The 144,179-nt window shown below is 40.8% G+C and overlaps 1 protein-coding gene across 1 annotated transcript; it reads left to right on the top strand.

The window, feature by feature from the left end:
* Positions 1 to 58,150: 58,150 nt before the first annotated feature.
* On the top strand, positions 58,151 to 135,180 carry TMC1 (transmembrane channel like 1; the record flags this gene model as incomplete). Its single annotated transcript, XM_082013089.1, has 18 exons — positions 58,151 to 58,633; positions 63,868 to 64,008; positions 80,098 to 80,188; positions 81,587 to 81,668; positions 97,542 to 97,648; positions 98,971 to 99,069; positions 103,494 to 103,636; positions 106,369 to 106,513; positions 112,753 to 112,947; positions 119,944 to 120,123; positions 120,348 to 120,500; positions 121,922 to 122,050; positions 125,849 to 125,916; positions 129,002 to 129,241; positions 131,882 to 132,007; positions 133,666 to 133,744; positions 133,843 to 133,978; positions 134,915 to 135,180. Exons 1-18 carry the CDS (start codon positions 58,200 to 58,202, stop codon positions 135,178 to 135,180), a joined length of 2,814 nt encoding a protein of 937 aa, XP_081869215.1. The 5' UTR covers positions 58,151 to 58,199.
* Between the last annotated feature and the right edge of the window lie 8,999 nt (positions 135,181 to 144,179).

The raw sequence follows: 144,179 nt of genomic DNA, 5'->3' as shown, positions 1-144,179 counted from the left end.
ATGTGTCTACTCCTGATACTGTATCATCATCAGTTCTCCTGTAGGAGGTGGCATCTCCTAGTGCGCTCAGACTGCCTGGAAAATTGGTGTCTTTCTCTCTCTGCAATGCTTCCTATACTGCTCCAGATAATATTGCTGCCCACACATCAGGGCTTTCTAAGGCTGATATTGCACACCAGTGATCACTGTTTCCCAACGACATACTCTGCAGTCACCCTGCAGCTGCTTTGGTGACTGTTAGAGAGTTCCCAATATAAGCAAGTCTTCATCAGCTGTGGTAGCTGGAAGAAAACAGGAAGACTCAGAAGAAGACAGAAGAACACACGATAATGTCTGTGCATCCAAACAGTCAATACCAATCTTGAGGACTGGCCAATCTAAGGGCAAGGCAGTGACAATATCTGTAATTCAAGCGATGTGCCCACCTGCATCACAACAGCTCCGCTGTCAGGCTGTCAGCACTGTATTGGTTACCACCTGCAGGCAGCAATGGAGCATCATGAACTTTCAGGTGCTCTAGGTGCTTGCAGGAGGTCTCCTGCGTGTATGTTGCTGAAGTGCATGGATCCTTGTCTTCTGCAGCCACGGGTTCCTCCGGGTCTGCGGCACCAACTGCTTCTCCATGACAGTGCCTCTTTATTGCTCCCAGAACAGAACTGCACTAGAGGAAGCTGTTCTGTGTTGTCCTTGCTGAAGCAGCTACCCAGGCTTCTTCTCTTTCCTTGGCCTCATGCTTGTGCTCTTTCCTGGGCAGCTGCAGATGAGATAGAGGAACCTGTGATTGTGGCCACTAAAGCCACTGTCACAGCTGTCGACTAGCACAGTGCTTGGCTTGCGGCCAGCTTGCGGCGGTCAGCGTCACATCGGATGTGTGCGTAGAGTGTCTGCCTGGCTCTCAGACTGAAGCGCGAGTTGCTTCTCCGGTGGTTGTGGCTGTTCGCTTCCATGGCTCTTCAAAAGAGTCAGATCGTGGGATGGCTGGAGAGCTTCCCAGGATTTTTCTTGTGTGATCCCAAGGTGGGGTGCAGCAGTTTTTAGTTGCTTCATGGACCACATGCAACCGCTAGAAAAATGCCACTGTGAGCGGAGGTCACCGCTGCTATAAGCAAGTGAAGCCTTCAGAGGAAACTTTCCTTGTCTGAAAGCACTGACTCACTGGAAAATGAAAGCTATTAGGATGCTACCACTGCATGACTGCTCAGGTGGTAGGCTTAAAATGAAGTACATCAACTTGATGCAACCTGAAGAAGGCAGACAAGCTCTAAATCTTTTTCTGCATTGGGCTGGCTTGGCTTGATATAAATGAGCTCGGGCAAGTAAGCTGTACTTATTCATTGCAACTGCTCTAGCCTGCTTTTTAGAGACGAGTTGGCTTGTTTGATGTGATCCAAAAGCTAAAATAATTCTGGCCATGCCACTGAAGCTTCTCTTTAGCGAATAAAATTATACAGGCATTCAGCAGTCTGGGAGTACTCCTGCCTTTTTGCACCAAGGATCCAGCTATAAGCTGGTGGTGAATTCTAACAACATTATTTCATTATCACAATATCTGGGGAAAACTACCTAGAATTAGCTACCAATCACAGACTAATTATGCTAAATAAAAGTTGTGTTATCTTCCCAGTTCTATTCCAAGTTATGGTCTAGCTACAGAATGGCGAAGTTTCTGTGTAGCCATAAAATACCTCAGACCAGAGTTACCACCATGTCAGGGTATGGAGGCTGAGATGCCAGGCCTCGGAGATGCTGCTGGGCCAGGAGACTGCATGTTCCCTTAACACTAATTCAGAAAGCCTGTCAGCATATGGCTGGAAAATGCAGGATATTTATCTCACTGCTTCATTACTGCTGCACAAATATCACAATGCTTTTTCCTCAGCAGCTCTGTGAGGAAAAAGTGCAGGAAAATAAAACCAGGCTGCCACTCTGAACACTGGTAAAGCCAATGCTGAGATGAGAGTAACAACTGGGAGCAAACTCCTTTCTTCTGTTTACAATTTTCTTGTCTTCATTTCATTGTCCAGCTTTCTTTGTAATGAAAACCAAAATTTAATATAGAGAAGCCATATTTTATGAGTTTGACTACTGTGAGATAGATAGAATTACTTTTTGTCTGCTGCTTACTTATTTGCTATACATTATGTAAGGCCACAATTTCAATCCTCTCCCAAACTGCATGAAGGAAGACTACGTGTGTGTGCATGTGTGTGTGTGTTCAAACTGTCTTTTCTCTGCGTGTGGTGAGAGCATGCCAAGCACATTGTGATCATTACCAAAATACAAATGAATAAAAATAACACAGAATGCAATAATCTATTTTACATGTGCACAAGGGTGTGCATGCAGATCGTATTGGTGCAGCTTAGCAGACCAAGCTTTAAAGCTTTGTTCTGCACTGTGTCTTGACACAAAGCTTTCTGTTAGGTATGTTGTGTGCTGACGCCTTGTTATTTAATTTTGCAAAATGTAAAGACACCATGTATCTTCCCCATGTATCTCCCTGGGTAAGAGGGAGCAGGTATAGCAATGAGGATCTTGCAGTAATGAGTGGCTCCACTGGAGGAGTGGAGACAAATACAGCAATTAGAAACTTGCAGTATTTGGTTAATATTCAACGTTAGCCCTAATTCTGAAAACATTTGTTCATTTATTAAAATCTGAAAACATTTTCAAAGTTCAGGGCCTTTTACTGTCCTTCCTTGAATTGACAACATGAGAAAACAAAACCCTGGGCAATTTTCATTCTCCAAGGCTACTATTGCCTCTCTCTGATCTCTCAGGATCATATGATTTGCTTGGACTCTTTTAAAAATACCATAAATATAAACAGTTAAAGGTGGACCCTAACCTACCACATCAGTGCTGTTTGACTTCATGCTGATGCTGAACTTTTCTTACGGCTGACAGTGCAGTTCTTCTGTGAACCCTAGCAGTTGTCACAGTCCCCTGGGGAACTGTTATTAGAATGTAAGTGTTGCTTAATACTTAGAACTGTGATAAGTCTCTGTGGAACTGTAAAATTACAGGCAGTTTTGCACAAGTGTCTGTTAAGTGACAGCAGAGCATCTCTCTTTCTTCCATTCAGAACTGATTAGAAAACTCCCTCCCACATATCTTCCCTGCTTTTAAACTAGAACATGATGTGCTTTTCTCTCTCTTGAATAAAATTTATTTTAAGGAGGTGTGTGCAACAGGTTTATGCATGTGCTGAATTGGAAAATGTTTATGTTTACATTCAGAACATGGAGTTCACTTGGGGGTGTACACTGTATGTACTTCGGTATACATGAAAGGAAAAAAATAGTAATGTATTTACCATATATCTAGACTGGCATTTACTATGACTGAAAAGAACCAAAAATCAAATGTGCAAGACTACATTTCTGACAAGCTTTCTATCGGAAAAGGCACAGCGAAAGTGTGTAAATACCAAATTCTGAAGAAATCAAGCCTATTTTACTGGCTGGAACTTCTCTCATAAAACATGAACAAGAAAACGTTTGAACCATGTGAAGATTTCCCAGTCAATATTTAAGCTGAAAATCAACAATGTTTAATAAATGACTTTTCATTTCAAGTATTATGTGTACAACATACCTTATAATATATATAATGCAATATAACAGTTGAAAAATTGACATTAATACAGGGTGATTTTAAGATGTTTTGACCATTTCAACATTTTCCTTTTCTTCGCTGGGTCCTGGAATTTCCTTCCTGAAGGATTTTGAGATTTTGGATTGTTGGCCATACAAAGGCATAAAAAGTGAAAATCCTTCAAAAAACTTAATTCCTGGCACTGCTCAGTACTGGTGATGACTGGTGTCTTGCCAGAGCTTTGGTGGTGATAATAGATTGGACATAACACTTCAAAGAAAGTGGAAGAAACTGATTTGAGACAGAAACAACCTAAAAAAATATCTGTTTTAGGGAACAAGCTAGCACAAGATTAGATGAACAAAAACGGCTTTCCTATGTTTTGCTTTTCTGATTCTGTGACCTGTACTATGTGCTGTTAGCCCATTAAGATAAGCTTTGGGTGCTCACCATCGATTTCCAGCTCTACCGTCTGGAGCAGCAAAGGGAGATGTATTACTCGTGCTCAGACTGCTGCCTGGCACTAGTGGGTGTGCTGTGATCTGACACTGTCAGAAGATGATAAACCATCATTCTGAGCCTCCCCCTGAGGCCACCATGTAATTTAGGAGATAACTACTAAAGAGTAGAGTAGAGTAGTAAGATTTTCTTTTTCTCACCTTCCTGTGTGCCAGGTAGGGCAAGATTTTCCATGAAGAAAGAGGATGGAGGCAGCTGAAGATTTCAGTTAAATCAAATGCTGAATCACCTCAGGGCAAATGATAAGCCACACACGTGCTTCTAATTTCTATGTCATTATCACCTTTGTAGTGGGAGGAACAGAGTGCAGGTAAGAAGGTGGTGAATACAAGTAGGCTGTCTAGGGTCTGGTCTTTTAAACCAGGCTTCTGGCATACTAAGCAACTGGCATGCTCTAAACTGTGATGTCTATTGCAGGAACTGCAACTTCAGTCTGAAGAACAGATAGAAATTGTAGTAAGAAATACGTTATACAGAAAGGCTGCATCAGGAAGCTACCTGTGTACTTGTAACCAATTCATACAATTACCCATGGATGAATGTGACATTTTAAGAATGCAGAATTGCCCAGTGAGAGAAATCTTTCAGTTTCCATTACAGGAAATTTTAAAAAGCAAGAGGAAACCTCAGATTTTGATTTGCAGTGGTTTTTTTTGTAGATTCTTGTTAGCATTTGATAAACAGACTGCATGAGATGTAGCAGCAACATTCAGGAAAGCCTGTTGTTCCTCAGTAATGGTTCAGTCATGCCTCCGCTAGCAGAACTCTGTCCCTGTACTTTTGCATAACTCTGTTTTTTCTTTTAATAGCTGCTTACCGTCCACCCCAGCAGCTGCACTGTTCTATGTAGAGCTGCTCTGAAAATTTTTGAGGATGCTAAAAACTGCCACCTTTGCAAATCTGCTCCTTTGCTGTGGCATTTGACAGGAATGATGTGGTAGAATTGGAAACAAGTGGAAAGAGACTTAAACATATAGCGAAGTTGCCAAGGGCATGCCAAGGAGGTAATGCCATGAAATTAGGCAAAAGCTACTTTTCTAATTTTCAAGCCATTAGGCTTGTGCGTTTGCCAAAGGATTGGTGTAAGTCTGTGTGCAACTTTTATGAAAGGACTTGAAAGCGGTTTTGAATATGTCAGGGAATAAGACTGGCCTGGCAGTAGAAGTATAGATGAGCTAATATATCTTTTCTATCTTTAACTCTTGTGATTCATATTCCATCACTCAGCACACGGTATGAGGAGAGGAAACTTCGTGCCTGCCAAATTGGTGCAGTTTTACAGATGGGATTGTTTTCAGCAGTTAGTTAATGTCTGCCAAGAACCACTTGCATAAAGCCCTTAACCCATCAAACACAGGCACATTTTGGCATGCAGGGCCTCATTGATACTAAGGGAAAAACCAATCCACCCTTTCAAGAACTCATCATTCTCCTTCCTGAAAGGTAGTGCTGCACTTTGTAAGCAAAGTCATTGTACCAGCCCTGTAGTGTTGATTCCTTGCACTCAAAAATCACAGGACCTCTAAGGAGCTGCGCAACGGTAATGTACTTCGGCTTCTTTGAATGTTTGTTCTAGCTTTAAACTTTTATTATTATATTATAGTTATTAGTATTATATTAGTATATATATAAATATACAATTATTATTATTTTCTTTTTCAGGAACAACAAAGGCTAAACACTTTTAGAAATAGCAAATAAATGTATACACCAGGAACTAAATATCCATCGTAAAATAGGACATGATTGTGGGTGTACAATTCACGTACCTGCATGCACAAAAATGGTACTTAGAAGCCAAACTATGCCTGGTGTAGATTTTTACGTTATTTGGAAATACAGAATAAGAGCTGTGGTTTTGTGCATGGACTACTGGCAACCTGTTCATCTCTTGTATTTTAACCTGTGCTGATGGCAAGGAACAATGTTATTCTGGATCACCAAAGCTGATCCAGGGATGGGGAAGAAAGAATTAAGTCACAGGATGGGATTAGAGTCTGCGGGGGTGTGCAGTTAGTTGCTTTTATACATCTGGCACCTGCACTTCAAAGAAGAGAAGCTGTTGTCACCCCACACTAATCCACGTGATACCTCGTGGGATTGCAGGTCTAACCACAGCTCCCTAACCACCTGTTAGAAAGACTCTTCAGGGTCAGATGCGTTGCGATCCTGTTTTAATAGGCGCTGTGTGACATGGCTTGGACCATGTCTGCTTGGGTGGCTAATTGCTAGGCCCAGCATCAACAGCTTGCTTCTCAGTCTATTAACATGAGATGCCAGCCAGACAGATAGTGTTGCATCTTTTGAGACAAAAGAAGTCATGGCTAAGTGTGTTACAGTAACTTACTGTATCCCATGGGATGCCTCTTACTCATGTCCAGAAATTCTGGTCTGTTAATGTTCAGGGAATGTGCATGTTCAAGCACGTTTACTTTCTCAGCAGGTCCAAGGTTCCTTGCTGCAAAATAATCTTGCAATGACAGGGTGCTGAAATGGACAAACAGCAGGCAAGGAAGTAAGAAAAGCCATCTGGGTCACTAAGGTGGAGATGATTCCTGTCCTACCTATCCATCAAACTTCCAGCTTTTCAGGTTTTGAAATAAATTTGTTTACCGACACTTCTGTAAACCCCAATGTCCATGGATTATCTCTTCTATTTCTCTTGGAGCAGATACACGTGTCAACATTTTCCAGTTTCCTATGCATACTTATTCCAGGCTGCACTGATCTGAATGTTAGGTATACCTTCCAGGAATTTGAAATTATGATCTCATGATTAAATTCATCTGGAGAAAGGAAACAATAGGAAATAATTGCACAAGGAAACTTTACTGCTCAGGGGATAAAACATCTCATTGAATTCCTTGCAGTGGTCTGTGTAAATGTTACTTCCTTTTTTGCAAGGAAGTGAATTTTTTTCCTCACCATTCTATTCTTCTTCTGTGGAAGGCTTCTGCATGTTACAGTCATAGAATCACAGAATCATAGAATCATAGAACCATAGAACAGTTTGGGTTGGAAGGGACATTATAAGGTCATCTAATCCAAACCCCTGCAATGAGCAGGGACATCTTCAAATAGATCATGTTGCTCAGAGCCTTGTCCAGCCTGGAAGATTTCCAGACACGGGGCATTTACTACCTCTCTGGGCAACCTGTACTGGTATTTCACCACCCTCACTGTAAAAAGTTTCTTACTTATATCTAGTCTAAATATACCCTCTTGTACTATCACAACAGACCCTGCTAAAAAGTCTGTCCCTATCTTTCTCATAAGCCCCCTTTAAGTACTGGAAGGTCCCAATAAGGTTGCCCCGGAGCCTTCTCTTCTCCAGGCTGGACAACCCCAACTCTCAGCCTGTCTTCATAGGAGAGCCATCCCTCTGATCATTTTGGTGGCCTCCTCTGGACTGTCTCCCACAGGTCCATGTCTTTCCTGTGCTGAGGGCTCCAGAGCTGGATGCAGGACTTCAGGTGGGGTCTCAGCAGAGCGGAGTGGAGGGGCAGAATCCCCTCCCTTGACCTGCTGGCCATGCTGCTTTGGGTGCAGCACAGGATGCTGTTGGCCTTCTGGGCTGTGAGCGCACACTGCTGGCTCATGTCCAGCTTTTTGTTCACGAGTACCCCCAAGTCCTTCTCAGCAGGGCTGCTCTTGATCCATTTATTCCCCAGCCTTTATTGATACTGGGGGTTGCCCCAACTGAGGTGCAGGACCCTGCAATTTGCCTTGTTGAACCTCATGAAGTTCACACGGGCCCATTCCTTGAGCTTGTCCAGACCCTTCTGGATGGCATCCTGTCCTCAGGCCTGTCAACCACACCACTCAGCTTGGTGTTGTCTGCAAGTTTGCTGAGGGTGCAGTCGATCCCACTATGTCGTTAATGAAGCTATTAAAGAGTACTGGTCCCAGTACGGACCCTTGAAGGACACCACTTCTCACCTATCTCCATCTGGACATTGAGCCATTGACCACTACCCTCTGGATGCAACCATCCCACCAATTCCTCATCCACCGAGCAGTCCATCCATCAAATCCCTATCTCTCCAATTACGAGAGAAGTATGTTGTTGGGGACCGTGTCAAAGACCTTGGAGAAGTCCAGACAGATGACATCCATAGCTCTTTGCTTGTCCACTGATATGGTCACCCCATCACAGAAGGCCACTAGGTTGGTCACCACTTGTTGAAGCCATGCTGGCTGTCTCGAATCACCTCCTTGTTGTCCATGTGCCTTAGCATAGCTTCTAGGAGGATCTGTTCCATGATCTTCCCAGGCACAGAGGTAAGGATGATGGTTCAGTAGTTCCCACGGTCCTCCTTGCTGCCCTTTTAAAAAATGGGTGTGATGTTTCCCTTTTTCCAATCACCAGAGACTTCACCTGACTGCCAGGGCTGTTCAAATATCATGGAGAGTGGCTTGGCAACTACATCAGCCAATTCCTTCAGGACTCTGCAGTGCATCTCATTAGGTCCCATAGACTTGTGCATGTTCAGGTTCCTCAGGTGTTTTCAAACCTGATCTTTTACAGTGGGAGGGACTTTGCTTCTTCCCCCATCTTGCAGTCCATCTGCTTGAGAAGTGTGGGAAGAGACACTGCCAGTGAAGACTGAGACAAAGAAAAATTGAGTACCTCAGCCTTCTTCACGTTCGTTGTTACCAGTTTGCCAGTCTTGATCATCAAGGGACGTACACTCTCTTTGACCACCCTTTTTTGGCTGACATACCTCTATTAGCCCTTCTGATTATTCTTTGCACCCCTTGACAAGTTCAGCTCCAGCCGGACTTTGACATTCCTGACCCCATCCCTACACAACTGGGCAGCATGCCTGTACTCATCCCAGGATACCGGTCCCTGCTTCCAGCACCTGTGCATTTCCTTCTTGCCCTTCAGTTTGAACAGCAGGTCTCGACTCAGCCATGATGGTCTCTTGCCTTCCTTTCTTGATTTCTTACTCCTGGGGATCCAGAGCTCTTGCACTCTGTGGAAAGCATCCTTAAAGATCTGCCAGCTCTGTTCTGTGCTCCCTTGGCCCTGAGGGCAGTTTCCCAGGGGATCCTATTGACTAACTCCCTGAAGAGATGGAAGTTTGCTAAAATTCAGGGTCCTGACTTTACTCTTTGCCTGCCTGATACCCCTCAGGACTGCAAATTCCACCAGTGCATGATCACTGCAGCCCTGGCTGCCTCTAATCTTGACATCACCAATTAGCTCACTTGCATTGGTGACAATCAGGTGCAGTATGGCATCCCCTCTGGTAGGGCTGTCTGCTACCTGGCACAGGATATTATCCTCCATGCACTCCAGGAGTCTCCTGGATTGCCTACAGCTTGCCATGCTTCTCTTCCAGCAGATGTCAGGGTGGTTGAAGGCCCCCAGCAGGACAAGAGCCTGCAGGCATGATGCCTCCTGTAGCTGGAGTAGGAAGACTTTGTCAATAGGCTCCCCTCGATCAGGTGGCCTGTAGTAGATAGCAACCACAAGGTTCCCTTTGTTGCCTCGGTCCCTGAAACCTACCCATAATCTTTCAACCGGCTCATGGCTATTCTTCAGAGACAGCTTTTCACAGTCTAGCCATTTCTTGATGGGCAACGTCTCGACCCTTCCTTCCTCACCTGTTCCTTCTGAACAGCCTGTAGCCATCGATAGCTGCACTTCCGTCATGGGATTCATCGCACCAAGTTTCAGTAATGGCAACTAGGTCACAGCTTTCTAGCAGCATGGTGGCTTCCAGCTCCTCCTGTTTGTTGCCCATGCTGCGTGCATTGGTGTAGAGGCATTTCAGCTGGGCTGTTGGCTGTGTCACCCTCTTTAGTTCCTCTGAGGTCTTTCTCTGGTGCAACAGGTTGAGGGGCTTACTAGCACACTGTCCCTCTAACCTTGGCGTGTCATCCCACAGTTTGTCATGGGTAAGCCTGATATTATCCCCCTCCCTCTTTGATTGTAGTTTAAAGCCCTGTTAATCAGCCCCACTAGCTTGTGACCAAAGACCTTCTTCCCCCTTTGAGAAAGGTGAATTCCACCTGATTCGAGTAAGCCAGATGCCATGTAGGCCATCCCATTATCAAAACCTCTGAAATCGTGGCGATGACACCAGTCACGGAGCCATGCATTAATAGACTGGGACCATCTGTTTCTTCTTGTGTCGCTGCCCCCAACTGGAAGGAAGCAAGAAAAAATGATCTGTGCTCCAGATTCCCTAACCAAGTGTCCCAAGGCCCTGAAGTCTCTTGATCGCCCTTGGAGTATGCGTTGCAGTTTCATCGCCACTCACATGGAAGAGCAGTAGTGTGTAATAGTCTGAGGGCTACGCAAGGCTAGGAAGTTTCCTAGTGATGTCTTTAAGCCAGGCACCGGGGAGGCAGCAAACTTTCTTAAAAGAATGGTCTGTCCAGCATATTGGACCCTCTGTTCCCATAAGAGAGTTGCCTATACCTTTAACTCATCTTTTCTTCCTCGTCAAGGTGGTCGTGAAGCAGGGGGTAGGTCTTTCTGACCTTGGCAACACCTCTGGGTGTAGTTGGACTGTCAGGCACATCATCCGTGGGCTGGCCTTCCACATCCAGAGCCTCATACCTGTTGTACAGTGGCACCTGGGGAGGTGAGGTGGGCAAGGAGGGGGTTCACCTGCTGCCTGAAGCGTGGACTTCATTCCCTCCTTCCCTTTAAGCTACTGCCTTCAGCCTAGCAGGGAGAGGATACAAGGATACCCTTGATCTTGGGTTTTCCTGGTGGCTGTTTCTGTCTCAGGGAGGGCAGAGCACAGTTCCACCAGTCCATCTCTTTCTCAGACCCCCTGACGCTCCTTAACCTTTCTACCCCCTCATAGCTCTGCCCCCAGGCTGAGCAGATTGTCCACCCTGTCACACCTCACACAGCTGCTCTTTCTGCTCCCATCCGTTACCAGTGAGAGGCTCTGGCACTCCCTGCAGCCTGAGGCCTGGATGGCGGCATGTTTCTGTGGGAGCTCCGTCTGCCTTGCCGCATCCGTTCTGGTGAGTGCTCAGGACATGGCTTTCTGCTGGGTGGCTACCATAGCTGAGCTCCTCCTGAGAGGGTGATGACCACCAACTGAACTCGCCTCTTGATCTGGTGGGGCCACTGCGGCCTCCCTGCGCGCCCTCCCGCTGCGCCACGCCCGGGCTGACGCGCCACGCCCCGTTTGCCCGCTCTGTTGGCAGCACTCCTGGATGTACTTTATCCATAAGCAGAGTGGAAGGATAAATCTTTAAACCTATCTCTCCTTGTGGAACATAGAAGGCATACTGAGACTGATTATTTGTTAATAATTTATTTCTCCCTCGATAGCTATTTTAAACACAAACTCTGCAAACAATTGAGAATATAGATCAACCTAGGAAATGAGTTGTCACATTGAAGTTAATGGGATAACTTGCACGAATAAAGTAGGATCACGATACTGTCTACAGACAGTATGCTTTACAGCATGGGTTTTGCAGATGTGCAGTCTTAAGTTCTGCTCTGTACAGTTCTGGTTAGAATAAAGCAAAAGTGAATTTAATCCCAATAAAGCTATAGCTGTATCCCTTTGAGGTTTGAAAATTGAACATAGTTTTTTTTTTATTTTTTAAAAATTTTTCCTGACCTTCCTTCCACCACAACAGGATGTGGAAAAGCAAAACATTAGGTCAGCAACCATTTTTTGCAGCATTTTACCTATAATGAAAAGGATTATAAAATTTGCAAGAAAACCTCTTTGGTTATCTCTTTTCATGTGTAAATTTGGAGCACTTCTTTTGGAATACACCCAGGACAAGCTTGGGTTTTCAGAGGTCATTTTCAACCCGTGTAAGTAGTCTTTAAAGTTCTAAGTATTTTGGAAGTCTGGTCAAATCCAAAGCTTTTCTATTGAAAGGAAAAGCAAGGTTGTACCCCTTTAAAACAATCTTATGAACCCTAAACAGAGCTCACTGCTTGGTAGGCACTATTTGCTACCTTCAGCAGTTTTCCTATTTAAATAGATGTAGTAAAAGTTATGATCTAGGCTGTAGGCTGACCATGTGTGCAGGTGGTCCAAAGCTGCCCCAAGGCTCTGGACAGCCGTTTCCTGGGATGCGGCTCTGGAGTTGGGACACCTCAGCCTCGTGCTGTGGCTTGCCTCAGCCAAGTGCAAGGCATCAGCAAGAGGAAGCAAAATGCTTTTGCTGAAACCTGATTCTGGCAACTCTCAGGACACAGAAACTCTCTGTTGAAGAAGTAGAAGCCCTGGGAATAGTGTCTTTGGCTGAGCCCCCAGACTCTTGGACTGCAAGTACAAATTTGAGGCTCTCAAGACTTTTAGACTATTAATTCATGTATAGCTACCAGTATTTTTAAAAATCTGGCTCTTTTTCACTCCTGTAAGGCTGCTGGGAAAAGGAAAGGCAATGGACTCCGGCACCCACATCTGTGAGGATCCTTAGGGTTGCTGCCTTCATTTTGTGCAGAATTCCTCTAAACAAAACATTCTAGTTGTTCTGAAAAAATATTATAGATGTGTAGATGTTTTCTCTGCAACAGGAAAGATAAAAACATCCTACTAACCTGCTGCTGTTCTTCCTCACACTGTTTCCACTGAGTGGAAAGCATTTTTAAAATGGTGAATATAATGGTCTGTATCCAGTTGTAGCTCCTGACTGATAGTGGTGCTGGGCAAAGACTTAGGTCTGGCTTATCAGCAGGATATGAATGGGGGGAGCATGGGTTGTGCTGCATATGGGGCTTAGGTTTAGTTTAGTAACTGCAGAAGAGGATGACAGCTACACAATGAGCAAGCGCAAGCACAGCCACATGATGTCACTTGACCTTTATGGGATAAACACAAGAAAGTACAAATGAAGGTGCTATTGTAGGTTCAGAGCACTGTCAGGGCCATTTATTCTGTGAACTTTGCACAAAAAGCAGTGGGGAGAAACTCAGGACTCCTGTGGTGTAATGCTGTGCTAATACTAACTAAATTATGGACACTTAAGATGGCCAAGTTAGTGTAACACAAGGGAACAGAAGATGATTAGAAAAATCCAAACAGAATTCATTCACCGAGCTGCAATATTTGAATAACCAGTGCCCTGTATGACAATGTTCTCCTCTTAATCCATTAGGGTGCACTGACTAAATCCGTACGTATACTTAACACCAAGTACTTTCAGTCCACAAGCAGAGATGAGTAATCAGTATTGCAGATATGACACATTCATAATACTTTGTAAGAGTAATATCTCCATCCAACGCACACACACAAACACTGTGTCATGTTAACCTAGTTAATAATTAGTCAAAACTTGTTTATGCCTTATCATATCCCTCCTGGAGCAGCCCATTGAATTAGCCTACATTATAGATATTAACCTGTTATTTCTATAATACTCATATCATCCCTTGAAATAACAACAACAAAGTTTCAGTCTTGTAATGAATGTTAATTTGCAATTGATGTTGTTGAAGAACCAGTTCACTGTCCAAAACATCTTTTTTCATAGTTGGCTTTATTGCTTTTGCTGTACTGAAACTCTTGCAAGTTGCTATTTTGATATACTTAAATGAGATTTCACGACAAAATAGCAGCTCAAGCAGAATAACATAATTTTGGCATTTCTTCTGGAAAAATCAGGCATTAATGGTTTTGTTTGGAGAAAATGCCATTTTCATTGAATTAGCATACTTAATCTGGGGAGTTTTCAGCTGGAAATTTGGACCAGCTGAAAAGTGACAAAATTATTATTTTCCTCCTTCCCTTTCCAGAAAGGAATGGGCATCACAAAGCTTTTATTTCCTTCCAGTGGTAACTATGAGAGTAAAGAAAAGAAGGCACTATCACAACAATAGGAACATTTGTATGAAAAGGTGGTTTTGCATTGACCTGCTGTGCACTGAACTCAAGAACTATTCTCACCAGCTGGCAATTAGGTACAGCCTTCATCCTCCTCCCATTAAAATTTGGGTCATAATTTTGCCTGCATGAATAAACATTTCCACTCTAACAGTAGAACTGTTGTGTCTTGAGATGTTCTGGTCTCAGGAAGAAGAGATTTGTCTCAGGTATCTGGAAACAAATTCATTCAGCTTAACTTGAATTAGCTTCTGAGTTCAGTCGTGAAGTGGAGCAGACATCAGCAGACTGATTCTAGGTGACCTGTGCTGCAACAGGAGCAGACCATGAGCTGGGCTGAAAGCATTACAGGAGTTTTAAGTAATTTGACATATTAATTACAGCCCACCCTCAGTACCGGCATGTGAGAGGTTTGTTAATGCTGTGAAACAATTTTCTGCCTGTGCCAACTTCTAGTGTTTCCCTCCTTAAAATTCATAATAAAGACCTGTTAAAGGAGATACAATATTTGCAGAGTACTGAATCTCATTGATGAGGTGTTTGAATCTCCACTACCAAGAAGTCAACTGGCAAAAAAATGATAAAATAATCAGATCCTACAGTTTTAGAAACTGTTTAAAGCATTTCTTCTTAGAAGTTCGCTGGGCACAGTGCTAGTTTTGGTGCAATTTTCACCGAAGTATTCATTTCCAGAAACAAAGACATCAGTGACAAGGTGATAAAGCGAAGTGGGCAGAGAAGGAAAACCAGGGAGGGAGGAGAGATGCTGAGGGAGATAAACACCCTTCCAGTTCCCCTTGTTTCTTTCCCCTTCAGTAGCTGTAAATTTGCAAGAAATAAGTACGCACAAGAAAACCCCCTGAACAGTCTGTCCCACCCTCCTCTCCTTGTCTTAATCCTGGGCTGTACCAAATATCTGGTGCATAAACATGACCCAAGAGGGATGTGCAGGCTGTTCTCCAGGACTGTTCCCACCTGCCACCCATGTGTTTCCCAGGGGTTAAGGGACAAGTCTCGTTGTTTGGCCATCCCTGTGCTAGCCCCGCGTGGAAATGTGCGGGAGAGTGTGATGTTTTTTGATGGCAGTAACTAGGGAGTAACCTTTGTCACGTGCATCTGCCTCTGGCTCCAAAACATTTGACCAGTAGAAACCTGTACAGGGTTTGTAGGGTTCAAATAAACAAGTTTCAGCTCATGCAATATATGTTAGTCAGCTGTCTTGAGGGAAGTTATTTACAGCTAGTTCTGCCTACCTCTTGGCCTCTCTAGCTTTCTGCCCCCCCTTCCCCAAATTCTTGATTGATTTCCAAGGTATGACTAATGCATTTCTATAAATGTTTCGGGCTTCACACCCCAATTCTTTTACTTTGATGATTTGTTTCATCATATTCCTGTTTACTAATGTTTCAGTCAACAAGTGTTGTTTGCTGCCTGCGGGGAATGCAGGAGTAACAATGGCTTAAATTATTCCTAATCAAGTTCCACCTCCTACTTGATGGGAAAGATAAGAGAATTATTGTTGTTAATTTAATCCTTGTGAGACATCAGATGCTTTGGTGATGGGCATCAAGATAAGAGCTCAACTACATAAACAGTGAATGAGATTAAAGAACGGTAGTATTAAGGATTAAAATGAGAGACCGTACCCTCCTGCCGGTGAATGCAAATTGGTCATCAGAACAGTCGCAAACACTTTCTGTTGTTTCATTTAGACTTGTCTAGGCCAGCATTTATCAAGAAATCTACCACTGTTACAGCTTCATTACAGTGAGACTCAAGCTTTATAGTGTAGGGGAAATGATGTTATTTAATCAATCCTAGCCCTGGTTCAAATACCGTCGAATCCTGCCTGGTAAACTGGGTGGCAGGCAGTGCAGGAAAGCTACCCTAAAGAGACACAGAAGAGAAGCTGCAAACCTGGAAAATGGCCAGCTGTGTGTCTCCCATCTACATCCAGCAGAAAGGGCAGGCTGGGATCTGGCAGGGGTTAGTAGCTGGTTGGAGGTATCTGGTGAAGTGCAAAGGAGCACTTGAGCTCCCTTCAATACTTGGCAAGGTTCCTGTGGATATGGGGTGATGGCTGTTACTACAAGTGTGATCTAAGCTGAATTTCAGGTTCAGGGACTGGAAAGTTCACTGTGACACTTTATATTCTTCTTCCTCTACTCTCTTGTACTTGGCTGAAGTGAGAATCTTTCTCCATCCAACACGTGCATGAGTATTTGTATTCTTTCTGTGCTCTGTCACCCCAAAAGGCATTGAGACCTTGCTGAGCTGTTCACAGAGACACAATCATTAACATGATTGCATGGAGGTCTACAATCTCATGATCAAGATATTGTGCCGACAATATGGGCAAACCAAAAACTTGTGGAAAAATGAGTTAACTTCAGCACAAGTGAATAATGTGTTGAGAGTCATCTATCCAGCTGAAAAGGCAGGTGGGCACAGTCTACTAACAGGACTTTTGCGTTTCTCCTCTGTAATGTCGCAGGACAGGGAGATGGCATACTGCAGGGAGGATCCGATGAACAGGGGAGGGAAAGCGACTGAGGCTGGAAGCTCAGCTGGGAGGAAAGGGTGCCATTTCCCACAGAGGAAGGTGGAGTAAGACTGTCACAGCCTAGTGCATGCAGGCTGATGATGACAACACGGGCAATTATCTAGGAAGGTCCTAAGCCGTTGCTGGATTTCCAGGCACATAAATCGGCTTTGTGCAAGAGCTGTTCTCACACAGTTTTCTAAGTTTTAACCTGTTTTAAAAGACTACACCAATCCATGTAATTAACAAAAAGCATACTTCTACTCATGCTGAGATCCAAAAAGATCATAATCACACCAAGAGTGTTTACCATTCCACCTCGTTTGTTGCAGCTGCTGTTTTATCAATTGGCATTCCCAGATACGAACAGGTAAATTTCCTTCCGATATTTACATTGCAGTTGACAAACCCTAATCAACTACACTTTTCCATTGTTGCTTTGCAGATATCATAGAGCTGATAAGTAAAGAACACTGGTAATAGGAAGTGAAGCTTCAGTTGCTTTCTCTGAAAAACATGCTTAAAGCCAAACAGTGTTCACAAAAAAAGGAACTATAGTGAAGTCTCTGCTTGGGAAAAAATAGGTGTAAAGCACAAGGACATTTTTAACCGCTGTAGATTATTTCACTGGATGCCAGACAATAGAAAAACAATTCATTTACATTGTTAGTTTTCTGGGTTACTAGCTATAAGAAGCACCTATTTTCTCTACAGTATGACATCGGGTTCAGTTTCTGAACACTAGAGAGACAGTAGTTGAGGTCAAACCCTCAATCTGTAGTGCCAGTTTGTGTGGCTCTTTTCGTCTTTAAGGTGCTACTCATTGCTTTATTGCATTCCTACCATGATCTTCACCCTTTTTCTTTAACAATAAAGAAACTGCTGAATAAATAAATAATAGATCATCAGGAGATTATGTTTTCCCTTCCTGTCCTATGTGTAATATTTAGAAGAAGCTTAAACATCTCAAGAACTTTACACTTTTTTTCAACTTAAAAAACAGTCTGGGTTTTCAGAGAGTCATTTCCTTGAAATACTTGAAGATATTCAGTTTTGCCACTTGGAAAAACATGCACACATTTTCAGAAGACATGCAGAACAGTTTTCAGAGTTGTTGATTGTAAATGATTATAACTGCTGTTGTTTATGGTGTGTAATCAGATTATATTTCAAGTCTTGTACTGATTTTTCATACCACCTGTTACAGACCCCAAGTAAACAATAAAAAAAAATAATGTAGTTCTTTAGACATTATAGTTGATCATTTGCATAGCAAAAACTTTTCATAAATAGTCCTTGGAAATGAAGGAAAAAATATCATTTAATAAAAGGTAGTTTTCATAAAAAAATTCAAACTGTGACTTGATTAGCATTTTTTTTTGGCAGTGGTGCTGTTGTTAGAGACTCTTACCCCTGGCATTTGTTCTTATCCTGATATACTTGAATAACCTTAACTCTGCCCTTTGTTGTCACAATTGAAATGAGTACCCAACCTATAAGCACCTTCATGAATGGGTTTAGTTCAATATAGTTACATATAGTCTCAGTTGTAAAAATAAAAACTGTTTGTGAGGCCACACAGTGGGTTGGATTAGAGAGCTCATCTGGGACAAAAACTTGAAGAAAGAAAGACGTATTTCACAGGCAAATCAGCTCCATGAGCTGTAACAACTGAAGACCTGAAAAAAGGACGCTTCAAAATAAATTGTTGTTTTTTTAAAGTCCTTCAGCAGATTAATTTCCCTGTAGCTGAATTTTGCCTTAATACTTCAGTAAGGGTTTTTAAGTGCATTACCGAACCATTTCATACAGTGATTTGGATAATTTCTGCTTCTGTGATGAAGTATGGTAAGAGTACCCAATGGGTATCAGAATAGTGCCTGGAGGCTCAACATACTTCTGTTGAAACAGTAACTGTCAATGTTTTGACATGCATGGTCATGTAATTTCCTTGCCAGCTTTTTGCTTGTCTGCCCAGTGAAGGAAGTAGACACCACACACTTCACAAAATTTTAGCAGACCATTATGGTGTGAGCAGGAGTGAATGAGACTTTGTCCAAACCCTGTCCCATGGTGTCCCAGTGCCTCTATGCTGTCTTTGGAAGGGAGGTGTCCTTCACAGGGGCCAGAGTACTTCTGCATCCATGAGAACAGAACAGAGAAAGCACATAGTCCTACCTGCATGGGAAACTGCTATTCTTCCCCCTCTTGTAGGTTTGCTTGTGATTTCTGTGCTCCTGAAGCTGATTTAGGCCAAGAAAAATGGCGCTACTCCTCAGTACCACAAGCATAGGCAAGTAGTGTGCCAGACTAGCATGGTGGAGACAAAGAATATTATACTGATGCACTTCAATCATTGCAATTATATACACCAATACAATAATTTTATTATTTGTTTTGTGATCCTTGGATGGAAGTTACTAAAGAAATATGGAAAAAATGTAGCTATCCTCCATCTATTAATGAAGACTATTAATGCCAGGTACACTTTAACATTCTGTAATGTGTCTCCATCTGTTGAGTTTGTGTGGCAAGGTTTTGGTAGTGGGTGGCTGCAGGGATGGCTTCTGTGAAAAGCTGCTAGAAGCTTCCATGTGTCCGATAGAACAAATGCCAGCCGACTCCAAGATGGACCCACCACTGGCCAAGGCTGAGACAATCAGTGACAATGGTAGCACCTCCGGGACAACGTATTTAAGAAGTAGGAAAAAAATCAGCAACATCAATTGCAGCCAGAGAGAGGAATGAGAATATATGAGAAAAGCCCTGCAGCCCCCCAGGTCAGAGCACCAGGAGGGGCAGGAGATGCTCCAGGTGCCAGAGCAGAGGTTCCCCGGCAGCCCCTGGGGAAGACCACGGTGAGGCCGGCTGTGCCCCTGCAGCCCATGGAGCTCCACGCTGGAGCAGATCTCCACCTGCAGCCCATGGTGGGCTCCACACCAGAGCAGGTGGATGGAAGGAAGATGTGACCCCATGGGAAGCCCACACTGGAGCAGGCTTCTGGCAGGACCTGTGGCCCCGTGGGGAGAGGAGCCCAGGCTGGAGCAGGTTTGCTGGCAGGACTTGTGACCCTGTGGGGGACCCACGCTGGATCAGTCTGTTCCTGAAGGATGGCACCATGTGGGAAGGACCCAGGCTGGAGCAGTTCGTGAAGAACTGCAGCCTGTGGGAAGGACTCATGGAGAATTGTCTCCGGTGGGACAAATCCCAGGCTGGAGCAGGGGAAGAGTGTGTGGAGTCCTCCCCCTGAGGAGGAAGGAGCAGCAGAGACACTGTGTGATGAACTGACCACAACCCCCATTCCTGTCCCCCTGTGCCACTTGTTGCAGGGCGAGGAGGTAGAGAAATTGGGAGTGAAGTTGAGCCCAGGAAGAAGGGGGGGTGTGGGGGGGAAGATGTTTTAAGATTTGGTTTTATTTCTCATTATCTTACTCTGATTTGATTGGTAATAAATTAAACTAATTTCTCCACTCTGAGTCTGTTTTGCTTCTCTTTGCTGTTTTGATCTCCCTGTCCTTATCTTGACCCAGGAGCTTTTTGTTATATTTTCTCCCCGCAGTCCAGCTGAGGAGGGGAGTGATATAGTGGCTTTGATGGGCACCTGTGTCCAGCCAGGGTCAACCTACCACACTCCATAACTTGCTTTTCCCTTTCCAAGGAAAAATAAAGCCTAAAAATTTCACCTACTCTAATATACTCAGCAAGCTACAAAATGGGACCTGCTCTGCCAGAAGTGCTGTAGCAGATTCATTTTACATCTACATTTCGGTTTGCCACGTGGCGTGCTAAAAGAATGATTAACATAGCTGAGTAGTGCTGTTGTTGCTTCTGACTTTTTCCCCCTTCAGTGACTTAATGCCTATCGTGGTTTAACCCCAATCAGCAACTAAGCATCACAACAGCCGCTCGCTCAGTCCCCCACGGTGGGACGGGGGAGAGAATTGGAAGAGTAACAGTGAGAAAACTCGTGCGTTGAGATAAAGACAGTTTAACAGGGAAAACAAAAGTCACACACACAAGCAAAGCAAAACAAGGAATTCATTCATGACTTCCCATGGGCAGGCAGGGGTTCAGCCACCTCCAGGGAAGCAGGGCTCCATCACGCATAATGGTTACTTGGGAAGGCAAACACCATCACTCTGAACATCTCCCCCTTCCTTCTTCTTCCCCTGAGCTCTATATGCTGATCATGATGTCATACGGTATGGAATATCCCTTTGGTCAGTTGGGCTTCCAGCTGTCCTGGCTGTGTCTCCTCCCAACTTCTTGTGCACTCCCAACCTACTCTCTGGTGGAGTGGTGTGAGAAGCAGAAAAGGCCTTGACTCTCTGTAAGCACTGCTCAGCAATAAGGAAAACATCCCTCTATTATCAACATTGCTTTCAGCACAAATCCAACACATAGCCCTATGCTAGCCACTGTGAAGAAAATTAGCTCTACCCCAGCCAAAACCAGCACAATGCCTTATTCTGATAAAATTCTGAAGTAGCTTTAAACTCTGCCAAGAATTCTTCTGTTTCATGATTAATAAGTCTATTTTGGCAGGCATATGATATCATGCAGCACTGCATTTAGACTTGATGTATTCACATTTGATTGTGAGATCATTGCATGTTAAGACACTGTGTACAATTCCTTGAGAAAATTTTTGCTCATTTTGCTGCATGGTGAGAGACACACAGAGATCTGCATCCTTTTTTAACAACTGGGATTGTGTTAAATCCTGTCCTGGGATTGCTACGTGATTCCAGCCATTATAGTCAGCAATCGTTCTGAGGTCCGGAGAAAGTCCTGAGAGGTTCTACCAAGAGAAGTTGCCTCAAACTGCCATCTGAGACTCGTACCACATCGGCAGATGGTGAAACCTCCAAACAGAGCAGGAACTAAGGATTTGCTGACTAAGACCTCCGAGGTTCAAATGAAAAGCTTCTTACTCTGCTTCCCATCTGCCTATTGTCTACCATGGCAGCATGGCTTTGGACATCAGTTAGCATCTCTGCAGCTATTCAGCACATGTTTTGAAGGAATTAATGGAGCTCAATGTAATATTAATTTCTACCTTGACTACTGTATAGAAATTACAAGGAAGAGGATGTGGGGATGAGGTACTGAAGCAGTTTGTTAGTCTGCCTTGGCTCTTACTGGCATTAGCAGGGTCCAGAAAGTTGTGTTCCTACAAGTGGACAGCAATCTCTCCTTTCTGAGCAGGCGCTTCTGTGAGTGGTGCCCACCTCTTTCCTCAGGTTGCAAATCAGAGTATGGAGTTTCTGTTAGGTAAAACAGAGACACGTGGTACATAACTGTGCAACTAAGTATGCAAAGATATTTGAGACAGATTTCAGCCTGGATTGCAAAAGTCTCTCTTCTGTCCCTGGCTTGGCTAGTCTCGATTTTGGGCAGGATTCACAAAGTGTGGGAACTGGCTATACTAAAACACCCAACCTGATGTCTGTGGTGGGAAAGGAGTGGTGGGAATCACCAATGTTTTTGTGGACAAACCTGAATGAACAGGCTTTTGAGAGGGTTTTGGGTTTCTTTAGTAGCTAATATCCAGGCAATATTTAATTTTCAGAAGCTGCAACTTTATCTTGTAATAGTTCACTTGCTCCTGTGGTTTTCTTTCTATGACCTGCTGGGAGAGTATTTATCAAATATTTCTGTTTCTACTTTAAATTAGTTTTACTTCACCTCTCCGCAGATGTGTCTGATGAAAAGACAGTCAACCAGAAATGTGACGTCTGGTGTTTCCAAACACATGTGAGAGAACCTTTTGTAAGATGAAAGTGTGTAAACATCCAGCAATACAAGGGGTACAAGTAGTCTGAATCACAGTCTGTCTCCTCACTTAGGAAGCTGTGAACAGATTATTACCCTCACAACCAAGTAGCAATTCTAAAGCTTCTAGAGTAGTTGACCACCAGTTCACTGACTGAGCTGATCTTGTTCTTGAAACAAAAGATTTCTAAAGGTGTTCTTTCTGGAACTTATATTCACAGAAAGGCATTTCAGACGGTTCTTGACAACGGAAGATGGAAAATTTGCTGTGCTTTCTAATTCACAAGAATACCTTTTGTTTCTAGCTATTTTTCTCTGCTGGCTTAAAAGAGTAGGTAAGTGTACAGCTCTTTATCCAGCACTGCTCTTTGCTAAACAATGGTTATGATCTCTTCCCTTTTCATTCTGTACAAATTTAATTTTTTAAATGCAGTTAGGTGAAATGCATAGTTTTGAGTCTCGTTTGATGCGACTGCTTTGGCAACGGGTCTACGGTAGTGAAGAAGTGAGGTGCTTTCATACTAAATAAGCATACTGTAAGGGTGTGAAAGGCTTCCTTGCTTGTGTTTTGCATTTGTGTCACAGTGAGTGGGGACTGTCATGCAGCGTTCCTCAGGTCTGCTGTACAGTCAGGTGTGCACCACTTCCCTTCTCTGCTAGTGTCCTTGCAAAGTGCAGCTTGTGTGGATGGCACTACAAAATAGATAAAGCTTTAATGATTACTGTGATTTCAGTGAAATCCACTTTGGCGAAATTTGACAAGCTGTTTATATTAATATTTTCACACACTGGAGGTTTCTGTGAGCTGCAGCTATAACCAGTTTCAAAACAGGCTTACAATTTGGGGATAATTTCTCCTGCATTAACTCAGACTTGGTAAAAACAAAGAAACAAAGGTACAACTTTGGTCTGTCATATCTGAGTCAGGGGGTAGAGCAGTTCTGTGTATAGATAGAATATTTTATTCAAGGATATGACACAAAGAAGACAAAGTTTTTTTGACTTATAGGAGGAATACTTTCCTGAGGAGGCTGACACGAGTGCGTGAAAGGAAAGCAGAATCCTAACCCTATTTACCAGTGGAAGATGCTTACTAATTTGAAGCTGCAAAGTAGTATATCTTGATAATTCCATATTTTCTTGCTTTTATTGAATGGGAAGGATGAGAACAGCGTGAGGTGAAACTCTTAATATCCTTTCTTCCAGGATCAGGAATGCCAATCACTGTTCTTACTCGCAGCTCTTCCCACAGAGCTAATAAGGGACCACTGGAAAATGTCTGAAGGCCAAGGTGGATTCAGAGCTATACAGGTCTCTGGGACATATCTATGTGCCCCTCCTGCCAGTGCCTGAGCACCATATGCCATTTTGCTATACTTTTCAAATTATATCCTTCCCACCACAGCGATATCTCAACATTATGGTAAAGGTCTCAGCTTCTGCCCTCCACTCCTTTGGTTTTTTTTTGTTTTTTTTTTTTTTTTTATTTTTGTATCTGGTGTGTAGGTGGGGATTTCTTATATGTAACATTACAATGAAGATCTGAGTGCTCAGCCTTCTGCCTAAGACTTAAGGACAGAAGAGGGCTTTATCTCAGTGAAAGCAGAAAGTATTTTAAGAACGTGATGCAAAATCTTGCTTCAGGCAGATTTTTAACTGAGGTTTTCTGCGCCCTTGGGCACATTACAAACTACTATCCCTCCTTTATCTTAGCAGAGAGAGTGCCTAAATTATACAGCAGAAGATCTACTGAATAAAACCAGAAGCATGTGGGTTCTTCAGACATTATACAAATCATGTATTAATGTCTGTATTAATGTATCAATGCCTCCAAATCAAAATTGCTAGTCTAAAAAAATCACACCAAACAGGACACAAGAACCAAAAAATGCATCAGATAACCACAGATGTATTAGCCATATTCAGCATGAATACTTAAAAAGAAGGGAGCTGAAAACAGGCTTCTTGCAGTGTAAACTTTTCAGACACAGTTGTATTGAGACCGAGAGCTAGCGCCTGAGCCTTGGCTGCCTGTGGTATCCTGTCCTGTGGGAACAGGATTAATGGAATGAGTGACGTATAACTGTATGCACAACATCTTCAGCTCCTACAAAATGATGTAGTTTTACTGAATTCGTCTGGACTCATTTTTCAGCTCATCTAAATCATCCCAAGATTATTGACTTCTGCAGAGTCCTCTTCATACCCTTGTCATGTAGTACAGTGTCTTAGCCTTCCCCTATTTAAGCTACAACTCAGTAACCTATTTTGGAGGGAGCTTTGCATTCACCATTCAGCTTGCTTTCCCTCTCACCCCCTGAAACAAAGTAGGAGACCTGGCTGGTGTCTTTGCCTTACCTTGTCCGACAGCGATGCCTCCTTCAGATGCTCCCGGAGTGCCTGCAACAGCGCGAGGTGGTGTGAGAAGGAGGGATGACTGGTTACTGTGCTTTTCCTTGGGTTAACACTGAGCTCAGCTTTTGTAATTTTGAACACGAGAAGATGTATTTTTGCTAGCAAAGGCTTAACAGGTAACAAAAGAGTGTAAATGGCTCAAGTTTTTCATATTTTTTATCCAAACTGCAGAGCTGTTTTTTGTATTGAAATGAAGAATTCTTTCATTGCCTTGATTGAAATCAGCAGAACTACATGGATGTAAAGGCCGTGTCATAGAAAGGAGAATCAGGCCACTCTTTAAGGAGGTCTATAGCTGCTTTGGTGAGAAGCATGTTGCTTTTGCAGTCATTAGGAAATACGAATGCTTTGGCTGTTAGGCAATACATTTAATGCCAGAGTAGCAGCATAGAGAGCAGACACGTTGAGTGCCTCCCGCCGTTGTTTACTTAACATGCAGACTAAATAGGAGCATCATCTGATATCAGCTCAGGGGAAGGATATTTCCCGTGTTCAAAAATAGGTCAGGAGGAAACCTGACATTTCCTTGACTACCTGATTGCTATGTTTACCAGTCTGGGCAGCCTTGCTCAGAATATCTTCTGGGAATGAGAAATTAAAAAAAAAGTTAAAGGGGCTGGGAGTCCTTACTCTGTTAAATTCATTTACCAGTTTCATCTTTCTGCTTTTTTCCGCCGCCTCCCCCCACTTCCACCCCCAAGAAAAAGTGACTCTCGGGCTTTGCAGCCACAGTCTTGTAAACATCTGATTAATTTTTGGGATAATCCGGAGCTGAGAGGGGAAGTGGCTGTTTGGAGAGGACTGTTTCTTACTGGCTGGGGAGACACTGCGAGGTGTGGCTTCGATGACAGCTCCGGGGGTGACTCAGCAGACACTCCTATTGTCGCTGGGTTGAAAAAGTTGTTCAAAAGTAGCTGGTGCTTCTCTTTCCGTTCGCTTCACCCAACTGCACCAGTGAAAAACCCTGTAATAACATGAATGAGTCATTCTCTACATTGCTCAATATTTGTTTTGAAATTCTGATGCAGATTTGAGTACCAGGCTACTCCTTCTTCTATGATGACTTGGTTTTAAAAACAAATGCCGAATTGTTCAACACTTGGCTTAAGGAGTTACAAGAAGCAGCAGCCCTGATCAAAGAGGAACTTGCTTTTGTGTATTTGAGAGTAGGGTTAGTCTCTGGGTCAGGTCAAGGGCTTTTTGTGGGGGGGTGCAGCGTACACTGGAGTGATTCTCTGGCTGGAGTCTCAAAAAGAGGAGTTTTGTGGCCTCCAGGCACACAGAGCTACAGTGTCCAAGCAGGGAACTTGTTTTTGTACACATTCATGTACCTACTTGTGCAGTTGCAACAAGTGCTTTCTTAAAATAGTTAGGCATCAGCAAGTGATTTTGGCAGGCTTGCAAAGTTTCAAACTCCAGGTCCCCAGGGCTAGCCACCTACCTTCTACATAGCAGGGAAAGGAACAGAGTTCAACCAACTGTGCACAAAGACCATGACAGAAATGGAGCTGCACTCACCAAAAAATGGTTTGACAGTCTACAGTTTAGGGCCAGCCTTTTTCTCCCTGTCTTCTGAGCTTTCTCTGAGCTAGTGACACCATCTCAGATTACTTCCCCCCATCTCCCTGCGCTACAAGCAGGTGATACGAGATGATGGATGTGGAAGTCACAGGATGCTAGCAGCTGACTTGTCCAGCTCAGGACAACCCTCGCAGCTGTTTGGCATCTGCAATGTGCTGCCCTGTGTGGACCTGAGGAGTGGGGAGCGAGGGCAGCTGCCACCACCCTCTTTTCAGTGCTCCACAGCAAGTCCTGGCAGCCTGAGGGAAGGGATTAGAGGAAAGGCAGATGTCTGTGACCATTAATAACACAACAGGGTTTGTTGTGTTGTTAAACTTGCTGGGCCTACTTCTTCCTGCCGGAGGGTGGCTGTTCAGGACAGCTGAGGCAAGGTCTGTGGTTTCCCAAGAATGGCCCTGAAGGGGATGGAGGCTTATGTGGTAACACAGTTTCTGCGCTGTCGTCAAAATCTGGCTGGCCCCAAAAGGTAAAAGTAGTCACTGGTGTGCCTTTGCCTGTATTTGTCTTGCAGTGAGTTGGTACTTCCTAATTACCTAATTATAGTCAGTAGCTCTAGCTTCCCTTAGGAAGCCCAACCCATCTGGTGCACGCTGCAGCACCATGAACCAAGGGCTTTGCTGCTCCAAACTACATTTATCATGGATGGGTGAATGTCCTTGAAGGGTATAAGGACCCTGTATAAAACAGCCCCATTCTGCTTTCTGCTTGCAGAACTGTGTCTTGAAAGGTTTCATGGTCTGCAAACAGGGTGTGAGTGTCAATTTTCTGGAATATGGCCCTGGACTGGAGAATTCTGCTGTCCCATAGGAGCTGCTGAAAGCAAGTGATAGCAGATGTTCCCTGAGTGCACCAAGCAATTCCAGTGTCTCCTGCCTCTTCCCCAAGTGGACCTGTGACCTGTGCCACAAAAAACACTGGCCAGGTGAACATAAGAGAGTGACAAAGACTTGCTGGCCTTGGAGGAGAGATATGTGCAGATCAGAGCTCTGTGACAGAGGAATCGCTTATTGCAAGGTAAGGAAAGGAGAGAAGAACTGAAGGGGGTGAGAAAAAGGGGAAAGGATAGGTAAAGATTTAGCCATTTGATACAGGGTAGTTGAAAAAGGAAGAGAGTCAAGACCGAGAGGAGATACAGGGTGAGGCCGTGTTGCAGTAACAGCACTTGTGTAAGGATGTTAGTTGCCCTCCCCATGCTGCGGCACGCACAGCATCAGCACTGTTACAGCATGCTCAGGAGTGCTGGGATGCAGCCCTGCAGGGGCGGGGGGTGCTCAGACCCATCCAGTGAGTCCCAGCTGAGGACAGATGTCCAACTCCCTGGAGCCAACGAGACTTCACAAAATGCTTATCTACCCCTGAGCCTCTGTACCTGAGCCACTGAGTCTCAGCCAGGGAGACCACCCAAGGTCGAGTGAGAGGGATGGGAGCAGGAGGGGACATAACTGTGTGGGACTGCAGACAGAGGCCCTGGCAACAGGAGCTTTTCCAGCTCCGACCCAGGGCATTAGAAGTGAGCTTTGAAAAATCACATTGCCAGCACACATGAGACTTCTTTAGTCATTCTTTTGGTGTGTAAAAAGCCAAAATCCTCATCGTCCCTTGTAGAAGAAAAGAAAGAAAAAAAAGAAAAGAACATTGTTCATTAGGTTCAGTAGATGCTAGGCATTTTTTCTTCTCTTTTTAGCAATCAGTGAAAGAAAAAAGGCAGCAAAAATGAATAAATAAGAAAGTAAACAAACAAGAGCCAGCCTCTTAATTCCTGGTGGCAATGTATGGCTTTTGCTCTGGGAATCATGCTTGCCTCCGTACAGCGATTCCAAGGGTCCAAATTGCCCATGCTCCACTTTTCAGTAGGCATCTATGACTGTAACTCATGCTGATTTATCCTAGTGGGTCCCCACAGGATTGTGCTTTTACTGCCTCAGGAAAAAACAACAGTAGCTCCTACCTCCTCATACCATGCCACTATGTCAGTGGTCAATCTCATTAAAGATCTGGATTCAAAATACTTTTTCTACTGGTATGAAATAATGTTGTTGATTCACTGCCCAGCACACAGAATTAACTCAAATTGTATCTTCCAAAAATAAAGCATTTGAAATTCTTTCACATCTACGCTGATGGCTATTATCTAGCTCTTAGCCTTTCTACATGCAAATTGAATAAGCCGCTTAGAAAATAAAAGAGCTTCTGAAAACTCATATTTGCAAAGAGGACAGAAAACCACGCTGCTGTACCTGTGCTGCTACTGAGCTCTGCAGCAACTTAATGGCAAACCTTCAGCTGGCCCATGCACGGGAGAGCACGTGGCAGGATCTGGCAGAGGCTGGTCATGTTTGAGATATCAGGCTGGTGTGGCTTGTCATCAGGGATCTATCAAATCATCAGTGCCATGCATCAGGCGGGGTCATTTGTTTACAGTCTCATCCAGTACGAGTGTTGGGGGGAACCAAAGCAGGGCTGGATTTGGCACAAGCAGAGGCACTGGTTCATCAGGGGTCAGGTTGTGGAAGGGTGCCAAAATAATACACAGGCTGAAGGACAAATTCATGGAAGAGAAGTCCCCTTAGGACTGGTTAATGCACAGGAACCATGTCAGGCTCAGGAGGTCTATGAACTGAAGAGGGTTAGAGGCTTTGAAGAGGTCACTAGAGGGAAGAGTCAGAGATGCCTGTCTTCCATAGCTTGTGCTTATGACCACTGTTACAGGCAGGATGGAACTTTGGTTTTGTCCAGAAAAGCTGTTCTTATTTATATATATGCAAATATATATAAATATTTATATATATTCAAAAGTACATAACTTATTTTGAAATAACAATCATTAAAAGAACGGAGTGTTACTTTGAAAAATGCCCTAGGACTATTTTTGAAGACGACAAAAATGACAGAGGATCTTGATTTTCCTGACAATTTTTAAAAATATTGTTCTCTTGCTCACTCTTCTGAAATGTTTCTAAGACGTTCATATGTAGAGAGGGAATAATGACATTGCTGGGGGGTCTATCATGAATAGGGATTAGCCTTTGTCATGGGGAAACACCTTAACTCAGAAGTTTTGTCTAGGCTTTTAGCATAAGTCATAAGTGTATAGTCATATTTTTTTTAGGAAATCCATGAGTTAGAAAGAAATTACAATACAAAATGTAGGTGGAATCATTTCCAGAGGCAGTATCTGCCGTTGCAACAAGTGTTTCACACACATTTTAGTACCGGTGACTCACCATGGAGGCTGATATTAATTGTTCGTGCCAGTGCTTTCATCAGAGCCTACTGACTTAGTGTGGCTCAGTGTTTGGGTGCTCAGATGAAGATGTCACCAGGAACTGCCTCTAACTGACTAATTCCCACTAGCTTCAGTGGGTGTTAAGTGCCCAACTACATAAACATCCTTTGTGAATCTCACTGCCTATTCTTCTGCATTTAAGTGAATATCTTCCTTTGTGCTTTATGTTCTCTCCCAGGGACAAAGAAAGGTCTCTAGAGGACTTGATTTGCCCTCACAAATGCCTCTGTTATGGAAACTGTCCTTGGAAGACCCCCATAACCCTTGCTCACCAAAAATTGATTTAGCTGAGGTCTTTGGGAGGGCATTGATAGTCCAGCACAATGTTTTCTTAGCTCACGAGGCAATGAGTAACCTAGCTAGACTTGGCATCATCTGCAAGAGTGGCACAACTGTCACGTGACAGATCAGTGCGGTTAAAACCAGGAAGGACAACTTCCATTTTTAAATCATGGTTTGCTGTATGAACAGTAGCACATGTGAGCTTTTTATAGCTTGCACTGCTGAGTGGAGTTAATTAATGTAACTGGTATAAATGTCACAAGCTGGTAAATAGCCTGAAGTGCATTTTACCATGGCTGTGCTCTTTATATTGACTCACAATAAATCACCACAAATAATGAGAGAGCCATGATCTAAAATTCATATTTTTTGTTGTGACAAAACAAAACTCACATGCTGGATTGTTTGGTGTCTAAATCATAAGAAACTGGAGGCAGAGCACAGATGATAACTACTGCTTGCAATTTTGTTCTGGGGCTTTCTGTTAACTAGGAAGACATTGCTTTTTCTTGAGCATGCCCTCTATAAAAGCAACTAAGAGTTGGTATAATGTCATTCTTGGCTGTATTACACTATCTGTGTGCCCTGCGCTGGTTTGACTGACTTGCTGGCAGTAGTGATTTCGCTACACTGAGAGGCAGAGAATCCAGGTGCATACCCTTGCAAATGGTGCATGAATAAGTTCTTTTCTATAGATGTGGTGAGTTGACCCTGGGTGGCTGCAGGTGCCCATCAAAACTGCTCTTATCTCTTCCCTCCTCAGCTGGACAGGGGAGAGAAAATATAACGAAAGGCTCGTGGGTCGAGTTAAGGACAGGGAGATCACTCAGCAATTACCGTCATGGGCAGAATAGACTGAGCTTGGGGAAATTAGTTTAATTTATTACCAATCAAATCAGAGTAAGATAATGAGAAATAAAACCAAAACTTAAAACATCTTCCCCCCACACCCCCCTCCTTCCTGGGCTCAACTTCACTCCTGATTTCTCTACCTCCTCGCCCTGCAACAAGTGGCACAGGGGAATGGGAATGGGGGTTGTGGTCAGTTCATCACACAGTGTCTCTGCTGCTCCTTCCTCCTCAGGAGGAGGACTCCTCACACTCTTCCCCTGCTCCAGCCTGGGATTTGTCCCGCAGGAGATGGTTCTCCATGAATTTCTTCATTGGGAGTCCTTCCCACAGGCTGCAGTTCTTCATGAACTGCTCCAGCCTGGGTCCTTCCCATGCAGTGTCGTCCTTCAGGAACAGACGGCTCCAGCCTGGGTCCCCCACGGGGTCACAAGTCCTGCCAGCAAACCTGCTCCAGCCTAGGTCTCCCCACGGGGCCATAGGTCCTGCCAGGAGCCTGCTCCAGTGTGGTCTTCCCATGGGGTCACAACCTCCTTCAGGGGCATCCACCTGTTCTGATGTGGAGTCCACCATGGGCTGCAGGTGGAGATCTGCTCCCCCGTGGAGCTCCATGGCCGCAGGGGCACAGCTGGCCTCACCGTGGTCTTCCCCAGGGGCTGCTGGGGAACCTCTGCTCCGGCGCCTGGAGCCCTCCTGCCCCTCCTGGTGCTCTGACCTGGGGGGCTGCAGGGCTGTTTCTCTCACACATTCTCACTCCTCTCTCTGGCTGCTGTTGTGCAGCAGCTTTTTCCCTTCTTAAATACATTGTCCCAGAGGTGCTACCACTGTCACTGATGGGCTCAGCCTTGGCCAGCGGTGGATCCATCTTGGAGCCGGCTGGCACTGGCTCTATCTGACACATGGAAGCTTCTGGCAGCTTTTCACAGAAGCCATCCCTGCAGCCCCCTGCTACCAAAATCTTGCCACGTAAACCTGATACAAATGGTTAGTATAAAACAAACAAATAGAGAAACAATCACCTATAGTTGTATTAAATCTGACCAATTCAGAGCACATCCATTAGGCTTCTGCTTATGGAGGACCATCTTTGTTCTCTCTCCTTCAGAAAGAACCTAGGCAGATAAAGCGATCATTCATTACTACAGATACTGAAATTTGAATTAAATATACACCTGCAGTGTATAAACCGTCATCCACAAAAATGGGATTTTGTATGATTTTTTCTCATCTATATTATATAATTATGTCAATGAAATTTTTACTTTAAAAATTAAATCCAATAAAAATGTAGCGTATTAGTACTAAACCAGATTTTGTATTAGTCTGGCTCAGTTTAAAATTCTTGCTGTGAAAATAAGCTGATATGCTGATATTCTTTTTTGGTTATTCATCTGTCCATGTCCATCGTCCTGCCAGACCAAATGCAGTAGGCCTTATACATAAAACACAGCACTACAAATTTGCAAGATTCCCTTGGTGCCTTTTACAACTGACCAGGCTCAACTGTGCAGCTTCTTCAGATCTTTCAGTTATGAAATTTATCCATTAAAAAGAAATATTTTTGGTTGAAAATATGTGATTTGTGTAGTATTTTTAAAAACTAAATTATGAGGGCAAGAAAAAGGAGTGAAAACAAAAGCAACAGACATCACTTATAAGCTGAAAAGAAGGTAAGAGAAAAATTTATATTAGGTTCATCATTAATTCTAATTGAGTACAATGTTAGGGAAAAAATAATTCACACAAAAGATTTGAGATTTGCTCACTGCTGAGTTACATCACTTTTATAGGTTCAAAACTGGTTTTCACTGGAGTTACATGTCCAAAACCAGAATAATGAAAAGGTGACTTGTAACACTGCCCTGCCATCTGTGGGAAGACTCCCACAAACCTCCACAGTCTGATTTGGGCACTCTTTGGAGCATGTGATTGGGCTGATCCCTAGTCACCGACCTTGACATGGTCTGTTCTTCATGAGGGGCTTGGCATTGGCTTTGCTGAGAATCAGACACCTTATGCTTATGCCATTTGATAAGTATGAACAAGATTAGTCACTTAAACATCTGATGGCTGATTGTTTTCCTGGATGAGACTGCTCACATGCTTCAGGGTAAGCATGTGCTTTGATGCTCACCTGAACCAGGGCCTCCACTAGTCATCTTAAACAGCCTCTACTGCAGTCTGCTGGCTCTGGTCAACAGTGGCTCTTTGTAGCCCGTGAGAAGGTGGCTACGCTTGCTGAGTTTCATTTCATCGTCACAGAGCCTCAGGAAAAAAACCCAAACATTACTGTATGCTTCAGTTAATTCCTAAAAAAACCTCTGTGAAATATAAATAGAAGATGCCGAAGTAGAAATAAAAGGAGAAACAGAAGGATTGCAGTATTTCCTTATTCACGCTGCTCCAGCGTAGCCAGGCTGCAAATTCTCTGGGGGAGGAATGCTAGCTATAGCTTGTGTACTACAGCACAGGGTGTACAGATGCAGTTTTCTATCGCTAGGTCTCAAGGTGGTGATATCCCCTTGGAGCAGATGAGGAAACAAGAGCACAGGGTGGTGAGGTGTTCTGCCTAAAGTCACTCAACATTTCGATATTAGATCCAAGTCTCCCAAACTGTAGCAGTCCCTTCTCCATGCAGCAGGCCAGAGTCACTCCCAAATACATGCAGGGGTCTGTATAGACAAATAGATAATCTATCAGGATTTCTGTCTGGATGAGAAAAAGGATAAGAAACAGTGAGTTGTAGCAAGTTGAAAAAAAAGCAGCAGCTTAGACACATCTAGAAGTCTTGGAAGCTCAGAGTCTGATGTGCTCTCAATTAAAAATAAGCACCATCGTCTCACTAATGCATGCCAGCCACAACTGTTCTGAAATAATAAATCTAAACAGTGAGACATACAACATTTACATACACCTTTTAGAACTTGCAGTTTCAAGAACATGTTTGTAACTTTATTATGAGGCCTATTATTTTGAAAGAGAGGCTATGTTCACATGACTGAAGATCAATGATTTATAAGAAGATATACTGAATATTGTGAAACTTCAAAATAAGTTGCCAGTGTAGCAATGTTATTGCTGGGTACTAGTTAAAAAGCAGGGATGGAAAAAAGAAGAGGAATAAATTACAAAATAATTTGTGTCTATGCCAAAATTGAATCAAACATGTATCTTCTGAGTTCCAAAATATAAAATTTCGGTTCAGTTTTAATTGCATTCCTGATTTTGCTTGATCAGCATAAAGAAATGCTAATATAGTAAAAGACCACTGTTCTTCTGGCCTGGCTTGAAGATTTGGAGATCTTGTAAATTTACCTGTTCTTATAACATTTAAGGTTTCTTTGCTGATGCAAGGGGCTTATTTAGTTAAAAAAAGGCACCAGTTCAGGACTTTTGTCCTTCACTATTACAGCTGAATTTGTGTAGTGAACCAAAGTGACTAAAACTTTATGAATATTATGCCAACTTATAATGTGGAGGATGTACAATTTGAAATACAACTAACTGCTCCCCAGAGCTATACATAAGAAAGTGACCCTTTTTACTACATCAGCTGTACAAGTGAGTTGCACCATATGCAGGGATAGGTGTAACACATTAGCTCTGTGGGGAAAATGCATATTTTCTGGCAATTGTGCTTTTTCATAACGTTATAGGTCTCTAGGTTTGTGTGTAATGGGGAACATACAGTTCCATTTACTGTGGCAATTAAAATATGACAAGGGAAAGGCTCTGGGACATCATAAAACACAATTAAACTTTGGGCTAGACATGGATGTTTTAATTTAAAGCCATCACTCTGTCTGCGCTGCAGTGATGGGCCAGCCTGTGTCTGCTGGGGAGCAAACCCTTTCCACAGATGGGTGTGTGAAAGAGGTTGCCTCTGTGGTTTTAGTGCCAGTGAGGCAGAGCCTCTTGGTTATCTCCCTTTAGTCTATGGTTCTGTTCTGCAGAAGGTGCAAGTGACACCTGTGTCTTTTTAAATTTTCAAAACAGCTTTTAAAGAACTTGGCCATGATCTTTTAGAAATAGAAATGTGCTGAAATCCCACAATGGAAAATGTCCCTTGTGATTTACAAGGAGAATATCCTTAAATAGTAATTGCTAAGTGAGTTAGAAACATCTACAACTGACCATGGTTTTTTCCAACATGGCTGTAAAAAAGGTTCTGTTAGGTAGACTGACTTGAATCAGCTGCATTTTGTGGTTACTGGTTGGTGCTAGTGTCTATATTAAAGGACCTATGAGAGCATCATCCGGCTTAAATGTGCTTTCATTTACAATGCTGAAATTGAAGACTGCCTTGTATATGTGTGATACTGCAGAGAGCAGAACATGACCCATATGTACATGCATACCCCAAGACAGACTTAAGTGAAAATCCTGAATTTGAACTTCATAAAAATTTTAGTGGGGTTCTGATGCGGTCATGAACTTCATGTCATTCCTTCTTATGACAAAAGTTTGATTTCATTTGCACAGTTTACTAGGTATGTTCTTCTGGGTATGTAGGATTTACACCAGTGAAAAAGAAATTAAGTTCCCTGGATCTAATACCTTGAATCTCTGAAACATTTTGACCCTGTTTCAAACACAAACTCATTTAAATGACTTATATTCTGCTCTGTGTTAGAAGAGAGGACAATTTAAGTCTGCTTTACTTGCAGAACCTTTCCAGAAAGCTGCAGAACAAAGCTTTTGTCTTCACACCACTGCTCAGCTTCTCCACCTTAAATTCAGGTATTACGTTTACATGAAGACAATGAAAAATATTTCTCATAATTACAACAAGATGAAAATTTAAAGGAAATCTAAACCTTCAGCAAGACCTCGTTATTTAAAAAAATTAAAAAGGAGAAGACATGAAATGTTTTACAAAGGAGCATATGGAATAAACATGATACTTGACAGAAAAACAGATCCCCTCCCCATATTTTTTTATTTAGCTGCTACATGAAGCACAAAATGAAATAAATACTTGGATTTTATGAGCGTTTTCATGTCAATATCTTCACTGAAGGTATCAGAGATCATTGGAAGGATTTGGTGAAGCCTGGGGCTGCTCCAGTGCTACCTGTCTGCTTCCAGCTAAGTATGTGGCCGGGCACTGCAGCCTGCAGCCTCAGTGCATTGCTTCTGCCCATTGAGCTGCTTTGGTGTAGCCAGACCACTGCTGCCCCAAGGAAGAAAAAGACGTCGTCAACTGTAATTTTGAGCTCATTGCTGTTGGTAAAAGAACACCCTTTAAAGAAACTCTACAAATAAAGTCAGATCCTGTCGAAAGACATTCAAAGCACAGCTGTCCTCTGCTGGTTATTTTTCTAAAACATTTTCCTCTGTTCAGTTAAGATCACTCTGATTTGCATGTTGACTTTGACTTTTGCAGCTTGCCCAGCTGAGTGGTTAAACTTTGGTGCTTCAGGGTAGAGGCTGCAAGGTCCTTCCAGCACCCCGGGGACTTGTGGAGGCCTCCGGGAACAGACTCATATGGACTAGTACGGAGATGCCTCGTTCCAGTGCTTGTGTTTGCAACATCCCTAAAGAGGCTTAGATTTCCCCCTGCATGTGAAGAGGAGTGCACAGCAACCCGTAGGCATGTACAACAGCAAGTTTTATCTGTAGTTAACGATCCCAGGAAGAGTACTACATATTCTTGAGTGCCTGCTACTGGCATTTCTTCTATGTCATACTTTTCTTACAAGCATTTTCATATTAGGTCCTTCATAATGACTTTCACTGTCAGCGTTGGTGGTGGGGTTAATTTATCCAGGACTGTAGGGTAAGTTAAGTTCTTCACCATGTATCTCAAAGAGGACCCTCACATCTCCCACTGCATCCAGGACTCAGAACCCCAGAGACTTGTGAGCAGCTCCTAGACCAACAAAGTCTTCATGCTGGTCCTCAGACAAACACCATATACCTCAGCATCCTAGTTCTTCACTTGTAATGATTATTCCCTCTCCTTATCCTTTCTGCTGCCTTTGAAAGTACCTGAGACAGAAGCTCAAGTGCCTCCATTGAGGTACATAAACAATGCACACATAGTTAGCTAATGGCAAAACAGCTAATCACAGAATCACAGAATCGTAGAATATCTCAAGTTGGAAAGCACCCATAAGGATCGTCGAGTCCAACCCCCTGCTCCTCACAGGAGTACCTAAAACTAAATCATATGACTAAAAGTGTTGTTCAGATGTACCGTGGACTCTGACAGGCTTGGTGTCGTGACCATTTCGCTGGGGACCCTGTTGCAGAGACTGATCATCCTCTCAGTTAAAGACCTTATCCTAATGTCCATTCTGAACTTCCCCTGACACAGCTTCATTCCATTTCCCCGTGTCCTATTGCTAGTCACCAGAGAGAGGAGATCAGCACCTCCCCCTCTGCCACCCCCCCTTAAAGAAGTTGTAGACTGCACTGACGTAACCCGTCAGCCTTCTCTTCTCCAAGCTGAACAAGCCAAGTGACCTCAGCTGCTCCTCATAAGTTTTACCCTTGAGACCTTTCACCATCTTGGGTGCCCTCCTCTGGACATACTCTAATAGTCTGATGTCCTTCTTATATTATGGTGCCCAAAACTGCACACAGTACTCTAGATGGGGCTGCACCAATGCAGTATAGAGTGGGACAATCACCTGCCTCTACTGTCTAGCAATGCTGTGCTTGATGCACCCTGTGACACAGATGGCCTTTTTGGCTGCCCCAGCACACTGTTGACTCATTCAACTTGCCATCAACCCAAAACCCCAGATCTCATTTTGTGGGGCTGCTCTCCAGCCTCTTGTCCTCCAATTTCTATGTATAACCAGGATTGCCCTGTCCCAGGTGCAGAATCCGGCACTTGCTCTTATTAAATTTCATAGGGTTGGTGATTGCCTAAGCTCTCTAGTCTATCCAGATCTCTCTGTAAGGCCTCTCCACCCTTGAGGGAGTCCACAGGTCCTCCTCGTTGTTGCAAATGAGTAGTTTAGGCTGCTTAAAGAATCACTGACAAAGATATTAGAAAGCAAATGATTTTAATATAAATTTGTAAAAAGTGCGACTTAACGGAATTTGATGGCAAGGTCCACTCTATTCCATTCAATATGGAAAAAGCATACAAGAGAGAAACCAAATTAAAATTAGGCTAGAATGGGTTACACATGGATCGGGAGGGATGATTTACACAGAGTCAGGGAAATCGAGTCAGAATCGAGTTGATGTGATTTATCACTTGTGATTAACACTATTAAGGTAAATCACAAGTTATATAATTTTCTAACTAAGCTTAATAACACAACAACTTAGTTAAAGACTTAACAAGGTTCTCAAATTACACACACACAAATATAGATACAGACATATAGATATATAAAGAGCTATATGTACAAAGGTACCTGTTAAAAATTCCCCTTGAGTTCAGTGAAATACTCATATTGAATGCCTTTGCATTTCTCAACAGGCAAGGGTTGAGCCTCAGAGAGTGGGAGTTTCAGCCCAGATCCCATGCCAGTCTTTGGCAACCATCCTCTGTACTTCACAAACTTGAGAATTTGCGAGTGCTGAGAGCTGTCCCACTCAGAGGGAGATGCTGGTTGCAACCCGCTGCATTCCAGGAGACGTCAAAGGGTCTCAGAGGAACGACAGCCTACAGGGTCGGGAAATGATTGACTTTAGGCATCAGTGAATTTCGATCTTTGTCACAATCATTGGCCAGTAATTCCAGTGATGCTGGTACTGATCCACCCAAGTCACGCTTAGATATAGTATGTTCCAGGGCTATCAGGAGAGGGTTAGTTACTCCCACAACTGATAGTCCTGGGATGGTCAGTACCATTCCCTACTGTAGATACGCAGGAGTTCTTGGCATGGCCAAGGGGCTCTTAACTTCCCAAATTCATTGCACCAAGGCCAAGGCTTGATGAGAGTTCCAGGGGCAAGTTCCATCAGCAAACTTACTTAATGTACATTCGATCCCTGTGTCCAGATCATTTATAAAAACTTTGAAGAGAACTGTCCCTAAAATCGAGCCCTGGGGAACCTCACTGGTGACTGGCTGCCAGTCTGATGTAACCCCATTTGCTATAACTCTTCAAGCATGACCCATCAGCCAATTGCTCACCCAATGTATTATGGAGTTGTCTAGCTGTGTGCTGGATATTTTGCCCAGAAGGATACTGTGAGACACAATATCAAAGCTTTGCTAAAATCCAAAAAAACCCAAATCTACTGTCTTCCCTTGGTGAACCAGATGGGTGACCTTGTCATAAAAGGAATTATGTTGCTTAAGCAGGACTTTCCCTTTGTGAACTCGTGCTGGCTATGACCAATGATTGCGTTGTCTCTCAGGTGTTTTTCAGTAACTCCTAGAATAACCTTCTCCATAATTTTAGCAGGCACTGAGTGAGACTGACAGGACTGTAATTACCAGGGTCTTCCTTCTTTCCCTTCTTTAAAATTGGGATAATGTTTGCCAGCTTCCGGTTGACTGGGACCTCTCCAGACTCCCAAGACCACTGAAAAATAATGGAGAGATGACAATGACATTGTCCAGCTCTTTCAGTACCCTGGGATGAATCCCATCAAGCCCCATAGATTTATGTGCATCCAGCTGTAGCAGCAAGTCTTGAACAAGTTCAGGGTTGGCTGGAAGTTTATCATCCCTCCAGTCACAGCCTTCCAACACAGGGCTCCAGCGGTCCCAGGGCCCATCATCGGTATTGAAGACAGAGGCGAAGGTGGCATTAAATGTCTAAATGTTTTGTCTACATCCCTATTTGTGAGGTGACTGACATCATCAAACAATGGACCGATGTTATGTCTGGTCCTCCTTTTGCTTTTAACATATTTAAAAAAGTCCTTTCTGTTGTCCTTCACCTTCAGGCTGCTGGCCAGCTTGAACTCTAATCAAACTTTGGCTGCATGCATTTCTCACTACAGAGATGGACAGCATCTTTGTAGTCCTCGTACATCACTTGTCCTTGCTTCCAATGTCCATACACATTCCTTTTCTGCCTAAGTTCTGGAAGAAGATCCCTGCTTAGTTAAGCTGGCCTTCTGCCCCTCTTGCTTGACTTCTGATGCTTTGAAATTGCCCAATTCTGAGATTTTAAGAGATGTCTCTTAAAAAGTGACCAGCATTAATGGACCACAATACCTTCAAAAGCAAATTCCCAGGGGACCCTACTAACTAGCTCATTCAGCAGCCCTCAGTCTGCTCTCTCCATATCCAGGATGAGAGTTTTGCTGAGGTTTTTCTCCTACTGCCAGCGATTTGAAACTCAACTACTCACAGTTGTCACTGTGACCAAGACAGCCACCAGTCACCACTTTGCCCATGAGTCCCTTCCTGTTTACAAACAATAAAGCTAGGAGGCCACCTTTCCTAGTTGGCTCCCTTAGTACCTGCACCAAGAAGGTGCACTTCAACATGCTTCAGAATTTTCCTGGACCTGTTTTTGTCTACTGTATGATATTCCTAGTTGATATCTGTGAAGTTAAAATCACCCATAAGGACAAGGGCTGTTGATCTAGAGATATCCCTTAATTCCTTGCAGAGTAATTCTTTGGTGTTGTCATCCTGGTTGATAGTAGACTCCCACAACAACATTTTCTTTATTTGCTTTCCCCTTGTCCTTAGCTAGGGGCTCTCAACCATGTCATCACCAGCTGCAAGTGCCATACAGTCCAGCCCTTCTCTCAGATACAGCTCCAGTGCCTGCCTTGCCTGCCATGCCTACGCCTCCTGAAGAGCCTATAACCTTCTATCACAGCATCCCAGACACAGGACTCATCCCACCAGGTTTTGCTTATGCCAATGGTGTCGTAGCTCTGGGTCTGGGCCAAAGCTTCTAGCTCCTCTTGCTTATTCCTTATGTATCTTTATATATCTGAATAGAAATCTTCAAATGTGATGGTGAGGATGGGAGTAATAGTCACAGATTTGGAGGGATGATACAGGTAAATAAATTTAAGTGACTGATTATTAGAGGGAGACTGGACTTTAAGAAGAAGGGACAGGTGAATGGCAAGGTCAGTAGATTTGAAAATACTTATTTATTCCTGTCCACCTGCCTGTCTCTGTATTGATGTCTGTCTTCTCTGTATGATATTGTTGGTACATATTGTTCCTGTAAGGATAGGTTCACAAAGTTATTTGTAGATTTTTAAGCTGTACAGCCACGTTTAGGTTTTTGATTCATGAGCCTTCTGAATATGTGGATTACGTTTGAATTATGTTTCTAAACCCACCTTTTCTCCCAGACAGAAGAAGAGATGATATAAAGCATATATATCTTCTTGCTTTTCTTACTAGGTTGCATTGTCAAGTGGTGCATTTTCTGCACATCAGAGTCCACTTACTGTTAGAAACAACAGCCGAAGAAATGAGGTTTGTGTGTAATACCAAAAGTGGGCTGTCTTCAGAGCTTTTACCTCCTGTAGTTAGCTGCAGTTCAGGTGTCATTCTGAACTTGTTTTGCTTAAGCCATAGAAACACACTGAAACAGAATAGAACATTGTTTATGTCACTGCCAAACTGATCAAGAATTGTATTTTATCTTTGCCAGTCAAATTGTTGATCAATTTAAATCTAACAGGTCATGGAAAGAAGGACCATAAGTGACACGGTGCAAGATTAATGTGGGGTTTAATTTTGTGCTTTTTCTTTTGCTGCTTCTAAGCAAAACCTCTGTTGCGTGGTCCTCTGCTTTCTTAAGTAATGAGACTGTGATTTTTCTTTGATTGCAGGTTTTGTTGTGAATAGAGCCCTTGCTTTAAGGTGCGACTAGCTCACATGCATTGCCATCTGCTGATAGCAGCTGAAACTGCAGCTTCTCGGGAGGTCTTGGCCTGGAGTTTCTCACAGCAAATTGTAATCGAAAGAGTTTAACAAAACTTCTGCCTGGCTGCCTGCCTGCCTATCTATCTGTTTATAAGCTAGCGATATGACATATCATTCATCAACACTGCCTATGTTTCTAGCTTTGCATGTTTTTACAAACTGAGTGATAGGTTTTGAAGATGTATGAAGGCTCTTTCCTGACACTTTTCACTATTGTGATAGTTAAAGAATGAGAGAAATAATAGACTAATAATCTGTCTCTGCTTCCACAGAATTTAGGAGTATTAATTAAGTCAGTTAATATAATTTGACAGATATGCATGTGTGTATGTGGAAAGCTGAAATTTATGGGTGAGTGTTGCATCACATAATAAAAACAAGTATGTGCTAATAAATTTCCCAGAATTTGGCCCAGTGGCCTTGGCCAGGACTGTGTGACAAGACAAGTTAGGCACAGAAAGTGGGTACTGAAACCTCCAAGGCATTAAGAAACATTAGGAGGAAAGGAAAACAAATCTCTTTCCATGCCTCATGCTCAGCTGCCTCATCTGCTCTTGGGGATGGCTGGAAGGCTGAGCCAAAGTTTGGAGTTCCATCACTGATATTAAACCTTTGATTGTGGCATCTTATTGTGGTGGTGCTGGAGTCGTCTTTGCTCAGGAATGCGAAGCTGTTGTTCTTCCCAAGGATCTTCCCTCCATAAGTAATGACACAATGTTGCCGTGTTCAGGAACAAGGACAAGGGTATTCTGAAAAAGCTCTTGCAAAATTGCTGTTGTCTGTCAGCAACTACCAAAGCTTATGCGAAGAAAAGCTCACTTGCAGATCATAATGGTGTCATTTTCTGTAATTTATTCAGTAGCTGATGATCTGCATTTTGCCCAAATCATAGTAATTTTAAGACAGGCTTTAGTGTCTGCTACATTTACTGTTAATTTTCAAAGGGTTTTTGATGTTGCAAATCATTCTTTCAAGGGTGCTTAACTTTATAGCTTTGGTTTTAATGAGAATGTGATTTTATTGTTTCAAGCCTCAGTTTGAGTGTCCAAGGTTGGGGCATACTAGTATTTTTCCAGTCACTGTTGCTTGTACATATCTGTGTATTTTTGCAGGCCTTCATGTTTTGTTTCCAAAACATTTAATCTTATTTTATCCTTGGTTTGTCCTGTGTTCTCTTGATAGGATCATATTTATTTCCCTCATCAGCTGAACTGCTCGATTTGTGTCTCAGGAGATCTAGGAAAACCCTCAGCCTGTAGTTAACTTGTTAAAACTTTAACCTATTATATGTGTTTTTCCAGGGTTGCCAAATAAGTAAACTTATCACTGTTCAGCAGCTGTTCAAGAGGTCAGTAGAGAATGAGTTAATAGTTTCAAAATCTTTCCTAATGAAGGGATGTCCATATATAAAAGGCTGATATTACCACTGACACTGATTGGCATCCGTTCTGGCATATCAGCTCAAAAAACTAAGGCTGAATGTGTATGAAAGTTAAAAAATAACTTTCCACTCATATGTTCATATTCTTATAACAACCCTATGGCAAATGGGTTTTATGGGAAGTTTGCCATATGAGTAGCTGAAAAGACTCTGAATAGCATGTTTTTGGATTTGTTTCCCTTTCATGAAAATAATTTTCTTTTTATTCTTCTAGTACTAGGCTTTTCCCAGTACTACAATAAAGACTGCTGATATGTTTAGCTTGTTTGACCTTGTCCTCTCAGGATACTTAATAGCTCCTAGGAGCAGGCACTGACTGAGTGCATTGGAGGACTAAAGGCAGTGTTATTAATAATCTTACATTCAGTGGCTGAAGAATTTGTCATTGAATTGACTACTTGTTGCACTGTTCTTCCCTGGACTCCTGCCTTTCATTTGTATTGTACTCACTTGATTTTACAGGCAATGTGAAATAGAGAGGTATGAATAGACTGGGTCTTCTGGCTAAAGGCACCATGCCCTCAGTCATTCTGCAGTTCGCTTTTTTACCTCAGGGTTTTGTTATTTTGCTGAAGCTTCACATTCAAGATTTTACTTTCTAACTCCTGACCATGATGGAACATGTTTCTGGTGCTCTTTGCTCTATGATTTCCCTGAAAAGAAAAAGGAGGGGTCATGGTTTTATAGCATTTGCCACTTGCCATGATAGCAGAAGAATGAGAGTGGAGTACAGGTGCTCGCCCGGCAATATGCGGAGCTCATTATGATCCGAGTGCCTTCATGAGATATAGACAGGTCTGCTCCAAGAACGTGCAGTGGTCAAAGTCCAAAGGGAGGAGTCTTTGAAGATGCTTACAACCTTTCCATTTCCTCTGGCATGTGCAGTGGTAAGGAGAGTTTTGAGCTGTGCCACCTGCGCCTGTTAAGTCCTTCGCAGGCAGGCTGCCTGAAAAATGCAACGGAGTGGAAAGTAGTGGCTGTTGAATGTTACGTCCTGTGAGTGATAATGGCTTGTGCACGTGTTCTGTGGTGTAGTAGAGTACATTAAAGAAGACACGGTATTTAGGAGGCCCTGATTTGTAATTTACATGGAGCATTGATGTCTGTGGAGTCATAAAGCCCCAGGACTTTAGTGCTCCCAAGTACATCCAGCCTCAACCAGTCTGTGCAAGCTAAGACTTCTGTTCGCTCTTTTTTGGCTGCTCCAGCTGCACTTACTATACAAATAACTACTTCAAGACGTGTAAAAATTAGTGGGTTTTTTTTCCCAAATCTCATTTCAGAACAAATAAGCAATAAACAGTGGCACTGAGAAGTAAATCTGGAGTCCCTCTATTGAATGCAGCCAGAGCTAAGCAACAAATGCAATTATGTGAGTAATGTGCCCATTCGTCAGCGTAGCAGGTGCCGCAAGCAGTCAGACATAGCCGGCAGTGTGTGATATCGGATGTTATTAAAGAAAGCAGCTGTATTAACGACCGTTCAGTCAAACATTCATTTTAGGATAAAGACAAGAATATGATTCTAAGTAGAATTATCTGATTCTAGGTAGCGTTATTATTAGAGGAAATATACGTACATATATCTTCAGATGAACTTCCCAAATGCTTGTGGCTACAAATTTTCAGAAGTGGTCTAAAGAATAGAGCATATGGGTATGTAACAACTCTGCTAAATGTTTCCCTTTCTAATAAAAAAATAATTTGGCAGAATTTTAATGAATGTTTCGGAATTTAAAGCTGGTTTTAAGCTTTTAATAAAACATTCTGATTAATGATGGATCAGGATAGATTCAGTGATCAAGACCAATTTGCATAAATTCCTCTAAATTATATATATGACCCTAATTTCTTGTGGTCCACTTGACTAGAAAATTTTAAAAAAATGGTTTCTTCATGGAACTTCTGATGTTTTTCCCCTGAAGCTGGTGATCATGTGTAAAGCACCTAAGTATAATGTAAAATACATCCTGCTGCACTTTTGGTTTAACTTCCAGTTTTTCAGGGAAACTTGGAATACAATATTTCAGAAATGTCAGAAAAGCTACAAATGGCTTCAGAAACAATAATTGCAGAAGTTGTCTGCATTTTTGTGGAGTTTTTTGACTTAGCTGTTAGATTTCCTTTTCATGAGTTGCTCAGAGACCTCTACCCAAATAAGATTTTGTCTGCAATTAGATTTAAGCTGTAGCTGTTTTCTCTGTGATTACCAGTGTGGCATCAGAAGAAGGTTACCTGCGTTTTTGTTACACGACATTCCCTAATCAGTGTTCAAGAACTGAACCTTGATTTAGGAGCTGATTTGGGAGTTAATATTTGAAACTCATGCCAGTTACTATTTGAAATAATTTTTGAAAAACATGCCAGTCAGTGTTTGAAAGTTTCTTGCATGACATTAATCAATCTGATTTGTCATCTGACTGTGCCTGCCCACCCTCGCCAGGGTCCCCCCCAGTGCCGCTGTGACCACCTTGCTCTGCTTGCACTGCTGCGGGATGGTGCCCCTCGGGGAGGTTCTGACCCCCATCCTGCCTTGGCCCCCTCCTGGTGCAGCCTCCCGTTGCTCCCCGACATGATCGGCATAATCATCCACTCAGCTGTGAAAAGATGTGGGATAATGAGGATGGTGGGCATCACAGTTAGTGCTGTTCAGGCTCATCTGACTCATTTCGATGCAGCAGGCTGGGAAAAGAACGATGTCAGTATTACATTACATAGGGAAAGGCGTTTTCACTGGCGCAGCTACTTCAGCTTGTTTTCGTGTCTGCTTCCAGAACTGACTGATTCTACCATGTGCTTCAACAGGGCAGAATACACATTTTGTGTGCCTCAAAACAAAATGGCATTTTAAAACCCCATCCTGAGAAGAGTCACCTTCTGACAAGGTCTGACAGAAAATAATTTATTGCCCTAAGATTTGTGGAATGTTTAGAAACTGATGGAAAATGCACCTTGAAACATGGAAAAATCAACATTCAGGGCATTTAATTGTGGTAGAAAGGGTTTGCAGTTGATGTGTGGAAGTGGCAGGAAAGAAATTACGGTCGCTATTTCTTTGTGAATAGGTTGTGGCATTGTAACTTAAATTCTGATTACAAACAAAATTGATGCTTGCACATTTACTGAGGCACTCATGTTTATACTAAACATAGTTATGTCATTGCTCTTTGGTGCCATCTTTATTTCCCTTGGAAGGATTTATCTGGCTGGCAGATGGCTATCAAATGGGTTATCAGTTTAGTGGTATGAGGAAGGGTATGCGGATCTAGAGTTTCCGCTTCTTCATTACAGGTTTTTCCATGAGTTTCAGCTGTGGTAAAGGGATAATTGTGTCTTTGCATCCTCATCTTTTGTGTACTACGTATGCCCTAAACGTTTTGAATATATACTAAGTGTCTCTGACAAGGAAAGGCAGATTTGAACAAAGAAAAAAAAAGCGGTGTATTTGCTAACAGCAGAAATATTTGCAGTGTTCAACAAACTTATTTTACGAATGAACCCAGTTGTCTGAACCTGTCTGCACTGGGGCCATTTTCATCATTTATTATATATTAAAACCACTTTGTGTTGCTCTGATTTTATTGCTATTAAATAGAGCTAAATTAAATTAAAGGCCTTCCTTTGCAAGGCTGGTGTGCTGTAAAGAGAACCTTGTGTAAATGAAAACTGTCCGTGCTGTCTATGCAGTCATTTATATTTGTGCTAGAGAAGCAGTAGGATACTACCAAGTTAAATTGGTACCGTTTGTCATCAATCTCTGCTTAGTATTTGGTCTCCAAGGGTAAACAGAAACATAGGATGTAGCTCCGTGCTATGTTATCTCTAGTGGCCAGTCTGTCTTCAAAGGTTTGCACCCTCTTTCTGCCTCCTGACCCTGGCTGCCCTTTCCCACATTATGTCACAATTCGACTCCCCCTTCTGTGCTATTACAATTGTTTGTGGGACCGTGCTGCGGATGGGATCACTGCACTAAGCTGACTTAAAATTATTACTTCCTTTGATTAGTGACCCAGCTTACAGGGCAGCCCCATGGACAGTTTTAGTGGTACACCAGCGAGAGCAGCAAGTGGTGGAATTCATGGAGACAGTTAAATCCTGCAGCCACAAAAGTAAACCACAAACCGGACTGGATCTGGCTTGTCTGCACTAAAAAGTTGCACTACGGTAAAAGTATTTACTAAATCTGATCACTGTCTGAGTCAGGAGACCTTGAGAAACAAATAAAGTGGAGTGTGTAATTCTCCTATATGATAACAAATGTTCACCTAGAAATCACATTCAGACCGTGTATATGACCTTAATTCTTTTATTTGTCTACCTTTTTTAATACTGCCTTTGCATCTTTGATATTCATGTGATGTCACTTTTGTTGGTCAGATTAGTAAATCAGCCCTCAATGTATGTCTCTTTCCTTTTTGTATTTCCAGTCAAATATTTTCCAATGTAGCTAATAAATGAAAATGAGGTATTAACTTAAATTTCTGATGAAATCTTATACAGTTCCATCAAGACTATGGTCCTGATTTGACTGCAACTACAAAACAACTCATTACAATGCTTTCACTGTTTCCTTTTGCAAGTACTTGCAGAATCATTAACTTGAATGCCATGCTTGTCATTTTTTCCCAAGATGTTCTTCTTTCTGTTATTAAAGACGTACAGAAGTCTACTAACTGAATTTTTAGTACATGATTATTCTTTCTCTGAGTTCTTAAAACCATGGCTTATTAGGCATGGTCTAACTATGGAATTTCAGAGATGATTGAATGTTTTCTTGCATTTCTTTTTTTGCATTAGAAGTCTTTCCCAAGTAATAAATGCACAGGAGCTAGGATGTTAGATAATGACATATAATTATATCATGACATGTATTATGAGAATGGAGTAAAGGAAATAATGATAGTTTAGAAAACACGTTTTATTGACAAAGGCATAGGCCATCCTATAATTGTAGACTTAATCTCTTTGGGAATATTTGAAACATGGGATGTTAATGTTCCAACAGAAATAGGACTAAACACCTGGGTGTGTTTTGTCTGTAAACTGAATTTCAAGTCAGTCCAAACAACACCCACAAACATTTTCAACGTTTCCAAAAAAAAAACCCCGGTGCTAAAATTTGAAAATGAAGAGGTAAGGCAGCCAGCATCACTGGATAAACTTCCAGATAAACTTTCTTCAGACATCTGAATGACAACTCCAAAGGAAAACAAATTACTTACATAGTTGTGAGGGTAAAGGATCCAGAAACCACTCAGGAGCATCTGAGAACATGGGATATTCTGCAGATGCTTACACTGTTTTTCGAGGTGGGTCACACTGAAAGAATTCCAGATGAGGAATATCAGGGAAGCTATGAAGGAATATAGATCAAGAATTGCATTTCATGTTATTCTATTTGTAAATGTGTGTTGTTTCAAACCTTTTACTTTCAAGCCTGACCTGTCTTGTTAATTAAATTTTTGCTTTGTTTCACCATTAAGCTTGCCTGGTATTGTAGACACATGGTGAATCAGGGTAAAACTGGTAAACTAAGATGCAATATCTGCATAAAGGCAGAAGCAAGGAGTCTTAATGGAACTGCAAGGAGATGCAAATATAAACCAGCAGATATATCAGCATCTGTCTCCTTTTACTAAGGTATTTTAAATCAGTGTCAAGCTGTTAAAACTATGCAATTGAAATATGTCTAAGGTAAAAGCTGTCTTTCATGAGGAAAAAAAAAAAAAATCCGTGTAACATTCTCCACGTGCTGAAGTGTAGACCTGTTCAGAATTACAGTGTGCCCGCGTGGACAATGTGCAACATCCTTGCTCAGTAAGGCACTTGAGCATTTAAACATTAGTGTTACTCATAAGTAAGTACATTGCAGGAGAGTTTTTCTTTTTTCAGTAATAGTAATAAAGAAGGTGAACAACTTCTTCCATTCTTTTGACTCTGGCATGCCAACCCTAAATAGTAAACTAAACATTCATGAAAGATTAATCACTTAAGAAATTAGTATCTTCTTATATTTCAGTCAGTGAAACTTCACCAGCGCCATCCGTTCAGTGACAGACAGGACGGTGTTGATGTGGCACACTTCATCTTGAACCACTCAACCTTCAGATGATCTCTTATGTAGGTAGCAGCTGGAGCAGCCCTGTGAAATACAGTCATGATGCCTAAACATGAAAAGCCAACCTCCATTGAAGGAAATGGTAATTACAACTATAACTATGCATCTTAAGCACATATTAATTTTCTGCATGTAGCTCAACAGTGTGCAAGTTTTGCTTTCTTCTTGTTCTTTCTAATACAAAATCTCCTTTGTCACAATTAATTATCTTTTGTTCAGAAATGTATTTTGTTTGGCTTTTGAAAGCAGCTTTGCTTTCAAAAGTTGGCTTAGTTGTAGCATGGCAGCGTGGCTTTCCACTGGTTAGTAAATCAAAAGAGTGCAACCGCAGACCTGTCTTACATTGTCTTACATTTATGTGTAGTTTATAGGGAAGATTAAGAAAACAAGGGTATTTTGTGGCTTCTGTAAGCTGCACAAAGGCAATTCTTCATTTTCTTACTGCTTTCAGTTTTTGGCATGAAATGGCAAACATTCTTCTTAGTAAGATTAAAATATTTCTCTACTGATACTGTACTGGTCTGAAGGTAAGAAATGTTTTTGTAGGCTGATAATGCCTAAGGGCTTATTCTGGCAAAGTGCAAGACAACTCTTTGATATTGGAAGTGCTTTCAGTTCTCATGGTCAGGACTACCTTTTCCAGAATACAGATCTTTTCATATGGAAAAGGCATGACATTTCTGATCTTCAGCATGGAAGAAAATTGCCAGGGACCTTATTCTAGATTGGTTTCTGAATGAATTCATTAAGTCTTGCTGAATACCAGGTCTGGTACTACTAAACAGTGCTTTCTATATTTTTAATCCACAGTTGTGTCGTGCAATAGTGATAAAATGGGTTCTGCTTCCACAGAAAACATCAGAAGGGACTGCTTAGCATTTCAGCAGAATATAACAAGCAGTTCATTTTAAGAGTCCATCCAATTTTCTTTCCTTTTGTTTTCTGAGCACCTTTATTGTTTTTTCCCTCCAGATTTTTCTACAAGTCCTTTAACTGACCATTTTAATTTGCAAGCAGTACATGCTAATGGAGTTCATTTTAACATGAGAGAAGCACAGAATTTAATGTAGCATAGACAAAATACTTACCAGCTTCAGCAGAATTTTTGTCTGAATAAGAAACAAACTAAGCATGACCACAGAATACGCGGTTTTTTATAAACATTTCTAATGAAGAAATTCTTATAATATCAAGGTTCTAAGATTAGCATAAACATCTGCCTTCTACTTGCAGGTATCTGACTGAATTAACTTATCTTCTGATTCAGTGACTTTATTATTCATTCAAAGCAGAGGTTAGAGCTCCCATGGTGAACAAAAACCATACATCTTTTAACTGGAGAAGGTTGAGATTTTTATGCTGAGGAATCATAATCTCTTGACACTCTTTGACACTTTTTGCATGAAAATTTACCTTGTACATCACTTATAATAAACTACAGCTACCATAATGACAGTTATGAGTATATTTGGAGATGAGATCATGTAAGTAAATTCAAGATTCATTCTTGATTTAAGAAGACTTGAAAAGATGGAGGTCCACTGTAAGTAAATATGAGACACTTTCAGAATGTTTTTCTGAGTCCACTTTTGGCTTAAAATGTTCCAAGGGCTGGAGTTGATCAGCACAGAGCTCAGGCACTAATCTAGTTGCAGCTTCTTCACTGGAGGTTTTGCCTCATCCTTGCTGACTGTCCTGAGGAGTTTTATTGCAAAGAATGGACCATCCCAACAGTTGCAAAAATACAGTCTAGGGCCATACATTTTGCTTTTTGACATCTTTAGTTATCCTGAAGCCCTGGTTTGACCATTCTTCTTATTTCGTAACATGACTTCTGCAAAATCTGTGATAGCAGGAGATGTATGGTTCATTAAGCTAAGTTTATGAATGTGAATTCATCTTTCTAGGTTTCTCATATAGGAAAAGAAGAATTAAGGTGCAAATCTTCACAGTGCATGTTTAAAAGAGATCAGATGGAAAGTGCCTGTTATCCTCTAAAAATAATACAAAGAATCTGTGGTGAGCTGTAGGTATGAACCTTAGAAGAGCTGTCTTCATGAGGGAGTCAAAAACACAATAAACTTCAGAGCCACTAAGAATGCTACATTTGCAACTTGAACATAAACTGTTTTCTCCATATTAACATGTGTTAATATGTTAACAGTTCTATGCTAATATGCTAACAGTACTATGAATGAATGACAATAAGGTAAATAAATCACATTTCAGAACCTGAAAAGGTCAGATTTGTATGATTTACTGCAGTCTCACTGTTCCCAGAATACATTGGACAATTATTATTCTGATCCTCATTCTTGCAGTGAAGACTGCAATGAAAATGAAAAATTGCAGACCATCAAGCCAACTGTGTGATGAAAACACAATGCAAATGTTGCTTCTCCATGTTGATTTCTTACAGTAATCAATGGGTCCTGTAAGCTTCTCATATCTCTAGTCTCTGGTAGGACAAAGCACTACAGGTTTGGTCTTTGTCTGCCATGGGTAGGGAAATGTGGATGTATCCACAGAGACAGTGTAAAACACAGTGGTCTGGAAAATTTTATCCATGCTTTACTGGAGAGGGTGAAATACAGAGCGGTTTGCCACTGAATTATCTTCCTCCTCTGCCTTCTGTAGGTTTTAAAATAGCAAAATCAGATTTGACCTACAATTCTTGCACCAAAATCATGCAATAAAGGTATTTATCCCTGAAGAGGAACTTTGCCTAAGAGAAGTCCTGACTCAGAAACTGAGAGACCACACTCAAACTTCGTGGTGTGTACAATTATTTAGGCAAATTCTCCTTAGTGGCAATCTGCAGAGAGGGAAAGCTTATTGCCCCTCAAGAAACTTCTGGAAAATCTTTTGATGTAGAAGTGTGCAGGCCAGCATACGCATTGACTAATAAGTCTTCTGAAACACTAGTGGCTTTATGACATCTTAGTTTAAATATTCTGCCTACTTTAGTATTTACAACCTTGCCAATTCAGGTGCAGAAAAATAAGTGCTATATTTGCTAGTGTGAGTGCAACTGAGTAAGTTACTATTTTTCTTCATAAATTTATAGCTATTGCTTTACAGGATATTTTTGGGTTGTGATTTTTATTTTCATCCATTGGAAAAAAAACCTGCAACACTAACCGGGAAAAGCACAGGAGAAAAATCTAGCATGGTCTCAAATACGAAGTGTTATGGTTGTTCTATAAATCTAGTTCTTATTTTTAATTTCTGTCTTTCAAGTCCCCTCTTCCTGTGCCCAGGTTGGGGCAAGCTGTTTTTCTTAATGTTTAGAAATACACGAAGAGTATGGGGTCTATAGCATTAAGGTTTCAAATCTTGGATGTGGAAGTCTGCACCAATTCATTCTTGCCATAGACTTTCTGTGAGATCTTGATATATTATTTCTGGAATGTTTCACAGCTGTTACATGTAGTGATATTTATCCTCACAGAAGTGTTGTGTAGGCACTCTCATATTTAGATGATCAGAACGAATAGTGTGAAAACATATGTAAATACCTAGAATTGAACACCATACAAGTCTTCCTATTTTTTTTGACTAATACGTCACATACATTTGTTGTCTAATATGATCTTCATTGCTGACATTTATACATGGTGGGTACTTAGTTTATTAGCTATCTAGGCTGATGTCTTTCCAGCACTGAAAAAAGTCCAGCACGCTCCAGTCCAGAGGAAGACACAATAATTTCTTGCGAGCCACTATGCATATGACCCATTTCATTGGATTTCTACTTCATAAAGTAGAAATTTATTTTATAACATATACAAAGAGTTTGATAGCATTTTTTGAATTACAGATTACTTTGCATACCACTGAATTTTCTTATGGCACCAGCCTGCAGAATTGCTTAGCAGCAGTCAGTTTTACATAGTAGTAATGTAAGCAGTAAAATTGCAACAATGGGCCATATTTGAGAGAGTAGTTCCAAAAATCATTACCGCTCTCACAGTGAAAAATCAAGGAAACTTTGTCAGTATAAAAGAGGTTTAAAAAAAACCCAAAACATGGAATCTGAGTAGTACCCTCTGATACATAGTGTACAAACAACTTGGCAAAATAAGGTAGGAATACAACAGCCCCCACAATCTGCTAAACCTCCACATCATATAGTAAAGACTCCTATGGTTTTATACATCTTTTTCTGTCCTTAATTTCCTCAATTTGTGAACATTGTGAGCTCTCTCCTGAGCTGTTTGATGGTCTGTCTTCACTGCAGTCTCTGACTTGCAGGTTAGTCTGAGCCCATATTCAGGATGCCCTCCTTTAGTCTTGTTGGCTCATTTGTGTCTGTAGTCTAAAACGTAAATAAGACTTCAAGTAAAATGATAGCTTACTCAGATTACACTTTCCCTGCCTTTAGTCTGAAAAGATGAGAAAGTTTCCCTTAAACTACTGTGGAAAAAAAATCAGAAGGTGATTGAGTTTCCTACAGCATGAGGAGTTATGGACAATAGCTCCAAATATACCTAATGATATACGTATCATTAGGGTAGGATGATGTATCCTGGAAGATGTAAGACCTGAGCAATAGTTTGCTCTGGGACATGTAGACTCAAGGTAGCTGACTCAAAGCCTAATAACCTGATATTAGCCCTATGAATATTAATACTGTGAAGCAATGAGGTCCAATCATACCTTTTCTGGAACAATGAGTAATTCTAGACAGTGCTTTAGTGACACTTAGCTGATTTTAGTGGAGGAGACACCGAGCTTTTGATAAGTGGTATCATATGAAGGTCCGTTTAAAAAAGCAGAAGACAAGTGTACAGATCTAAAAGGATCCCACATAGTGATGATTTTGTTCCTGCATTAAAGGCTATACATTTCTATTTTAACAAACAGCAGCATCAAAAATGCTCTTCAGTTTTCTGTAGGATGATAATACGGCGCCTGAGGAATGCACTCTTGTGATTCTCTGTATTGTGGTTTATAGAAGAACATTTGGGTATAGTGTTAAACTGCATTTAGATTTAGTGTCACTATGAAATATAACTTGTGTGCCATGGAAATGTTTCTCCAGTAATTCAGTAAGACAGAGTTTGCCACAAGCAGCTAAAGTGCTGAGTTATGAGATGCCTAGCCTCTTGCTTTCCTCTTTGAAAAGTGTTACAGTATTAACTCTGAAATAGCCACCTGCTATATGACCTGAAATAGCTTAATAATATTATTAATAATAATAATATTAATAACAACAACAACAACACAGTAATGATTATTTATCTCTCTTATTGCTCAAATACCCAATGAACTAGCGACATCGGTCTTTTTATGACTTGTGCAAAACCCACAAAACCAGAAAGACAATTATTGATACAGCTTGTCTGAATTACAAGTCTCCAGGGACAGCTGTAATGCGGGTGCAATGTGGGGTGGCTATGTAGGTTACACAAATGCATGCATATATGTTGTTCAGGACAGACCTCAGGGGTGGTAAAACTCTTTCATCCCCCCTCCTTAGTGATTTTATTCCTCCTGAACAGCACCAGCTGCCATGACAGCTGACACAAGTGAATAACTTTTAGTTCTACCCTGAGCTTCAGCTTTTATGCTAGTGACACAGCTCAGGACATAGAGTGCAAGGAAACTGGAGGATTGGAGAGTCTTCCTTAGCTTCCAGCTTCTTTTGAAAATAAATTCTAGCACAATACTTTCTGCATTATAACCCAAAACATGGGAGAGATCTCTTACTCTGTGAATACACCAGAATAAGAAGGACAAACCTCTAACATTCTTCATATCAACACATTTCATCTCTATATGAGCATGTGGCTGTGGAGGCAGGAATGTTCTGAAGTTTAGTTTGGAGCTATAATTTTAATTTTTTTTCAGAAATAACTTTTGAAGCTGCGCTTGTGCTTGTTGGGTATGTCTGTAGTACCCACTACTCTTCTAGCCGCATGATTCCATGTAATCACTGCTCATTTTTTCTAGGCTTGTTTTGTGGCAATATATACTTCTGTTTGATTTCATGCTTTTTCTTCACATCTTTACAAACTTTCTCTCTATGACTTATGTGTCTGAGCATTTAGATAAAAAAAAGACATAGACATGCAGGAGTCACTGTACGGATACACTCCCCTTTAATAGTGTTCCCAGTACTTTCTTCAAGCAGCCTGAAATCTATTAATAAGTTTAACACTTTATTTTACCTGAAATGTTGGATTCAGACTAATGCATTTGTTACCCTTATGCTATTAGAACTAATTAAACCCCAACAGCTACCTTCTGCCCTGCTTAAACCTCTGTGTTGCATAGTCCATTGTCACTTTCACTATTGTGTCAATATGATGTCAACTCAAGCACGATACAATTTCACTGCTAATGCATATTTCAGTATATATGATAAACCTCCAGCTGTTTGCTTGTTGTATGTGCTCATCAGAATCTGCAGTGAGGCCAATCTTGAACCATTAAAGTGCTTCCCTGGGAATTTCTGTTTGGCTGGAGGAGATCAGCAAAAGCATTAGTTGCAATAAAAGACCATGCCCTATTGTTGCATGCAAAGTATCTCTTTAGAATTGTCCGTCTTCATCTTTGCAAGCCTTCAATAGCAACGTAATGATCTTTGTCCAATGGAGATCCTGTTACTGTCAGCAGCAGAAGGCATATGTCCAAACAGAACAAAGGAGCACTTATTTTCACATTCCACTGATGATATTGAATGATAACATTTTTTGCATAGTCTTAAAAAGTTACCATGCAGATGCTGTGGAAATGATAGAAAATGTAGTTACAATGAAATGTTTTGTGGAGGGAACTTACACTTCCTACATACAACCCAGTTTTAAAATGCCTGTCAAATTCTGAATTAATAACAATTTGCCCATTATTGCACTCAATGAAACAAGATCCTAGATTCCTTCTCGTCTGCAGTCTTACATGTTTTACTGCTTTCCTTTGATACTGGGTAAAGCTAAGAAACTGTGCCTGATAGTCAGCTACAGCAGTCCCTAAATAAATTGTGGATAAATTTTCGATGAATCACTACTGCCTTGATAAAATTTATAAAAGGAACTAAGGAACTAGGAAATGGGTGGAGAAAGAATATATAAAAAAAAATCAAAAGTATTACCAATGAACGAAAGAGGAAGTTAACTGTAGTTTCTTCTTGCCTGAAAAATGCAAGTATGATAAGAATATGACATGTCACCTGTCCTGTCTGTACAGAGGAGAAATTAGACCACATATATCTGGAACCTACATGGTATGTAGGAGTGGAATGACAGCTATGTATTTCTATTCAGTATAATATTTCTTAGTCTTCTCATCAATCTCCTACTACCATGTATTGCTATGTATTTCGTTGATGTGTCTCAAGTGCTGTCCCAAATGTACAAACTCAAAGGTACCTGAGGAGAACCTATTAGCTCCTGGTTTCTTAGCTATTATTTGGATTGATTCTGAAGAAACATTGCTGGTGAATACCACTAGCAGTTTCAGGAATAACCTGTTAAATAATATGTTCATACCAGTATTTGCAGAGAGTGTATTAATTAGAATTGTATCAGAAAATACATAATAATATTTGTATACTATAATTAGTATTGTATCAGAAACAGTGTGGCCAGCAGGAGCAGGGAAGTGATCGTGCCCCTGTACTCGGCACTGGTGAGGCCACACCTTGAATCCTGTGTTAGTTTTGGGCCCCTCACTACAAGAAGGACATTGAGGTGCTGGAGCGTGTCCAGAGAAGGACAACAAAGCTGTGAGGGGGTCTGGAGAACAAGTCTTCTGAGGAGCGGCTGAGGGAACTGGGGTTGTTTAGTCTGGAGAAGAGGAGGCTGAGGGGAGACCTTATTGCTCTCTACAACGACCTGAAAGGGGGTTGTGGTGAGGCGGGTGTTGGTCTCTTCTCCCAACTAACTGGTGATAGGATGAGAAGAAATGGCCTCAAGTTGAGCCGGGGAGGTTTAGACTAGATATTAGGGAAAATTTCTTTACAGAGAGAGTGGTCAAGCATTGGAACAGGCTGCCCAGGGAGGTGGTGGAGTCATCATCACTGGAAGTGTTCAAAAAACATGTAAATGTGACACTTTGGGACATGGTTTAGTGGGCATGGTGGTGTTGGATTGATGGTTGGACTTGATGATCTTAAAGATCTTTTCCAACCGTAATGATTCTGTGATTCTGTAATTAAATATTATGAAGGATATAATGCATATGAGAGAGAGAAGTATTTTTCTGTCTCCTCTATATATGTGTGGTCCCAGTTTCAAAGAGTACCAGGCAAATTAATTGGATAGTTTCCTGGTTATTGATGGATACCTGAGACAGCATCTCTTTTTGAATTTACTGAAACTGAAAAACTTCAGCAGGGAATTGACCTCAAACCAAAGATTTTTCTGAGCAGAAATACTACTTGCTTCTGTAAATAGTCTCTCTCTTTAAAGTCTCCAATGTTTTTATCATCTCCTGAGTGGTAGAAGAGGACTGTAGTACACTGTAAGAGAGAGCTGAGTCAACTTTTGGCACTATGCTTAGAGATTTGGTTGCTGTAATTGAGAGTATGACTCCTCTTTCTTCTGGGACTCCACTCTTCAGCCATGCTGCAGTTATGCAGCTTCATGCCCTCCAGTCAGTCAGATTAATTATTTTAATCTTCTTTAATCTCAGCCAGTGCTTATCTTTCACATGTTTAAGAAAATCTTTGAGAATTGCCTGAGAAGCATTTTCATCTTCCTTGTTCTTTTCCTCAAGTTGTAGGATATTTTTGTTGTGTTTCTTTTTGAAGGTACTCTGTCCTACATACTCCTTCCATGAGAGGGAGTTCTTCATGGCACCACTTTGGGGCTTACTTATTTGAGTGCTGAAGGAAATTGTAACTATTTTTTCCGTCTTCATCTTATCTCTTGAAAACTATTTGCCATGTTCCAAAAAAGCTATGTTTGTGAAATGGTGTAAGGGAGTACAATGCAGTAATTGCCAAGAATTTCTTAAAATCCCTGCATTCCTAATGAGTGATCCACACTTCACATGCACTGGCTTTTGTTTTCACCCCACAGATGGCAGTGATTTTGACAATGAAGAAGGCAATGCAGCTGAGAATGAAGAAAATGTCAAAGGAACAGGTTAGTAGTGAGGATTACTTTGAAGCCACACGTAGGTGTTTTCTGATTAGCTGTATGAATGAAGTAGGAGAAAAGCTCTCCCTTTTCTCTCATGTGGCTTTTTTTTTCTCCATCACAGACACAGGGGGAAAGAGAGCAACACCGAGAACTAGAAGGGGACATGCCAGAGGAAGAGCCAGGCGTAGTGGTGAGGAGGATGAGGATGATGAAGATGGGACAAAGAGAGCTGGGCATCGCAGGCACAGAAACCGTAGAGGACGGGGACGAGCAGCTGGAAATGAGGGCAATGATTCTGATGGGGACCCTGCAAAAGCCAGGAAGAACCAGGCAAATCAGAAATCCAAGGAAGATGGTGAAGATGAGGCAGATGAGAAAGGGGATAAAACCGGAAAAGGCAAAAATGAGAAGAAACAGGACAAAAAGCCTGATAAGAAAGGGAAAAAAGAGAAGGCCAACAAGAAAAAAGACAAAAAAAAATCAGGATCGGGGTAATTCAATAAATTATTATTTTAATATAAATCCATGGTTATCTTACATAAAACCTGCTTTCATTTATAGTTGTGAAATACCAAGAGTCAGTATTGACTCCTTTACTCATTAAAACCCAATTAGAGTTGGACAGACTTTTTTTCCTGCAGTGAGGAAATGCTGGCTGAGTAAAGTGGAAACTTTCCACAAAGCCATATCCACTTTGACTGAAGTCAGGGGTTTGTCATAGGTCCAGGGTGAAACCTTGGGAAATGACCAGCCAAGTCCTTCTGGGACTACTGATACCCTGAGGATTAGGTCAAGTCTGGTCAGGCGGAATGGGAATTCAAGCCAGGGTCACTCTTATTGTAGTTAAACATCCTAAGATTATGAACTGTTCTCTTGAGAAAGGGAGTGAAAGTGACAGAGAAGGGGAGCAAGTGACATAGAGAGGTGATAACAGGTGAGATCTCTCCTACTTTTTCCTTTCCCCAATGCTAAAATCACCCAAACCCCAGCTGATCTCTCTCCAAAAAAACAAGGTCTAGTTTTATTTCCAGTACAGAACTAAAATCTTGATGCTTTTCACAAGATCAAATTCTTGTTTCCCAGTCAGGTTTGAGCCAGGTTTTTTGTTTTTTATACAAAAGATCAGTACCAAATTTTCAAGCACCCAGAACCAAGGACTGAGATGGGATTTTCTAGCCTGTCTCCTGATCACTCCCTCCGAAATATTACCGTTCACTTTTCCAAAGAATTTAATGCAACCTGGAGTCTTTGGAAGACCTCTCTGACATGGATCACTTCAGAAAACTATTTTGTATTTTTCTGCCATCCTGGCATTCTCTTGCTCCCTGACCCTTCTCATGCTACCGAAAGAAAGCAACCCCTGGGCATGATCTATAATGGAGCAAATGGAGCTAGGCATGCTCATCTCAGTGGAGAGAGGGAAAGATTCCCCTTCCCTTATTCAGCGCTTGTTACAGCTGTTTGTGTTCCCAGAAGCATCACTGGAGAGCACAGCAGGAGTCAAAGGAAAGAAAAAAATACAGTGAGACATGCTGTTGCTTTAATTTGTCCACGATCCCATTTCAATATACTTCTGCTTCATTACCCTTCCCTACAAGAATGCCTAAAATCTTTGTACTGGCTCTTCACTGTGATGCCAATTATGCTCCTCTGTGCAATTTCCTGTACTCTTATAGCAACAGTCCTGAACATGTCAATCCATATTCCTTTGCTTATTATTGTCTTCCATTGTAAATATTTATTGAGTGTTAATTAAAGAAAGACCACTGAAAATATAAAATTGAATGAGGGCATAATGTTTTTCACTGTCTTCCAAAGTTCTTAACATTAAAATACATGTGTTTGGGGTAAGTAATTAGAAATTGCTACCTGCTTCAAGACTTTGTTCTTGAAGTAATAAGTGTAACATTTGAGGAAAAACTGAGGATGCTCTGGAAGATACCTCAAGAACATTATAATTTTAAACTTTTCGGAGACCAGCTGACAAGATTACAAAGTAATAAACATAAGAATATCTTAAATGATTTTTTAAAAGAAAAACAAAAATAATGTAAGAGCAAAGGAAAGTAGGCTGGTGATCAGTTCAACTGTGATTCAGATAAAGGATTTTCAAACCTTCAGGACAGAAGAGGAGGGTGATGGCACAGAAATATAACCTGTCTAGCAAGTCTAGCAAGTACATGAGAACCTACCACAACAAATGCTATGTACTGTTTAAAAGTACATCTTGCTGATGTAGTTTTTTTAATTGCCAAGACATTTCAGCATGAAAAAGCATGGTAAGAGTAAAATAAGAAGTTGAGAAAAACAAAAAGAGAAAAAAACCCAAACAAAAAGAAAATTAAAATTAAATGTGATATTATTCCACAGGGACATAATTGTATTTGCTGCTGTCATTGTGGATTTTGCTAAATTCTGCAAAGACTGCCCTTTTTGGCTAGGTCACAGTACAAATCAGTAGAATCTGGTGCTCTTACCCTCTTCCTCCCCCTTTTCATCTAAATCGGGAAAACCTCTTTATGGCCTAATTGTTCTACATAAAGGATGTAAACGAATCCTAGATTTTTTTTAACCTGATTATTTTGATTTCTGCAAATTTGTGGTAGTGAGTTTCACAGGGTAATTCCATGGCAAAAAGAGTTATTTCTGGGTGAGTTTTAAAACTTCTGCTCTTAGATGCTAATGGTTGTTGATGTGATTGTTTCTTACCTGTTAATGAGGGTGTGAGGATGGCCTGCTCTACACTGCTCATAATCATCATCCCAAAAATATTGATGATAAATAGCTCCTTACAGTCTCACTGTTGAGATCTGTGATATTCCTAGGTTGAAAAGCTGTTTTGTTATTTACTGGTTTGTTTAATTGTGACTGGTCTTAGATAGAAACCTTACGCAGTCACCTGAGCTACAAAATCCTCAGAGAAGGAATCTTATGTTATGCCTAGCCTGTGCAAATTCCGTTTTTACTTTATAGGCCTATATGTGAGCCAATCAACTGATTTTTAGTAGGATTACTCAAGAGTATAAAGCTTATGCAGAAGTCCAGAGGCACACAGAAGATTAAGGCAGTACAGGCACTGCATCTTTTTGCTAGCAGGAAGATTGCTGAAGAGCAGTAAGTGCCAGGGGATGTTATGGGGATTATCAAAAACCCACAGAATTTTCACAAAAAAATAGGAAGAAATGTAGTCAAATTTATGCACTCATCACTCTAGACTCTAAAGTCCTACCAGTCTTTTCTGAAAACATCCAAGCTTTAAGAAAGTATGTTCGTCCTAATTTTTACTTCTGTAAAATGACTTTTCCAAAAATCATGAGAAAAGTATATTACAATCATAAGGAGGATGTGAAACTAAAACCAAAACACAGATGTATAATATGGGCATAAAACCAAAGCACAGATTAACAGTATGAGCAAGTTTATTATGTGCATGATTTAAGAAAGCGCTATTGATTTCAAGAGTTCTACTGACTTAGGAAAAGATGCATTATGTGCATTGAATTGGAGCCAAGGAAGATGGCGGCTTGATGTGAAATTATTTAGTGATGCATTATGCTCTATGTTAGCCTGTAGGTCACAGTGAACACTTCTGGCCTTTAAATGTATGAATCACAACCTTTCATGAAAGACTAAGACTTTCATTTGCAGAAGACAGAATTCTGATTTCCTGTCTTGAATCTCATAGTGTTCAACCACTCAAGATAAAGGCAAAAATCTGCTGTAACTGCATAAAAACAAAACCTTGACTGTGTAGCGTAAACACTCTTGAAAATACTGATTTCTTAAAGATGCTTAGAAATTTGGATATTTTATTATTTTCCTCATTCCAAAAGAAAGTGAAAAATTAAAGATGAGATGTGTTTGCAAAGACAAATAAAGCAGTAGCAGTCAATGGGCACAAAAGCCGATATTATCCCTACTTTACCTCTTGTATTCTGCTCAGCTTCCTTTCCTCAGTAAGCTCACTGTATTAGCACCTACCACTCATATTTTCTACCACTCTCGCTGCAGTCTTGTAAGCTTGCATGTTTCAATTTTACATAACCCAGCAATCTTCTAGCAAAGGAAGTCCTTAATATTGGGCACGATGCTGTCTGCTTTGTAAAATGCAAAGCAGCTGATTGTAACAGCTAAGGATTTAAAGCTCTCTCAGGACAAGATTCCTTTAATCCTTTGGTTCTTCTTAAATGCGTGACTCTTTGCAATGTAATTTATTGACCTTCAATCCATTTGACTTAAGTTTTCATACAGTTCTTCAATCGCTCATCACAATACTGGAATAACAATAACTGTACTGGTGTTCAGTAGCAGTCTGTCTTTCTGTAGATTTATAATTTCCGTGGAAGTGTTTTTTATCACATGAAGTCTGAAATTTTATGGCTGATGTGTTCAACTTTCTAACATGACAGTCTTTTCAAGAAATAGTATTTGAGTCTTTAATGGCAGTGCCTCTGATAACTATGAGAACCTCTTTCTTTCCTTTGCTAACTTACTCCTGTGTGTCTAAAGTTTTTAAACTGATTCCCTGTAGCTTTTGCTATAATGATTTGTATTTCATGAAAACTTACGTTAGATGACCTATGAGAAATTTGTATTTGCTGTATTGAAAACTTTGAAACTTTTCATAAATATTCTTGCTGATAAACCCTTTGATCTTTATGTCACACAAATCTTTAACTAAAGCTGTGTTGTCTGTTTTGGTAGAAGAAAAAGTTTAGAATTCTTTAGTTATCCAGAGAATAGAAACTATACAATTAGGTTACTTAGGAAATGAATCATTCAGCTCTGACATCAGCTTTTGAATATCAAACTCTCAGAAAGGTGAATTATAAGCAAAACAGCCTGAAAATGGCTTGCTTGATAAAGTCTGAATGAACCCTTCCCAACACAAACTAGAAAACTATTTAAAAAAAACAACCTGCAGTACATTTTCAAACATTCAAAACAGAAAAAAGAGGCAAAAGAAAACAACAAGAAACATAGAAATGCATCAAACTGCTTTTACTAAGAGCTCACTTAGTGGTAGTCATCATTGTCAGGTTTTTAGGGCAGGAAGTCAGAGTCTAATGATTTTCTTTTTATCATTTTCCTGTTTGCTGGCATAATGCTGAGGTTTAACCCCAGCCGGCAACTAAGCACCACGCAGCCGCTCGCGCACTCCCCCTATGGTGGGATGGGGGAGAGAATTGGAAAAGTAAAAATGAGAAAACTCATGGGTTGAGATAAAGACAGTTTAACAGGTAAAGCCAAAGCCGCATACACAAACAAAACAAAACAAGGAATTCATTCACCACTTCCCATGGGCAGGCAGGTGCTCAGCCATCTCCAGGAAAGCAGGGCTCTGTCACACCTAATGGTTGCTTGGGAAAACAAAATGCCATCACTCCAAACATCCCCCCTTCCTTCTTCCTCCAGCTTTATATGCTGAGCATGACATCACATGGTATGGAATAGCCCTTTGGTTGGTTAGACTCAGCTGTCCCAGCTGTGTCTCCTCCCAAATTTTTGTACACCCCCAGCCTACTCACTTTGTATGCAGGCTTTGCCTTTCATACTAAAATTAATAACAAGTCTAAGTGAACTGTGTCCTCTCTTGTATACAACAATGAAGGCATTTATCTAGGTTTCAAAGGTAACAAGAATTAACACCAAGTATGTGCATCAGTGAAAACTTCTGTCCTTGCTGAGTTTTGGTGATGGTTTTTGTTCCTACTTTTGTTTGAAGCTCAGATTCTGACTCTGAGGAGGAGCCGATTACAGAGGAGGAGCTGGCCAAGCTGAAAGAAGAGGTAGAAGAAAAAAAGAAACTAATTGCCACACTACGAAACAAGCCATGGAAGATGAAAAAGAAGTTGTCTGTTTTGAAGTATGGTTTATTTTCCATAGTGAATATCTGCCATCCTGCTTTGCACTTTGCACTGTTTTTCTAAACTTTCAGTTTATTTCTAGACCTACTGACACAATGAACTGAAAACCATCTCTAATCTCTTTCACAGAAAGTGGAGGTAGATAGTATTGCAGATCAGTGTTTTCTTGTCCTTGTAGGTCTGAAATCATATAAAAAACTTGGTTATTTTTCCTTTTCAAGTTTTCATGACATCTTCCTGCAAGATCTTTGATTTTTTTCAGTTAGGTTAATGTTGCTAAATTCTTCCACTGATAATTTTAATATCCCATTCAAGAAAAATGATGCAATTGCAGGAATACCTCAGCTTTACTGGGGAGGGAAGAGAGGATTGGTCCTTCGGTTCTAAATTTCTGAAAGAAAACCACATTTTTTTTAACTTATGAAAAAGCAAACTGGTTGGAAACTGAGCTCACATTTTCATGCATTTTTAGGCATGCCATATATAAAACTGTATTTTGCCCTAGCAAATCTATCACTGTATTTTTATTAAGGCTAAAAATTAAGTTTTCATTTACAGTTAAATATTCACCAAGCACGGGAAACTGGGTAAACACAGGGAATTTTACTCTTTTGCCAAAACTGTTATACTCCTCTGTTCTGAATAACTCATTCACCGCAGTACAGCCCAAACGCCAACAAAATGTATGGTCATGTTTCATTAGACACGTTTAATAGAGAAAAAATGGTCTCTCTTGCAGACAGTTTTTCATATGGATAGAAAACACAGACATAATCGTAAGAGAAAGCATATGAAATAGGGTCTAGAAGGTCCAGAAATTTTTCCTTCTAGAAGGTAAAGTCATTTCAGGTAGGATACAAAGGAAGAGGAAATGGAAGATATGTTGTGAAAGAAGGCAACTTGGAAGTGGGTAGAAGAGAACAAAGTACCTAGGAGGTGTAAAGTGGGAGCATTGTGAAGGTGAGAGAAATTTCAGAAAAAATAGATGAGCAGATAGTAGTCAGGCAACAATTACTTTATTTTGCTTAGTTTACAACTGAAGCATCCCCATGTACATAAGGTTAAAATTTGTATTGTTACTGTGAACAGAGCTTTTGTTTCTATAGTCATTCTTGTATCCCATCATTCCTACCAAATCCTAGTTACTAGAAAACTTCCTAACCTGTTACAACCCTTGGAACATTTATTACCCATTATTGCTCTTCAGTGTGGGTGGCCATGAAGCTGCAACATGTAGTCCAAGGGCAATCAAAAGACACTCAGGGCCTTGGGATCGTTGGTAAGGGAAGCCAAAGCAGAGGTAATTCTTTCCTCTGTCCTTCAAGTTGTGGGCAGCAATACTGGAAGAAACAGGTGGATCCAGTCAACTAATACTGGCTCTGTGGCTGGTGACACTGAGACAATTCGGGGTTTTTCAATAACATGACCGTCTAAATGGCACCAGGCCTGCTGGTGTTGGATGGGATTCTTCTCTCTTGAAGGGGGAAGAGGGTCTTAGCTCATGAGCAAGCAGGGCTGATTGACCTTTAAACTAGACTTGAGGGGGGAAGGGTTTGCCCATGAGAAACCATGGGATGATGCACCAAGATTTGAGGCACAGGGTGCTAGTAAGGGCCTTCAGACTGTTGCTCTGTGGCGGGTACACTGGAGCACACTTGAAGTCTTACAGAGATGAGCCAAGGGCTCCTGAGGTAATAGGAGCCAACAGGAAAACACCAGGGAAATACCTCAAAGGAATTAAAGTGTGTACCTCTAAATAGATGACACAGCCAACAGCTCAGGTGAAGTGCCTCTACACCGATGCATGCAGCATGGGCAGCAAACAGGAAGAGCTGGAAGCCACCATGCTGCTAGAAAGCTATAACCTAGTTGCCATTACGGAAACTTGGGATTAATCCAATGAGTGCAGCTATCGATGGCTACAGGCTCTTCAGAAGGGACAGGCGAGGAAGGGAGGGCAGAGACGTTGCCCTCTACATCATGAAATGGATAGAGTGCAAAGAGCTGTCTCTGAGGAATACCCATGAGCAGGTGGAAAACTATTGGTAGGAATCAGAGATTGAGGCAACAAAGGTAACCTTGTGGTCAGCATCTACTACAGGACACCTGATCAAGGGGAGCCTATTGACAAAATCTTCCTACTCCAGCTACAGGAGGCATCATGCCTGCATGTTCTCATCCTTCTGGGGGACTTCAATGACCCTGACATCTGCTGCAAGAGTAACATGGCAAGCTGTAGGCAATCCAGGAGACTCCTGGAGTGCATGGAGGATGACATCCTGTGCCAGGTAGCAGACAGCCCTACCAGAGGGGATGCCATACTGCACCTGATTGTCACCAATGCAAGTGAGCTAATTGGTGATGTCAAGATTGGAGGCAGCCAGGGCTGCAGTGATCATGCACTGGTGGACTTTACAGTCCTGAGGGGTATCAGGCAGGCAAAGAGTAAAGTCAGGACCCTGAATTTTAGCAAAGCAAACTTCCATCTCTTCAGGGAGTTAGTCAATAGGACCCCCTGGGAAACGGCCCTCAAGGCCAAGGGAGCACAGAACAGAGGTGGCAGATCTTTAAGGATGCTTTCCACAGAGTGCAAGAGCTCTGGATCCCCAGGAGTAAGAAATCAGGAAAGGAAGGCAAGAGACCATCATGGCTGAGTCGAGACCTGCTGTTCAAACTAAAGGGCAAGAAGGAAATGCACAGGTGGTGGAAGCAGGGACAGGTATCCTGGGATGAGTACAGGCATGCTGCCCAGTTGTGTACGGATGAGGTCAGGAGGTCCGGGGAGCTGCTGGAGCTAAATTTGGCAAGGAGTGAAAAGAATAATCAGAAGGGCTTCTACAGGCATGTCAGCCAGGAAAGGAAGGTCAGAGAAACTGCACGCTTCCATTGAACACAACTGACAGACTGGTAACAATGGACGAGGAGAAGGCTGAGGTACTCAGCAACTTTTTTACCTCAGTCTTCACTGGGAACTTCTCTTGCCACACCTCTCAAGAAGATGGACCTCAAGGCAGGGAATGGGGGAGCAAAACCCCTCCCACTATTAGATCAGGTTCACCTGAGGAACCTGAACATGCACAAGTTTATGGAACCTGATGAGATGCACCCCCATGAGGGAATTGGCTGATGTGGGTGCCAAGCCAGTCTCCATCATATTTGAAGAGTTCTGGCAGTCAGGTGAAAGTCCCTGGAGACTGGAAAAATGGTAACATGAAACCTATTTTTTTAAAAGGGTTGCAAGGAGCACCCTGGTATCTACTGACCTGTCAGCCTCACCTCTGTGCCTGGGCATATCATGGAACAGGACCTCCTAGAAGCTATGCTAAGGCCCATAGAGGACAGGGAGGTGATTTGAGACAGCCAGCATGGTTCACCAAGGGCAAGTCTTGCATGACCAACCTAGTGACCTTCTATGATGGTGTGACCACATCCGTGGACAAGGGAAGAGCTACTGATGTCATCTGTCTGGACTTCTGTAACACCTTCAACAGAGTCCCCCACAACATCCTTCTCTCTCAATTGGAGAGGAAGGGATTTGATGGATGGACTATTCAGGGCATAAGGAATTGGCTGGATGGTTACATCTGGAGAAAAAGTGGTCAATGTCTCAATGCCCACATGGCGATGGGTGTCCCTCAGGGGTGCATACTGGGACCAGTGCTCTTTAACATCTTCATCAACGACATTGACAGTGGGATCGAGTGCACCTTCAGCCAGTTTGGAAACGACACCAAGCTGAGTTGTGCGGTTGACAGGCCTGAGAGATGAATGCCATCCAGAGGGACCTGGAGAAGCTTGAGGAATGGGCCTGTGTGAACCTCATGAGGTTCAACAAGGCGAAATGCAGGGTCCTGCGCCTTGGTTCAGGTAATCCCCGTATCAATACAGCCTGGGGGATGAATGGATTGGGAGCAGTCCTGCTGAGAAGGACTTTGGTGGACAAAAAGCTGGATGTGATCTGGCAATGTGTGCTTGCAGCCCAGAAGGTCAACAGTATCCTGGGCTGCATGCAAAGCAGTGTGGCCAGCAGGTCGAAGGAGGGGATTTTGCCCCTCCACTGTGCTCTGGTGAGACCCCACCTGGAGTCCTGCATCCAGTTCTGGAGCCCTCAGCACAGGAAAGACATGGGCCTGTTGGAGACAGTCCAGAGGAGGGCCACAAAAATGATCAGAGGGATGGAACACCTCTCCTGTGAGGACAGGCTGAGAGTTGGTGTTGTTCATACTGGAAAAGAGAAAGCTCTGGGAAGACCTTATTGCAGCCTTCCAGTACATAAAGGGGGCTTCTAACAAAATTCGGGACAGGCTTTTTAATGGGGTTACTAATGGTAGGACAAAGTATAATGATTTTAAACTAAGAAAAGGTAGATTCAGACTAGATATAAGGAAGAAACTTTTTACAGTGAGGGTGGTGAAACACTGGCACATGTTGCCCAGAGTGGTGGTAGATGCCCCATCCCTGGAAACATTCGAGGTTGGGTTGGACGGGGCTCTGAGCAACCTGATCAAATTGAAGATGTGCCTGTTCATTGGAACGGATTTGGAGTAGATGACCTTGATAGGTTCTTTCCAACACAAACCATTCTATGATTCTATTATTAACATCAGCTGGTTCTCTCAGTCTGCTTAAATGACATTGTAAAAAAGATGTGTTTGAGGACTACTGGCAAACATATTCACAGGGACGGTAAATGATGATTAACTACAGATGGAAGTGTCTAAATCATATGTGTAATTTTTCACTTGTATGTTTTAGCTCAGCCACTAGTTGTGGGTTTGTATCAGGACACCGTATATGAGTGTCTGCAGCTGTGTCATCCTTTCCAGGTCAGAGGGAATAGGAACATCAATCCTTTCTGGCCTTAAAGATCTAGGTTACTATGAAATGTTTGTAACTGGATGAGTGCTTGTTTTCATCCTCAGTGGGTGCTAAATTACTGCGGGTTTTTTTTTTTCTCTGAGTTGGCCTTTCTCAATTAAGAGACACAATAGTGTGTTTTCAAAATCCCACCCTTGCTCTCTGCCTTTCCATGTTAACAATTAATATTCAGGGTGAAGTAGTCCTTGTGCATTCAGCATGGGCAGCAATTCTACCTAAAAGTCCCTTAGTTTATAAATGTTTAAATTCTTATGTTTATGGAATCTAGATTGGGAGACTAGACATGCATTCAATTTTATTTGCTGACTTCAGAAGGTTTGTTTTGGTAAAATATGCATTAGTGTGCTCTTACAACAGTTTGCAACAATGCTTTTTTTTTCCTATGCTTTGCTACATCTTTCTCTGAAGTAGGCTTGGAAGGATATTATCAGCTTATTTGACCCAGGAGAATGTGTATTCCAAGAGCAAATGACAGTTCTTCAGATTAGCATATCTATTTTGAAGCTACTTTTATTAACTGAAGAAATGCATTTTTTACTGTATTTATGTCAACTAAGTTTCTGAAAATGGTCACCTTTTATTCCAGGCAATCCCATTCAGATAGTCACAATTCTGTACAGAGACATGCATATCTCAGCAGACAAAATAGATAAGCCTAGGAAACAGCTGTAATAAAAAAAAAGCTAAAAATTAATATTTGATCACATTTTAAAATATATGAGCTGAAAATTAGTCATTTAAATCTGTGTTTAATATCTTCGATGACAATAATGACATTTGGAAACAGTCAGTACCTTTGAAAAAATCAAACCAAATAATTTCATAACAAAATACAATCATACACTAAATTTTAGAGAGTCCTGTTTTTGTAATCGGCTCTTTGGAGCCTAAGTTCAATTGAGTTGCAGTGGAATAACGTGGTGTTATTATGTTGCTTAAAATAAGAAGTAATATCTTATCAGCAGGCACTCTACTATGATGTAGTTAAAACAATACAGAAGTGTCTATATCAACATATTTTTGAGCATCTGTGTATTTATTTTGCATTTTAGGAAGTTATTTAAGATTATACCAGAATCATTAATCTGATAGAATGTCATCATTTTTGTACATGTGGAAAATGGAGACACACGGGCTTTAAGTGCCTTAAACCTGTAAATCAATAACAAGTGACTTTTGAATAATTTTATATTAACATTAATTGCTCTTGAAACTTTTGATCAAAAGTTGTTATTAGCGAGTATTTCCCTATATCATCTGCTTCTTTCCCTGTGGAAGTTTTAGAGCAGTATGGAATGTGTGGGGAAAAAAAAGCAGCCTATCTTCTTAGAAGTACAAGAAGAAATTTCCCTATTCTTCGTCTTCCAGCTTCCACAACAGAGAGATACTTCATTGGAGGTTTCTTCTCAGCATTACGAGAAATGTTCTTTACTGTGAGCCAAACCCCACTTCCATGTTTGTTCTGTATTAACATCTCTTTTTTTCTAAGAATGGAGAAAAAAAAAATTTCCAAGAATGGAAAAAAAAATGCTCCCCAGGAATATTCAAGATCTTTAGGGGTCTGGAGAAGTGAAAAAAGTGAGGAAGAAGCCAAGGAGAGGAATGAAAAGAAGTTATGCAGGAAACAGCATCACCACTCTCACAGGCCCTAAGCAACATACATCTTAGGCTGCGGGCTGGGGACATAGTGGTCCGTGCTGTTGAGAGCATGAATGTGGCTGGAGTCCAGACTTTTTCTCATTTCCAAGACAAATATTCTCCTTCAAAAGAGTTTTCTTGTTCTTTTCATTTTCCTTCCACTGGTTTACATGGTTTGTGAGTACTGTTGTTGTGCCTTTTCTATGGGAGATGATAATCTGTGCACATTTCCTCTTGACACTGCCTATTCAGGCCAGCACAAAATTACCTGAAAAGACATCAGGTGATAATGACCATCAATCATTATTTACAAGACTCAGATTTAGAGAGGGGGTAAATTACTGAAAAGATTTTTGGATTAGAAAAAGGTACAAAAAATTAAAACTCATGGGCCACAGCTTCAGCTGTTGCAAATTGGAAAACCTCCAAAGAACGCTATCCCAATTTACCTTTGAGGGTCTGATTTTGGGGACTGCATCCCTGTCTGTGCATTCCCCTGACTGTTTTTTGCACAGATATGAAAGAAAGGGGAAGGTTTAAAGGCTGTGCTCTTGTGTTTGGCTCTGGTACACTAAATTTCTCTCCCTATGTTAGTGCACATAATACTTTAGATAGACAAAGATTTGCGCTATAAAATAGCATAGAGTAGTAACAAGCTATGTAGTTTATATCCACCAGCAAAGCCTATTATGGTACCGTATAATCAGAGAATTGAGCACAAGAATCCAGAAACATGCCAACAGTGGTCTCACTTTAAAGCTGTACCACAAGCCCATTAGCAAGCTAGCAAAACAAGTGAAATGACAATATATATATAAAAAGGTAGTCAAATGTGAAGCTTAGGGTTTTAAAAGGACTTCCAGCTAAATACAGACTCTAAAGAGAGCCATGAGACCTCTTGTTTTTTCTAAGAAAAACAGAGCAGAGCAGTCTCCTCTTCATTTGTCAGGGACAGAATATAATGTGGCAATTTTTCAGTATAGTTTTAGCATCATTTATTCTATTACAGGACTTAGATTACCAGTCAGAACAGACGAATTGGAAAGAGAATATTTTATAAGTATACAAAACCCAAAGATACATCAGGTGCATGTATGGGATGGTGAAAATTACTCCTCTTTGCATGCGCTCTTTGTACTCCAGTGAATCAGTATTTCATCTCTCTTACTGTGGACATACGGCAGTCCTGGAGGCCAGCCTGCATGGCCTGGAGGCCTGCTGGGTATTAAATAACCCTATAATTTGCCTGTTATTACTGCTGAACTGCTTTCAAGTGAGCTGTGCCTGACAGTTGTTTTACGGTCAGTTTTTTAGCCAAACTCTTTAAGACTTGGAGAAGTCCTGGGTAATCAATATTAATATGACATATCTTTTTAATGAGTTTTTAGATCTTGGAGACTGAAACCTTCCTGAACTGTTACTGAAAAATGTAAGCAATCCACTTGAATCCTATTTATTAGCAACAAACTCTGAGAGCTGTAATTCATCCTCTCTCTGCAACACTGAAGTGCCCGAAGTACCGTACACCTAGCACTTTGGAAGCTGTAACTCCACACCTAGCATTAATAATTAACTCAGTCTTCTCTGGAACAATAATGCCCAGATCCATGCAACATTTATTAGTTCCTTGTGTCTGTAATTCAATTAATAAGGTTTCTCTGCAGCTTCTTCAAATTCACAGTTAGCTAACAGGGCACACATTGGCCTATCTTGTGATATAGATAATTTACCTATAACACATGATACCAGTGATTACAAAGCTCAGTTTTGTCTCTCTGTGTTGTTTTTGACACGTCCTCATGTTAGTGAAGTTGCATTACTTCCAAGTAGGCATGTATATATATGTATGTGGTTTTGGTTCCTGTGGTTTCTAAAAGAGCTCTGTGGGTTTAGGACTACTTTTTTTATTGCTTGATCATTCTTTCTGTCCTCGCATTTTATTATTAGCACAAAATAAATGGAGCAAAGGACAAAGTTGCAAAAGTCTGCATGAATGTACAAATAGAGGTCTTTCAGTGAGATAGTTTAGGTATCAAGGTAGAAACCTGATCTAAGTAACATACTGGACCATATTTAACAAAAAAGAGCATGTGTCATAGACATGGAAAGGACATTGCAAGCCTGTTCCCTGACTGAAAGGTGCCAATCATTGCTGAGCTTTTAAAGTGAGGAAGATTTAGAAGTCAGGGAAAGATCCTAGATCCTCTTAACCTACAGGTCACAGAGGTCAGGAGCAACCCAGTGGGACTAACCTACTGGAGAGCTGGTGAGGGAAGAAATGCTGAGAGGGAGAAAGAAACATGTTCTGTTTGATGGTTCCAGCATCATCTGTTTATGGTTTCTGTATTACTTCCTTGCACATGACTGCACACATGTTTCTGCCTCATTGCCCCATAGGCCCCCTTTCAAGATCTGGTTCTGCACTGAATTTGATTTTTACGTATTTCATTAAAACTCTCGTGCAATTTTTTCATAGAATCAAGTTTTTATTGAAATTTGCATTTAACTACCAATTAAATAAGATCTTTAAGTCATGCAAATATTCATGTATGCAGCTAACAGGCTGCTGTTGGGCACTTAATAACTCCTCTGTATGTTTTCATGTGGTGAGGTTCCCTTGTAAGATTTAGTCACTCTAAATGATCGGTATGAAAATGTTATTTATAATGTTATTGGTAAAATCCACTGCACATCAAAATGTAAGACATGCTTGTAGAACATCAAAGATAACTTGATTTTATTTATTCCAAAAGTGAAAGAAATCTTATTTTCTTTCACAAAATAATTTACTTTTTCTTAAAAATAATTTTATTTCTTTCAACTGCATAACAATCATAAAAGCATAGAATCATTTAGATTGGAAAATATCCTTATCGAGTCCAACTGTAAATTTAACACTGCCAAATCCACCACTAAACCATGTCCTGAAGTGCTACATGTATAAGTCTTTTAAATACCTGCAGAGATGATGGCTCAACCACAGAATCACAGAATCACAAAATCATTAAGGTTGGAAAAGACCTTAAAGATGATCAGATCCAACCATCAACCCAACACCACCATGCCCACTAAACCATGTCCCGAAGTGCCACGTCTACATGTTTTTTTAACACTTCCAGGGATGGTGACTCCACCACCTCCCTGGGCAGCCTGTTCCAATGCTTGACCACTCTCTCTATAAAGAAATTTTTCCTAATATCTAGTCTAAATCTCCCTTGGCTCAACTTGAGGCCATTTTTTCTCGTCCTATCTCTAGTTACTTGGAAGAAGAGACCAACACCCACGTTGCCACAACCCCCTTTCAGGTAGTTGTAGAGAGTGATAAGGTCTCCCCTCAGTCTCCTCTTCTCCAGACCAAAGAACTCCAGTTCCCTCAGCTGCTCCTCATAAGGCTTGTTCTCCAGACCCCTCACAAGCTTCGTTGCCCTTCTCTGGACACGCTCCAGCAACTCAATGTACTTCTTGTAGTGAGGGGCCCGAAACTGAACACAGGATTCCAGGTGCGGTCTCACCAATGCCGAGTACACGGGCACAATGACTTCCCTACTCCTGCTGGCCACACTAGTTCTGACATAGGCTAGGATGCTGTCAGCCTTCTTGGCCACCTGGGCACACTGCTGGCTCATATTCAGCTGTCTGTCAACCAGCACCCCCAGGTCCTTTTCTGCTGGGCAGCTCTCCAGCCACTCCTCCCCAAGCCTGTAGCGTTGCATGGGGTTGTTGTGACCCAAGTGCAAGACCTGGCACTTGGCTTTATTAAACCTCATACAGTTGACCTCAGCCCATTGATCCCGCCTGCCCAGATTGCTCTGCAGAGCCTTTCTACCCCCAAGCAGATCACGTTCCCACGCAACATGGTGTCATCTGCAAACTTACTGAGGGAGCACTTCATCCTCTCATTCAGATCATTGATAAAGATATTGAACAGGGCCAGCCCCAAAACCTAGCCCTGGGGAACACCGCTTGTGACTGGCCGCCAGCTGGATTTAACGCCATTCACCACAATTCTCTGGGCTCGGCCATCCAGCCAGTTTTTTATCCAGCAAAGAGTACACCTGTCTAAGCCATGAGCTGCCAATTTCTCCAGGAGAATGCTGTGGGAGACAGTGTCAAAGGCTTTTCTGAAGTCCACACAGACAACTTCCACAGCCTTTCCCGCATCCACTAGGCGGGTCACCTGGTCATAGAAGGAGATCAGGTTTGTCAGGCAGGACCTGCCTTTCATGAACCCATGCTGGCTGGGCCTGATCCCTTGGTTGCCCTGCACATGCCCTGTGAGTGCCCTCAAGACGAACCTCTCCATAGTCTTCCCCGGTACTGAGGTCAGGCTGACAGGCCTGTAGTTCCCAGGATGCTCCTTCCAGCCTTTCTTGTAGACGGGCGTCACATTGGCAAGCCTCCAGTCTTCTGGGACCTCCCCTGTTAACCAGGACTGCTGATAAATGATGGAGAGTGGCTTGGCAAGCTCCTCCGCCAGCTCCCTCAGTACTCTTGGGTGGATCCTATCCGGCCCCATAGACTCATGGGTGTCCAGGTGGCTTAACAGGTCCTTAACTGCTTCCTCCTGGATTATGGGGAGTTTATTCTGCTCTCCATCCCTGTCTTCCAGCTCAGGGAGCTGAATACCCTGAGAATACCTGGACTGGCTATTAAAGACTGGGGCAAAGAAGGCATTAAGTACCTCAGCCTTTTCCTCATCTGTGGTGACAGTGTTCCCCCCTCACATCCAATAAGGGATGGAGATTCTCCTTGGCTCTCTTTTTGTTGTTCATATATTTGTAAAAACTTTTTTTTTCCCCCTACGACCATGGCCAGATTGAACTCTAGCTGGGCTTTTGCCTTTCTAATTTTCTCTCTGCATGACCTAACGAGATCCTTGTACTCCTTGTACTTGAGTTGCCTGCACCTTCTTCCAAAGGTGATAAACTCCTTTTCTTCCTGAGTCCCAGCAAAATCTTCCTATTCAGCCAGGCTGGTCGTCTTCCCCATCAGCTCGTCTTGCAGCACATGGGGACCGCCTGCTCCTGCACCTTTAAGATTTCCTTCTTAAAGACTTCCTGGACCCTTTTGTCCTTCAGGACTCTCTCCCGAGGGACTCTCTCGACCAGTGACCTGAACAGGCCAAAGTCTGCCCTCCGGAAGTCCATGGTAGTGGTTTTGTTGACCCCCCTCCTTACCTCACCAAGAATTGAGAATTCTATCATATCATGGTCACTAAGCCCAAGACGACCTCTGACCATCACATCTCCCGTCAGTCCTCTCTGTTTGTAAACAGCAGGTCAAGCAAGGCACCTCCCCTGGTGGGCTCACTCACCAGCTGTGTTAGGAAGTTATCCTCCACACACTCCAGGAACCTCCTAGACTGTTTCCTCTCTGCTGTGTTATACTTCCAGCAGATGTCTGGTAGATTGAAGTCCCCTACAAGAACAACGGCTAGTGATTGTGTGACTTCTGCCAGCTGCTTGTAGAATGCTTCATCTGTCTCCTTGTCCTGGTTGGATGGTCTGTAACAGACACCCAGCAGGACATCTGGCTTGTTTGCTTTTCCCCTCATCCTTACCCACAAGCACTCGAGTTGGTCATCACAATAATTGATTTCTATACAACCAAAACACTCCTTAACATACAGAGCCACCCCAGCACCTCTCCTTCCTTGCCTGTCCCTTCTGAAGACCTTATACCCATCCACTGCAGCACTCCAGTCATGACAGTCATCCCATCATGTTTCTGTGATGGCGACTAAGTCATAGCTATCCGGCTGCACCATGGCTTCCAGCTCCTCCTGTTTGCTGCCCATGCTGTGCGCATTGATGTAGATGCACTTGAGCTGGGCTCTCAATTTCGCCCCCAACATTGGCACACCACCCCTAGGCTCATCTCTAGTGAGCCTGGTTTTATCCCTTTCCCCTTTCAAATCTAGTTTAAAGCCTTCTGGATGAGGCCTGCCAGCTCGTAAGCGGGAATCCTTCTCCCCCTTGGGGATAGCTGAACTCCATCTGCTGCCAGCAGGCTCCATGCTGTGTAAACCACCCCATGGTCAAAAAACCCAAAATTCTGCTGATGGCATCAGCCTCTGAGCCATGTGTTAACCAGGTATGTTTTCCTGTTCCTTTCAGTGTTCCTCCCTGCCACTGAAGGGATTGACAAAAACACTACCTGTGCTCCTGCTCTGTCAGCCAGTTGCCCCAGCGCTCTGAAGTCCCTTTTAATCGCTTTTAGACTTCTTTGCACCACTTCATTGTCGCCAACCTGCATGACCAACAGTGGGTAGTAGTTGATTGGCCGTACCAGACCAGGGAGTTTCCTGGTGACATCTGTCACCCGGGCCCCAGGGTGGCAGCAGACTTCCCTGTGGGTTGGGTCTGGTTGGCACTTCCCTGGGCAGCCTGTTCCAATGCTTGACAACCCTTTTGGTGAAGAAATTTTTCCTAATAGCCAATCTAAATCTCCCCTGGTGCAACTTGAGGCTGTTTCCTCTTGTCCTATTGCTTGCAGCTTGGGAGAGGAGACAGACACCCACCTTGCTACAAACTCCTTTCAGGTAGCTGTAGAGAGAAGTAAGGTCTCTCCCCAGTCTTCTTTCTTCCAGGCTAAACAACCCCCATTCCCTCAGCGGCTCCTCATAAAACTTGTTCTCTAGACCCTTCGTCAACTTTTTTGCTCTTCTTTCGACATGCTCCAGCACCTCAATGTCCTTCTTGTAGTGAGGGGCCCAAAAGTGAACACACTATCTGAGATGCATTTAATGCTATTTCAGTAGCATTAAACCTGGAGATCTGGACCACCAACTTCAAAAAGCAATGTTTTGGCTTGTCCTGGAGAAAAATCTTAAATACTGCTAACACTCTAACTTGAAAGATTGCTTAGTGGAGGGTCCAGGAGGCAGACAGGGATTAGAAATACTATTTTTTCAGAAAACCTTATAAAAAGGCATTTCAAACAAGTGAACAGAAGGCTTAAATTAGGAGTTTAAAATAAATATTTTTATGACTTTCATTGTGGAAAGTTCCTTCCTGATTTGGCTTAACTTAGTTTTACAGCAGAACATGTTTGTGGAGGACTTGTGTTCAGCTACAGATTGCAAAATGTGTTCATATCCACTATGGAGGATTTTTTATGTGTTAATGATTGTTTTCATATTATACCCTTAAATTTCTAAATTATTGCTTCACTTTAAAAAAACAACAACTTACAATTTGAAATCTTTGTATTCTGCAGCATAACTGCACATAATTAGTGACTGAAAGCACAGGTTTTCTACAGCTCTGCAGGTTTTGATTTTAATAATTTTTCATGAACAAGCTCCAACGCTTGAATTACCTAGTGATAGAAGTGGTGGCAAAAGGTTTTCCTCTTAAGACCAGAATACGATATGCTGATTTGGGAAATTGGTAAACATCCAGTTTATTGATTCTGACTGCTTTTATGGTACTGCTCCAGCACTGACTGCTGAGTTTATGAGGAAGCTGCCATCTGCTGTTGGGACTGCCTTATATCTCCTGACAGTGCAACAAGACTTTAAACCTTAGAACATAGACTTAAAAGGGAGGACACTGGTTTCCTGAAGCTGAAAGAATCTGTTTTCTCTGACTTATTTGAAAGTATGAAATTTAAAAGTAGAATTTTTCAGAAATCAAAATTAAAAATGAGAAGTGAATGCTGAGCCAGAGTCTCTGAAGGACTCAAAGTGGCTTGGAAAATAAAGAAGGCTCAGGCAGTGTCAAAGTTAGCTAAAGCAGGAAAGATCAGACTCCAAAATCCAGAGAACAACTGTGATCCAGAAGCACAGAATTGAGAATAAGGGACCTATAGCCTTAAAAAGACATTGACTCGATCCCCAAGGAACACTTTGGTGAATAAGTGAGACGTGACTGGGGTGGTGGTTTTATCTTTTTTTTCTGAATCTGTGGATGTCTTGTGCCACAGGGGGGAAAAAAAAAGTGATTGGAGTCAGATTCATGTCATCGTATATAGCTTTTTGCTTCTGTCAACCTGCGTCTTTGAAGGAGAAAACTGGATCTTAGATGGTAGGAAAAGGCATGTTGGAGGAGGTCAGATAATTGGCACTAGTGCTGATGCCTCACCACCTGGGTTTAGATGTGAGCACTCGGAAGGTGAGAGTGCTCAGAGGGGTCTCAAAGAGGGAAACCTCTTGAAGACTGAAAGCTAAATTTGGTTGCTCAATTTTGCACTGTCTTGTGAAGTGTAGAAACAAAAGGCTGTTTGGAGCCTTGGTACTGCGAGCTAAGGGATTTGTGCAGTGGGTGTCTAGTGGGGAAAAGTTTTGATAAGTCTTCAGTTGATAGTATGAAGATCACCCTAAGCATTTGCAGTTACTAAAAATACACAATATTTTTAAAGATGTTAAGATTTTAACCATGAATTAAGCGAAATCATGACGCAGCTAATAGCCTTCTTCACACATGATTTTAATTCTCCTTTATCACAGCTACACCACTATTCTGCCAATGCCATTATCAGAATTTGCAGTTTAACACAATCTTTTTGCTTGAAACATGTGAGCAGAAGATATAAACATAACAATTGATTTCATTTAGTGAACTTATCTGCAACGTTTCTGGAGAGACATGCATCATAATTAACATTTTCCCAACAGTCTATCTTTTTCAAAGTGTTTAGTGTAATACTTAATATAACATACAACACTTTGCAGTCATCTAGTGTGATGATAACATAGTTATACAGTCTTGTGTGTACATTAACAGCTATGAATTCTTACTCTATATTCCAGTGTTTTAGATCAGGATACTTAGCCTTTATGACACATTTTCTCAATAGAGACACACATGAAAGTCATACTTAGAAATTAAAATTAGATGAAATGGAGGAAATTATAGTATGCTCTTGATCTCATTTGTTTATTGTTTTAATCCATGGACATGATGCCTTTTTAAAAAAATTAATAATCTTCCTTTCATATTTGTATCACTAGGGCATTATTTAACTTCCATATCTTTATAAGCAACATTTTAGTCTTTTGAGGACCATGGGAGCTACTTTTTTAAGAAATTATTCTGAGAATGGTACAGTTAGAGATGATATATGCAGAAATTCTGAAGAATCGAATTAAATCTAGTCTTGAGAAGGGTAGACACAAGGGAACCGAGGCTCTACTGTATACATATCTCCAAAATAAATAATTGAAATAAGTTTCCCTTAAGTAGCAAGACAACAATTTATATTAGATGGAACCAGGAGGAATAACAGTTTGTGAATGGCACAAATGGGCAGCAGCTGAACTGCAAAAAAAAAGTCACTGTGACTAAAAATATTTGATAACGTTAACTGGTTGTAGGCGAATTTCAGAACTCCAAATGCATTTGGACTAGAGCAGATGACTGAAGTTGCTCGTTCTGTTTATACTACATATGATTATTCCTCAGTGGAATACAAATTCTCAGAACTTTTCTTTCTAAACATTACTAAGGGAAAAAGATTATACAAAACTCTATGAGGAGTTAGAACACATAAAAAATTACAGTGCTGTGGTAGAAACAATATCACGTTTACTGTAGCATCATCTATATCTCTCTTTTGTCCCCATTTTACAGGGAAGCTCAGCTTTTTGTGGAAAAGTTTGAAGGTGCTCTTGGAAAAGGAAAAGGAAAAAAATTCTATGCATACAAAGTGATGATGACTAAGGTAAATTTATTACTGCACTAACTTAATCTAATGCAAACAGGGAGCCTTTTGCAGTGTGGGGTTGACGGTTGGACTGGGTGATCTTAAAGGTCTTTTCCAACCTTAATTATTCTGTGATTCTATGATTCTGTGATTGATTCTATGATTATTGCCATATGTACCCATCTTCCAAAACAGGGTTCCTTGTCTTTCTTTGCATTTTAACACTTATTTCCACTGCTCTCACATGGAAAGATTTCCAATGCAAGTTCACAGTTTGACTGAGACTTGTCATCAAGCCAGAAAAGGACTGTTTTGCAAGAGTTTGCAAGAGTTTGCAAGAGTTTAATATCTTGTGAAAGCTAATTTCTCTTATCTCTATCTTGGTATAGATTGGGTTTTTCTGTGGACTGAATCCAAAGCTCAGTCTTTCACTTGAAACACCTGTCTCTGAAGGATCAAAAAGTGTCTTTTTGCCCCACAGCAAACATACTGGAGGCCCTTCCACTAACCCAAGGTTCTAGGGCCATGTATGTCTTGGGAAGCAATATGGCTCTGTAGGATTGTGACCGAAAAACTGAACAATGGTTGCTGAGGACTCAGTGTCCACACAATATGCATTCTGGCAGGTCTTTCTTTGGGCTAAGTCCTGTGTGGTCCCAAGGACTAAATACCCTGTGGCAGTGGATGTGGATTAGCGTGCTCCTCAAGTAACTCCTCAAGTACACCTTTTGACTTAGTTTTATGCTCTGACAATGTTTTACTCTGCAAACATAAATGTGTAAATTGAGATGGTTTGGGAGATTCATTTCAAAAGCACACATGCTGCAAATTAAAATGCAGATGCAGAATGATGTTAAGAATATTTGGCAGGACTACTCGCTACAGCCAGGTTTACCCTTAGTTAGACTGGATTTTCTGTAAGCAGTTGTGTAGTCACATCTCATAACCATTAATGTTCACAAAAAATAATTAATCTTGCAAACTCAGCTGGGCATGGGAAGCTCAATTACAGAAGTTATACTTATCCAATAGATAAACTACTGGGTAGAGTAATTGTAATTAAATGACACAGCTTGAGCTCCAGATCTGAATTTTGAATAGCAAAGGAAATAATAAATTAAATACTCATAAACAATTCTAAAAAAAAGTGAGTGGCATGAAAGGAAGGGACTATTTAATCATCCTTCTTGTGGAAAAAATAGGGACTTGTTCTGAATATGTCTCCTATACAAAGCTAGTAGTAGATATATTCAGAACAAACCAAACGAGATGGTTCATCATAAGCTAGTGCTTCTATTGCAGTGGGCTCTGCCAAAGGATACTGTGGATGATTAAGGAGTTACATTAGCTCAGGGGGAAATTGAACATCTGGGAACTGAGATGATGGTGAGTTTTTTTATCTGTGACCCTTTTCAGAAATGGATGAAATTCCAAAGGGATTTTGAGAATTTTAAGACAGCCTGCATACCCTGGGAAATGAAAATTAAGGAGATTGAAAGTAAGTATTCATGGAAGGTAATAAAGAATCGTATCTAGTATCATATTCCCGATGCATGCCAAAATGGTAAATTACTTCTCAATAGTTTAGAAATACATGTCTGTATTCAATGTATAGTATAAAATCAATGAGCATTTATTTTACATTAATATTTTTTGAGCATAACATTATAGCTAGTTGAAAATTTCCTTGAGAGTTTTAGTCACCTTACAGATAAAAGTCCTCAATATACAGGTAACGCTTCAGGAGCCAGTGTTGAAGTTAATCCTGGAAAAGTGGGATTGGGATTTAGCTATTGCCTACCTTCACTTTATTTTGACTGTATTTATACTCTAATTATTTCTGTGATGTTTTTTCATCATCTTCAGCCTTATGTAAGAGAGAAACACAGAGAAAACTGTGGTCTTGGATGTCCCCATATATTAGGCATAAATATAAACAAAACAGTGCAGTTAGTACTACAGGAAGGTTTGAGAATAAGTTTTCAGGACAAATTAGCTTTGTGTTCAGTTCCAGTGATGAATTTAAACTGCAGCCCTCTCTTTGAAAGAAATTTGGCTTTGCTGCATGGGTACCTGAATGAGGCTCTGCCACTAATTAAATGCAGATGAAAGTGCAATGGAAACTGATTTTAGAGAAGTTGCCTTTGGAAGAAGCTGTGGGTTGCATCAAAAGGCAATAACCAGAACAGTAGAAGAACAGGAAAATGATAAAATATGAATTTTGTGGAGTTTTGGACTGTAAAATAGCCCTTGAGAGGAATTTATATGATGTTCTTAAACATATGGTCTACAGACTGCTGAACAGATTATCCACTCACTTGATGTGGAGTTTAGAAGGAAGCTGCTGCATATGTGTAGTTAAAATCAAACTCAGCAGCAAGATGCAAGTGGTTTCTTACTGGTCTGGACATGTAATAGACAACTTGAGAGTTTGTGAGTGCAACATTTCTGCAAGTTTCTGTAAAGGAGTAATCCTGGCACAAGCTGTTCTGATAGTAATAACTTCCAACAAACACATTTTTTTCCTTGTAAAATCAGAAAGCAAAAATAGAACATGGTCATTTTTCCACACTCCTTCTATGTCTATTTATTTTTTCATTTGAAATAAGTAACATTTCTGCTGTCACCTGGAAGGTCCCAATATCACAAAATCTTTCCATAATCTCAAGGGGCAATATTGTAAAGTTTACTCTTACTCTTCTATTAATTTTTGTTCTGTTCAGTTGTCGTGGTTTAGCCCCAGCTGGCAACTAAGCACCACGCAGCCGCTCGCTCACTCTCCCTCCCACAGTGGGACAGGGGAGAGAATTAGGAAAAACCTCGTGGGTTGAGATAAACACGGTTTAATAGGACAGAAAGAAAGAAGGGAACAATAATGATAATACCAACAAAGGAATGTACAAGAACAAGTGAGGCCCAATACAGAAATTGCTCACCGCCCCGTGATCGACAGCCCGTCCCCGAGCAGCGATTTCCGCCCCCCCGGCCAACTCCAGTTTATGTACTGGGCATGACGTCGGATGGTAGGGAATATCTCTTTGGCCAGTCTGGGTCAGCTGTCCCAGCTGTGTCCCCTCCCAGCTCCCCGTGCACCCCCAACCTCCTTGCTAGCAGGCCAGCACGAGAAGCTGGACTGTCCTTGACTGCTCAGCAGCAACCCAAAACATCAGCACATTATCAACAGTTCCTCATCCCAAATCCAAAACACAGTCTCACACTAGCTTCTGTGAAGAAAACCAGCTCTATCCTGGCTGAAACCAGGACATCAGTATATTGCTAAGACAAGCTGCAATTGCTTTTGCTTGCAGAAACAATCCTCTGCCTAAATATTAGCAATTTAAAAAGTAAAATTAAACCACAGTTTGGTTCAAAAGTCTATAGTCTAGAATAAGGTTTGATTTCAAGTGAACAGTTCTGAAATATTGCTGAGAAAAAAAAAAAATTAAATCACAATTTACTTGACTCTGGTTAATCCAAGCAGTAGCTCCCAGTGTGTACTTCATATTAGTGAGTTTGTAGTAGTAAGATCAAGGTCATCTTAATGATGATACTGATAAAGCTGCCAAGTCTCAGGAAAAAAAGGATGTTTACATATTAAAAAAGAAGTGAGGGAAACTAAAATGCATTAACTCCAAGGAATGAAATGTTCTTTAAAATTGCTGTCTTCGGATGTGCAGTTGTGTTAAAGAAGCCGCAGAAGCAACTCTGCAAGGGGAGGTTTGTTTCCAGATGACTCCAAACTAAGCAAGGACCTGAATCCCCTTTGACTCCTAGTCCCAATGGCTTTGTCTTTTGGGGATCAGATCAGCCCATTCTAAAATGGCAGTAACACTACTAATTTAAACACATGACATCAGGATGTGCTTGATACTGCTTATAAAGAATTTGGCAGAAAAATATCTTCTGTTGTTTAAGAGTTTACATGAGACTTTCTAAATGCAACACATTGAACACCTTAGAGAATCTTATTGGCACAGGCAGCACCTTGCATGTAACCACTGGATCCTTCAGTCCACCCAAAATACTGAGGAGTTGTTAAAGAAAATGGAGTCTTGGACACTACGATCTATATTTAAAAAGATACTGTTGTTGGACAGCATTGTTTGTGGCATGTCCTTAGTCATGTTAGTTCCCATGAGCTGCAGTCTCATGTGGCAAAATATGGTTGCATAAAGGAAATCAGAGGGAGCACTGTCTACATGACAGCTCATTTTTGGAGGAAACAGTAGAATGAAACAAGCAGCAAATGACATCAGATTGTGACAGGTAAAGTAGGCTGTTTGGACCACTCTTGGAAAGTGCATGATGCAAAATGCACTCAGTTCTCCACCAATGAGTTGTGTCTGTACAACTGCTTTCCATAGAATCATATAATAGTTTGGGTTGGAAGAGACCTTTAAATATCATATAGTCCACCCCCCCTGCAATGAGCAGGGACATCTTCAAATAGATCAGGTTGCTCAGAGTCCCGTCCAACCTGATCTTGCATATTTCCAGGGATGGGGCATCTACCACCTCTCTGGGAAACCTGTGCCAGTGTTTCACCACCCTTACTGCAAAAAACGTCTTCCTTATATGTAGTGTAAATCAACCCTCTTTTAGTTTAAAACCATCACCCCTTCCTGCCAAGCCCATTACTATTGTTCTCCAGCACAGACTTGCACCTTATCAAACAGCAAATAGAACTGAACTTTTTTTTAAGTTCATCACTGGAACTGAAATACAACGCTGACTTGTGCCAAAAACCTACTGCATGTCACTACATACTTCAGCATTTTTAAACTAATGTTCCTTTTGCGATGGGCCAGGACATCATGTATACATGCAGGTAAGAATCTGGTATATTTAATTCACCAGTTGTTAAACATGTTTAAAAAAGAAATATTCATGGGTAGCTTCTGCTTCTTCCAATAGATGGGATTATAGTTAGATGAGCAGCCTCTTAGCCCAAAGAAACTAGCAATAAAACTTTCATATAAGCCTCCATGATCACTGTTAATACTTTGCTATAAGCTATTTTCTTTCCAAAGGTGGGCACTAAGCACAGAGGTGTAAGTATTAACAGTATAAGAGGTCATATCTATAGCACCTAAAAGAGAGGAAAGAATTTATGAAATTTCAAGTTTTGTTTTGATTTTGCATGATCCCAGCTAAGAGAAAGTGTAAGGAACAGGAGCATGAATGGAACAAAGGCCTGATACGTATGTGCAGACTACTGTGTACAGGAAAACTCTTCATTTGGCTAAATACCTTTGAGTGCGGGCATAGTTTATGGTCAGCAAACCTTTACAGTTGTTAGCTTCTACCCAGTTAAATTCTCAGCATGTCATCTCTGTGCTCTTACATGAAGATGATTTGCATTTTCTGATCTCAGAGTGAGGTCTTTATAAAAAAATGCCAAGCAAATAAGGCAGTAACTGTTTACAGTAGAAAATAGGGGAAGTAAATATAATTTTCTAACCACTGAGAAAGACTACTGTTTATTCTTCAGTCCTTCTGAAAAAGTGCATCTGAACAACGAAACATGACTTGTCAAAAAGAAAACACTTTCAGAGCACTAGCAATCTTTGCCCTATAAATTATCATTAGTGTAGGACCGTCATGACACTCACTTTGAAATCTGGATGATCAACAAAGCAATGGAGATCAAGCCATATATTGATAAAGGGGCAAAGATCTGTTGTCTTTGTGATGCAGTTCAGGAGTCAACATGTCATAGAGGCTCTTTTTAGAAAACCTGATGCTTATACTGCAGTGTTGTTGAGTGTGGGTCCATTCTCAAAAGCAGACAGGGTTGTAGACAGATTGCAAATGAAAAGTGAATTAAAGTCCTGCAGAGTGGCAAAGATCAATTAGGTGCTACTGGGGAAGATTTCTTTGACTTAAAAAGAAATACTGTACTGGTAAAGCAATGTTGGACGGTATAGAAAGTTTTCACTCACACAAACCGGAGAGGATAGGTAGCTGTGCCACCCTACCACTGTCAGCTGATGCAGGAAACTTAGTGAGAAAAGCAATGTTGAAATAAACACACTTTAGAGACAGAGAGAACAGAATTCACATAAAGTCAATAGAAATAGTATAGCATTAGGGAAAAAGAGGTCAAATGAAGAATGTGCTGGACTGGGGCAAGTGGCCCACATGTACCTGGCAATGCTACTGAACTGAAAAGTTCCTTGGACTATTACTTATACACTAGAAAGACCTGGGAAGAAAATGCTTCATACTGAGCAAACCCTCTGCATCTGGAGTTATGTTTGTATGCCTGGGAACTCCCAAGGTGTAAAAGACAAGTTTTATCAAGCTTTTTGTGTTAACATAGTTTCAGCTTGATGGGAAAAATTAAACAGACTTCAAGAAGATACTTTTCATAAATAAAGGGATAGGTCAGACTAAACTAAGGAGCAGACGAGCTGACATTATAGGTAAATCTAAGCACTCTAGTCTGCTTTGAAGAAACAAGTCTGGTTTTATTTCAAGGCCATTTCTAGATACCCAAGAACCACCTTGACCACATCAAGTCAGATAATTCAACAGTCATGCTACTGTGCCTTAAATGTGCTGTGGAAGAGTATAGGGAAAATAAATAAATATTATTCACTATTAATCATTATTAATTCACTATTAATATTGGCACAAGAAGGCAACCCCCTGTTTCAAACTTTTCATACTGTGTCCAAACTACAATCTTGCATTAACCACACATTTAAACTTTATACAAGGATCATCTCTAGTGGGCCTATGGACAGGCAGAAGGGGGATTGTTAATATTTAGATACTAAAATTCTTGAAGGATTTTCATTTCTGTGATAATTACAATCAACAATGACATTTAATAATAATAAATAAAAGAATAAAGAAACAGAGTAAAAAAGAAGTACTAAATGCATTTAAGCCTTAGCAAGAAAATTCATCTTCAACCTCTACTTGGTTTCATAATGCTCCACGTTATAACAAATAGGGCCTTTCTTATCACAGCCCTGTTCATCTGGGTCTGACTCTTCCAGGCTGTTAGCAGTCTAGAAAAACTAGAGATCAGCAGGGAGTGCTGGGCTACCTCAGACAGACTTCCTGCTTCAAGATGAGAGTCCTTTCTAGTACAGGGAACCCAGCTTCAGAATAACAGGCATCAAGATCTGCTGTGCCGCATCATGCACAATTCAGGGCATGGTTTAGTGGGCATGGTGGTGTTGGGTAGAAGGTTGGACTTGATGATCTTAAAGGTCTTTTCCAACCTTAACAATTCTGTGATTCTGTGATCCTTGTGTCAGAATAGGATCTGAAGATTTGATGTTTAAGAGAGAGAGAAGTTGGTAAGTATATGAAGTATATATATTTAGAAAAGAGATGCTTCTTTTCCTTACAGAATAGACATTATCTGCACAACAGAACTTTACAGGAAACACACATTTCTCTCTTGGATCAGGGTGAGCATTTTCATTCCGCTGCTGAAATACATATTATGCATGCCAATATGCATACCAATGCATAGAATCATAGAATCATAGAATCTTTGAGTTGGACTGGACCTATAAAGGTCATCTAATCCAAACCACTGCAATGAGCAGGGACATCTTCAATTCGATCAGGTTACTCAGAGCCCCATCCCACCTGACCTGGAATGTTTCCAGGGATGGGGCATCTACCACCTCTCTGGGCAGCATGTGCCAGTGTTTCACCACCCTCACTGTAAAAAGTTTCTTCCTTATATCTATTCTGAATCTACCTTTTCTTAGTTTAAAACCATTATAACTTGTCCTACCATTAGTAGCCCTATTAAAAAGTCTGTCCCCATTTTTGTTAGAAGTCCCCTTTAAGTACTGGAAGGATGCAATAAGTCTTCCCAGAGTCTTCTCTTCTCCAGGCTGAATGACCCCAGATCTCTCAGCCTTTCCTCATAGGAGACGTGTTCCATCCCTCTGATCATTTTTGTGGCCCTCCTCTGGACTGTCTCCAACAGGTGCATGCCTTTCTTTTGCTGAGGGCTCTCGAGCTGGATGCAGAACTCCCAGTGGGGTCTCACCAGAGTGGAGTAGAGAGGAAGAATCCTATCCCTTGACCTGCTGGCCATGCTCCTTTGGATGCAGCCCAGGATACGGTTGGCCTTGTGGGCTGCAAGCCCATATTGCCAACTCATGTCCAGCTTTTTGTCCACCAATAGCCCAAAGTCCTTCTTGGCAGGGCTGATCTCCATCCCTTTGTCCCCCAGCCTGTATTGATACTGGGGTTGCCTTGACCCACGTGCAGGACCCTGCATTTGGCCTTGTTGAACCTCATGAGGTTCACACAGGCCCATTCCTCAAGCTTCTCCGGGTCCCTCTGGATGGCATTCGTCCCTCAGGCCTGTCAACCACACAACTCAGCTTGGTGTCGTTTCCAAACTGGCTGAAGGTGCACTTGATCCCACTGTCAATGTCGTTGATGAAGATGTTAAAGAGCACTGGTCCCAGTATGCACGCCTGAGGGACACCCATCGCCATGTGGGCATTGAGACATTGACCACTTTTTCTCCAGATGTAACCATCCAGCCAATTCCTTATGCCCTGAATAGTCCACCCATCAAATCCCTTCCTCTCCAATTGAGAGAGAAGGATGTTGTGGGGGACTCTGTTGAAGGTGTTACAGAAGTCCAGACAGATGACATCAGTAGCTCTTCCCTTGTCCACGGATGTGGTCACACCATCATATAAAGGCCACTAGGTTGATCACGCAAGACTTGCCCTTGGTGAACCATGCTGGCTGTCTCGAATCACCTCCCTGTCCTCTATGGGCCTTAGCATAGCTTCTAGGAGGTCCTGTTCCATGATATGCCCAGGCACAGAGGTGAGGCTGACAGGTCAGTAGATACCAGGGTGCTCCTTGCAACCTTTTTAGAAAATGGGTTCAATGTTACCATTTTTCCAGTCATCAGAGACTTCACCTGACTGCCAGGACTTTTCAAATATCATGGAGACTGGCTTGGCAATGACATCAGCCAATTCCCTCATGACTCTGGGGTGCATCTCATCAGGTCCCATAGACTTGTGCATGTTCAGGTTCCTTAGGTGGTCTCAAACCTAATCTTCACTTACAGTGGGAGGGACTTTGCTCCTCCCGTCCCCATCTTGCAGGCCATACCCTCAAGAGTGTGGGAAGAGTGACTGCCAGTGAAGACTGAGGCAAATATGTCATTGGGTACCTCAGCCTTCTCCTCATCCATTGTTACCAGTCTGCCAGTCTTGCTTATCAAAGGGGGGGGATGCTTTCTTTGATGTTCATTTTCTGGTTGACATTGAAGCCCTTCTGATTATTCTTTGCACCCCTTGCCAAGTTCAGCTCCAGCTGGACTTTGGCCTTCCTGACCCCATCCCTACACAACTGGGCAGCATGCCTGTACTCATCCCAGGATACCTGTCCCTGCTTCCACCACCTGTGCATTTCCTTCTTGCCCTTTAGTTTGAACAGCAGGTCTCGACTCAGCCATGATGGTCTCTTGCCTTCCTTTCCTGATTTCTTACTCCTGGGGATCCAGAGCTCTTGCACTCTGTGGAAAGCATCCTTAAAGATCTGCCACCTCTGTTCTGTGCTCCCTTGGCCTTGAGGGCCGTTTCCCAGGGGGTCCTATTGACTAACTCCCTGAAGAGATGGAAGTTTGCTTTGCTAAAATTCAGGGTCCTGACTTTACTCCTTGCCTGCCTGATGCTCCTCAGGACTGCAAAGTCCACCAGTGCATGATCACTGCAGCCCTGGCTGCCTCCAATCTTGACATCACCAATTAGCTCACTTGCATTGGTGACAATCAGGTGCAGTATGGCATCCCCTCTGGTAGGGCTGTCTGCTACCTGGCACAGGATGTCATCCTCCATGCACTCCAGGAGTCTCCTGGATTGCCTACAGCTTGCCATGTTACTCTTGCAGCAGATGTCAGGGTGGTTGAAGTCCCCTGCCAGGATGAGAGCCTGCAAGTATGATGCCTCTTGTAACTTTCATCAATAGGCTCTGCTTGGTTGGGTGGCCTGTATTAAATGCTGACCACAAGGTTACCGTTGTTGCTTTGGTCTCGAATTCCTACCAATAGCTTTCCACCTGCTCATGGCTATTCCTCAGAGACAGCTCTTTGCACTATATCCATTTCATGATGTAGAGTCAATGTGTCTGTAAAGTCTCTGCCCTCCCTTCCTCGCCTGTCCCTTCTAAACAGCCTGTAGCCATCGATAGCTGCACTTCAGTCATGGGATTCATCGCACCAAGTTTCAGTAATAGCATCTAGGTCACAGCTTTCTAGCAGCATGGTGGCTTCCAGCTCCTCCTGTTTGTTGCCCATGCTGTGTGCATTGGTGTAGAGGCACTTCAGCTGGGCTGTTGGCTGTGTCACCCTCTTACAGGAACTTCCTTTAGTTCCTCTGAGGTCTTTCTCTGGTGCAACAGGCTGATGGGCTCGCTATCACACTGCCCCTCTAACCTTGGCATGTCATCCCACAGCTTGTCATGGATAAGCTTGACATTATCTCCCTTCCCTTTTGATTATTCTTTAAAGCCCTGTCAATAAGCCCCATTATCTTGTGAACAACGCTTTTTGAGAAAGGTTAATCCCATCTGATGCCAGCTGGCCAGGTACTGTGTAGGCTGTCCCATTATCAAAACCCCCGAAACTGTGGCACCAGTGACGGAGCAATGTATTAATAGACTGGATCTGTATGTTTCTTTCTTTCTATGGTGGGGCTCAGCATGGTATGATGAGACTGTGGATGTGGGAAATGATGGTCATATTTATATTTCAGCCATTGTCCTCCATACTAGAGAGGCTTTAACTGCTTGGCTTGTTTAATTGCAGTGCATGTTTCACATTCATGGATGATAGTGCCATAGTGTCTGTCCATGGTCAAGCCCACCCCTCGATCATGAGCCCATCTATAACTTGCATCTCTTCCCTGATGGCCTGAGATGTCACGGGCCCACTGAGGTATAAACAATTCACCCTTATGTTGCCAGTCCAGATCCACCTAAGCCACTTCAATCTCAGCAGCCTGATCCAGCTGTTGGTTGTTTTGATGTTCCTCAGTGGTCCAGCTCTTGGGTATGTGGACATCTATGTGGTGTACTTTTACAACCAGATTCTCTAATCAGGCAGCAATAGCTTGCCGTAATGTGGCAGCCAAGATGGGTTTACCCCTGAGCTGCCAGTTGCTCTGCTTCCATTGCTGTAATCACTCCCACAGAGCATTCGCCACCATCCATGAGTTAGTATAGATACAGAGTGTTGGCCACTTTTCTTGGTCAGCAATGTCTAAAGCCAGCTGGGTGGCTTTCATCTCTGCAAACAGACTTGATTCAACTTTTCCTTCAGCAGTTTCTGCAACTTGTCAGATAGGGCTCCGTACAGCAGCCTTCCACCTCTGATGCTTTCCCACAATGCAACAGGATTCATCAGTGAAGAGGGTTTTTTTTTTTTTATTTGTTCAAAGGTTTGTCATTTCTCAGGGCACCATTTAAAGTCATTCTTCTTCCAGGTCACTTGATAGAGAGGGCTTGCCATTAGACTGTAATTTGGAATATGCATTCTCCAAAAAACCAAAACACCTAAGAAATCATGTGTTTCTTTTTTGTTAGTTCATGGAGATGTAGCTGTTCTTTTGTTTATCACATCAATTGGGATCTGACAATGTCCATTTTGCCATTTTATTCCTAAAAATTGTATCTCCTGTGCATGTCCCTTGACCTTAGTTTGTTTTATGGCAAAACCAGCTTTCAAAAGGATTTGGATTATTTTCTTCCCATTCTCAAAAACTTCTTCTCCTGTGTTGCCCCACACGATGATGTCATCATTATACTGCAGGTGTTCCACAGCTTCACCCTGTTCCAATGCAGTCTGGAACAGCCCATGACAAGTGGTAGTGTTTCCACCCCTGGGGCAGTCGGTCCCAGGTGTACTAAAGACCCCTCCAAGTGAAAGCGAACTGTGGCCTGCACTCTGCCTCCAAAGAGAAAACACATTAGCGATATCAGTTGTGGCATATTTGGCTGCCTTTGACTCCAGTTTGTATTGAAGTTCTAGCATCTCTGACATAGCAGCACTCACTGGCAGTGTGATTTCATTCAGGCCATGATAGTTTACTGTCAGTCTCTACTATCCATTAGACTTTTCCACTGGACATATGGGACTGTTAAAGGGGGAGTAAGTCTTGCTGTTCACTCCTTGGGTCTCCAGTCGATGAATCAGCTTATGGGTGGGCATCTGGGAGTCTCGGTTGGTGCGTATGGTCATTGGTGCACTGTTATGGTAGCAATCGGCACCTGTTGTTCTTCGACCCTCAGCAACCCCACAACAGAAGGGTTCTCCGAGAGACCAGGCAAAGTGGAGAGCTGTTTAATTTCCTCAATCTCCAAGGCAGCTATACCAAAATCCTATTGACACCCTTTTGGGTCCTTGAAATACTCTCTCTAGAGGTAGTCTATGCCAAGAATGCATGGAGCCTCTGGGCCAGTCACAATGGGATGCTTTTGCCATTCATTCCCAGTTAGTCTCACTGCAGCCTCCAAAATAACTGTCACCAAAAATACAGATGGATTCTGCCCCTTTATAGTTCAATGGCATTAAGGTACACTGTGCACTTGTGTCCACTAGAGCCTTGTACTCCTGTGGGTTTGATGTGCTAGGCCACCAAATCCACAAAGTCCAATAAACTCAGTTGTCACTTTCCTCCACCTGGCTGGAGGCAGGGCCCTTCTAATCCTGGTCATAGTATCCATTACTCTCTTCTTGTGGATACAAATCAGAGGTCCCTTTATTAATACTGGAAGTTAGATCAGCCTTTCTACTCTGTCTGGGAGATTGCTCAATGGAAACTGGAGCAGCAATTTTCCTGGAAGAACCCCAATTTTGTGATCATCTCTCCTTGCAATTCATGTACTCTTACCTCTAGGGTCAAGGTAGATTTTCCATTCCACATCCCACATTGGTCACACGGATAAAACCACAGGGTGGCCTGAGATGAGTACCCCCTGTATCCTCTCTTTTGAGCAGAAGAATATTTACTCCTAACAGCTGAGATATTGGTCTGTACAGGTGAGGAGTAGGACATATCTTCTTTGAGTTGCTGGAACTGCCTGAACAGTTTTTTGAACAGGTTTTTGGAATGTTCAGGTAACGTTTCCACAGCTGAGACAGAGTCCTGTAGGGAGGAAGAGAGATTTTCTTCATATTCCTAGAGCTGGTCAGCCAATTCATCCACCATTGGTTTGTCTTCGTCTTTCCAGGTCATTACTACCAATGAATTGGCATATGACAATGTTGTGCTCTGTACCAACTTTTGCTACATGGGTTGTGTGCACTGGACTTCATCTAGATCTGTGTTGTCCAGGTTATTATAAAATGACTTCCACTACCTCTCTCCATGGTGGCCCACTTGCCTGGGTGACATAGAACATCTTCCTTGAAGCAATACCTTTCCTTCACACCTGACAGGAGTCGTCCCCAGAGAACTGAGGGCTTATGTCTTTTTTCCAATTGCCTTGTCAATGCCCCCTTCCATAGAAAGTGATCCCAATTGCTTGGCCTGTCACTGGGGTTGGAGTAGCTGTAAGTGCCTGTGGCAGGGATTTGAGCTGAAGATGCCTGCATCTGCACTGAGCACCAATAGCAGATAGGGTGGTATTTTTAAATTATTTAACCCTGAGCAAGACCTGAAACACATTCAGGAGACCTAGCAATAGGAGCATGCTAGTTTGAACATCCCAAGGATATTCAAAATTATCAAGTGCTATTGTAATTAGCCTGGAGGGGAAGAAGAAGATGAAGGCACCTTCTCTAGAGATGGGCTCTCTGAGGAGAAAAGGTAAACAGCTTCTGATAGATGGCTCCCGAAGTAGGGACATGAAGCTACCATTATTGCTCCAACCTGCATGTCGCCCTGCATGCTGCACACTGCTGTTGAGTACAAATACGAAACTGGTCTAGCAACCAATGATTTTATCATACTATAAGGCAGTGTTACACAGAATAGCAAAGCAATAATCTTAATCCAACACCCAGAGGCTATAAACCCCATGTAAACATGGACAAACGGTATATATGGCAAGTAAGGTGTTATATAACACAAGTCTGATAACAGTTCATGAATGGATGAAGGATTGAAAGCAGCCCTGTTGAGAAGAACTTGGGGGTACTGGTCAATGAAAAACTGTACATGAGCTGGCAATGCACACTCACAGCCTAGACGGCCAACTGTATCCTGGGTTTTATCCAAAGAAGCGTGAGCAGCAGGTCAAGGGATGTGATTCTGCCCCTCTGCTCCGCTTTGGTGAGACCCCACCTGGAATACTGCATCCAGTTCTGGAGCCCTCAGCACAGGGAAGACCTGGATCTGTTGTAGTGGGTCCAGAGGAGAGCCACAAAAATGACCAGAGGGATGGAACAGGCTGAGAGAGTTGGGTGGGGTTGTTCAGCCCGGAAAAGAGAAGGCTCTGGGGAGACCTTATTGCAGCCTTCCAGTATTTAAAGGGAGCTTATAACAAAGATGGGGACAAACTTTTTAGAAGGGCCTGTTGTGACAGGGCAAGGGGTAATGGTTTAAAACTAAAAGAAGGTAGATTTAGACTAGATATAAGGAAGAACCTTTTCCACAATGAGGATGGTAAAATACTGGCACAGGTTGCCCAGAGAGGTGGTAGTTTCCCCATCCCTGGAGACATTCCAGGTCAGTTTGGATGGGGGTCTGAGCAACCTGATCTAGTTGAAGATGTCCCTGCCCACTGCAGGGGGGTTGTACTAGATAGCCTTTAATGGTCCCTTCCAACCCAAACTATTCTATGATTTTACAATTCTATGAACGCTGAGAGCAAATAAAACAACACTGGTACCAGTGACAGTTAAGCTAATATAAAGAATGCTTATAATAAATTTGTTTGAAAATGATGTGGTCAAATCTCTCGTTATCTCAACCCCTTGTGCCCTGTGTTGGGCGACAAAAAAGGACTGACATGATTTGACCCCAGCTGGCAGTTAAACAGCTGCTCATTCACTCCGCCCCCACCAGTGGGATGGTAAGGAGAATCGGAAAAAAGGTAAAACTCATGGGCTGAGATATAGACAGTTTAATAGGACAGCCAGGGAAAAGAAAACAACAACAACAACAACAATAATAATAATAAAAAATAAACAAAATAAGTGATGCACAGTACAATTTCTCACCACCTGCTGACTGATGCCCAGCCAGTTGCTGAGCCATGGAGCCCCTGGCCAACTCCCCCCAGTTTATATATTGAACATGATGTCATACGTTATGGAATACCCACTTGGCCAGTTTGGGTCAGCTGTCTTGGCTGTGCCCCCTCCCAGCTTCTTGCTGGTAGGACATGAGGAAGCCAAAAATCCTTGACTAATGTAAGTACTACTTAGCAACAACTAAAGCATCACTGTGTTATCAACATTATTCTCATACTAAATCTAAACCACAGAGATGTGTCCTTGTTAAATTTCATGAGGTTCCCCTCCACTCAGCTCTCCAGTCTGTCCAGATCCTGTTGAATGGCAGCACAGCCTCCTGGTGTATCAACCACTCCTCCCAGTTTTGTATCATCAGCAAACTTGCTGAGGGTACATTCCAACCCTTCATCTAGGTCATTGATGAAGATGTTGAACAAAACTGGACCCAGTACTGATCCCTGGGGAACACCATTAGCTACAGGCCTCCAACTGGACTCTGCACCAGTGACCACAAGCCTTTAAGCTCTGTTGCTTAGCCAGTTCTCAATCCATCTCATCCAATCCATACTTCCTGAGCTTCACTATGAGGCTGTTATGGGACAGTGTCAAAAGCCTTACTGAAGTCAAGGTAAACCACATCCACTGCTCTCACTTCATCTACCCAGCTAGTCACTCCATCATAGAAGGCTATCATGTTGGTCAAACACGATTTCCCCTTGGTGAATCCATGTTGACTACAGTATCAAACATATTTAAAATCAGAAATCTTCCTAATTTCCTGCACTTCATTTGTTTGAGTCTGTAGCATCCTCAAAAGCTGTAGCTGGGTTGTAATAGGGTAACTGGCCTATCGCAACCAGATTGACTATCTCAAAGTCTGTTGTTTTATGCCTCTACTCAGACTTCCCAATATGTAGGCAACTGTGAAGATTGGCTACTCCTTCATGCAAAATTTGAAAACTGTGTTTTCATTCTGAACTTTGATTTTGAAATGTTGAAATCCTTGACAGAATGGCTTGCTCCTCTCTTTGCACAGCCCTGACAAATACTTCTTACCAGTCAGTCCATATACTCTGGGTTTATACCATTTTAAGTACATTAAATTTTCTACTGATTTTGTTATAGTAAAATGCACATATATGTGCTCCGAAGAGCACCAGTCATGTTAATCTTATTTTACAGAATGGAAGAATCTGTTACGAGGCTTGCAAAACAGTGTGGAAATATCAGTGTAAACTTCTCTGAACAGAGAGATTTGCTTTTGCTCATTATCTGCCATCAGAGTGCATCAGACTCCTTCACCTGTGTGTGAAAAAACTTGTTGAAAGGTCACTTTTTTTCCTGTGAAGGACTGGTAACAGAACTGAAATCTGATATTTTGCTACCGCTGACAAACACAGGAACACAACTGCCAGCTGTCCTATATTCAGCAGAGTGGTGCTGCAGCCAACTGGGGTTGAGTTCGAACTATTATTTCTGTTTGGCCTGACTTGCCGAGTGTTGGTCAGATCAGGCCCTTAGTGCTCACTGCTTCTCCTGCAGTCTCTTTGTCTTTGCACAGGTCTGGGTCAGGGGTCTAGAGCAGGCGTAGTCCAAGGCTTTATCTGTACACCTGGTGACAGGGTGCCTCCACACCTGGGTGCGGGTGGAACACATAAATAGCAAAGTAAGAAAGAATACAAACACTTGAAGGTCTTTTTGTTATTCTTTAGTGCTCTGGTGAGTGCTCCACACAGAACACAGCACTTACAAGTACTTTGTGCCCTTGGAAAGACTATGCCCGCTGGCTAATTCTGTGCTGCTTCATATCAAAACTAGGCTGGTGTTGGCTTAACATGTCAAGAATGCTTACAATCCATACTGGACAAAAAAAAAAAGAAAAAAGTGTAATTTCTTTAAATCCTGCTGCTAGAGGATTTAATATTAGTAAATATCACAGCTTTCATATGACCCTAAATACTCTGTATAAATAATACTTATATTTTTTTTTTTCTGTTTTCTCTGCCAGGTCAGTGAATGCTAGTATGCAATTTGGAAAAAAGTTATTAGCATTATGGTAATAAAGAAAATCAAAGCCTTCCCTGATTTTATTTATTTTAAACAAATGTTGAACAACTTCATCTTAAAGCAAAGTAATAAAAAAGGACTAACTTCTCTGCCCTTTTTTCACATCTTATATTCACATAGGTCACTTCGGCTCATCAGTGGCATCTTATTTCATATTCTTGCGCTGGATGTATGGAATAAACATGATTCTCTTTGGACTGACCTTTGGACTTGTAATGGTGCCTGAGGTGAGAATCTTAAATTGTAACTGAGAATTTTTTTATGAATTTCTGTCTTTGCAGTGAGATTTCATAGGAATGGACCTTCAAATAAATTTGTAATTTCTTTGTGCTCCATGTAAAAGTACTAAGGTGTACTAAGTCTGTAAAGATATACTTGCTTTGTGGAGAGTTGTCTCTACAGACAGATCTCTTGAAAGAGGCACCACAGAAAAATGTATACATGGTTGTGTCCTGGAAATGTTTTCCTGTGGTCTGAGGTGCTGCTAAACTTTTTTTTTGGTTGGGTTGTTTTGTTCTATGGAGAACTAAAGAGAGGAACTGAGACTAAGAAGCAGCCAAGTGGAGTATCTTGACTAAAATGTACATTACAATAGAAAGATACATTCCAGGCCCCTGAGGCACCATAGATTCTTTTCAATTGCCTTAATACTCACATGTTGATAAGACCCAACAGGGCTGTAAAGTCATGAGAGAGACCCCTTGTGTTTTGTGCTGTGTGCAGCATCATTCTTAATAAAGCTGCTCAGAGCAGATGTAGTTCAGGCAGAAATCACTTCTGTGAAATGCAGTATTTTTCTAGTTTCTTTGAGCCACCATATAGTCTTCCCAAAAAGAGGGCTTATACAGAATTAAAAGTATTGTACCGTCTCCCTTATTTCACTATTCCACATTCTCTTACTTATCTTCTAGTAAGCAGACGGGAAAATGTCAGGTAGGAATTTCCAACAGCTTCCTACCACAGCATTTTAATAGCACAATGCATCTTACATTGAAGCCAAAACAGAGAAAATGACCACCAGTTTTCAGGGTAAAGTCTGGAAAGGATCCCATGAGGACATGTCCCCAGACATACACTGTGGCTGAGCAAGCATCTTGCCAGCAGCAGTGGAACTCTCAGAATCCAAAAATCCAAAAACTGAATCCCTATCATCTTCCCACACATTTCAGTTAAAAAACCAATGAAACCCATAATGCAAGAAAAATGAATCTTCTGGTCCTGGCTGTAAGACAAACACCACTCATCAGAGGAATTTGGACTTCTGTGTTGCCTTTGAATGTAAGAGGTACAGCCTGACAATCCATTGGTATTAGTGGAACATCACTTTGGCAATCTATTGGAACATATTAGAAAGCACCATTAATGCATACTTTAAGCATAGTTTCAATCATTAATGTGAGGAGTAATAAAAAGAATTGGAAAGTAGGTCATCCTCACTAAGGAGTTTAGGAGCATAAAACAAGTGTTCCTAAGAAATGACAGACCACTGTACCTTCCCTTGTTGGTGTTTTGCTTTAAAATACAAATTGCTCTCATTTTTTGGTTCCAGGCTTTGATGGGGAAGCCATATGGCTCCCTACCTAGAAAAACTGTCCCAAGAGCTGAAGAAGCAAGTGCTATGAACTTTGCTACTCTCTGGGATTTTAGTGTAAGTGCATAAACTTGCAATACTGCATATTCACATGAATCTGTGTTTATTATGGACTTTTCTTTCATTATTTAATATCCAGAGATTTAATATGAAATATTTAGGGAGAAAATGGCAATAGAATTAATTTACTTTTTTTTCCCAGAAGCTCTGAGTATAGACATTTCCTTCAGACAAAACATAATAAAACTCCATGGCGACATGAACATTTCAGTGTATGTAGCAATCTAAAGACACATAGGAGAAAGTCTCAAAGCTGAATTCACATCCTTGGGTAATGACATTCCATTTCTTATGGCTGAATTTCGTTGTCTGTTTTATATAATTAAGGTTCTGAATTTCAGGTTGCAGTGTGAATTAGAGAAAAGAAAAGAAATTCCAATAATGTTCTCTGAAGACTTTTTCTAAAACAGAGAATGCTCTTTTTAGTTTTTCTCAGTCTTATAGCATATGCAGATATTTTAGCTGAATTAAGAAACATATCTTAATTCTTTACCATTGATGTGATGCCCAGTCTAACCTGAGCATCTATACCTCCAGTAATGACAAGAAAGTGGTATATTCCTAAAAATGTTGTATTTCTTTTTCTTCCTGAAAACAACAGTTTTATCTAATTTTGCACTTGGCATGTCTCTATATTTGGCCTCTTTAAAGAAAGATGATACAACTTTGCATTAAGTCAGCTGATGCAAAATTTAATATTACAATATGTTGCTTGGAAGGCTGTCAAGTTTCTTTAAAGCATGCAGTCAATGTCATCAAAAGGTACTCTTTGCCTGTGAAAACGTGCAAACATATAGTTAAAGTTTTCCTCCAGATTAATGGAAGCAGCATCCATTGAAGTAAGTGTGATTTCTCCCTCAATCTGCTGCCCTCTTTCCCTTCTGTAAGAAGTATCAAGACTTTTAGAGAGTTATGCATATACGTATCTTTTAGTACTTGAGTTGTTTTAGCAACAGCAAACATGAATATGATATTGGAAGCAAACCCATTTCTTGGAAAAATAAACTCAGTCGCAGGTTCCTCCAGTTTAAAGCTCAGCCTCTCCCGCTATCTGCAGAATGACTCATCTAAAAGTGGCCTCTTCATGTAGGTTTGGCCTATGGGAGGTCCCATTCCACCCCTGCCAGCAGGGAGAACTGTGCTGACTATGGAGCTCTAGACAGGAAACCCCAGGAAGGGCACAGGCAGATTTTCATACCTGACCCCTTTCCAACAGGAGGCCAGCCTTGATTGCTTCTGAAAAAACATAAAAATGCTATGGTGTCTACACTTCTCATTAATATTGCCTTTTTTTAGTATGGTTAAAGTATGTGGAGATCCTTAATCTTGTGACATGCAGATGTCAAACAGGATCTCTTGGTTTGTGGCTCAATACCTTCATGTGGAGATTCAGATGATGCCAGATTTTGGTCCTTTAGTTAGCTTCCTTAGCTCTATTTTCAATCTGCACCTATCAGTGGATGAAGAATCAGGTTGTAAGATGACAGAACATCAGAAATAATTTGACTGGATATCCCCATCTTCTCATTTGCAAGCAAATCTTTCAGGCTTATTAACTGTAGAGAACTAAGTTTAAGGGATATAATAAAAAAGTAGGTAGAAATTACAAAGTTTGTCTGTGTTTTGACTATAAAGGTATATAAAGTGAACATATTACTTCTGCTTTATTTTGCCACACAAATTGATGGACTCTCCTTGGATACAAAAGGATAGAAAGATCTTTCTAAAAAGTCACGTCTGTAACATTTTGCAATGACTGCTGCATAAAATGATAGAATCATAGAATGGTTTGGGTTGGAAGCGACCTTAAAGATCATCTGGTTCCAACACCGCTGCCATGGGTAGGGATACTTTCCACTAGACTGGTTGCTCAGAGCCCTGTCTGACCTGGCCTTGAACATTTCCAGGGATGGGGCATCCACAGCTTCTCTGGGCAACATGTTCTAGTGCCTCACAGCCTCATAGTGAAGAAATGACATTGTGTCTGGTTCATCAGGAGTTGTATATTTGATTGACAGGAAGAATACATCTAGACATGTATCTGGGAAGTTAAATAATGATGATGACATAAAATGAGAAATTAAAACATCAGGGAGATATTGGAGAAAAAGCAATCGTAGTAACTCAGAGATTTTGTAAAGAGAATAGAGACTGGAAGAGCTTTATACAGCAAATGGGAACAAAGTTTTAAAAATAAAAGTATTTGAGAAAAGATGAATGAAGACAGATGGTGGAAAAAGGCGTGAAGTTTATAACTGACAGATACAGGATCTGACTGCTCTGAAGAAGAAAGTATAGTAAATAACAGTAACAGTCAACTTAAGGAGCAAATGCAAAGGTAATAAACACAGAAGAGGGCAGTGAAAGAGATGGAACCTCTGAAACATTGAAAGGCAAAAAGAATTTTCTTGAGGCATGTCAGATTGACAAATTCTCCCTGAAGACAATGACATCTTTTATTAAACAGCACAAGAAATAGTACCTTTCATCTACTAACAGTTCCTGTATGACAACAAGAAAGTTATAAATAAGTGAACCCACATCAGCAAATATTATTTAATCCTAAAAAACCCCACAAATCCCACCAATATTTAAGACAGTAAAGAAAGGATGATCTTGCTTGAAATTGTACTAATTTTATTGACATTGCAAAGAGGAACAGTTTTGGATGTTGATATATTTTACTTGGTATTCAGCTTTAACATTGTATATTTTACAGTTCATGTAATAATCCAAACCTTAAAAAATGAGACTCTCCAGGCTCATTTCAATAAAACATTTGAGCAATATTCTTATCTTACCCTTCTTTTATGTTAGACTCAGAGAGGAGTGAGACAGATCTTCCATGCATGCCTACCTTTATACAGCTGAAGATATTTCAAGTCTCATGGTGAAATGCAGTAGGCAAAGTCCAAGAAACAACATATTGAATCACATGCAGCAGAGGAATTATCACTGTCTTTGCAGAACACAGCAACTTAAAAAGCATTTTAATACTCTGAGGGATCCAAAAGGTTCTCCAGAGCTGAGCTGGACTGCATTGAAACCTGAGCTAGGGTGGAATTATAGGATGCTTTAATGAGCAAAAAAATTCGAAAGACATTCTATTAAATTTGAATGTGCCCTGACTGGTGTAGATGTTTTACTATTCACTGGGAGTAAATGTGTTCTATAACAACATTTCCCTTATCAGAGAAGAACATACTATTTGTTATCTGTTATGTGTAAGCACATCTCTCAAAGCTAGTCTCATACGAAGAAAAATGAGATAAGTTGATTACCAAATAAAGACATTTTGAATAATATTTCTGTTTATCGTGCATTAATATTTCATTTTAATCTCAGAATTGTGAATTTGGTTTTCCAGATAACACTGTGGCTCATTTCATATATAGTAAGATCTACAATAAATCAGAAGAATGTTTTGCAATAATATATATAAAAAAAGATGTTATTTATTTTAAGTAAAAAGAGCAACTGAAAAGTGGAAGGGAAGTAAATGGCTTTTTTATTTCAAAAAACCCTCAGCTTACTGTATTAGTGTCAAAATAATGCATGGTCTATCCACCAATTACATGGTCAAATACTCTGTATTCGACTTAAATCATTACATCCAGCTGGAGATTTGCCACTGCTGGGCATGTGCTGAGCTGTCTTTGTAAACCCTCTGGATACAGTGGTCTTCTAGGGGATGAGTTCTTGCTCTAACCAGAGGATTATCAGGAAGATTTAGCTATTTGAATCACTTTAGATACCAGCAATTGTTTACAATTAATCATGTACTAGTAAATTATTTTGAAAAATCAGCAATCCGATCCCTAGAAGAGACTGTAATTCTCATTAAGATTTTTAGAAAAGGAGATACACTTTGAATCGCTGAGAAAGAAGGTACATTTGCATTACACTTTTTACAGCCTTGGAGCCTAAGTGTTAAAAACGCCTGCATACTGAATAATCTTCCATAATATACAGCTAACTATTGGTTAATGTATATTAAATGATCACCCGATGAACAGAAGACAACACTGATAGATGGAGAAAGCACATGAGAATTTTATACTAAAAGGCTATGCAAGTAAATTTCAGAAATGTGAAAATTCAGTTAAATCTGACATTTTATCTGCAAGTAATGTGTAAAACAGATTTTGTAAACTGAAATATTTTTGCCTTTATAACAAGAAGTATGTGGATGAAAAAGTTTTGACACATTGAATCGCAGATGGAGTGCCCATGAAGAGTTTTAAAGATAAAAGTCTTTCTAAATGGAAGGAGAGATCTTCCATGCTGTGAGATTTATTATAGTGATGCTTACGACTGTTTTGAATACATTGGAGTGAGTTTCAGCACCTTGTTATTGGCACAATTTCTGGTTACGTGTATATTTAACAGACATAACATTATAATTTTTGCTGACTTTTCAGGGCTTTGCACAGTATTCTGTACTCTTTTATGGTTATTACAATAACCAGAGGACAATTGGATGGCTCAAGTTCAGGATGCCTCTTTCGTATTTCCTTGTTGGAGTTGGGACTATTGGCTACAGCTTTATGATTGTCATTCGAACGTAAGTTCTCCTTCACTCTGGAATAAAGTGCATTCAAAAAGGCAGATAATTCCACTGTTGACGACTTTTTTTTGTTGACCAACAAAAGAATTGATTGTCTTTTAAAAAACATGATAATCGTAGGGTCAAGACAAGATCAAGTGCAAGGTCAAAGTCTTATAAGATTCCTTTAGCCTGTATTTATTTATTTATTTATTTATCTATTGTTCTGTACCAGCAGCTCTGTTACAGTGTTGTGGAAGTAGGAAAAATCTTTAACAAAATAATATAACACTTCCCTTCTGCAACTTCAAAGTGAAAAATGAATGCATAGAGTAAGGAACAGAGCTGTCAGCCCATCTTTTCATATTACCCTGCGTCTAGCAGAATGTCAGCTAACATCCAGAAATTAAATTGTTCTACCTTTAATGATACCTTATGTGAGTTAAATTCTGTTAAGAAGAAAGAAAGCAAGAAAAAAAGAAACATATGGCAAATAATTCTGTGTGTAACTCGCACTCGGCAATAAATGATTCTCAGCAAGACTAGAGTGGTTAGGTCACATTTACCCAGTGGTGTAGAAGGATTAGTGCTACTGGCCATAGTAAAGGTTTGATGTCCTGTAGAACACAAATTGATCTCCAACAGTGTGAAAACTATGCTTAATATAATGTTAAGAACATAATGTTAAAACAGGAGGAACCATAGGGGTAAAGTGAAACAGGGCCTAGGCAGTAAAACTGGTGATATATTAACCTTTTGGCTCGCAAATTCTGGCCTTGAATTTTGTCTTAGGATCAGAATTTAAATGAAATAAAATTATTATTTTATAGGCAATTTCACTATTGGAATACACTGTGGTAATTCTGATGGTTTCTAAGGATATAGGCCACGAATAAATATAATATTAAATGCTCTTGATTCAAGCAAAGTGACGACTTACCACAATAATACAGTTAGCTATAGTGGTGTCTTTAAAAGATGCCTCTGAAAAAAATCAGGGCATTGCGGGTCAAGATTCAACAACAATTTGTGCATAAAGATGAAACTCCATTTAATCTATTTCCACTGTTTTGTACTGAAGCCAGTATTTTTCACTTGCATGAGCACTAAATTAATTCATATACTGTTTTTCAAATGTTTTCCTGCATAGGGCAAGACACATTTCAGAAGAAAATAGAAAGTCTTCAGTTATGTATATGTATTTTTGGAGGAGGAATGAACTACTGCAATAAAAAAGTAACTGGTTTAGTTTGAAAATATGTTTTTAAGTATTTTTTTATAATGCAGCTGTGAAGATTAGAAAAGTCAGGCAATTGTATTTCAATGGCTGTTAAGACCAAAAAAAGAACCCAGACCCTTCTATCAGAAAATCCCTGTGGCCCAAACAAAGTAGTATCTGTGTGGAAAAAATACATTGTACATGTTAACTTCCCATCTGGCCACATGACGCTAATGCTGATCAATATTTAGGTAATCTTATAAGCAGTTCTTGCAGTCTTCTGCTCTTTGCTGTTCCTCCAGAGAAAAAAAACCCCACAGTGGGCACAGGAACTAAAAGCAGTGGAACAGGAGGTGCTACCATTTTCTCTGCTATTGACTAAGATCTGGGAAAGAGAATGTCCATGTGAAAGAGGTAGTGAGGATTATAAGCACTATTATTCTATTTAGGGGAAATATTTAGATTTAGGGTTCCTCTCCACAGCTCTTCCAGTGCATAACAAAACATGGAAATACTTGTGGTTTTGAAGAAACGATATCCCAATGACAAGACTGTTCACTATTTCATTAGGAACTCTTGAGAACAATTGTCTTAGTCTAGAAACCAGCAGCAGGGCAGATCCTACCAAGAACATTTCATGATCTCTGTCCCTTCTGTATATGAGCAATAAATCAAAAAAACCCCAACCCTGGTATTGGTTTATGACAGCTCAGAAGGATTTTCTGTATTATTTACTTACTATGCTCTTCTAGATTTGAGAGTACATATTCTTCTGGACTGTTTAAAATGTGGCATGTAGAATGTATTGAAATTAACTACATAACTCTGCTGCATTAGTGAGCTATAAAATAGGCATTGCCTTTTCCTGACCAGGAAATCAATACAACACTGAAGGCTAGATGGTTTATACCCTACTAATATAATCCACCCTTGTGCTTAATGGTTTGAATTAAGTGATAAAGTATGCAGAAGCAAAACCCGTATTATTACATGACTGACAACATTTTGAAATAGGGAAATTAGTAGTTGAGATTAAATCAAATCACTGAAGAAATAATTTGATGTTTGTGGACATTGTTATAAACGCATAGGAGATGAAAGAGAAGATAGAAAGCTGTATTAGTGATACTTTTGTATGGTATAACCAGGTTTTGTTTTGGTTTGTTATTTTAGATTTTTTTTTTTTCTCTGTGAAGTCTCTAATCAAATCTATTGCAGTTCAGGATGCTCTGCAGCTTTCTATTTGAGAAATCTTCTTGATATTGTTTTCATATTGAATTTCTTATCCAGCAGAGTTTCTCTGAGGTGTTAATGAAATAAATTCATTCTTTCTCATTAAAATATTTGTTGTGAGCTCATAAACTGTCTCTTGTTTCAGACTGGACTTTGCAGATAGTATAACATAATTGACTGTAACAGTAATATATTTTTTTTCAGAACAATGTTAGAATTTAGGAACAATTTAAAAATCATGCTCACATAGCAGAAGTAGTTCTAACACAGTCTTCCTGTGTCTTTCTGGCTTTTGTAGAATGGCAAGAAATGCAAATGAAGAAGGTGGTGGGGATGATACTAGTTTTAATTTCAGCTGGAAAATGTTCACAAGCTGGGACTACCTGATTGGCAATCCTGAGACAGCAGATAATAAGTTTGCCTCTATCACAACAAGCTTTAAGGTAAAATAGAGCTCACTAAGGAGAGGTAACCTGTTTTGTCTTTCACAGTGGTGTGAATCAAATGGGATGAAGGTAAAGTATTAGATGTCCACCGGGCCTAGAAGCTTAAACTAGAATTTGGCAGCTCTATATCCTTTTGACCCTGGGTCTTTGTTCCTTGCCATCTTAATTTTTTCCTTTTGATTGTGAAAGAAAAATCATTAATGGCATCTTTTGTGTCCTGTGTTACTGCAATACTAGTTTTAGAAAAATGTTTCTACTGTAAAAATGATCTTTTCCTTTTTCTGGGAAAAAGCCATCTCTGATGGCTTCCAGTTGCTACGGTGCTTGTCTGAAAAACTTCTTTTTAAAATGCTGGTGACATTTTTCCAAACTCACATTATCATCTTCTCTTGCTGCACTGAAAAGATACCACAAGATAAAGCAATAAGATGATCTATAAAGGGCTATTCATCAGGTAAGAAGAATTTGCCTCAGAATTTTGAGTGCATACTTGCTTTTCAGTCAGAAACAAAGGTTGCTGTCCTTATGTAATACAAAGTTTTTGTTTTCAAGTTGATTATGAAATATAGCCCAGTTTGCAAGGCAATACAAGGTGCTCTTAGGCCTCTTTTCAGTTTATAAGGTATGTTGATTGCATGAGTCATTGTGTGAGGAATCTGGGGCACGATGCAAGATGCACTGCTGTGAAAACAGTGAAGGGGATATATTCTATCTGTTCAATGTCAAAGACTGTGTTTCTACATGTTAGTCACTGAGGGGAGCTGCTCCAGAGCCTGCCCAATGCACAGCGGAGTGGCAGGTCTCAGCACACAGGGGTTTCCTGGGGCAGGGAGATGTCAGGGTGGTGGAGAGACCCACCAGGAGCCGGCAGCTCTGGCGGCAGACGCTGACAAGGCCTGGGCCTTGCCAGAGCAATGGCAGCCAGCGCCTATAAGAACTAGACTGGGGAGTGCCAACAACAAAGACCACTGCCAATAGAGCGGGCAAACCGGGCATCAGCCCGGGCGTGGCGCAGCAGTTCGTGCGGGAGGGCGCGCAGGGAGGCCGCAGATCAAGAGGCGAGTTCAGTTGGTGGTCATCACCCTCTCAGGAGGAGCTCAGCTATGGTAGCCACCCAGCAGAAAGCCATGTCCTGAGCACTCACCAGAACGGATGCGGCAAGGCAGACGGAGCTCCCACAGAAACATGCCGCCATCCAGGCCTCAGGCTGCAGGGAGTGCCAGAGCCTCTCACTGGTAACGGATGGGAGCAGAAAGAGCAGCTGTGTGAGGTGTGACAGGGTGGACAATCTGCTCAGCCTGGGGGCAGAGCTATGAGGGGGTAGAAAGGTTAAGGAGTGTCAGGGGGTCTGAGAAAGAGATGGACTGGTGGAACTGTGCTCTGCCCTCCCTGAGACAGAAACAGCCACCAGGAAAACCCAAGATCAAGGGTATCCTTGTATCCTCTCCCTGCTAGGCTGAAGGCAGTAGCTTAAAGGGAAGGAGGGAATGAAGTCCACGCTTCAGGCAGCAGGTGAACCCCCTCCTTGCCCACCTCACCTCCCCAGGTGCCTCTGTACAACAGGTATGAGGCTCTGGATGTGGAATGACAGTCCATGGATGAAGAGGATGATGGCCCAGATACACCGGAGGTGCTGCCAAGGTCAGAAAGGCCTACCCTGCATCATTACCACCCCCATGAGGAAGAAAAGACAGGTTATAGTTGTAGGTGACTCGCTTCTGAGGGGAACCAAAGGCCCAGTATGCTGGACAGACCCTTCTTTTAAGAAAGTCTGCTGCCTCCCCTGTGCCTGAGGAAGGACATCACTTCCTAGCCTGGTGTAGCCCTCGGATTATTACCACTACTGCTCTTACACGGGTGGAGATGAAGCTGCAACTCATAGTCCAAGAGGGATCAAAAGAGACAGTTGTTTGGTTGGTTGGGGAATCTGGAGCACAGGTCATTTTTTCCTGCCTCTTTCCAGTTTCAAGCAGTGACATAGGAAGAAACAGATGGGCCTAGTCTATTAATTCATGGCTCCGTGACGGGTGTCATCGCCATAGTTTTGGGTTTTTTGATAATGGGATGGCCTACACAGCATCTGGCTTGCTGGAATCAGATGGGATGAACCTTGCTCAAAAGGGGAAGACGGTCTTTCCTTGCAAGCTAGCAGGACTTATAGACAGGTCTTTAAATAAGAATCAAAGGGTAAGGTGGATAATATCAGGTTCACCGACAACAAGCTGTGGGATGACATGCCAAGGTTAGAGGGGCAGCGTGCTAGTGAGCCCCTCAGCCTGTTGCACCAAAGACCTCAGAAAAACTAAAGGAAGTTCCTGTAAGAGGGTGACACAGCCAACAGCCCAGCTGAAGTGCCTCTACACCAATGCACACAGCATGGGCAACAAACAGGAGGAGCAGGGAGCCACGATGCTGCTAGAAAGCTGTGACCTAGTTGCCATTACTGAAACTTGGTGCGATGAATCCCATGACTGAAGTGCAGCTATCGATGGCTACAGGCTGTTTAGAAGGGACAGGCGAGGAAGGAAAGGTGGAGGCATTGCCCTCTACATCATGAAATGGACAGAGTGCGAAGAGCTGTCTCTAAGGAATAACCACGAAGAGGTGGAAATCTTATGGGTAAGAATCAGGGACCAAGGCAGCAAATGTAATCTTGTGGTCAGCATTTAATATAGGTCACCCAACCAAGCAGAGCCTATTGATGAAACCTTCCTACTCCAGTTACAAGAGGCATCATACTTGCAGGCTCTCATCCTGGCAGGGGACTTCAACCACCCTGACATCTGCTGCAAGAGTAGCATGGCAAGCTGTAGGCAACCCAGGAGACTCCTGGAGTGCATGGAGGGTGACATCCTGTGCCAGGTAGCAGACAGCCCTACCAGAGGGGATGCCATACTGCACCTGATTGTCACCAATGCAAGTGAGCTAATTGGTGATGTCAAGATTGGAGGCAGCCAGGGCTGCAGTGATCATGCACTGGTGGGCTTTGCAGTCCTGAGGAGCATCAGGCAGGCAAGGAGTAAAGTCAGGACCCTGAATTTTAGCAAAGCAAACTTCCATCTCTTCAGGGAGTTAGTCAATAGGACCCCCTGGGAAACGGCCCTCAAGGCCAAGGGAGCACAGAACAGAGGTGGCAGATCTTTAAGGATGCTTTCCACAGAGTGCAAGAGCTCTGGATCCCCAGGAGTAAGAAATCAGGAAAGGAAGGCAAGAGACCATCATGGCTGAGTTGAGACCTGCTGTTCAAACTAAAGGGCAAGAAGGAAATGCACAGGTGGTGGAAGCAGGGACAGGTATCCTGGGATGAGTACAGGCATGCTGCCCAGTTGTGTAGGGATGGGGTCAGGAAGGCCAAAGTCCAGCTGGAGCTGAACTTGGCAAGGGGTGCAAAGAATAATCAGAAGGGCTTCAATGTCAACCAGAAAATGAACATCAAAGAAAGCATCCCCCCCCTTTGATAAGCAAGACTGGCAGACTGGTAACAATGGATGAGGAGAAGGCTGAGGTACCCAATGACATATTTGCCTCAGTCTTCACTGGCAGTCACTCTTCCCACACTCTTGAGGGTATGGCCTGCAAGACAGGGACTGGAGGAGCAAAGTCCCTCCCACTGTAAGTGAGGATCAAGTTTGAGACCACCTGAGGAACATGAACATGCACAAGTCTATGGGACCTGATGAGATGCACCCCAGAGTCATGAGGGAATTGGCTGATGTCGTTGCCAAGCCAGTGTCCATGATATTTGAAAAGTCCTGGCAGTCAGGTGAAAGTCTCTTTCCCTTTTCCCAGACTGGGGAAAGAGAAACATTGCACCCATTTTTAAAAAGGGTATCAAGGAGGACCCTGGAACTACTGACGTGTCAGCCTCACCTCTGTGCCTGGGAAGACCCTGGAACAGAACCTCCTAGAAGCTCTGCTAAGGCCCATGGAGGACAGGGAGGTGATTCAAGACAGCCAGCATGATTCACCAAGGGCAAGTCTCGCGTGACCAACTTAGTGGCCTTCTATGATGGCGTCACCACATCAGTGGACAAAGGGAGAGCTATGGATGTCATCTATCTGCATTTCTGTAAGGCCTTTGACATGGTCCCCCACAACATCCTTCTCCCTCAATTGGAGAGATAGGGATTTGATGTGTGGACTGTTCAGTGGATGAGGAACTGGTGGGATGGTCACATCCAGAGCGGAGTGGTGTATGGCTCAATGTCCAGATGGAGATATGTGACAACTGGTGTCCCTCAGGGGTCTGTATTGGGACCAGACAGTGCGATCGAGTGCACCTTCAGCCAGTTTGGAAATGACAGCAAGCTGAGTTGTGCGGTTGACAGGCCTGAGAGATAGGATACCATCCAGAGGGACCTGGAGAAGCTTGAGGAATGGGCCTGTGTGAACCTCATGAGGTTCAACAAAGCCAGGTGCAGGGTCCTGCACCTGGGTCAGGGCAGCACCCAGTATCAATACAGGGATGAAGGGATTGGGAGCATCCCTGCTGAGAAGGACTTGGTGGTACTTCTGGACAAAAGCTAGACGCGATCTGGGAATGTGTGCTCACAGCCCAGAAGGCCAACCGTATCCTGGGCTTCATCTAAAGGAGCATGGTCAGTAGGTTGGGGGAGGTGATTCTGCCCCTTTACTCCGCTCTGGTGAGACCCCACCTGGAGTACTGCATCCAGCTCTGGAGTCTTCAGCACAGGAAAGACCTGGATCTGTTGTAGTGGGTCCAGAGGAGAGCCACAAAAATGACCAGAGGGATGGAACAGGCTGAGAGAGTTGGGTGGGGTTGTTCAGCCCGGAAAAGAGAAGGCTCTGGGGAGACCTTATTGCAGCCTTCCAGTATTTAAAGGGAGCTTATAACAAAGATGGGGACAAACTTTTTAGAAGGGCCTATTGTGACAGGGCAAGGGGTAATGATTTAAAACTAAAAGAAGGTAGATTTAGACTAGATATAAGGAAGAACCTTTTCCACAATTTCTGCAATTATTCACTGTAATAATGTACAGTGTATAGACAGGGAACCTATTGCCAGGAATGAACAGGATGCTGGTCTTGCATTCATGCGGACAACATACAGCATGGGAGCTGGATAAGCAAGCACTAGCTGCAGTATTGAATCACACACAACACCCTTCCTTTCTGCAGTGGTGATATAGCCAAGGTTGTACACAACCTCACCCTGCCCACCGTCTCAATTGCAGGCATAAAAGGTAACTGCACTCAAAGCCAGTAGAAAGAAAAGGTCCCACTAAAACAAATATTGAAGAAATAATCACTGAACGCACTGAAACTGTGTGAGCTTTCCCTGCCCACCTACTAAGGTCAGTTGCTGAAAGCTGTTTGGAGAAGAATACAAATCAGTTGAGACAGATACTTATTTTTGAGAAAGAAACTCATGAAGCTTTACTGTGATCTTTGCAAACAAGCAATGAACCTTAGAGAGAAGGGGTGAAGTCTTGGTTTAGGTGAGGTCATGGGAGTTGTGCTCAAGAGCTGCTGCAATATCCTTTCATTTATGTAACAAACACAAGTCATAAGAAAAGTGGAGCCATGCAGTGTAATTATTACAATGCAGGAGTTCAACTTCCCTTCTTGGCAACTGATATCTATTCCAAAGTGAGAAGCTGTAACTAAACTCCCTTTTCCTTGGGACACTTCAGAGAAAAAGCTCTTTCTGCTGGCAGAAGTAGGAGCTGGAGATTATAGTTACACCAGAGTCTTAATATGTATCGGTCCTGGCCAAAGGTAAAGGTGAGGCAAACATTTTATTCTGCACTCTGAAACTGTGCATTGTTTGCCTTTTTTGGTATTCCTACATCAAAACTGCCTTTTCATTCTTTCTGAATTGCTGACTTTCAGAATACAACTTTTTGCTCTTTTCTCACGAATGCACATTTTTAAAGTCTGACAGTTCCTTTTCTGTCAAGTAATCACACATTTATCCTACTGTGTCACTCAGTCTCATAGCATCTCACAAGCTGACACAACATGCTGGTTTCTTTTTGGCACATGAGTGCAAGTGTAACAGGACTCGGTAGGGACACACTCAACAGAAGCAAAGCAAATTCGGGGCAGCCAAAACCAGATTTTATGAGACAATATAAGCTCATCTCAGAAATTCATGCCCAGGTGTGAACTTTCATCTTAGTAATTTATTTAACTGACTTTAACAACTGGGGAAGCAAGAGGGGGTCTTGACCATTAAAGTACTCATAATATTCTTTTCTTTCTAACAAGTGCAGGAAGCTATTGTGGAAGAGCAGGAGAGCCGAAAAGAGGAAAATATTCACTTGACTCGATTCCTGAGGGTTCTTGCTAACTTCTTAGCCCTATGCACGCTTGCTGGGAGCGGCTACCTCATCTTTTTTGTTGTCAGAAGATCCCAGAAATTTGCCCTGGAAGGTCTGGAGAACTACGGGTGGTGGGAAAGAAATGAAGTTCGTGCTAGAACATTTCTAAAATAGATGTGGTTTGAAACTGTGTTCCTCTACTCTGCATGTTGCCTTTTTTTCATGAGAATTTAAATACTCTGAGTGTGGGTGGTAAATGTCTAACAAAAGAATTATTCTTGTCTCTCTGTTTCCTGCTGCATTAAAATGATTATTCATTGGTCGGTTCTTTCAAATGCCTCTTTATATTTAGTTTTCTTTTGAGCCTTTACCTTTACTCCTCTGTGCTCTCAAGATTGTTTTCCAGCCACTCTATGGATTCACAAGATCTCTTCAAGGAGCCTGTTCTCCTGTTGTTTTCCTCCTGAAACTGGCCCAAGCAACATGACTGGTGTGTGGGCATGTCCAAAGTTATTTGGGGCTTCAGGGATACAACTCTGCAGTGTAGAAGCAGGATGAAACTCATGTCTTCTAGTTCCAGCTGCCCAGTCCAAGAGTCCAATACCATTTTTCTTGGTGCTTAATCTGCTTTCTTCTAGAGCAGATGCAGTCATGCCTGATAGAGGTGTATGGTGAAAGGGATCGTGTTTGCTATAACATTGTGTCGTAAGCACCCGAAGTCAGTGTTGCTATATGAAAACCTGGGCAAATGGTACTTTCTTAGCAAACACACTGTTGTGTATGTTGTAAAACTAGCTGTTTCTTACTTAGGGCTCATCTTCTGAGCCAGAGTGTAAAGTTGATACCTGATTTAAGGTAAGACAAAAAGGTGCTAGCCTCACAAAGCTGCTGGTAGGAGTGATGATGGAATGAGGAAAGTGAATCCCTAATTTTCAACACCAAAGCCTGACTGAGAAAGTAGCATAAAAACCTCTGCATATCCACCCCTGTAATCCAGAGAAATAAGGCTGTTGAGATTGGGTCAAGTTATTTCATACAAGTTATTATATTTTGATCTGAAAAGAAAAGTCATGTGCAAAACTGCTTAGTTTAAAGCAACATGAACTCTACGTGTGACAGCAGACGAGCAGATGAAGACAGTTCAGGAAGAATTCAGCTTTCCCTCAGTTGAAAGGTGTGGTAACAGATTTGTACTAACAAGAACTGTGCTACTGAAAGCTTTATATTAGTTTATGCTGCAATCTGGAAAATAGTTAAACATATGCCTGTTTACATTAATTGTTTTGCTTTTGTTTGCTTTACAAAAAAATACTGCTTAAGAGACCCTGTACAACAGAACTAAGATGTGGAGCACGTGTGTCTTTAAGGCACAGTCGATAAGGCAACATTGCCATTATTTGGCTAAAGAATTTTTTCTATTGACAGGTAATGAACATATTTGTAAGGTACAAAATATTGCCCTTGATCGGATATTTAATATTTAATTACATAACTATATTTGGCTTCTATGTAACAGCCATTTAAAGATTTTTCATATTTTCTACATCAAGCTCTCTTATGTTTGTATCATTAATAAATGGATTGAGATTTTGATCAGAAGAAAAACCATAAACACTTAATGTACTACTTAGAGCAAATGAAAGTGCAGCTCTTACATACAATTAAAACAACAGTATGTAAAAATCAACATTCTTCATAAAATTATTAATATCCTTTTGTAAGAAATTTCTTTTTATCACACTAGATGTATTAAAAGATTTAAAAATGTTTACACATAATTATGGTGTCTTTGGAGAAATGCAGGGTAAATACATTTTATATAACCTGTTCCTGAAACTCACAGCCTAATAAAGTGCCACTGGTGACTTTATGGACAAGACTTTTTTCTCTCTGACTATCCTCCTCTGTCTAATGTAATTTTTTACACTCCCTCTTCATATCTGCAGTTCTTTCAGATCACAGTTTGGTGAAAATTGTCTAGTGTGTCATGGAGAGCAGGAAATTGGTGGAAACAGGCAGACTAGGGCTGTTAAGGGATTTCATCAACCTTTACATTTCTCCTCATACATGGTCATGGCCTGGTGGTTGGTCATGGATGAATGATGATTCTGCACCATGTGACAATTTCCCCATGACTGTGGAAAAAATTGTCACTAATTGCTTTGGTAAAGCGTTCTGAATTTGGATGAAAATTGCTGAACAAATTTAACTTTTCTTATTTGATTGAAGATAGTTTGCAGAGCTAGGAGTTAGTATGAGCATCTCTCTGACACTGAGGTACTGTGTTTACTCAGGTATAGTCCTGCACTGTTTAAAAATAAAGCTACTCAAAAGCAGAGAAGAAGACTTACGAGGAGACAGACTGATTTATCTGAATCAGGATAATTAACAACATTTGGGCAAAGAGGAGATGTTTTACGCGTAATTTGTTTTTCCAGTAACAAAGAACTATAGCTTTAACATTTCAGGTATTGCAAGCTGACACAACCACATAGATCTTTTGCCAAAAATATCCTGCTCTTTAATGTTCATAGTAGTGGATATGGAGTATATTTATGATGAAGTTATTAAGCCATGTTGTCAATGTTCTGTTTAATTCTAGAAATCATCAGGCAACTTTTATTATTATGAAATATAATTTCTAATTCTAATTTCTTTTTAAAAAATGAAACTCTATTTGCTAGAAATATAGGTCTTTATTAGTTCTTTCTGCAAGAGATGCTAGACAAATCTATGACTATTGCAATCATTATTAGTGGAAGATATGATTTATTTTAACTAGACTACTTACTCTTAATGAACTTATAATTTAACCAACAAAATGATCATGTTCTACATTTAATGTTGTGTTGGCACAGTTCAGTATGCTGGGGGCTGGTGTGATTAGCTGTGATTGCAGTCACAGGATTTCTTACCAGATTTGTAAGCAGCTGAAAAGATTTGTGCAAGCAGTAATTTTCTAGCTTTCAAAATGTCATGCAGGGACTTGGTATCTGGAGATAAAAACCTGTTTTGAACCAGACTTTTAATAATTAGTGGGTATCTCTTTGTTGCTGTTCCTTACTTAGGAAAATTTCTATCTCAGTAGTGCAGAGAAGGCTTTTGAGATTCACTCAGCAGATAGTGAATATAAGACCACATTGGCTATGAACCATAACTGTACCATGTATGCATGCTGGCATGCTGCCTCTCTTCTGGCTTATAATTGCACAATTTTTAAGTCTTACAGGGCAGTGAAACTGTCACTGATAAAAAAAGTGGAAGAAAAACTGCTCCAGCACCTGACCTTCAAGTTGGTAAGGAGTCCAGAATATAAATCAGACACTCTCTGAAATCAATGTAGATTAAAGTGACTAAAATTAAATGGATGATTCAATGGACAATTTCTGTGTTCAGCAAAATCTTTCACCAGAAACTAAAAAGTATAATTATAAGATATCTATGAAACTATACAAGAGAAGTTTATACTTCTGAAATACAGAACCCGTCATAGTTTTTTGATTTTGAAAACTCCGTGTGCTACATTTTGTCTCAGTAAAACATTACATTTTTGGTTGCAATAATTTCTCAGTTTTCACCTTTACGAGTTTCTGTGCCTCATTTCACCTCATATCTTAATAATTTTTTTTCTCCAGAATTAAAAATGCTCGTGAGATGGGGAGCATGAATAGTCAAGACATGGAAAAATGCAGACAGAAAGCAAATGAGAAAGAATATGCTTGCTTCAGATAAGTGATAAAAAAAGCAGAATATAATAAAAATATAGAAAATATTAAATGTTCAAGAGAAAGAAAAGCAGTGACTTCTGTCCTGCCTCTTCCATGCAGTAACAAGCAAACTTTGAATAAAGTTAACAGATATTATATTATAAAACTGCCCAAAGGACATATCTTTTCTTCCAAAATACATATTTACTATGTCTTCCAGTATGAGAACTAAGGGTAGAAGCCATGTTCAGAAAAAGCAAAAGGGAAGGAGTGATAGATGGTGCGTACCAGTGCTATGAATGCCAAAATTTACATCCATCAAAATGAATAGTGATCTAAGGCATGGAAGAGATATTCTTTGGAGGTTACTAAATATATGAAAAACCACCTGACTGAAAAGTACCCAAACTGAATACAGCTGGAGTCTAGGACTTACTATTCATATGTATTTGCCCTGCTCTTGCTCATCCCTGAGCGTCTGTTGGACTAGGCCAACCTTCAGTGTGACCCAGGACTTCTCCTCTTATGCATACATTTGCCGCTGGAACTTGTTGCCACAGGAGGATATGAGACACCAGAGCCAGTGAGGATTCTGATTTGAGATTCAGTGGAATCACAACAGGACTAAACATTTCTATTGATAAACAGCATATACAGCTTGGCACAATAAGTTTGAATTTTAAGAATTCATGATTGGTTGTGTTGACTGTAGTTGACTCCTGAAGCTTTGCCATCTTGGGATATATTGAGCATAAAGTCTTTGGTTTAATGGTGACTGAGATAATATATGTTATAAACTATGTTAGATACTTTAAATACTTTAAAATAAAAAAGTTTACACAGTTCATTATGAAGAAAAAATAAAAAATATTTTGGTCACAAACATCTCATCACCTTCTAGAAGTACCAAAAAAATAGGAATATCTACAATTTTCAAGGGAAAATATTTTCAAAGCATTAATGTATGAAACCCAACACAGCTGTTAATATAGTAAGGTAAAAGGTGACAGGAGATTCCAATAGAAATTCTGCCATTTTCAGTTATAAACCCAAGTGCTGTAAGAGATGACAGCTACAAGTTTTTGGTCGGTTGTTTCTTCATTGAGCATTATGAGGTAACAGGGACTTGTTATTTTAACAAGGTAATCCCAGTTACAAATATCCTATCTAAATACATAGGAAACATCAGTAAATTCCTGTAATCATTAAAAAAAAAGTATATATTTCTTACTTGGTGCCACAAGCTATGCACAGAATGCACTACTGATTGCCTACAAATGTGGAAATCAAGTAATTAGCTCTAAAACTCATTAAAAACCAAGAATAGAAACAGAACAAAAAGAAAGCCATTTATTCCTTTTCATTGAAAACACAAGTCTTATGGATGAAACTTTTTAGGAGTGGGAATGTATATGTTTGTAAGTGAGTGAATTTATTTTTTGGCATAGTGCCTTTCTGCTGCCATATTATTTCTGACATGCAAGAGCAATCCTGTCCTAGCAGCAGGAAGTTACTACTGTGTTAAAATTTACGATAGTTCTAGCAAAATGGTTTCCAGCATGGCTGAGAAATACTAGTTTCAGAGCAACTGAAAGACTAGAGCTCTGTGAACAATTAGGTTATTTTGTGACTAAATAAATTATTTTTACTTAATTGTTTTAATATGATTCATCTCAAATAAACACCTTTGTGTTTTCTAACAACCTTTGTGACTTAGATTGAGTCATTTTCTATTTCTTATTTGTTGTTTTCAGTATCACAATTTTTTGTGATTAAAATTTATTTTAAATTGGAATTAATAATTGCACTCTTAAACTTTTTCAGCTATTTTCATTTTTGGCTGACATAATGAACTGGAACCAAAAGGTTCAAGCAGACTTGGAATAATTTCCAGCAATCACTTAGGAATGTTACATTACATTACTAGAATGCCTCACTTGTCTGTAGAATTTATAAGCTATGCTGTATTACAAAATTTCTATAAAAGCTAGTTATCTGGTTTTTTCGATTTGCTTTTGGTAAATTGTTCCATTTCTATACTGTTAAGATGATGAGTTAATCTTATTAAAGGTTTCTAAGAAAATCAGGCAGAAAGACACAGGGTTCATTTGAATTTGCTTATGCAGGGAGGACATGAGATCTGAGATCGACTAGAGAACTCAGGCGATCATCAACTGTATGAAAACAAAAGCAAGTGCTGGATTCTGCACCTGGGACAGGACAATTCTGGTTATACATAGAAATCAAGGGACAAGAGGCTGAAGAGCAGCCCCACAGAAAGAGATCTGGAGCTTTGGGTTGATGGCAAGTTGAATATGAGTCAACAGCATGCTGGGGCAGCCAAAAGGGCCAGCCGTCTCCTGGGGTGCATCAAGCAAAGCATAGCTAGTTGGTTGAGGGAGACAACTGTCCCATTCTACACTGCACTGGTGCAGCCCCACCTCTAGTACTGTCACAGACATCAAACTACGAGAGTGTGTCCAGAGGAGGGTGACCAAGATGGTGAAATGTCTCAAGGGCAAAAGTTACAAGGAGCAGCTGAGGTCACTTGACTTGTTCACCTTGGAGAAGAGAAGGCTGACTGGTGACCTCATCCCAGTCTACAACTTCCTCAAGGAGGGCAGCGGAGCGGGAGGTGCTGTTCTCCTCTCTCTGGTGACCAGCAATAGGATACGAGGAAATGGAATGAAGCTGTGTCAGGGGAAGTTCAGGCTGGACATTAGAAAAAGGTTCTTCACTGAGATGGTGGTCGATCTCTGGAATAGGCTCCCCAGGAAACTGGGCACCAATCATGGCACCAAGCCTGTCAGAGTTCAAGGAGCATCTGGATGATGCTCTTAGTCATGTGATTTAGTGTCAGGTACTCCTGTGACAAGTAGGGAGTGGGACTTGATGATCCTTATGGGTCCCTTCCAACTTGAGATATTCTATGATTCTGTGATTCTATGATTCTGTGATTCTGTGACATCCATAATTAACTTCAGGTGAGATCTTAGATAAACTTAACTTAGTGCAGTCCTTTTGTAGGAATGCTTTTTATAGAACATCTATGTGTCTATTGGGAAGATACAGTAGAGACGTAACATAACATAGTACTGGAAGTAGGTTTTACTGAGTCATCTGATAGTAGAATTTTGTTTAAAATGTGTGTTCTAGTCAGAAATCTAAAATTTGATTTTGGAGGTTTAAGTGAAATGTAAAATGAAAAAAGATCTCATATATCCATCTGCAGTAGATTACAACTGACTTTTCAACCCCTTCTTCCGTTGCAAAAACATCTTGTGACTCCCAGAGTGGATTTGTTTTTTTATTAAATCAAAAAACAAATAAAAAGTAGTTATGGAAATACACCCTCTAACCAAATCAATAATAATAAAAGAACTTGCTGTCAACATTTCACTGTATTTTTTTTTTTTTTCTTTTTCCCACCTCCCAGGTGAACATGGTTATGTCACTTTTAGGAATGTTCTGTCCAACTTTATTTGATGTAATTAGTTCTCTGGAAAATTACCACCCTCGAATAGCTCTAAGATGGCAGCTGGGACGAATCTTTGCTCTTTTTCTTGGCAATCTCTACACTTTCATTATCGCCCTAATGGATGAAATCAATCTCAAGGCAAGCTATTTACTTTCCTTCATTATTTTTAATATGTAGCTGGACAAGGATGAGGATTTCCAGCCAGTCAGAGACATGTCAGTGAAAGATGTTCTTTTCTTTCTGTACTGTAAAAATCATATCCATGCCTGAGCTGGTAATGGGAGTCTTGGAGCAGAAAATGTTAAGAGTTGGTAAAGAGTTCATGTTGGTTTTTTTTTTCCCCAATTTATTTCTTTATTTAGCTGGAAGAAGAAAAGATAGTCAAGTATAACATGACAATATGGGAAGCCAGTCTGTACAATGGTAGTATTCCAGAAAATTCAACTGCTCCTCCAATACAGGTGGACCCCGCAGATGTCCCCAGGGGGCCATGCTGGGAAACAATGGTAGGACAGGTAATGTAATTGCTTTAAGCTCATATTTGAAAATACAAGATATCATATCTAAACCCTCTTTATTTCTGCTAATAAATGATATTAAGGTGGGAAAATGTGAGGGAGGAAAAGCAGATGTGGGACTTTTTCCTGAGCTAAAAAGTTGAGAAAAAATTATTTGAGTTTCTTTGGACGCCATCTAGTAGGGGATTCCTTCTTCTGGTAGTTGACCACCTTGAAAACAGTTCTTTTTTTTCCCCTCTTTTTCACTATTCCCTTAATTTACCTTCCTCTTCCTCATCTCATCTTTGTCTTGCAAAACCTGTTTAGCGGTTATGAAAAGTTGGATTCGTTCCAGCCCCTAATAAATGTGGTAATTCTGATTAGTAATTTGATCAGGCAAAATCAGTTCCTGACTACAACAGACCTATAGAAAAAAAAAAACAAACTCAGAGTAGCTCAACAAGGAAATACATGTAAGATAGCTCTTACAGTAGTGTGCTTTTGAGAAGGCATATTTTATCTTTAGCCAAGTAACATAATGCAAAAGAACAATAGTGTTTTAATGGTAAATCTGCTCAGTCATTTTATTTGATTCAGTTGAACATTTATTCTTATTGACCTATTAATATAAAATGTCATTTCCAAAGAATTTTCTAACGTCCCCCTTTCCTCTATTTGATCACATCCCATTGTTGTCTTGTGCATGAGAATGGATTCACAACTGAATTGCTGTTTCTCCATCAATCTGACAATCTCACCATCTGGTTATCTCCACTCCTGGCTTAATAAATCACCATCAGGGTCCAGACAGGCAGGAAAAACAGCCCCTCTATTCTTTTCGCTGATCATGAATAATAAGCTAAGAACACCAAGAGCTCACCACTGCATTACTTTTCTCCTTAATTTCAGATCAGGGAGAGTAATAGCCTTTTGGGCTATTGGGGTAAGGCCTGTTACAGTATTGTTTAGTGGCACTTACTAAAATAAAGGCAGCAGAATGAGGATTTCCATTAGGATTTTCTTCTTTCCTCTCCGTATTCACTGGGAGTTGGTGCTCCTTGAGAAAGCAAGCCATTTGCTTTTTTTTTTTTAATCTCCCAAAGCCAAAGGGGTGAAAAGCGATTCAAGATATCATCTCAGATTTCTGTTATAGCAGCAATCTTGTCTGGCGGCTCTTCCCAGGCTAATCATGCTCTGGATGTCTCCTCTGATAATATGAGCACATGTTAGAGCAAAGGATACCTCTAGAAAATGAGGGGCAGTTTTTCTCCTGGCATTTTTCAGAATTAGTGAACGTAGAGAACATAGTGAACGTAGTGAACATCTTTTCCATGTCGAAATAGGGTAAGCACAATTAGGGATCTAAACCAGTATTTCATTATGATGGTAATTATTAATTGCTCTAAATATAATCTTAATAGAAAATATTACTCTAACAGGAATTTGTGCGGCTGACAGTCTCTGACACGATGACAACATACATCACAATTCTAATTGGTGATTTCTTGAGAGCTGTCTTTGTTAGGTTTTTCAATTACTGCTGGTGCTGGGACTTGGAGTATGGATTTGTAAGTATCTGGTTTGCTATTTTAAATGTCTTTTTCAGATTATCACTTCATATTTTTGTAGTATACTACATATTCCTTTCAATCTTACAGAATTAACAGTTGGCTAGACATATTATCTTCGAAATCCCTGAACAATATTGTGTAAGTTTTTCCCATAATTTGCTTATGCCTTAATATTTTTCTTATTCTTTAGACTTTAGAATTTTTTTTTATTTGATTGTGTAAGAAAACTGGTAACACATTTTTCACACATTTCCAATTTGAAGACTCATTCCCAGTTCCATGGAATACAATCTCATTGATTTCTATGGGATTTCGGATAGAATCTTCTAGCATATGGAAGCATCCGGTGTTTGTGGAGAAAAATATGAAAAAACTTGTTCTAGAGATCTTATTATAGATATTTTTTGCTAGAATTAGTTTACCTGAAATAAAGTTAGTAAGTCCCATAACATAAGCAGTTGTAGAGCTCTTCACTTGGGAGTTGAGACTTTCAATTTACACAGATCTGAACTAGGTTAAATTAGCCAGCTAAGATACCTACTCTGTAAGGTCTAATGCTTTTTCACCTGTTAAGTAGTAGTCAAGGTACTGGCAAAGCTTTTGAAGCTCCTGAAGACTCTTTTGTACTCAAAGAGAGGTATGGAAAAGAGCTGTCATTTAAAGCAACCTTGGGTATTGTAACAGCCATTGTAGCAGTTCTGCCACCCTTTTTGTCATTCTTTCCTTAAAATTTTACCTTCATAAGTGTACAAATCTCTTGTTTTACTAAAAGCAGCCTCTTTTCCAGAGGAAGAGAAAATTTTATGTTTTCTATAGAAAAATCAGTTTTCTGGTATAGCAATCATAGCTATTGGATGGCTTCTATGACATTTAGGTTTTTAAACAAGGTTCAATTTTCTTCCTGTTAATTCTACAGTGAGTCTCAAACAGGACCTGTAGGGTAGGGCTGCAGACAAAGACTACCAGCTGGCCAGGCTGTGGACAGACAAGTTATGACTCTTGCAATATCAATATCAAATGCAAGAATTTGAATACAACATGGGCAGAGAGCCAGCACAGCTTGTGAAATTGTGTATTTTCATACACTTAAATTGCATCTGGAGCTTCCTTATATTTGTAGATGTTCCACAGACATTGCAATAGCTAAGGCTGGATGTGGGGAACACATGAATCATTGGAGACAGTGTTACACCTGAAAACAAATAGCTCAGATATTGTATTTTCCAAAAATGTTGAAGCTATAATCTGGACATTTTTCCTATCGGCATATCCACGATCAATGAAAGAACCTGAATGAAAGCTAGTCTGGAAACCATTCTGAAAACTGTAGGAAAAACTCTTTATCTAGGATGATTTGGCTTCTGTTTGGGCTTCCTGAAGCCTATTCTCTCTTGTTATTTACTCTGAATCAACTGCTTTTTATGCAGGGAATTTTTGTTGCATGATCTGCCCAACCACAGGTGCCTAGTGCTATTTGAGATGACCCTGGGTATCCAGAACAGATGGATGGGGTTACTAGGTGTATTTTTTGTGAGATGCCTTCAGTCTTCCAGTGTTGGGAGTCACACAGTGAACTGTAGGACAGTTTGGCTTGAACTGGGAGTGCCAGCTGTCAAGTGAAGATACGTACTTCATCCATTAACACTTCAGACTTACCTTTTGCTCTTTGTTTTTTGTCACCATTATGGGTGCTAATGGAATATAATAAAATAATGCAATCAACAGAACAGAGCCTATAAGGGAAAGAGCTTTAATTAAGGGTCTGGACTAAAGAGCTGCACAGATACCTTCCTTCTTTCTAGCCATTCATTGATATACAGAGTAAAGAACATAAAGAGAGGCAATAAGCAGTGAGAGTGAACCTCAGCCCACACACAAGGGCTTCAATGTTGTTAATGGAAGCTGTGGCATGTTTATCCAGCAGTAAGGGAACACCTTATTTCCATGATACATTATTGTTCTCAAAGTGTCAAAAACACGTCTACTAGTAGGGGATGCTGAAAACAATCTATTATTGACAATTTTATTTGGCAATATGTAAGAATGGCTATAATGGTCTCATCCATTATGGTCCTCAGGTCCTGTAATCTGCCAGAAGAGGAAATGTAAACTGGAAAGAATTGAATTTCTGGAAATATCTGAGCTTAAACTCCTCCCTAGGAAGTAGCTATACCTGTGTGTCTGTGGTTAGTGGCCATGATGTACCTATAATCCATTAATTTTTAGACTTTTTATACCCTAAATATTTTTGACAAAGAATTTCAGAAATTAACTTGCATGTTGTGTGGAAAAACACTTCTGTTTGTTTAAAAATTAAATTTCAAATTATTTTATTTGTTAAAGCTTGCCCCTATGTTATGAAGAACAGTCACACATTATTTGGTTCTGTATGATCCTATTCATTTCTCCATGTCAGTTATGATATTCCACCCCTCTATACAGCTCTCCTTAGTCAACTGCTTTCTGTGTTGAATACCACTAATCTATTTAATCTTTCCTCATATGGAAGAAGATTCATAAAAACATGCAACAAAAATATAGTAGTTTGCTGTAAACATATATATGTACATATACACACAACTACACAGAAAGAGTGTAGGGCTTCCAAATATTCCAACAACATAACATAATACAATAAAAAATTGTGATTTTAATTAGTGATTTTAATAGCATAACTTTGTCTTGGTTCAGCCATAATGGAATAGTTATTTTTGTATCTCATGCCCCTTCCTCCCTCTATCAGTCATCTGTGTAATTAATATCTGGAAGGTGCACATTATTCATGATCTTTTTGTCCACCCAATATGGGGAATCATGCAAGCTACCAGCTATGTTGTAGCAAAACTCTTTCATGAGAAAGCTGATTAAACAAAATGTGACAATGCAAAACCATATGAATAATACGCTTGAATCAGACTTTTAGGTGTAAACTAGAAGTTTACAGCCACAATTTCTTGCCATAAAGTTTTGTTCTAGTGCATATGCACACAAACTAATATGTATGTGTGTATTTCAATTGTTGCTCAAATGCAGTATATTCCGTGTTTGCAGGTGAAAATGTTCATGAATAAGAAACTACTAAACAGGGTAAGAGAAGAGATGTGGAAATGATTAAAGATTTGGAATGACAGAATGAAAGTCTCAAATGAATAGTTTAGAATTATAAGACTAATTATTTGTTTACAGTATTTATATTGGGAACAATAGTATTTATGATACAGTGCTTTCTTCAACAGACAAAGTGATAATGAGACCCCATGGCTGAATGTTGAAGTAAAAATTAGAATCAAACACACTCAAACTAGAAATAAAAAATTCATATCAAGCAGAGAAAACAATGATAAAAATGCTTAAGAAAGAATTCTTCAACAGTGTAACTGTTAAACTTAAAATATGAAAGATAGTGTTACAGTTCAAACAGGAATTAAATCACAACAGCCTTATGGCTGGTACCATATTGGAGGACACGTTAGCTGACCACCGCTACCTCCCCCAATGGAAAATGTATTAACTGTTTTTTTAAAATTTACCCAGTACTAAGCACTATTTTTAATTCTTTTCCTTTGAACAAACCTCAAAAAGATTTTCAGTAAAACACCACAGCCTGTTTTAAAGTCTGCCCATTGGCTTTCAGTCATCTTAATTTGTTTCATGATTCACTGAAAAGATGCAACACAAGGCCTTACAAAACAATACCAGTATGCTGCTGCTGTTGGAAGTGACAGTGTTAAGCTACTGTAAACTGTCTTAAAACGCTTTGTGCAAGCCTAATGAAAGCATCTGTATTTCTTTCAGCCATCATACTCTGAGTTCGATATAAGTGGAAATGTGCTGGGACTGATCTTTAACCAAGGCATGATCTGGTAGGTGTGGCAAAGCATGTTGCATCTGCAGGACTGCAGGATTTAGCTCTATCTGTGAAAGATTCTTCTGAAATGCTGATCCTATCCCATTGTTGGAGTTTGATGGAAGTGTAATGTAGTATATATCAAACTCTGGTACACTGCAATGAGTGGGACCGCTTCAAAACTAGTTCTGAGTTAAGATTATGGGACCAGATACATCAGGATTTTGCAATGAGCTGGTAAGACCAACCAGTAAAAAGTTGTGTAGATGAATCCTATCTTTTTGTTGTCTGACTGCTTGCTAGAGCAAGCACCTGGCCCATTCAGTTTTGCTTTGAATTTCAGCCTTTCAAAATACCTTACCACCTCTTTTCCCATGTGTCCTGTGAACAAAAACTTTAAACGTATGTATGTACAATTATCTGTGCAGGCATGTGAACTTGTGTAAAATGCTGCTGCTGCAGTATTAGCCCATAGCTCTAGAGAAAAGGTCTATGTTTCATGCAATTTTTGGACTTTGCATGAGTGGTAAAGAATACCTGTGTGTAGAGTCTTCATGCAAGATGCTCAGTCTTCCTCCAGAACAATCCTCCTCAAGCACTCTTGGCTTCTCAAAGTTAACACTTGCTAGGGCCTAATTTTTGAGCTTTAATGCATCTTTGCTGATCAGACTTTTTGCTTGGTGAATGTCCTCACTTCTGCAAAGCCCAAAAGTTGTGTGTTGTGTGCACTTCAAAGAAATGCCACAATAATACAGAAAAGAAAGAGGCTGCAAATGTCTTGAAGCCCCTGCAACCAAACCCTGTTGGGGGAAGGCACTGAGGGCCCTGACAGCAGCTCCATGGGGTTGCTCAGAAGGAGGATATATTGCTGGGGATGGGCATAACACTACCTATAGCCTTGTAGTGACAGCATGCCATAAAAGTATGGCTGGAGGGAGTCCAGCCCTGCTCCTAGCATGTGAGGCACCTATATTGTGTCCTGCACCTTAGAAAAACAGCTTAGGTTTGCAATTGGTATGTTGCTCTCTGACTTAGGACTGGCATTCTAATTTCTCATAGGGAACATTTGTCAGGTTGCTGTTCATCAAAATTATGAGATTGCAGCATAAACTCTTCCTTGCAATTTTATACTGCAATACTACTTGCAATTACAACTGATGGTACTAATACTTTCTACTACTGTAATTTACACTTTGGAAGATAGGTTGGAAATAATTCCCTGTCTGAGAGAGACTGAGGGCTGGGTGAGGGAGTCAATTCCTGATTATTCTCTAACAAAACTTCTGTACATACCTATCCTTTTTTTGCTTCATTACATGTACAGACTCAATGCATGTGTAAGCTGCCATACTTACTCTATGCACTCATCATAGAATCATAGAATTGTTTAGGTTGGAAAAGACCCTTAATATCAAGTCCAACCATTAACCTAGCACTGCCAAGTCCACTATGTCCTAAGCACCACAACTACACGTCTTTTAAATACCTCCAGGGATAGTGAGTCAATCACTTCCCTGGCGAGCCTCATGCCCCAATGTACACATTCTGGCACAGAAACTGTGACTTCTGCTTTTGTGATGCTCTTTAGATACAGCATCCTTCTGCTTACTGCTTATCGCAGGGTTGGGACCACATTTATGTGCTAATTGATATTTGTAGGGCCAAGAAAGGCACTAGAGCTGTAGTATTTTTCAAAAGAACGTCTGATGACTTAAACTGAACCAAATACATCAGAAGGGCAAAAAAAGGTTGACTGAACTATAATAAACATACACTGCCAAACCCATGTTTATCATTTATATATACACAGGATAAATTGGTTTCTGTTTGATCTGAGCTTTACAAATTCTATTACACATGTTTGTGCTCATCTGAAACAGAATAAAAAAGAATTTCAGATACAGCTGGTGAGCTGGCACTATCACAGAGCTAGAAAAGATACAAGAGGCATATATGTGTACGTTTATTTTTATGTGCAAGAGAGGGATCGTGCCATTAGGAAAACTCTCTTTTCTTTGTGTTTTCACAAAGCAAGTGAGATGCAAATAATTTGCAAGTTTTCTCCTTATTAATAAACTTTGGCAAGAATTTGTCTACCATATAACAAATGTAATATTGAAATATTACGATAAGGGCCATAAGTTACCCAGATTTTTAAGTTGTTGAAATTGAGGAGTATTTTGCAACTCATTTCCCTAATGGTAAGGAACAGGACCATGAGGTGCTCTCTCCCTTCAACCGTAGACAAGCAAAGAGGAAGAAGACATACTAATATAGTAGAGTCTGTGATAATATTTCTGTACTCTGAAGGTGTTTCCAACCATGTAGATCTATTTCTTATTTTTTAAATAGAGAAACTGAGGCACTCAGAGGCAAAGCAGCTCAGCCTTTGTCACCTGGACAATGATCGCAGAAAAAGCAGATTCCTGATCTCTTACATTGTGTATCATTTGACCAGACAAATGAAAGTAAATGTTCTTCAGTCAGTATGGTACAAGAAACCAGGTGTGATAAAAATAAAATGGTCCCAACATTTTCAGTGTCATAACCATGGAACTATACATAATAAGGAAAAATGGTATTTAGCAGAATCAATAAACAGTTTGTTGGAATAAAGCACTAAATAACCACAGGAACAGAAGTAAAATAAATGTCAACTAAGCAAAAATATCCTTCCTAAAATGATGCTAGTATATTAAGAATAATAATAAAGAATAAGCTAGATTATTTTGGTAATCCCTAGCTTTAGGACTCTCTTCTTTTATACAGCTCAAGTGAGACGCTACCTGAACTAAAGGGACAAATTAAGAGTGGATAACATTTCATCAAGTGATCATTTAATTTGCGGAGAAGGACGGTTTTGTAGCTTTGAAACAAAAAGTTCATACGGAGAATTCTCTCCATATGCTGTCAGTTCATCTTAAAGCAAGACTGGAGAGACAAGACCAGTAAAAAAAATTAAAGATGGGTTTATGAACTTGATTTCTGAGCACACAGTGTGTATGGCTGCAAAGCACATTGACACAGGGAATAGGTTGCATATCTAGGAAGACAGAATTCCTACAACAAAATGGCTATTTTTTTCTTTGCTTCTTTTCTAGGATGGGATCTTTTTATGCTCCATGTTTGCCAGCGATCAATGTGTTCCGTCTCCACACGTCCATGTACCTGCAGTGCTGGGCAGTGATGTGCTGCAATGTTCCCCAAGAGAGGGTCTTCAAGGCTTCCAGATCTAATAACTTCTACATGGCCATGCTGCTTTTCATTCTCTTTCTCTCCACACTGCCTGCTGTGTACACCATTGTCTCCATCCCACCATCTTTTGACTGCGGTCCTTTCAGGTTTTTTGCATTTTACATCCATCCTTTATTGATGTAATGAACTGCCTCATGTCATCACAGTGAATGATCCAGTAACAAAAAAGAGCTTCTATAATAAGTGTTAGCACCTGATAGGCTGAGTGTTTAATTGTGTCACATTTCTCATTGTGGATAATTCCTGAACCTGGAATGCTAGAAAACTGAATAATCCTTTAGGAAGTTTTAACTGAAGTGTAGAACAGAAAATCTTTTCTTTTAGTTAGTTGTAATGTAAAAAATTGTTATTACTGCTGTAATTAAGCCAGAAATTATTCTTAAAGAGAAGAGCAGTGACCTGTTATGCATCTCTGGTCTGCTGGTTTGAGAGTAACGGCTTTCAGGAAATGTCTACATATGCCCTGCAGGAGGAGCATATCAGAGCACACGGTGATGTGCTAAACGTATGGTGGCGTAGCCTTTGACTGCTGTGACTCTCTCCCACTGACACAGTATTTCATGCATCTGTATGACTACTGTGACGCTGAATCTGCTTCCGAAGTCTTCCAACCTCCACATTCATTAGTCCCTTCTAAAAGCTTAGGCCTGCCTTGCCTGTGCAAACCTGTGCCTTGCATTCAAGCTAGCTTAGCTGTTGCCACAATTTTTCCTTCTGTGCACACTACCTGGAAAGTCCAGGACCATTTTCATAATCTTTACTTGCGAAGTAGCATGACATACAACTATAATGAGTACACAACAGCAGACAATATATGAAATGAAAACTTTTAAAAGACTTAGTGTTTGGTTTTGAACAAAATATTAGCAAAACAAGAGAAGGAGGATAGTAAAAAAGAGACATCTTGATTCCAGTGAGAGGTTTGAATAATGCATTATCATTGTGAGTAAAATGATACCTGCATAATCCCCAGTGGACGTTGTAAAGGAGCAGAAGTTTTCCCACATTAACTTTGGCCAAGGGCCAAATATCTGGGCGATTGTTTCTAGCTGCCTGAAATAGTCACAGTCACCTAAGAGGGAGAATTGCATGACGTACAATTCTGCAATTCTGATGAGACAGAAAATTGCCTGAATTTACAGAATCAATGGTAACAACGCAAGTGATGCAAAGTAAGGTATTTTATTTGTCATAGCAAAGAAAGTACGGAGGGCGACATCTGGAGTCAGATCTGAGTAGCTGCAGTTATTGAATTGGGTATTATTGAAATGGTAAGATTACTGTTCAAAATGAGAAAGATAATAGTGCCTATAAATTTTTCTCTGTCAAATGCAGACACAATTTTTCTTCATAAAAACTGTGAAATCTTCAATGTAACTTTTAATGGGAGAGGACTTGAAACTAATGAAGGTTCATTCCACCTGAGTATAGGTAATGCTGCTGTTGAACAGCCAGTGTATAAATACTGGTAATGCATGGCTCTATATTAAAAAAAGAAAATACTTTCATGTTAGTAACTCAGTATCTCACCTATTATGAAATTTCTGGTTCTTTGTGGGTTTTTTCAGTTTTGTTTTGTTTTGTTTTATTTTTTTAATCCATTGCTAAAGGCAACATATACAACTCAACAGAGACCTGCCAAGAGTAGGGAAGCCAGGACGCAACTGGCAAAGTTGCAAGAGAAGATTCTCTGTGCATACTGGGGAAAAGATAAAGAGAGCACAGAGTGGAATTTCTCATCTGCCATGGGTGGGTGGGGGAAGCGGAGAGAAACAACTGGTTTGAGAAAGAATTCTACCTGCAACCTTTTTACATTACTGGGAAGAGGGTAAACGTTGAGAACAAAAAATTAAGAAAATGACCTGGTTGTCAGAAATACTTTACAAGAACTGAAAAGAGGTGACAGGTGACCTCAATGACTGGAATATCAGGTGGCAATTTGGTGTGAATTCCTTTAACCAAGTAAAACTACCGGTTAATCTCAATACACATAAAGACCCATTTTTGTTGTTTCGTTCAGGTAAAAAGCTTCAGACTTTATACTGTGAGGCACAGTATAAACAACAAAAAGAAGATTAAACAAAATAAGCAGGAAGGAAGTTTTGGAACATCTATTAAAATTCTTCTGCAGGAAAAACTTAATGTTAATGGTCTAGGGAGAAAATACTTTCTAGATAAGCTGGCCATGGAACAATTATGCATGAAGGTTATTAGATTATTGTAACAATAACAAAAATCTCCTAAAACATAGCCACTATCTTCTATAGCATTGTTACACAGCAAGAGAGAGGAGAATTAGGCTGAACAGTGCTGAACAGAAACCAATTGCAAGCAGACCATTTTTTCTTATCAACCACACAAAGATGGTATTTGAATTTTTCACCAGGACTTCACAGAGCACAAATTTCACTTCACTTTTTCGTTAGTGGTATGGAGTTCACAATTTGGCACACTGATTCTTTGTGGAGGAATCTTGGTGGCAACTGCAGGCAAAACCTATTAGCATACAATAAAAATACTGGTGTCTATTTTCACCCTTAAAATACGCAAATGTTATTTGAAATAATATTCATATTGGAGTGTCATGTTTTAAATAATGATAACATATAATTTATTGTCCTTTTCCCACATTTGATGTGATGTCATTAACCTATATATTCATACTACTGAGTTGATATTGCCATTATATTTCTATGTGATATATTGTCAACTTTTCTGTTCAATAGTGGGAAGACTAGAATGTTTGAAGTCATATCAGAAACTCTGGAGCACGACTTCCCTTCCTGGTTTGGGAAGGTATTTGGTTATGCTTCTAACCCTGGACTCGTTCTACCTTTTATATTGCTGATGGTGTATGTATAGAATATTAACTCAAAGCTTGCTTAATCCTAAGGTCTGTTAAGTTTCTTTCACTCTGAATCTTCACTGCCTGAATATCTAATTAAACACAGTGCTGATTGCCCTGTGGTGAGAGACTTGGAGAATTCATGAGCCTTTTATTTGATCATAATTAATGTGCCTTTGCACAAGGGGCAATATCTCTTTTTTGTTCAATGACTTTGTTTTTGTTATTGCTTTTCAAAAATGTTGTTGTTGTCATGATAATGGCAAAATTATTAAAATGCAAAAGCCTATAAGGGATCTGAAGTGCTGTGACTTTGATCACCTTGTCCAACAAGCAGAACAACACATCATAAATCCTTAGAAAGTTCAACAGAAACACGACTGCCATGAAGCAGTGTTGCTTCTCAGTAACTTTCAGTGAGTCTGATCTTCAGGCCTTGGTCTTTCCTTGATGAACAATGCTATTAGGACTGTATTATGAGACAGGGTATTGGAGACTTTATGAAATAAGGCTAGTAGAGATTTTTTTGTAAGTCAGTACCTGGTAAAGAATAATGAATTCACAATAGTCTTTGAGTCCTGCTTTATAAAGGCATTTTGAATTGCTGTATATGTATATTAGACTATTTAGCATTTAGCATTTAGATACTGATAACAAAAAGATAATTCTATGTAGAACTGAGGTGGGATTTAGCCCTGTATTGTAGAACTGCCAATAAATACAGAGAAGATTACAGAATACAATACAAATTGCAGAAGGATTTTACATGAGCAAAATGAAATTCTGAGATAAAATTTTGCCAAGGTTCACTTAACATCATATTCTATTTTAATCCTTGCCTAAGAAAACAAAGAATCCAGACTGTCCTCTGAAATACACAGTGAACTCCTTCAGATTTTTTTTTGTTGAGTGCTATTCCTTTTTTAGAATAGTCCAATTTATTTTACTAAAAATAAATAAAGAAAAACAAAAGAAGGAAAAAACAAGGCAAAATGTGGCAAAGCAGAAAAAACAGCATATGCAGATTAATTATTTACTGCTTACATCAATAAAAGACTTCATATCAGAATTTATCTAACTAAATCAGGATGGTGAAAAATATTAATTTCATGAAGTTATCACAAAAGTTATGTAATACACTGAAAACTTAAAGTTGCATTATGCAGTTATTTTTTTGTTTAGTAGAAGGAAGTAAGTTGTAATATAAAACCAAAATAAAACCCTATGCTTTTGGCTGTTTCCTTGACAGTACTTGAGTTTGGCTATTGTATTAATCAAAAGCTTTTATAAATATGATTTACTCATTTTTAAGGCATGTCATAGAAGTTAATTAACTTGTATAAGTTATTCTTTAGAACACACTTCATGGTGAGACATAGCTTTATGAAACATCTTCCTTAAGTACTGTAAGATTGAATGTAGATTATTAATAAACAGAATAATTTCTTTCAGCTTTTTTTTCCCCTGAAATAACAATACTCTCTTCATACTGTAAGGAAGCACGTTGTTTGTTGTCAAAATACTGATACTGATTGGGCATGACAAATGAGGGAAAGATACAGATTTTATATTAACAGAACTGTAGTTGTTGCTATAGGAATGTTGTAAGAGTCTTTATATTTAAATCATTACCTAACATGAAATACTATTTTTCTTTAAATTCAGTCTGAGTATTTATTATCTCAATGCTACCTCCAAATCCTACAAGGAAGCTAACTTGGAACTTAAAAAGAAGCTACAAAGTGTAAGGAATAGAAAATTACTGATTTTCTGTTTTACTAAATACTAGAGAAGCTGTTCAGGTCACTGAAAGATGCCCTCTCTCTTTCTTACCCTCATTAGCAAGCAGAAGAAAATAAAAGAAGAAATAAACAAAAGGCACAAAAATCAAATGAACAAGAGGAAAATCCATTTGAGACAGAACCACCACAGCAAAAGCAAAAAGGAGGCAAGCAAGATGAATCCACTCCAAACCAAGGTAAGGACTGTTTTGAACTGCTCAGTGTGATGAATTCATGTATGCTAGACCATAGTCTCCCTCACTGCCTTGACTGCTTCCTTTGCCATAATCTCCTGAAAGATATTCACAATACTGAATCACAAGTTAATCTCCAGTACATTTTTCTTTCTTTGGCTCATTTAAGAAATACTGTAACACACCAGGCAACACCAAAGTAAAAAAACCTGTAATAGAGATATAATGAATCACAAGTTCCCAGCCATGAAAAAAACCACCACTTAAAGATTGGTCTGAATGTCAGTGATCTCTCTTACCTATTGAAAACCAGTCAACTCCAAATCTTGCACACTCCTGTCACATTTTGTTGATCCACGACTGCTCAGGACAGCTTTGTCCTCTGTGCCAGGGAGAAGACATAGTGAGAACACAGTAGGATAGCAATCCATATCAGAGAGCTTAGCTTGGTCAGGCAAGTTTCTGTCTGTCCTGAAGGATTTCGTAGGCTGTTTCCTTTCCCCTGGGCACTGCTAGACTGTCCCCATCATGCATGCATGCTACACAGCCAGTATAGAACCAGGCCTCGCAGAGGAACCGAGATTAATTATTGTCCTTGGAAGATCCATATGCAAGGCATGTCTGCAGCCTCAAAACATGTCTGCTTAACTTTGAAATCGCTACCTTCATCATCATTTATAGATGATATCTAAATGCATCTAGCTACTTGAGAAAAGTCACTGCTTTCCGCCACTGGGGCCTTGCAGGAAGGACTGAAGGGAAAATACCGTGCAAAGATTGTGAAGGTGCATTACCCCAGACTTCTGGCTGTTATCAGGGGAGGCCCCAGACTTTCCACACTTTTCCTGTGGTGTGGACAGGCAACTTCAGGATTTCTGTCCCAGGGGATTTCTGGTTTGCATGTTCATTTTTTAATTCTGGTCTCCAAACACGTTTCAGACAAGAAAGGACAGGATGGCAATGAAGAGAAGACGACAGGCAAACCACAAGAAGCCAGCTCCTCCCAGGCACTCCAGCATCCAGGCCCTGCTCCGAATGACCACCATCCCTTGCAGAGCAGAGGAGGAAACCTTCATCCCCCACCCATAGCTGTGACAAGGCCACCAGCACCCAGGGGGTATGGAGTGCCAGGTTATCCACCTGGAAAGCTACACTTCCCCGGGGCACAGCCAGGAATGCACAGGGGCCCTCCCAACTACAGATAAGGAGCCCCAAGCACATTATGGTGTAATGAAGGATACTGAGGGACAGAAGAGTGGTCCTAACCCCAAACACACTCCTTCAAGTGCAGAACCCCGCTGTGATCATTTTAAATCTCTATTGTGCATATAAGTTACCTATGCACTTCAGGTTTTGCATGATGGGAGTCTTCAGAAGAAAACATTGCATATGTCTTGATGGCATTGCAAAAATGCATTATTTGTGTCAGTATGTTACTAAACTGAGGGATACTTATTGAACAATATTTATTAGAAGAATGAAAAATATTTTCTGAATGAAAAACATTTTCTATTCAGTTGATTATTTTCGTAGAAGTCTGAAAGTGTGTCCCTTAACATCTTTTCCTTTTTCTTAGAAGCACAGTTCACTGAAAACATAGTTTTGTACAAAGTGTGTGAGAGAGAGCTATTTTTAAACACTGCATATAGCTTGTCTTCTGCAGGTCAGATGTTCTTGCCCAAAGATTTCAGACTGCACAGGGGAAAACCGGGATCTTTTCAAAGGTTGGATGATTATCTTTAAAGTCTTTGGGAAAGTATTAAGAAGGTAAATGAAAAGCAATATTCTGCTTGCTGTTATGACGAAAATTTAAATATTACAGTACCATTGTTAGCTAATAATGGTTTTAGCACATTCTGAAAGACTAAAAAAAAAGTTAAAAAATCAAAGTGGTGGAGTAATATCTCATGTGCAGAAAAACACATTTGAGGAATTGAGGTAAGACAGTTATGCAATGATTTCCCCCAAATACTCCCCCAAATACAAAGCTTTATTTTTATGTTCTGCTTTTATTCTCTTGTCCAGAATTTGATAATTATTCTAAGACTCACAAGAGTAATAACAGAAAACTGACTGTCTTCTAAAAAATAAATGTAATTCCATTGGGTATAATAAAGGTCCATTTTGTACAGTAGGAAAAATTAACAATGTATTGGTGTAAAACAAATCTATGACATCACAAAACAACTTCCATGTGATTAAATTGTGGAAATTATTGAAAAAGGCTTAAAAATACCCCCGTTATAGACTACGTATCCCCATAAAACACAATGATCCAGATGCAATTTCCAGCTCAGTCTTTAAATCATTTGCCAGAACCTGCTAACAAAAACCAAGGGAACCACTTTATACTTGAATTGACTCTGTACTGCTTCCATAAGGATCTGCTATCAAGTAGAGATAAGATATTACATCAATCAGACCTTTAATGAGTACCAGCATGGCTGTTTTGCGTGTAAACACTAAGCACCGATAACCAAATCGTGAGGCAAGTGTATTGCAATAACTACAAGAGAGGGTATTCTCTAGCAAACAGACTGGAAACACGTCGTTACTAAGGGAGAGGACAAATGAGTTAAGACTGAATCCCAAGATATGTCTGCATCTGCGTTGCAGTGAGTCTTGTATTTCAAATTACAACAGTACAACTAAGTGCAGTGTAAGCTGCTTTAGCTTTCTCAGATAAGATTTCTAACTATGGACTTCAGATGAGTGGAAAATGTACAGTATTTCAAATTTTAATTTAAAATCTTCTTCTAACATGATTAATTTTTAAACTGAATATGTTTTTAGCCCAGAAGCTATAAGATAGTCAGTAGTCTTATTGAAGTTAATCATGGGCCCCAGTGCTCTAGGGCTTCCATGCTTTTAAGACAAAATTTTACCTGAAAGTTGGGGTTGATCTGTCGTGAGACACTGATTTGCACAGAGGTTTTATCTCAATGTTTGTTAACACTTTGTAATAACAAAACACTGAATATTCCTTAGAAAAAGGAAGATTGTTTATAGAATAAGTGAATAAACTGATTTTAAAGGTGCTTTATGGCTTGGTGATCTATATAAGTTTTTCAAAGGGTGTTGGAATAAATTGGAGTTGTAAACCAGTTTTGATGCAGTTTCATTCCCTGAAACGTAGGGGGTGGTTTATGTTACATACACAGATCTTAATAAGGATTCCTTGATTTGTTAGGAGTGAAAATTTTCTGTGGGTATTAAAGGCTTTCTTGTTATTAGCAGGCTTAGTATTTCATGCTTTATATCATGAATGGGAGAGAGATACAGAAAGGAATCCACTAGCTGAAATTATTCTGAGGAACTTTCTGTTCACAAAATCACAGAATCATTAAGGTTGGAAAAGACCTTTAAGATCATCAAGTCCAACCATCAACCCAATACCATCATGCCCACTAAACCATGTCCCAAAGTGCCATGTCTACATGTTTTTTGAACACTTCCAGTGATGGTGACTCCACCACCTCTGGGCAGCCTGTTCCAATGCTTGACCACTCTCTCTGTAAAGAAATTTTTCTTAATATCTAATCTAAACCTCCCCTGGTACAAGTTCAGGCCATTTCTTCTCGTTTTATTGCTAGTTGCTTGGGAGAAGGGACCAACATCCACCTCACCACAACCCCCTTTCAGGTAGTTGTAGAGAGCGATAAGGTCTCCCCTCAGCCTCCTCTTCTCCAGACCAAAGAACCCCAGTTCCCTCAGCTGCTCCTCATAAGACTTGTGCTCCAGACCCCTCACCAGCTTCGTTGTCCTTCTCTGGACACATTTCAGCAACTCAGTGTCCTTCTTGTAGTGAGGGGCCCAAAACTGAACACAGGATTCGAGGTGCAGCCTCACCAGTGCCGAGTACAGGGGCACGATCACTTCCCTACTCCTGCTGGCCAATGTTAGATCTGTATTGCCGTACTGATTTTCAACAATGAATGTGTTCTCACAATGCACCTGTATATGCAGTGATGAGCATGCAATAGGCAACATGAATAACAATAACAAGACTAGATGTTGCTCATGCCCTGTGATCAGCATCAGACTGTTGTGACTGAAAGTGAAATATTTATTCTTATTCTTTGATACTTCTAAGAAAGCACTTTTCATCACTGTGTTTCGTGAAACTGTGCTTTCAATGCTTCCGAGCTTAGTTCTGTTTAATTGCCTGCCGTCTTATTCATAACGTAATATCAACTCAGCAGAGAAAATGTGATATTATAGCTTCCACTGTTCTATACAAAGCCCACCTTTAAGAAAACATGTTCTTTACGTGGTAAAAGTAATTTTGAGATTATTGTAATAATTGTGCGTGATCAGATTTCAAGTCACATTCACTTTCTGCACAACCTTTCTGTATTCCCCCTATATTTTGAGTCTTTCAGTTCAAATTTTTTGACTCTGTTTTTTTTTTTGAAAAAGCACTTCAAGCAACCTTCATCCACTTATGCACACAGCTACTCCTCTGTTTGAGTCTTGTACTTGTATGGGTAACAAATAATCTTGACAACAGAAACATTACTTACTGTGATTCAAATCATGATAAATGATCTTGCTTATAGAAACAGAATATATCTTCTTTTCATTGGTGACACATATACCATTTTCTTTGTTCTATGTTGTTAAACCTGCAAATTGTGCTAGGGATATCTCAGGGCTCTGTTATCCAATTACTTTCAGTGAAATCAGGGCTCAGTGCATCTTCCTCTGCATAATTTACATGCCATCTTCATGACTCTGAACATTTAATATAATTTTCTGCATAATTTACATGCCATCTTCATGACTCTGAACATTTAATATAATTTTCTGCATAATAAAAATGCACTTCACTCTATTAGTGTACTGGTACAGAGGGACCTTCAAAATATTTTGAATTCCCTGCCAAAGACTTAATTTCTCACTGATCTGTGAAAATGATGATTACCGTAAAATTATGATTATTGAATACATCTCACTTCTCCTATTCATCTTTTTTCTGTTGTTGAATTAAATATTTTTACTCAATGACGAAGTCCTACCCTGGGACTGTGCAATGCTTTTAGATGAACAGGAAGCAAAAGGATGAAAATAAAGTCCAGACTTGACTGAATTTGCAGCAAGGGAGAGACAAAACTTTTTATAACCTATGCTCTTCAACACTAGATTTGTGGTAGTGGGACCTGAAAATAACAAGTTTAATACATGCAATAATAGCATCCATGGAAATTTAGAGCTTTTGCAATGCTGATAGAAGGTTAAATCCAAGGAATCATTTTATTACCCCATATTGTTTAAAAAATGCCACAAAATGCTCACTGGAAAATTAGATGCAGTTTTTATCTGTGATGAATCCTTTGCTTCATCTTCTAGTCCTTTGTGAAAACCCAGGCTGTTAAACTTATTATGATTAGAGATAAACTTCAAAAGCAGGTAACATCTGTCCTTTATTGAAAAAGGAGGCTGTATGAGTTTACGATGAGCTTTATGCTGTCCATGTCACACAACCAGTCTATTAATTCCTTGAAATCACTGCATGGAAAAAAAATAAAAGATATGGTGACACAAACAATATTCCCTTACCTTCTGTAGACAAGATCATTATAATCTGAGGAGCACTCATGCACAGTGGTTATAAAAAAGCTATGAAAAACAGTATTTCCCTAAACTAAAGAATGATCTGGGGATTGTGACAGAGGGTCTATATGGATGTGGAAAACTCTGCTTTACCTGCTGTTTGCAGTCTATAAAGACTGGACTATAGAAGTGTCCGTGTGTGATTGTGCTGTATACCTCATGCTACCTACCCAGTTATCAGCATATTCAGTGGTAGCTGAGCTTCAAGTTATTAAAGTGAGGTTAATAATGGAATGCATACTTTTCTGTGAGTTCTCTGTTTTCTCCGTCTATTTCAGATCAGCTAGTGTCTCTAATGCATTCATGAGCCTACTTATCACCCGGTAATGCGAAAGCAGCATTCACCTTTGATTCCTGTGGTTACATTATGGATGTGGGACCTAACTATAGCATAGTTTGGAGAGACAAAACACATAAGCACCCACTGCCCATCCTGTAAGCGTGAGGGAAAGGATGCAGTTCTCCTTCCCCTGGCACGGGGAAGGTGTGGTATTCCACAGAAAGACCCTGCTACACCCCTTTGGTGCACGCATCAGCTACCACTGGGAGAAGCCTTTTCACTTTTTATTGCTCTGCCTGCTGCGTGGATATAAAGGCGTTTGCAGGGCGCTGTGTCAGAAGAGATGGTGAGGTGGAAAGGAGCGACTCCCTGGTAGCCGGCCTGTGACTCAGCCTAAGGAGAGTAGGGGGGTGATTTCAGCAGCAGGCTTCTTCCAGAGGGTCATGGTGCAGAGGGCTTTGCAAGCTGCAGCCGGGGACTCGGAGAGCTTCCTCTGACAGCTCAGCCGTGCTGCCCTGCAGTGCTGGGGTGGGAGACTCAGGTCCTGGGGCCACAGCTGTCTGCAGGTGGCCTCTGTCTCCCACGGCCGACTCGTGCAGGGATGCTGAGGCTGCGCACAAGGGAAAGGAGATCGGGTCAGGGTCAGGGTGCCATGGTAATGGTTTGTGAGATTCACATGCCAGCGTGGTTGCCTCTCAGATGCTCACTGAAATATTTCCCTGGGTGGCACTGGACCGTGTAAAACCGCAGGGCTTTGGCTGCTCTGGAAGGGAGCAGGGGCTCTGAACAAGGGCTGCCACACCGTGGTCCCAGCCAGCTGTTCTCCCTTGGTCTCAGCAAGGCAAACAAGTCTCTCCATGGCCATACTCCATCCCATGCATTCTCCAGGTCCTGCACACAGCTCCTACGTACATACTCTATGTGACAGGTGTCCATTTCCCTAAATAGCAAAGTTATCCAGGGAATTCACATGTGTCTGTGTTAACAAGAGCCACAGAACCAAGGTATTTTTATGGCAGTACGTTTTTGTCTTATTGCCTAGATGCTGTGGGAGGATACTGTGTCCTAAATTACAGATCCTATTGAGAGCTTGCAAATTGAAACGTTGCTAAGGTTGGGACCCAAATTTTCTACTAGTATCATATTTGGGTATAAACATCCTCAGTGGAATATTTGCTCGTATTTACACTATTAGAAGATTTTAAGTTAGTGTAAAGAGCTGAAAGATGTTTTGTATTAATAATAATTCAAGGCAGGAATAAATACCAGCTCCCTAAATACCTGGGGAACACCTGAATATACTGACCTGCACTTCAGGGGTCTGATTCTTTTATCCTGCTTAGCATGAAGATCTAAAGATAGGAGCTTGTATTCCACATCAGATTTTTTTTCTTTCCTTTGAGAGATAACATCTCAGTTGCAGTGCATAGTCATAGAAAGCTGTAAACTACATCTGCTGAAGTGTTAGGAAAATAATAATAATAAAAAGAGAATATTACATAGTTTACCATCTGAGGTTTTTTTTTGTCCTTGGCTTTTTGTTCGAAGGTGTTTTGTGTATTTGTACATACTACTCTGTGCAGCTAACGTTGCAGTTACGTACATTTTGAAAAATATTAGTTATCTATTTTTGAAATTGCACAAGAAAGGAGACTCTCCAAAACTTGTGGTTCATTTTCCACTTAAATCCATTCTTATCATGTGCGTATTGCTGTCATACACTAATGAGGTTTGCAGTAGATTACATTTATCACTTACCATTTGACTCTTTTGTCTGTGACCTTGCCAGCTCTCTATGGCTGTGGGGAGAGCTTTTAACATTTCAAACGTTTATTCCATTTGAAGAACTTCCTAAAAAATATAACCAGAACATTTTTTCCCTCTCTTTCTTGGAAGTAGATCAGAAAAAATTTCTAATATGTAATCTGTAGTCAATAATAGTTATAACCCATTATCTCAAAATACTCGAGCAGGGAATAAAACAATTATGTTGGAGATATTTAAATTGCATAATTCTTAGAGCAAATAGTTTGCAAACAATATAAATACTACTTATGAAAACTATTAATTTAAAATATTGAACTTTCTGACAACAAAATTATGCCTGTGTTTATCCCAAGTGATTGACACTACAAGCTAAAATCTTCTTTTATGCAATGAACTAACTGAAAGAGAGGCAAATGGCTAACAGAACATTAAAACCATTAGTTTGCATGTCTGATAAGGGATGAGTCTTGGTTTTTCCATTAGATAAACCCTTTTTTAAGACATGGAAAAATGAATAGAAGAAAGATTAAAAAGTGTTATATAATAAAAAAAAAATCTTCTAGAATAATTTCAGAGGTTCTTAAAGTATGAAGGCCAAATATTCAGCAAAACATCAATATCCACTGGTAAGTTAATATCAATCTAATACATATCATATAAAGTAACAAATTGATCTTTATACTGCGATTGTATAAATCACAATTTCATTGTATTAATTTCTTGCCAGCTGAAGGTAAATGTCATATTTCAAAACCTTTACCTTTCTTTCTCTCTTCCTTTTGCTAGAAGAATGCAGCAAATGTATTCTCAGTGTTGTACTAATTTTTGTCAAAAGCGTTCCCTTCTTTTTTTCCCCTTTTATTTTTTAAGTCACTCCATGACTGCTCTGCAGACAGAGCCACAGCACCAGATACCTTGCACAAAGGATGTTTTTAGAAATTCTGCAAGTAACGTTAATTTGTTTAAAGGAATCAAATTAAAATATTGAAGACAGTTTTCCAAACATCTTGTAAGCCTTGTTTTTGCTTGTAAACAACTAAGGATAAAAGTCTCTCAAATCTCTTATACTATTCTAAAGGCATATTCTTGTCACCAGTGTATAGCACCAGTCAGGCACCTTTATGTTTCTCTGATGACCACACACAGATGGACCATAAATCAGCTTATCGGCTGCAACTAGATTGAAAATATGGAAGGTTTTTATTTCTTTTTTTAATAAGCAGTTTCTTTTTGACAAGATCAGACTCAGTTCCACCTAGCATTCAAAAGCAGACTGACAACTCTGTGCCAATGCTGCTCTCGTCTGCTCTATTAGCATCATGCAGATGGGTATTCTCAGACTGTAAACTGTACTCTCACTAATTTTGTCTGCTCAGGTAAGCTCCTGGGCACTTGGCATTTTCTCTCCCCAAATTAAATTTGCTTCACAGTGAAAAGCAAATAATATGTCACTTCCACACACAGAGGAAGGTGGTGTAATATGCACTGGAAGTGAGATATACTAGGGCATGGTGATGAATTACTAAAAATAGCAGTTTTCAGAGAAACTGAGTACCCACCGCATGCTTGTATAATATGAGGTTGCTTTCATCACTAGGCAAGACTGGGAATAAATGTATCTAACTAACTATTTATCTATCTACTCACATATAAACAGTCTGTGTTCCAGGATCTGTGACAGCTTAGAAAATGAGACATCAGCTATAATAAGGAACATAAAGCACATTCCATGTTAACACCTGATTTCCTCTCCTGCTGCAGTACTGTCTTCCAGGGGTTCTGCGAATCACCTGCGATTGAGGCAGGTTGTAAAGGCAGCTGCCCTCCACCCCAGCCACCCCCTCCACATCAGGGTGCCGACGGCACTGGGGATCCTGGTCATCATCTTTGCAGGCCCCCATCCTCTAAATATTGCCTTAAAGGAGAGGGAGTGCCTGATCTGATTCAGCAAACTGAGCATCAGGATCAGAAATCTCTCTATCCTGCTTTGCACACTGTGGAAGAACGGTGAGTTAAATGAAACTAAGCCAGAAAGAAGCCGCAGGGAACTTTCTTTTGTTTATTGCTGGGCTGTCTACTGGCAGATGTGTTCAGTGAAAATGCGAACGCACCGCTGTCGGTACAGAGCTGCCTCTAACCTTCGCTTCCTCTCCGCTTCGGTTTCACTTTGCACCAGGCTTTTAATGATAATCCAGTGGAAGGATGCAGCAGGCACAATGAAGAGCAGGCAGGTGCGACAAGAGCAGGGAAGTTCCAAAGAGGCAGGATCTGCTTTTCCGGCAGGCTGCCGCGCTGCCTGCTCGCAGCACGGCGAGAGCCTCCCCCCCTTTCCCAGCTCTGCCGCTGCTGCTCCCTGATGCCACGACTCGGTCCCGTACCTGGGGCAGGGAAGCACATCCATGTTTCCTCTCTCTTCGTGCCACGTATCCACCTGCTTTCTGTGAAACGTGAGGCTGGCAACCCCTGTGCGTTAGGCTCTGCACGTTGCGCCGGCGGCACTGAGCTGGGATGCTCGTGCTGTGGCTCGGGCAGGAAGCGGGGGAA

This window comes from Phaethon aethereus (genome assembly GCF_964289735.1).
Source record: "Phaethon aethereus genome assembly, chromosome: Z".
Lineage (NCBI taxonomy): Eukaryota > Metazoa > Chordata > Aves > Phaethontiformes > Phaethontidae > Phaethon > Phaethon aethereus.
Note: the sequence above shows the minus strand (reverse complement) of the source record. Positions and strands in the feature narration are given on the sequence as shown.